This window comes from Mesoplodon bidens (genome assembly GCF_964165515.1).
Source record: "Mesoplodon bidens genome assembly, chromosome: 10".
NCBI lineage: Eukaryota > Metazoa > Chordata > Mammalia > Artiodactyla > Ziphiidae > Mesoplodon > Mesoplodon bidens.
The window spans coordinates 15,707,420-15,851,598 of NC_138172.1; the positions used below are offsets into that span (position 1 = coordinate 15,707,420).

Below are 144,179 nucleotides of genomic sequence, written 5' to 3' on the forward strand. Positions count from 1 at the left end.
TTCTTGCCTCCTTTATCAAAGATAAACCCACGCACATATTGTCACCTTATCTCTGGGCTTTCTATCCTGTTCCATTGATCTATATTTCTGTTTTTGTGCCAGTACCATACTATCTTGATTATTGAAGCTTTGTAGTATAGTCTCAAGTCAGGGAGCCTGATTCCTCCAGCTCCATTTTTCTTTCTCAAGATTGCTTTGGCTATTCGGGGTCTTTTGTGTTTCCATACAAGTTGTGAATTTTTTTGTTCTAGTTCTGTGGAAAATGCCAGTCGTAGTTTGATAGGGATTGCATTGAATCTGTAGATTGCTTTGGGTAGTAGAGTCATTTTCACAATGTTGATTCTTCTAATCCAAGAATGTAGTATATCTCTCCATCTATTTGTATCATCTTTAATTTCTTTCATCAGTGTCTTATAATTTTCTGCATACAGGTCTTTTGTCTCCTTAGGTAGGTTTATTCCTAGATATTTTATTTATTTATTTTTTTTTGTTTGTTTTTGTTTGCGATACACGGGCCTCTCACTGCTGTGGCCTCTCCCGTTGCGGAGCACAGGCTCCGGAAGCGCAGGCTCAGCGGCCATGGCTCACGGGCCCAGCCACTCCGCGGCATGTGGGATCTTCCCGGACCGGGGCACGAACCCACGTCCCCTGCATCAGCAGGCAGACTCTCAACCACTGCGCCACCAGGGAAGCCCACTCCTAGATATTTTATTCTTTTTGTTGCAATGGTAAATGGAAGTGTTTTCTTAATTTCACATTCAGATTTTTCATCGTTAGTGTATAGGAATGCAAGAGATGTCTGTGCATTAATTTTGTACCCTGCTACTTTACCAAATTCATTGATTAGCTCTAGTAGTTTTCTGCTAGCATCTTTAGGATTATCTATGTATAGTATCATGTCATCTGCAAACAGTGACAGCTTTACTTCTTCTTTTCCGATTTGGATTCCTTTTATTTCTTTTTCTTCTCTGATTGCTATGGCTAAAACTTCCAAAACTATGTTGAATACTAGTGGTGAGAGTGGGCAACCTTGTCTGGTTCCTGATCTTAGTGGAAATGGTTTCAGTTTTTCACCATTGAGGATGATGTTGGCTGTGGGTTTGTCATATATGGCCTTTATTATGTTGGGGAAAATTCCCTCTATGCCTACTTGCTGGAGGGTTTTTATCATAAATGGGTGTTGAATTTTGTCGAAAGCTTTCTCTGCATCTATTGAGATGATCATATGGTTTTTCTTCTTCAATTTGTTAACATGGTGTATCACATTGATTGATTTGCATATGTTGAAGAATCCTTGCATTCCTGGGATAAACCCCACTTGATCATGGTGTATGATCCTTTTAATGTGCTGTTGGATTCTGTTTGCTAGTATTTTGTTGAGGATTTTTGCATGTATGTGCATCAGTGATATTGGCCTGTAGTTTTCTTTCTTTGTGACATCTTTGTCTGGTTTTGGTATCAGGGTGATGGTGGCCTTGTAGAATGAGTTTGGGAGTGTTCCTCCCTCTGTTATATTTTGGAAGAGTTTGCGAAGGATAGGTGTTAGCACTTCTCTAAATGTTTGATATAATTCGCCTGTGAAGCCATCTGGTCCTGGGCTTTTGTTTGTTGGAAGATTTTTAATCACAATTTCAATTTCAGTGCCTGTGATTGGTCTGTTCATATTTTCTATTTCTTCCTGCTTCAGTCTCAGAACGTTGTGCATTTCTAAGAATTTGTCCATTTCTTCCAGGTTATCCATTTTATTGGCATATAGTTGCTTGTAGTAATCTCTCATGATCCTTTATATTCCTCCAGTGTCAGTTGTTACTTCTCCTTTTTCATTTCTACTTCGATTGATTTGAGTCTTCTCCTTTTTTCTTGATGAGTCTGGCTAATGGTTTATCAATTTTGTTTATCTTCTCAAAGAACCAGCTTTTAGTTTTATTGATCTTTGCTATCATTTGCTTCATTTCTTTTTCATTTATTTCTGATCTGATCTTTATGATTTCTTTCCTTCTGCTAAATTTGCAGGGGTTTTGTTCTTCTTTCTCTAATTGCTTTAGGTGTAAGGTTAGGTGGTTTATTTGAGATGTTTCTTGTTTCTTAAGGTAGGATTGTATTGCTATGAACTTCCCTCTTAGAACTCCTTTTGCGGCATCCTATAGGTTTTGGGTCATCGTGTTTTCATTGTCATTTGTTTCTAGGTATTTTCTGATTTCCTCTTTGATTTCTTCATGATCTCTTGGTTATTAAGTAGTGTATTGTTTAGCCTCCAATGTGTTTGTATTTTTACAGATTTTTTCCTGTAATTGATATCTAGTCTTATAGCATTGTTGTCAGAAAAGATACTTGATACGATTTCAATTTTCCTAAATTTACCAAGGCTTGATATGTGACCCAGGATATGTTCTATCCTGGAAAACGTTCCACGAGCATTTGAGAAGAATGTGTATTCTGTTGTTGTTGGATGGAATGTCCTATAAATATCAATTAAGTCCATCTTGTTTAATGTATCATTTAAAGCTTGTGTTTCCTTATTTATTTTCATTTTGGATGATCTGTCCATTGGTGAAAGTGGGTGTTAAAATCCCCTACTATGATTGTGTTACTGTTGATTAACCCTTTTATGGCTGTTAGTATTTGCCTTATGTATTGAGGTGCTCCCATGTTGGTGCATAAATATTTACAATTGTTATATCTTCTTCTTGGATTGATCCCTTGATCATTATGTAGTGTCCTTCTTTGTCTCTTGTAATAGTCTTTGGGGTTTTTTTTGTTTTTGTTTTTTGTTTTTGTGGTACACGGGCCTCTCACTGCCATGGCCTCTTCTGCTGTGGAGCACAGGCTCCGGACACGCAAGCCTAGCAGCCATGGCTCACAGAGCCAGCTGCTCCGCGGTATGTGGGATCTTCCCAGACTGGGACATGAACCCGTGTCCCCTGTATCAGCAGGTGGACTCTCAACCACTGCGCCACCAGGGAAGCCCCTAATAGTCTTTGTTTTAAAGTCTACTTTGTCTGATATGGGAATTGCTACTCCCGCTTTCTTTTGATTTCCATTTGCATGGAATATCTTTTTCCATCCCCTCACTTTCCGTCTGTAAGTGTCCCTAGGTCTGAAGTGGGTCACTTGTTGACAGCATATATACACGTCTTGTTTTTCTACGCCAGTCTACGTCTTTTGGTTGGAGCATTTAAACCATCTACATTTAAGGTAATTATCCATATGTATGTTCCTATTACCATTTTCTTAATTGTTTTGGGTTTGTTATTGTAGGTCTTTTCCTTCTCTTGTGTTTCCTGACTAGAGAAGTTCCTTCAGCATTTGTTGTAAAGCTGGTTTAGTGTTGCTGAATTCTCTTAGCTTTTGCTTGTCTGTAAAGGTTTTAATTCCTCCCTCGAATCTGAATGAGATCCTTGCTGGGTAGAGTAATCTTGGTTGTAGGTTTTTCTCCTTCATCACTTTAAATATGTCCTGCCACCTCCTTCTGCCTTGTAGAGTTTCTGCTGAAAGATCAGCTGTTAACCTTATGGGGAATCCCTTGTGTGTTATTTGTTGTTTTTCCCTTCCTGCTTTTAATACTTTATTTTTGTATTTAATATTTGATAGTTTGATTAATATGTGTCTTGGCATGTTTCTCCTTGGATTTATCCTGTATGGGACTCTCTGTGCTTCCTGGACTTGATTAACTATTTCCTTTCCCATATTAAGGAAATTTTCAACTATAATCTCTTCAAATATGTTCTCAGTCCCTTTCTTTTTCTCTTCCTCTTCTTGAACCCCTATAATTCAAATGTTGGCGTGTTTAATGTTTTCCCAGAGGTCTCTGAGACTGTCCTCAATTCTTTTCATTCTTTATTCTGGTCTGCAATAATTATTTCCACTATTTTATCTTCCAGGTCACTTACCGTTTTTCTGCCTCAGTTATTGTGCTATTGTTCCCTTCTAGAGAAGCTTTAATTTCATTTATTGTGCTGTTCATCATTGTTTGTTTGCTCTTTAGTTATTCTAGGTCCTTGTTAAATGTTTCTTGTATTTTCTCCATTCTGTTGCCAAGATTTTGGATCATCTTTACTATCATTATTTTGAATTCTTTTTCAGGTAGACTGTCTACTTCCTCTTCATTTGTTAGGTCTGGTGGGTTTTGCCTTGCTCCGTCATCTGCTGTGTGTTTCTCTGTCTTCTCATTTTGCTTAACTTACTGTGTTTGGGGTCTCCTTTTTGCAGGCTGCAGGTTCATAGTTCCCCTTGTTTTTGTTGTCTGTCCCCAGTGGCTAAGGTTGGTTCAGTGGGTTGTGTAGGCTTCCTGGTGGAGGGAACTAGTGCCTATGTTCTGGTGGATGAGGCTGGATCTTGTCTTTCTGGTGGCCAGGTCCACGTCTGGTGGTGTGTTTTGGGGTGTCTTTGGCCTTATTATGATTTTAGGCAGCCTCTCTGCTAATGGATGGAGTTGTGTTCCTGTCTTGCTAGTTGTTTGTCCGTTGGTGTCCAGCAGTGTAGCTTGCTGGTCATTGAGTGGAGCTGGGTCTTGGCGTTGAGATGGAGATCTCTGGGAGATTTTCGCCGTTTGATATTACGTGGAGCTGAGAGGTCTCTTGTGGACCAGTGTCCTGAACTTGGCTCTCCCACCTCAGAGGCACAGCCCTGACGCCTGGCTCGAGCACCAAGAGCCTGTCAACTACACAGCTTTAGAGTTGTGTTGAGTGACTGGGCACATGTAGTTCAGTTGAAGGATATTTTATCTGTGTGCTGCTGTAACCTTTAGTGGGTCCAGTCTCAGTCCTGTAGACATTTCTGAATCCCAGGGTAAAAGTCACTTGCAGTGGTCAGGTAGGGATCCATGCCATGTTGGCCAGGAAAAGGCCCTGACCTTCAACCCGGACTCCATTCAGGCTCTCCTACTCCCTTCTGGCTGCCATGCCCCGCTCCTCCTCAAACATTTTTTTTAGAGCTCAGTTTCTTCTTAAATTAAACTTGGGGGTGACTAGATCAGGAGTTTCTAAGAAAGATGAATAAACTGGGCTTCAGCAAATTCTCCAAACCCCTGTTTAAATGGAAAATTGTGCATATGAGCAGCTTTGGGAATCTGATGAAAGCTATTACAGATTTTTCCCAGGAAATAGATATGTGCAAATAGATTCCAGGCTTATATATAGGCCAGAATAGTAACTCCTGGACTATGAACTCCAAAAGTTTTCATTGTGACATTCTATCACTATAAAGTGCTATCTTCATAACAGGTTTACTTGAAAATGACCGCTCTTAAATTTTGAGTTGTATTGCTATTTTTTCCCTTACAGTTGAATATAAATTGTAGGAAATACAGTGTTCTTAATTATATTTCTAGAGTATATTTTGGGACTTCTTCTACATTTTGATACATACTGCCAAATTGCTCTTTTAAAATGTTTTACCAATTAGTGTTACCAGGAGTTATCAGCAGTTGACCATCTATCTCCCTTGCTAACCCTAAATACTATGATCATTCTTCCTCTTTACCTATCCTGTGAAGACTAATTGTGCTCTTTCTTTAAATTTTAATTTTACTGTTACATTTTTTACACCCTGTTTGCGTGTCTCAGATTTGAATTTGCCACAGCAACAGCCTTGGTTGTAAATATTTCTAACATCACGGCAAAATCTGAGAATGAAAAATGTTACCCTCTGAACAGTTATAGTTTCAGGAAGAAGTACGAACATAGATGCTTTCTCTCTGGAGTAGTGTGTTCTTGTGTAACTCTAGGAACGTTCAGTGTTGGTATAATCTGCATGTTTATTTCACCATGTACACTAGGCGTCCCCATTAACTAAAAAACTTTCTAAAGATCTGTGAAGCAGAGGCTTGGAGGATCCTGGGAAGTAGGATAATTTCGAAATGGTTTACAGTAATCTGCTGTAGGCATGCACTTCTGCAGCTGCTGGGAAGATTAAAAAAAATGGCCGAGAGAGTGGGGTAGAAACTGATTAAAGGTTTTGAAGGATTTAAGAAGTGTTGCTTATTCCAGTGCAAAGAGACTTTCTGCTCAGACTTGGAGAGAACCAAGAACTGTGAGATTGCTCTGCTGCAGAACCAGAACAGACGCCGAAGCAATTTTCCAACCATTTCATAACTTCTCAGAGTCCCTCAAGAGTAACTGTTTCATCTGCTTAATTAAAAAAATATATATATAGGGACTTCCCTGGTGGCGCAGTGGTTAAGAATGTGCATGCCAGGGCTTCCCTGGTGGCGCAGTGGTTGAGAGTCCACCTGCCGATGCAGGGGACACGGGTTCGTGCCCCGGTCTGGGAAGATCCCACATGCCGTGGAGCGGCTGGACCCGTGAGCCATGGCCGCTGAGCCTGTGCATCCAGAGCCTGTGCTCTGCAACGGGAGAGGCCACAACAGTGAGGGGCCCGCATACCACAAACAAAACAAAACAAAACAAAACAAACAAACAAATAAAAAGAATCTGCATGCCAAGGCAGGGGACATGGGTTCAAGCCCTGGTCTGGGAAGATCCCACATGCCATGGAGCAGCTAAGCTCACACGCCTAGAGCCTGTGCTCTGCAACAAGAGAAGTCACCACAATGAGAAGCCCACTCACCGCAACGATGAGTAGTCCCTGCGCTGCAACTGGAGAAAGCCTGCAGGTAGCAACAAAGATCCAACACAGCCAAAAGTAAATAAAACAAATTAATTAAGTAAAAAAAAAAATATATATATATATAAAATAGGAAGTTGTGCAATTTATCCTAGAGCAGCATTTCTTGGGGTAAAAAAATAAAACATCTGTCAGCTATCCCAAAACATTGAAGATTAATATTACTTTGTTGTGGATTTTAGTCTGTAAATCATCAAGGGGATACGCTATTACTTATCATTCTGGAAGTTAATTAACTACTTCTGTGAAAAGAATATTCAGAGAACTGACGGAATATAACTTTGTCCTTTCTAAATTTTTCTTTATTTTAATGGATTGTTTTCAAATATCGGCATTGTTGTAGGTCAGTTGTTCTCCAGGTGCCATCACCTGACCAGCAGGCGAAGCAGCAACATCTGGGAACTTTTAAACATGCAAATTCTTGGGTGCAACCCCAGATCTACAGAACCAGAAATTCGGGATGGAATCCAGCATTCTTGTGCTAACAAGCCCTTCAGGAGTTGCTGACAGTGCCAAAGTTAACTTTTATGTGAAGTGAAAGTTCAACTTGAATTTGAAGTTAATGTTTTATTTGTATTAGATGTCAACTCAGATCTCACCTCGTCACTTTTCTTAACAAAATAGTTTGCTTCAAATGGCACACTATCTTTTACTGCAGAATGATCAACATGATTATAACTACATCTTTTCAGTTAACAGTTTTTAAAAAGTGTTTCATTAATAATGGCATAATGTGTGATTAGCACTTTGCATATGGCTGAGTTATTCACATATTTGAACTCATTTTCATCTTTACAACAGGCTGATGATACATAGCTATTAATTTAGCTATGCAGATGTTCAGCAGAAAATATTGTATCCTTGTACCTATGGTATTTATAAATTACAGAAAAAAGGAAGGGGCTTCCCTGGTGGCACAGTGGCTGGGAGTCTGCTTGCCGATGCAGGGGACACGGGTTCGTGCCCCGGTCCGGGAAGATCCCACATGCCGCGGAGTGGCTGGGCCCGTGATCCATGGCCGCTGAGCCTGCGCATCCAGAGCCTGTGCTCCACAACGGGAGAGGCCACAACAGTGAGAGGCCCACGTACCGCAAAAAAAAATAATAATAATAATAATCAAAAAAAGGAAGAATTATCAATTTGCTTAGAAATAGATAATAATATAAACAAATTGGAGGTCACTTCTGTTTCTACCAGAAAGGAAAAGTTGAAAAAGAATATATATTTTTTCATGTCCTAAGTATTACAACACTATTTCATCGTATATTAAGAGTTGAAAAATCCGGATCCCTTAGAAAAGACCTGTATAATTGACAAAACTTGAATTAATGAAGTTCAATAATGACCACAACTTAAGAAGTGAAAGAGTAAGAGTAAAAATCTCTAAGTGATATATACACGATACATGCTTCAATCTTGAAAACTGCCTTCAAGGAGAAAGACACCTTGACTGTAGAATGCTTTCTACAAAGGGTATATAATATTGTGAAACACTCCCATCTGGTGGTTGACTCTTGTAATTACATTTTTATTAAAATAGCAAAATTATAAGATACTTCTACTCTTTAACTTCATCAAAGAGGCATGTGTTGGTATTTTAAAAATTAATTGTAAAACATAGTAAATTTTTATACTCTATGATGAAATATATTATCTTCGAAGTATTTGCCCTGTGAAATTATAAACATAAATTATAAATATTTAATCATCAAAATCATTCTAATATACATTGTATTACAGTTAAGTTCTTTGTATGTAACTTGCTGAAATTTACCTCCCCCCCAAAAAAATGTGTATTGAATCTCATAAGTGCTTTCACTGAGTTAATTACTGAGTTACATAGTTGTTTTACAAAACATTAAAAACAACTTCTCCTGAAAGCAGAAGAGAGGGCTTGGCATCAGCTTTGAAAAAAAATTGTTTTTCCATGATTAGGCCTGCTGTATGTAGTTTTGTATTTTTATTGAGGCACCTGTATATTCTTTTTTAAAACTGAGATATAATTGACATACGACATTATATTATTTTCACATATACAACATCTGACTTGATCTTTATATATATTTTGAAATGATCATCAAAATAAGTCTAATATAGTCTAAATATATGAATACTTATAAAATGCAAAATTCAGGTCGAGGTTTTCTTTGAAGTACAGTTTTTTTTGAAGTATACAATATTAGTTAAGTTACAGGTATACAACATAGTTATTCACAATGTTTAAAGGTTAAACACCATTTATAGTTATTATAAAACATTGGTTATATTCCCTGTGTTGTATAATATATCCTCAAAGCTTATTTATTTTGTAAATAATAGTTTGTACCTCTGAATCCCCTACTCCTATCTTGCCCCTCCTCCCTTCCCTTTCCCCAAGGTAACCACTAGTATGTTTTCTGTATCTGTGAGTCTGTTTCTTTTTTGGTATATTTACTAATTTGTTTTATTTTATAGATTCCACATATAAATAATACCATACAGGATTTGTCTTTCTCTGCCTGACTCATTTCACTTAGCATAATGCCCTCCAAGTCTGTACATGTTGCTGCAAATGGCAAAATTTTGTTCTTGATTTTTTGTGTGTGGTTTTATGGTGGTGGTTTTTTTTTTGGCTGAGTAGTATTCCATTGTATATGTATACCACATCTTCTTTAACCATTCATTTCTTGATGAACACTTAGGTTGCTTCCCTATCTTGGCAGTTGTAAATAATGCAGCTACAAACATTGTATGTATCCTTTCGATTTAGTGTTTTTGTTTTTCTCAGCTATATACCCAGGAGTGGAATTGCTGGGTCATATGGTAGTTCTACTTTTGTTTTCTTTGAGAAACCTCCGTACTGTTTTTCACAGTGGTTGCACCAATTTACATTCCCAAGAAGAGTTAGGGTTTTCTCCACATCCTCTCCAATATTTATTATTTGTGTTCTTTCTGAGGATAGCCATTCTGATAGGTTTGAGGTAGTTTAGATCTGCATCTCCCTGATGATTAGCGATGTTAAACATCTTTTCATATACCTGTTGGCCAGAGTATTTCCTCTTTGGAAAAATGTCTATTTAGTTCTTCTGCCCATTTTTTAATTGTTTTTTTTCTTTTATCTTGACTTATATGACCTGTTTATATATTTTGGATATTAACCCCTTATCAATGATATAATTAGGAAATCTTTTCTGTATTCTGTAGGTGTCTTTTCATTTTGTCAGTAGTTTCCTTTTCTGTGCAAAAGCTTTTAAGTTTAATTGGGTCCCATTTGTTTCTTTTTGCTTTTATTTCCTGTGCTTTAGGAGACCGTTCCAGAGAAAGATCGCTGAGATTTATGTTTAAGAGTGTTCTGCCTATGTTTTCCTCTAGGTGCTGTATAGTTTCCAGTCGTACTTTAGGTCTTTTAATCCATTTTGAGTTTATTTTTGTATATGGTGTGATCAAATGTTCTAGTTTAATTTTTTACATGTAGTTGTCTAGTTTTCTCAGCACTACATATTGAAGAGACTGTCTTTTCTCCATTGTATATTCTTGCCTCCTTTGTCATAGATAATTGAGCGTAAGTGCATGGGTTTAGTACTGGGCCCTCTATCCTGTTCCATTGATCTGTGTGTCTGTTTTTGTGTCAACTTTGTAGTATACTCTGAAGTCAGGGGGTGTGATTCCTCCAGCTCTGTTCTTTCCTGGTATTGTTTTCTATTCAGAGTCTTTTGTGTGTCCATACACATTTTAAAATGATTTGTTCTAACTCTGTGAAAAATGCCATTGTTATTTTGATAGGGATTGCTTTGACTCTGTAAAATGCCTTGGGTGGTATCATCCTTTTAACAGTATTAATTCTTCCAATCTATAAACATGGTATATCTTTCCATCTCTTTGTGTCATCTTCAGTTTCTTTCATCAGTGTCTTACAGTTTTTGGAGTACAGGTCTTTTGCCTACTTAGGTAGGTTTATTCCTAGGTATTTTATTCTATTGGATGTGATGTTAAATGAGATTGTTTCCTTAATTTCTCTTTCTGATATTTCATTGTTACTATATAGAAATACAACAGACTTCTTTATATTAATTTTGTATCCTGCAACTGTACCAAAATCATTTATGAACTCTAGTAGTTTTCTGGTGGTATCTTTAGGATTTTATATGTGCAGTATCATGTCACCTGCAAACAGTGACAGTTTTACTTCTTCCTTTTCACTTTGGATTCCTTTTATTTCTTTTTCCTGTCTGATTTCTGTGGCTAGAACTTCCAGTACTATGTTGAATAAAACTGGTGAGAAAGGACATCCTTGTCTTGTTCCTGATGTTAGAGGAAATGTTTTCAGCTTTTCACTGTTGAGTATGATGTTAGATGTGTTTGTCATATATGCCCTTTATTATGTTCAGATGTGTTCCCTCTATGCCCACCTTCTGGAGAGTTTTTATCATCAATGGATGGTCAATTTTATCAAAAGCTTTTCTGCATCTATTGAGATGATCATATGGTTTTTATTTTTCACTTTGTTAACATGGTGTATCTCATCACTTGATTTGTAGATATGGCAAAATCCTTGCATCCCTGGGATAAACCCCATTCGGTCATGGTGTATGATCCTTTTAATGTGTTGTTGGATTCAGTTTGCTAATATTTTGTTGAGAATTTTTGCATCTATGTTCATCATTGATATTGGCCTATAATTGTTGTGTGTTATACTTTTGTCTGGTTTTGGTATTAGGATGATGGTGGCCTCATAGAATGAATTTGTAAGTTCCTTCCTCTGCAACTTTCTGGAATAGTTTGAGGAGGATAGGTGTTAAGTCTTCTCTATGTCTTTGGTAGAATTCACCTGTGAAGCCATCTGGTCCTGGACTTTTGTTTGTTGGGAGCTTTTAAATTACTGATTTAATTTCTGTACTGGTAATTGGTCTGTTCATATTTTCCATTTCTTCCTGGTTTAGTCTTGGGAGATTGTACCTTTCTAAGAATTTGTCCATTTCTTCTAGGTCATGTATTTTATTGGCATATAGTTGTTTGTAGTAGTCTCTTATTATCTTTTGTATTTCTGTGGTGTCAGTTGTGACTTCTTTTCCATTTCTGACTTTGATTTGGGCCCTCTCTTTTTTTCTGTGTGTGATGAGTCTGGCTAAAGATTTATCAATTTTTTTTTTACAGGTTTCCTTGATTGATTGATTGATGGGCTGCATTGTGTCTTCATTGCTGCATGTGGGCTTTCTCTAGTTGTGGTGAGCGGGGGCTACTCTTCGTTGTGGTGCGCAGGCTTCTCATTGCAGTGGCTTCTCTTGTTGCGGAGCACAGGCTCTAGGCACACGGGCTTCAGTAGTTGTGGCTCATGGGCTTTAGAGAGCAGGCTCAGTAGTTGTGGCGCATGGGCTTAGTTGCTCCACAGCATGTGGGATCTTCCTGTACCAGGGCTCGAACCTGTGTCCCGTGCATTGGCAGGTGGATTCTTAACCACTGCACCACCAGAGAAGTCCCAGATTTATGAATTTCGTTTATCTTTTTAAAGAACCATCTCTTAGTTTCATTGATCTTTTCTGTCGTTGTTTTCTGTCTCTATTCCATTAATTTTGCTCTGATCTTTATGGTGTCTTCTACTAACTTTGGGTTTTGTTTGTTCCCCTTGCTCTCGTTCCTTTAGGTGTAAGGTTATGGTGTTTATTTGAAATTTTTCTTGTTTTTCTGATAAGCTTGCATTGGTATGAAGTTCCCTCTTAGAACTGCTTTTTTGTAAGATTTTGGGTTGTTGTGTTTTCATTTGTCTTCAGGCTTTTTTTAATTTCCTCTGTGATTTCTTCAGTGGTCCATTGGTTGTTTAGCCTCCATGTCTGTGTTTTTTGCAGCCTTCTTCCTTGTAGTTGATTTCTAGTCTCATAGTGTTGTGGTTGGAAAAGAGGCTTGCTATGATTTCAGTGTTTTTAAATTTATAGAGGCTTGTTTTGTGGCCTAGCATGCGATCTGTCCTTGAGAATATTCCATGTTCACTAGAAAAGAATGTGTATTCTGCTGCTTTTGGATGAAATGTCCTATATGTATCTATTAAGTCCACTTGATATAATGAGCCATTTAAGGCCAGTGTTTTCTTATTGATTTTCTGTCTGGATGATCTGGTCCATTGATATAAGTGAGATGTTAAAAATTCTCTACTATTACTGTGTTACTGGTGTTTTTCCCTTTATGCCCATTAATATTTGCCTTATGTATTTATGTGGTCCTATGTTTTTAGATGGTCCAAGATAGCTGACTGCAGAACCCCAAGGAGCCCCAAGGCTAGTGCTCGCTCACTCGTGGTGGACAGAGTCACGGTCCAGAAGACTCCGGTGCAGTTGCCAGCCCAATGGTATGTAAAGCCAGGTCCTAGGGTTAGCACTGGCCTACTAGTGGGCAGAGCTGGGTCCTGGAGTCTGGTTGCAGGGCGCAGAGGTCCCAGAGCTGATGTCTAATTGCTGGGAGGGGGGTCAGTTCCTGACACAGTTGGTATGGGGCCTGGGGTGTCTCAAAGCTTGTGCTGGCCCGCTAATAATGAGGGTCAGGGCCCAGCTGGTCCCAGGGCAGGGTCTGGCCTGCTGGTGGGCATGCTGTGCCACTTGCTGCAGGATTGTGGTTTTCTTATGTCTGCTGTCTGCCCCCTGGTGGTTGAAGCCGGTCCAGAGGCTAAAGCAGGCTTCCTGGAGGGCAGGGTGAGGGCCCAGGGGTTCTGGGGCTGGTGCTTGCCCTCTGGTGGATGGAGCTGATTCCTGGGCTCTTGGGTGTCCAGAGGCAGCTCAGTGGGTCTTAAGGCAGCCTGCCTGCTTAGGGGTGGGGCTGTGTTCCTGCCCAGTTATTTGCTTGGCCTGATGTATCCCAGCACTGGTGGCCTATAGGCTACTGGGGCAAGGTAGGGCTGGATCCTGGGGCTAAAATGCTACAGCAAGGATTCCATGATGGTGCTTGCCAACACCAGTATCCACATGGTAGAAGGAGCTCCCAAGAACGGTTCTCACAGGGTCTTTGTCGCCAGGGTGAGCCACATCTGTACCCTATCTCTCCACGAGACTCTCCAGGATCACCAGGTAGGTCTGATCCAGGCTCCTATCTATTTACTGCTTCTGCCCTGGGTTCCGGAGTACAGGAGAATTTGTGCGCACCCTTTAAGAATGAAGTCTCTATTCCCCCAGCCCTCTCGTTTTTCCAGAAGCAAGCCCCACCGGGCTTCAAAGCAAAATGCTCTGGAGGCTCTGCTTCCTGGTCCAGGACCCTTAGGCTGGGGAGCCTGATATGGGGTTCAAATGATTCACTCCTTTGGGAGAAGCTGTGCAATGTAATTATTCTCCAGTTTGTGGATTGCCCACTCAGGGATATGGGACTTGAGTATATCACCAGTCTACCCCTCCTACCTGTCTCCTTGAGGTTTGTACTTCAGTAGAAAGTCTTTTCTGGTAGTTTCCAGTCTTGCATCAAGGGAAGTTCTGCGAATATTTGTGATTTTGATGTGCCCTTGGGAGGAGGTGAGCTCAGGGTCTTACTACTCTGCCATCTTGTTTGATCTCTCCAAGGTCAGTAGGTTTTAATAAGCAGACTAATTTGTTTTTTCCCTTACTGTTATTTGTTGTTTCCCATTTGGTGCCTTAGCTCATTCATTTACCCAACAATTATCTTTTTGAGATCTATTACATGCTGGGGCTAATTCTGGGTGTCAGAGCAGGGAACAAGATAGGCAAAGTTGCTTTTCTCATGGAGCTTACATTGTAGTAGGAGCAGAGACGAAAAAAAATGACACAAGGATATAAATTAATACAGTAATGACTGCTTTGAAGAAAGAAAAGAATAAAGTAGCAGCCCGTGACTATTTTAGAGTTGATAGTCAGAAACATCTTGTGTAAAGAAGTGACCTTTAAATGGCCTATGAGCCAGTTTATATAAGATTTGGGAGAACATTTCAGACAGAAAAACAGCAATTGCAAATGTCATTAGGTAGAAATGAGTTTTCCTGGGCTCTAGAAACACAGAGAAGGTCAGAGTGGCCAAAGCATCGCTCTCTACAGAAAGAGAGTATGAGATATAGTCAGTATGGTGGGCAGGTCACTAAGATAGCTTGTATGGTCATGTGGTTAGGAATTTGGAATTTTGGCTAGGTTCACTGAGAAACCATTAATATAATCTGATTTATACTTTGTAAAGCTCCCTGGGATTGTTTATGGATTGCAGAGGAGGACAAAAATGAAACAAGAAAACCAGCCCTAGGAAAAAGATGTCTTTTGCTTGGTTTAGGATGGTAGTAAAAGTGGTGAAGAACTATGAAAGGGTTTAAAATGTATTTTGGAGGTGATGTGAAACAATGAGAGAAAGAGTGGATCCAGGAATGACTTTCAGGCTTTTGGCCTGAGTCATCCAGTGGATACTGGGGTCATTTATGAAGACAGAAAACCCGGGGAAAGAACAGTTTAGGGGTGCTAATGGAGATTCTTTCATGTTTCTGGACTCGCATTTTTCTCAAGTGCATTCATTAGTTGGGATATCTCCTTGTGATTCTCATTCTTTTGTTTATTTAACAAATATTTAACAAATGTCCATCAGATGTCCTACGCTATACTAGACAGTTGATGTTTCCAGTAAAAAAGAAGATGCAGCCCCTACCCTTATAGAACTTCTAGACTAATCAGAGAAATAGACATGGTAGTTAAATAGCCATACTATAAAAGTAAGACTGCAACAGTATTAGTGCAAAAAATGAGAGGTAAGTAATGTTGTGATACGCTAAAACAGCATGACAACCTAGTTATAGTAGTCTTGGGAGGTCTCTCTTAAGGAGTGACATTAAACTTGAAAACAGATCAGTGATCTTGTGAAGAAGAAATAAGAACTGTAAGGGGCTCATGACAGGAGGAAATTGACCAAATACTTGGAGCTGATAAAATATGAGTCTTAGCCTGAATTCCTTAACAGCAGAGCCTGCAGCAGTCAGGATATGGGCTACTAATTTATTAGGGAGTACAGTCCTCATAAATTAGTATTAGGCATTAAGGGAAAGGGAGACTGAGGCAGGGAAAATGTGAGCAACTACTAATAGAGGATGCGCTATTCCACTGGTCACTGTTAAATGCAAACAGCTGCTGTAGTCCGTGGGACCATCCTGTAAAAGGGAGCGGGGAGGGGACATGGGAAAAGAGAGGAGGTTGGAATCTATCCACCAGTTTCCCTGTCTTACTGTGTAAACCTTTTCTCCATGGGGTGTTACTTCCTCCACGAGCAGGGTTTCGTGGCATCTCATGCCATAGTAGCAAGGGAAAAAGCCTGCCGGCAGAGTTTCGTCATGAGCACCCCACCACCCCGCCCTTAATCTCCACCTGGTTTTAGTCAGCTCTAGTCTATGCAGAGCCGCTCACTCCAGCAGCAGTTGCTACAAGGCAGACAGCACCTATCCAGATACAGACAGCACAGTATCCAGAGTGGGGCATAAGAGGCATTTGATACAATCACTGTAAGGGAAGAATGGTATATGATGGGATCTGGGAGCTTAGGAGGAGTCTGACCATGCTGGATATTGAAGAACAATTAAAGATTTTTGTCCCTCTCTTAAGGGCACTGGAAAGTCATTTTGGGGGATCAGAACAGGGATGAAAGTCGTCCAGCTAACGTGTTCACAGGGCAGAGCAGTGGGCTGATACAGGAGATACACAGGCAACAATCTCAAGAGAATTTAGTGTAGGTTGAGTATGGGGGACAGGAGAAAGCTGGGTATGAAGGATGATGTCTAGGTTTGTGGCTTGAGTACTTGGATGGATGCTGTTGCTTCAAATCACTGAACTGTACAGTTGCAGGGTGGGGGGGGGGCGCAGGGGGGAGGTGGGTGGGAGCTGAACAGCTTTGGAAGGGGACAATTGGCTTTCGCTTTTGAAACACTTCTCCCCCAGTCATCAGAGAGCAGGCATCAAAACTTCAGATATAAGAATTCTGGGATAAATATACCTTGAAGTCACTGGCCTGCACGTGACAATCAAAGCCTTGGATGGATGTGACACTTCAGGGAGACAATAGAGTGGGAAACAGACTTGGAATTGAGTCAACCAAGAACTTCAGGATCCAGTAAGTTTGGATGTCATCTTTTCTTCCTGGAGAATTGCAATGTAGTAAATTTATCATTCCATTTCAATTGCTGCTTTTTAGGTTGTTCAGTGACTAGCTGTTTTCTAGATATAGTTTGGCTTGTTTTCCCCTATTATATGTTCTGACCACATTATCTTAAAACCAAGCAGTTTCTAAACACGATCAATAAGTCAGCTTTAAACTCAACCTCACCTTTCTAAAGCATTCCTAAGAGGAGTGAGGGAATAAGAAATATATACTGTATGTAAACTGCTTCGTACACAGAAAACACTTTTAAAACTCACAATTGTCCATAGATTGTCTGCTGAGCCACAGGCAGTGCCCCAATTACCCACTAGCCTTATTTGAAAGTATATCATATTGGATGTTTTCTTGCAAAGCAACACTTCTACATTGTTCTAAAAACCATCAGATGAATATACATTCATCTTAATTTTACATTATCACAGAGTTTATTGGCATATTAGTTTGTAGATGTGCATGATGTTTGATGGTCTATTTGTAAATATAGTCACTCAAATCAAAATACTTTATACCTCATTTACGCTCTACTAATTTATACTTCATTTATAGATATCCCAGGATCAGAGGCAACTGAAGTTAAGGTTGGTATGTAAATTCTGATTCTTCATATCTGGGTAGAAAAGCATACAAACGTTTTTAGAGTACATGAAGGCGAATGTTTATTCAGAAAGTTGAATTTCTTGTATACTGAAAATATTGTTTTAAACCATACATATTCATAAGTGGAATACAAACACCACCAACAATACAAACACATTTTAAGCAAGTTCTACTATGAATATTAATCTAAGCCAACAGAAAATCAGGTAAACCAGTTTCTACATACCTTTTATCTGTTCTGGTGTTGTAATCAAACAATTTAAGATATAAAGAAAGCTTTGGCTCAACCCTACTTATTTCACTATGGGCAGACTAGGATATAGACGACCACAGATTACAAACCCAATCCCTTTATAATCAATGTAAAATTGTTACAAGAATCATATCTTAATGACATGTAAACATTTTTAGGGTTTCAACTGGCAATTATGTTTTAAATGCTTAGAAAATCACACCAACATTTCTCATTTTTGTTCTCTCTTGAGCTCATCTCTTCCATGAATATAAAGTAGGAAAAATATTATTTGAGAATTCCAGCATAATTTCATTGTGCTTTTACACTTTTATAAACATGGATACATCTAAAATATCAGATGCCTTTACACCAACAGAATAAATCCCCCAAATTCACATTTTCTTATAAATACACATGCAAAATTAGTGAAAAACACTTTTGTATAGCAAAGACCCTGCTTAATTATCTTCGGATTAATAATTTTTGATGGCATGTGCAAATCATACTGCTCATTGAACAGTAGATTTATTTCCTGCAGATTTGTTTTTCTATAAAAATATATTTATGTGTTCACAGGAAAAAAGTTGAGTTGGTATGTGTGGGGTGATTTTCGACATATCATTAGGTTATAGGTTGATGAAGTTAAAAGGCATCTTAGCTTTTATCATTTTCAAATTTTTCTTCATAAAAAAGAACACCCTGTGACAGAGGGAAGGTAACTGAGATCATCATTAGCACTTTAGAGACAGTTTGAAGCAAACGGGTCAAGCAACTTGTCTACGGTTTATGTACAAAATCAGTGCTGGAACCAGGAAGAGGACTTGGATTTTCCCAACCCTTGGACAGCTCTCTAGGAACTGTTCCCCACCCACAGTGCTTGAGATTATATACAACCTATTACATTGAAATCCCATTGACAGCAGACTAGAGAAAGTTAGTCATGGACCTGTTCCTTCTGTGAAGCTTCCCGGTAGAAACCACATGCTATTGAGAAAAGGTAATAGAGAGTGATAGCACAAGGCAGTCTGAAAGCAATCTCATTTTTCAAATCCATAAGTTTTGGCCATTCAGAAAATAGGAGCAGGAACATCCTTACTACTCACACAGTTAACAGAGAACTCTACGATCTAGGAAAAGCAAACATTTCATTATTTGTGTTTCCTTCTAACTTACAGGTAATTAAATTGATAATAAATCTAATCCTAATGCACTTCTGAGATTATGTCCATCCTGCACGATTCCGTTAAAACCTTGTTTAGCTGATGACAAAGAAGAGCAAGTGGAATACTAGTGGGACTAAACTCAGAAGTCCTACCCTTGGCCTCATCGATAGCTGAGTACCCGAAATTCCTCCCAGGTAAGTCAAAACATGATGATTCTTCCTTGAGAAAAGTTGTGCCTTAAAATTAGATGGGGATAAAGCTCAAGGGGCTGGATGGGTGGGTGCGTGCACCCTCAGAGTCAGGGTGAGGCCCACAGTGCCTTCCCACTTTGGGAATTCTTACCTCAGGGGTGTGGTCAAGTCCTGAGCCCACAAAGTATTGTTTTAAGTAAGACCTTCTTTTGCTGCCCATCCCTTTTGGAGGACAGACAGGGTTTAAAACGATAATTAGGTATTCCATGGGGATTATTGCATCGACCATTATACACACTCCCTCATTTTGGTCCACAAGAAAGAGGGGGCTACATACATCAAAGTCAAGGGTTTAACAATATACACCGATGGGTACAGTTCAAAAAATAAAGTAAAATCTGTGAGTCAATTTCACTTAAACATAATTAAGAAATACACTTAAGAAGAATGTTGAGGTAAGGTTAAATTTTTTTTCCATAAAATGAGAAGCTCCACACTGAATTTTACTGACATGCATGCACCATCCTTCAGAGTATTTCTAAACCGTTTCCATGTATAATTTTAGAAGGACTAGGAGCTCACGTGCCAGGAAATAAATTCCCTGAATTTGTACTGGATTTGACAGAAGGGGAACATAGAAAACTATCCCACCCTGAAGCTGTTTAAAGTGTGACACAGGAAAAACCTATGTATAGGAATTTCTACTGTAAACAGTTTTTCTTTTGGGGGGCTGGGGTAGGAGTATACTCAACAACAAAAATTTACTTTGAAAAATATGGAATCATTCCCCTCAATATTTATATGAGGATATTTTATTTTGAGACAGTGGGAAAAGCACATAAGAACAACATCCAAATGCTTTGTACAAAGTCTTCAGTTTGGGAACCTCATGTGATTGGTTGGAGCTTTGGAATGATGAAACATGGTGTATTACTATATACTCCAGCTATACAGACATGCCTGTTAATGTTCTTTTTCTCACTCCAAAATAAAACAATCTCTATTTTAAATTGTGTAAATATTAACATAATATTTACAATGCATTCATGAAATATATGGAACATACCATTATACAAACAGAGAAAAGGTACAAGCAGTCAATTTAGAAATGGAGCTATTAAATAGATACCAGTTACTAGACCACAGCATCACGGACACCTCCTGCCTGTTCTTTCATAAGATAACCTTCTGACCACTGCTTCTTTTGCAGCTGAATTGAGTCCAAAAAAACACAAAAAACAAAGATGTTTGTAGATGTCATAAGTGATAGAAATTACAAATTCACTTTGAAACTGAAAAAGGTAGAATTCTGTTTAAGCATGGCCGTCTCTGGGCAAAGAGTTAGGAGCTCAATAAATACTAGTTGATCACTCACCTAAGACTTCTACTACTCAATTTTTAAATAATAAATTTAGACTGTATATATTCAACGAACTGTTTAAGTAAGACATTCATTCTCTTTACATTTTAAATAACCAGTTTGCTTACCATCTTTTAACCTGTCAGGAAGCGAAGTCACTAAGACAGTTCTCCGAGACGGAATACACATGTGCATACACAGAAAACCCACAAGGTAGCAACATCTCTGCAAACACAGTGAAGAGTAAAACCAGGCAAATATGGAGTTCACTGGATGGATACTTTGGATTCAGGTGAGGTGAATCTAAATTCAGGATTTGTTTTGTGTTCTGCATTTTGAGCACCTGAAAAAAAAAACACAGACGTGTAGTGGTAGGTATTTTACTTTTTCAAGGCAGTGCTATTGTTCTCAACACAGCTGCAGGAAGTTCAGATTCTGGATAAAAAGTCTTTTGCCACAATGTTTCTATTCCTATAGGAAAAGTTCTTGCTCCCTTGAAGCAGATAAATATGGAAGGTTGGTGTACACCGCTGATGTGTTTCTATGCTCTGCGTTTACGCTCGGAGTGGAAATGGTGCTGTAGAACTTCCATTGCTTTCCACCGATCCTTTCTCCTTAGATCCAGCATAGGCTCCAATAAATGACCCATCCTCACTGAATAGACCATGGTCACCTTCTCCATACTCGACTAAGCTGTCGGCACTTTCTGTGGCCTGCATATCCCTGTTAAGGGAGCGAAGGCTTCCTTTGAGAGGTTTTTCATCGCTGTCACTAGAAAATAAAAAAGAAGAATTCGACAAAATCTAATGTGAGGTATTCATGTAAAGCAAGACTCATGCACAAGTGCTAATAGGTTTTTAAATTTTCCGGATATTAGCACTGAAGACAGGACAGGTAAATCCTGAATGACCCCTTTCACAAAGAAATGTTTAAATCGTCATTACCAAATTTGTGTCGTTCTGAGTAATTGAGAAACTCACGACACTCCTGCTTCCCTTTAAAACTGAGACATGCAGATATTCAATCTGTTGATTACATAGAGAACAAATGTTATTTCCTTCACTTTCATGAACTTCTGGAAGCCTAGTCTCGAACTCACGTCTCGGTCTTCTGTCTTTCTTTACCTTTGATCCTACACGTTCCTCCAAATCCCTCCAGAAATGTCTCTCTTGTTTAGGTTAATCAATCAAATTCTGTTTCTTGTAACCAAAGAACTTTCTTTAATATAGTTTCTAAACTCAGGTTTGTTAAATGGAAAAAAAAAAAAAAGCTGGCATTTTTAGAACAGAAATACTACAAGTATCCTACATTCATTTATGCTTTGCATTCTATTCTTCAACAAAAGCAAGTCTGAGTTAGTAAAAGGTCTGTAAAATGATATAGTTTTCTTCATTTCTGGATGATGGTTTTTTTTAATATCAACTTCCATCACACTAGAAAGCTGTACACCAAATTAGAAGATTTTATAAAATTCTAAAAAAGGAAAATTTGGGAGAAAAATATAATTAGCATGCTATTAGCACTTGATAGTAGGTGGTAGTCACTGGTGCTCGTCATCAAATAGGTCCATATCTCAGCCTTCTGGAAGCGTGGCAGGATGATACTTCACTGCCCTGTGACTTGCTTTTGGCCAAAGTGAGCAGAGGTGACATGTCACTTTCCAGCCAGTGCTCCATTTGCCATGTTCCATTTCCTCTGCTGTGCTGACCCTCAGTGCTCACTCACCAGCCGGTGCTCCCAAGTGACCAAGATGGCTCGAGCCATCTGTGTTGCACACGCAACTTGAGAAAGAAAAATATATGGCGTTGTTTTCGACAGCAGCATGACCCAGACTGTCCTGACTCATATAGTAATTGGCTCCCGAACTGGGATGCTACAGTTATAAAAGCAAAGACGAAGAAAACAAAAAGACAAAATGTGGCACTACCTTAAGGACCAGGCCACAAATAGCGAAGCAACTCTTACCAGAAGCTGGAAAGATGAGAATTCACGTTATGTAACTGTCTCCTTGAATAATTTTCCGGATAAACATGTAGTTTTGGGGAAAGATGATGGAAACTGTATTAACTAACAAGATGCCAGGTGAAAGCCTGCAGGGGATGATTGTACCTGTCTTTTTACAGCATGCAGCAAAATATGAGGGAATGGGTTTTAAATAAGGCATGGCTTAGCTTTTTCCTCATAAAATCGAACTAGTAATATCTGTCTTTCAAAAGTATTTTCAACAGTTGCCATAGGCTCTCAGTGACCCCTGCCTTGTGGGATTTGAGTCACAATTTCCTAAATTTGTATAATTCCAAGTTTTCTTTTTCTCCCTTCAGCCTTTAATGCTCCTTCTCCGTGGAAACTACCTCAGATGGAAGAAAGAAAAATAAGTATAGCACAAAGTAGAGCCTAGAATGAGGCTCAGATGTACATCAGTTAATGCAGGATGGCTAATCAGAATACTCCACATCCCTGATTATAGTAATGATCCAGGGTGAGGCCAATCAGAGCCCATCAAGTCCATTATTTGATATGGATGCAGGTCTTGTGTGCCAACAGCCACATATGCCTGGAAACTGTAATAGCTCCTTTGGCTGCAGTATACAGAGGACCTGACTGAAAACAATGGCATCCTAGAAAAGAACAGGTAAGAAAAGAAGAAGTACCTACCTCATACCAGATTTCTTGCAATTTCTCCTACGTGTGACACACTTTTATACCTTCGTAAGTTTGGTCTGGTAGTTAAGAGTAACGCCATCTTTTTCATCCTTTCCTCCTTTGGAAGGACCCTTCCCACAACTCCTCTTAGGCAGAAATGGTTGCTCCCTTTTCTGCTCTCTTATTCTCTTCGATTAATTACAGTTATTTGCATTGATACTTTTTTCCCTCTGAAGGCTAGGTTCATCTTGAAGACATGCTCTGTGACTCAGTCACCTTTTAGGTACACACCATAGGTGCCCAGGATACATGTTTATGGGTGTAAACTGCATACAACCTGGGTTCACAATAGCCATGGTAAGGAGAGACTACAAGCTGTTTTAGCTACTCCAGCTATGGATATTCAGTCTAAATAACAATAGTGTCCTCTGCCTAACACCTTTCAAGAAAAGTGTCCTAGCACACACGCTACCTAGATAGCGGTTACATCCCCACCTCAGCACAGAGAAATTTGATTGGGCCACTTAAGGCCCTCTGTTTTCTTTTCTTTTTAAACAAACTATTCTTTATAGGAGTATTAAAATACACTCCTGTCATCATTAAGAAGAAACATTTTTTATATTTGTAAGCTTATAACCTGATGAATATGTGCTCTGGTACATTTTTCAATGGAACGTAATGTTTACCTGTATTCACCAAAGGTTTCGTCTTTCACTGACTGAACTTCTGGGTCTGGATGCAGATCTTCCTTCTCTTTTACTGAAAAAAAGGGGGAGGGGAGTAATACAAGTAATTTTTAAAAGACATATTTAACAGTGCTGTTGACACTGAAAGTCAGGTTGGTTGTGGTTGTACCTATCAATCACCCATCAGAGTTATCTCTGCATTCAAATAAAAAAAGAAAAAGGATTCTCTGGCTTGTCTATTTGTCATCAGAGTTACAGGCTGCTGCAGATATGCACACAAGTAATGTAGTGTTATGTGGGCAACACGTCATACTGGAAGAGTCCATAACTTGGTTATGGTCTCTTAATGAAGACCAAATTACTGTATATACGTTTTATTATCCTAAACTTTTTGAAGATGTCATTGGCTGATAGATCTATGTCATTATAAACTAAGGGGAATTAAGAAAAAGTCAATCATCTGGTGGTTCTCTCTCTTACGCCAAACTGCCTCAATAATCAGAATATTCAAGTCTATAATGACATAGAATAAATTAGATTTATTCTGCCTACTGCGCTACAGGCCAAGGAGGCTCTTGCTTCACTTTATCAGGAAAACTCAAACTAAAATCCTTCTTCATAGCACCTTTTACCACTACTTGCAAAGACCTGAGAGTTTCTCTTAGTTGTCCTAAAAATGAAATGCTGACTTGTTTTTCTTTTCTGGGCACGATTTGAAGAAGCTTCTTCAGAATTTGGAGAGTGCAACATTTCACAAATGACATTTTGTTGGGACACTTTAAAGTTTCCAGTTAATTACCTAGAGCATTCATTAGTCATTAAAAGTCTAATTCCTAACAAATTCAGTCTAAGCAAGAAAAAAACATGTATAATGGCATAAATTCTGTGTAACTTTACAATCTAATTTAGAAATTATTCTCGTTTGATTGTGCAATATACATAATGGGCTCCCCAAAATATTTGCTGGATGAATCATAAGCCAGTAAAGAATTTCACACTGATCTGAACATCAACAAACGAATAGCACTAGGATCTAAGTCTTTCCCCCTATGTAATAAAAGCATCATGAATGCTAAGCAAAAATAATAATAATAGTAACAACAAAACATGTATATCTGAAAAAGACAAAAGAAATTTGGAAATTGAATGATATTAAAGCCAGATATTAATTAACAATTAATTAATTCAAGAGGCAGTGTATCCGATATATGTCATGGTAATAAGAAATGCATTCCCAGCACTGGTTAAGTTTAACACAGTTGACTAGCAGAGCCAGTACTATTAGAATGGACTAATACAAAACATCTCTGGGTCATGAATGTGTAGAGAGGCATACTATAAATGGGTCCTTCTTTAGACATTAAAATATATGAGTGTGACTTAGTAACAGGTCTTACCAACATCTGTGATACTTTACAGATAGAAAATAGAAGCTTGGAAGTATTATATGGCTCCCTAGAGCCTATTTTATATACTAGAAACAAGAAAACAAGCACCCAACTAGAGATAATATTCTAGACCACACGCATTCCCTTTGGTTAGTTAATATAGGAATTTTTCCCCCCTCTCAGTATACTGTATACCTAATGTGCTAATACCAATTTGACTTAAGTGTATAATTAAAAAATATTAAAATGTCTCTGAAGATGGCCTCTGAGAAATTAAAGAGAATTTAATAAAATTCAAAGTCATATTAAGAAACTTTACCTGAGTACTTTCCACCTTTGTTCCTCTTCACAAAGCAAACAGTCAACAATATTAGCGTGAGAAGAGCAATCGCACACATCAATCCAATAAACCAGCCTTGCGTGGAGATGTCATCATATAAACCAGCATATTCTGTTGTACAAAGAGAAGTCACACGTTGAGCACTAGAAACGGTCTTTGCAATTATGCCCTTCTGGGAAAAATTAAACATCATTTTTAAACGCACAAAATATCATCAATTTTATTTTTTCCTTGGAGTGACCCTAGAGGGAATGTGATTTGAAGGACATTTCATTGGGAGAATACTGATAAATCATTTAATCTTTTTTTTTTTGTGTGGTACATGGTCCTCTCACTGTTGTGGCCTCTCCCGCTGCAGAGCACAGGCTCCGGACGCGCAGGCCCAGTGGCCATGGCTCACGGGCCCAGCCGCTCCGCAGCATGTGGGATCCTCCCGGACCAGGGCATGAACCCGCGTCCCCTGCATCATCAGGCGGACTCTCAACCACTGCGCCACCAGGGAAGCCCCATTTAATCATTTTTTAGAAAGGGCCCTCTCAAATTGCGTTTGATTCTGAGGATGAAAACCAAAGAGAGACAGTAGAGAGAGATGCAGTTAAATACAGCAGCAACAGCAAGCAAGCAAGCAAAAGCACAAGCTGCCTCGGTTACATGCAGATTGCTATGGAGACGCTGGGGTTTTGGCTGTGGTTTTCTTTTTGGTTTCTGTTATTAACACACGTTAATTAGCAGCAGACATTTTTAGGCAACTACTCTGGTAAAAACAATAAGGGATAACTCGGACCTTGGTGAAACATTTTTCATTTTGACAATTTTAAAATGCTATGCCAAAACAAATGGAAACTACTGTTTTTATAGCTAACATACTTCGTATTTTTATCTTTAATATAGGAAGTATGTAAAATTAAATAATCTACAGAACACAGATGTATTGTCTAAGATGGCTCCAAACAGAGTCTCATTTCTCACCTCTCCCTCTTGTCTCAATTACATCTTCAAAAATGCTATTGTTATCAACCCAATTCTTAGTCAGTAGGCGAACTATATGTTCAGCTCCCGGCTCAAATGCCTCTACTGGGTGAATCTTTTGAGTAAGATTTACTCCTTCTGATATCTTCTCGACACGTTTACCTAAGAAACGTACACAGTTAAATCATACGAATGGTCATCACTGAAAAGTAGGACATGAAAAGTAAAAAAGTATTGTTATTTGAGATGAATAAGAGAGCCCTTTGTAGCATTTCCCCCCTCAGTTTCTGAATTATCAGAAGATCAAGAAAAGCAATGTTTCAAGATTTTCTTTTTTAATATGCTGATATGGAGTAAATGAAATGAACTGAATTCATGTCCTTTTAAGATGATGCACTTACTTATTAATGAAGCGATACTATAAATCCGCCTGGTCATATGAATGGTTTAAAACCAAACACAGACTTAAAAAACTATACAATGTCATCTGTTGCAATTTGGACTTTCACAAACCTAGCAGGGACGGAATATGGCAATTTTGGCTTATAAGTGAAAGCATATGGCATTAAAATCTTAACTCTGTATTATTACTTCTTTTTGCCTTGGTTGTCTTCATAAATATTGGTGGAATAGCATCACAGTATGCTCATATATTAAATATTTGAAAATTGTAGAAACTTAAGCTACATAAAAGTGCAGGTTTACAGGTACATTTAAATGAAATGCATTGAGATTTTCAAAGTGAGAAATTTATACTTTTCAAAAGAAACATGAATATGTCAATATATTAATTATAGAATACCAGTAGCAGATAAATATATGACTCAAGTTTCATTAAAATATACATTTACTGTCTAATATTATAACAAAATACCTAAAATATTTTCCCTTTTGATCCATACTTTTGCTAAGAATAAAATAAATGTAAACCAAGGAATGTTAACAAGTTATATTGAAAATGAAATATATTTCCATGTTGAGAATATTAGGAGTTATTACACTGTTTTAAATGAGAATGTGTCACACGTTAAAATTTAGTTACAACTTTTCACCACAGAGTTAAAAACTGATTATATAGTTACTGATAACACAAGGAGCGTTAAAAAATGGCACCGTGGGAAAAATAAGACCAGTTATATTAGCTGAAGAAAGCCTTCAAGATTGAGCACCATTGAAACAAAACACAATTAATTTTGCCTTTGAAACACAGAAATTTAGTGTTACATTAAGTAGTGCAAGCTTTTGAAAAATAGAGCCGAGCAAGTGTTTTATTCAAACCAGTAATGACACAAAAACGAATATTTCTGATTAACTCCATTTTTTCCCCCAGTTAGATTATGGAATGTGAGCCACCTGAAACTCAGAGTGACAACCAGAAAATGAGAGGGAAAAAAATGCTTGTGTATCAAATCCCATTCTCTGATTTAATGCCAGATGACCTTAAAATGTGCCATCTATGCAAAGAGAAGGAAGATACACAGAAATTCATTCCAATTTGCACAGAAGTTATCGTTTTTAGAGTATTTAGTGATAGCAAGATGGATTTCCTCAGTAGAAGTATATATATATATATATATTTTTTTCTCTTTTTCTCAAAGATCATGCCAAAATTGAGTGGCAGAAGGAGATTACAGTTTCTTTCCTGTAAATATGGCAAGATAGGCCTATAGAAGAAAAATCAGTGTCAATTAGGGAAGGGGACAGTAGCTGAAAATGCAGAATCCTGAAAAAGAGCACAAACATACTAGTAAGAAACATTTTCAAATTACAACACGAGAGTGAAGAAATATGCTGTAAAACACTCAAGCACATTAGTTATATCTTTAATTTGCAGAAAAGATGTTGCATCATTTATAAAACCACATAAACAGCATTTCCTACCCTCTGAAAAGAGTTTGTCAAACATAAACACAACCAAGCCCCAATTCTCCAAATATTTCCATAGATACTAGAATGCCTAACTATTGTAAGGCAATTTTGTGAATTTTTCTTACATGCTTCAAATTGTCAGGAATGGGATTAGCATTTCTGACACATACTATGGTCTTGGTCCTAAAAAACAAAAAACAAAAAAACCCTCTCCATGCCCTAAATTCTGTTTTAGAAAATACGAAAGTTGCATATTTACATTGCCACTATTCTGACTTATTTTCTTTGTGTTGAACACTTGATACCCGTTTGAACCCTTGAGAAATAAGAACCTTTTAGTTACTAGAAAGTTTTCAATCACCATCTTTAAATCTACCTCTTAGGAGTAAGTAAATGAGTTCTTCATTTCACTTGGTGTCTAATTCATCCTTGGGAATAACTTGTGGGGTTTTGGGGAGAAACCATTTTGAATATATACATATATATTTTTTCCCCGTAAAAGGGAGTTTGGAGTATTTAGGGAGTCTGAGGAAAACAGAAGCTCTTCATTATTTAGCTACAGTAGGAACAAAATGAGAGGAAGAAACAAACTGACAATAAAGGTCACAGCATAACCATTCACACAAACCCATTGATTTTATACTGATTCGCAAACGTAAATACATTTCCATCTGTATCTTTCATAAATGATAGACAATTCAATTTTCTTCATTATTATTTTCTCTTTTTCCATAGTCTAAAAATTGGGAAAGCATCCAGAACAGCGGACATGTAGTATATGACACATAAATGACTTATCCCTTCCTACCATCTCCCATTTCCTTCTGCCTGCCTCAAATATCCCTCTAAATCTGATGGACTTGAATTCTACACAAGGCCCTCTTTTTAAACTTATTAGTGTGTATATCCATTCCTCCAATCCATTTCCCTTTCTTGTTCTACCTTCTTATTTTCTCTCCTGATGCCCTGTTGATAACATAGAAAGCTTAGTAAAAATACCGCTAAAATCATAATTGGAGAAATAATTTGGGAAGGGAAATGGCCTGAGCTGAAAAAAAAGTGCAGTTGCATTAGGAGAATTGTACAAATGAAACCAGAGATTTATGAGCCATTTTCAAGCTAGTTACTTGGCATCAGCCAGTAGAGAGTAAACTAAAATTGATATATGAATCAATGTATATATGAGTCATGACATGGAGGTGAAATGTATTAGATCAGCGTTGCAAAATGTCTACCAGTGCAAGAGGCAAATATTTTCCCGTGTGGAAACATTTCCAAAAGAAAAATATCCCTCTACTAATCTTACAAGTAACTTTTTGACCTTATATCCCCCTATTTTAATTAAGCAAAATTATAGTTCCTGACCTTATATACACTAAAGGTATAGTTTGATTACTGATGTGTAGAAGTTCATACATTGAGTCAATGTGAACTTTAGAAACAAGATAAATAAATTCTCTACGTCAGCGGAAAACAGAAGGTCAGAGAGATTGAGATCACAATCATTTCTAATTTACAGTGATGAGCATGATGCAGCCCTTTCAGAGCAGTTTAAAACATAGCATGCGTAAACCTCCTGTACTTACTCCCTTCTCCTAACGTGGAGCTTTCCTCAGTGATGGGTTTTCCACAGCCCTTTGAAGTGCAAGCCCTCAGGTAGAATTTGTACTTGGTAGTTGCATTGAGGTTTGAGAGACGCCAGCTGGGCTTTGATGGAGTTGTAATGTTGATATCATTTAGTTCTCCAATCTCATAGGTGTCATTTACTAAAGAAATAAACAGGCATATCAACGGCTCAAATTTCACAGCCTTAACCATTCAAGTTATGTTGTCTCTTATCTTTGCGTCTATGTATGCTTGTAGTCTGCAAGATATTATCTTAATTATTCAGAGCTATCAACTTACTTAATTCTCTGAGGTACATGTAACTATTATGATGTATTATACATGGGAAAATTAAGGTCTAGCAACAATAAACACCTTGCCTAGACCTAGAGCCACTAACTGGCAACCTGGGATTTGAATCCAAACTATAGCCTTTTAACTCCAGAGCCCATGTTTTTAATCACTATGCCATACTGGAAAATCACTCCAGCTTTACCACACCTATTTAAAATGATGAACTTTCCCCCATTATTATATTTTCATTGTATCCTTAAGTATTTTTTTAATCTCCTTCTGGTGTGATAATTTGGACAATAATTTACATGAGTCTTCTATATTCCTGGTTTAATATGTGGCACCAAATAAGTACTCACATATGTAGACTCAAGAAACTGATAAATTACATATTTATAAATATCTACTGTATACTAAGCACTATGTAAAGTGATATATGGAAAAAGATGATTTAGATAGTGCCTTTCAAAGAATCTGCCACAGAGCAAGATCATGATATTTGTGCAAGAGCACAAAGTACTGTAAGATTGCCATAAGAATAATCCAAGAGATGAAATGGTATTTCCAAAACTGTGCAGCCATTAGTGGTAAGAAAATGGCTAGAATAAACACTCTTGACTCTCAGTCCAAGAGACCATAAAAAAAATACATTTACTCTTTAACATAAAAATGCCTCCATTGGTCTATATAATGCAATGATATGAATGGAAATGAAAAAGAAACTAATAATCCAAACACAGGAAAGAAGAAAGTAAAATAATCACCATTTGTAGATTATTGGAGAGCATTCCTGTAAAATACCACCAATCAATTGAAAAACTACCACAATCAATGTAAGAATTCAGGAAAGTAGAGAGAGCTCTCATATACACACTCGACAACTATTTAGAATATATAAGAGCCACAAAAATATATAAGCCACCTAAAAATATTTCAATCACTTAATATTAATAGAATAAGTATATAATATCATTTATTTAAAAATCCACATATCAAGTAGTACAGTAACCACTGCAATTGTTACTATTTCAGCCTTTTCTCTATCTATTCTAAGAACTTGTTTTAAAAATAAATTTATAGGGCCTCCCTGGTGGCGCAGTGGTTGAGAGTCCGCCTGCCGATGCAGGGGATACGGGTTCGTGCCCCGGTCTGGGAGGATCCCATATGCCGCGGAGCGGCTGGGCCCGTGAGCCATGGCCTCTGGGCCTGCGCGTCCGGAGCCTGTGCTCCGCAACGGGAGAGGCCACAACAGTGAGAGGCCCGCATACCGCAAAAATAAAAAAAAATAAAAATAAAAATAAAAAAAAATAAATTTATATATTATATACAGATCATGAAGGTTGGAATTTAATGTTGAGTTTCTTCATTATGAGGATAAAGATAAGGCATATCTTTATCAAGCAAAGTGACATTTGGAAAGTCTTCAAATATTTCTTTAGTGCTTTCTACATGTTTGAAATCCAGTTCATGGAATAGTGTAGGCTTTACAGTTCAGCATCTAGAATGACTGAGCTGGGTCTGAATCCTTGTGTGACACTTATTTTACTGCACAGCTTTCTGTAAGTGAGCTCTATATGCTTCTCATCCATAAAGTAGTGATGGTACATACCTCATAGATTTCCTGTTTTAATTTTTAAAAATGCAGGGAGAATTCTTAGTACTTACTGATCCTGCTACATACCAAGCACTCAAAGACGCTAATATGCTGCCTCTATTAGGGTTATGGCTGTATCCATTTAATCATAGGTACCTAAAACAGAATAGGCCATCAGAAGCTAAAGTTGGTACCTGACCTGAATTGCTGCAAGCCTTGAACTGACTGATGGCAGTTCAGGGCTATGATCAAGTTGACTTTTGCAAGCAGTGTAGACTGGGTTTCTATAGTCCTGGTGGTTTTTTTTGTTTTTTGTTTTTTGTTTTTTTGCGGTACACGGGCCTCTCACTGTTGCGGACTCTCCCGTTGCGGAGCACAGGCTCTGGACACGCAGGCTCAGCGGCCATGGCTCACAGGCCCAGCCGCTCCGCTGCATGTGGGACCTTCCCAGACTGGGGCACGAACCCGTGTCCCCTGCATCGGCAGGCGGACTCTCAGCCACTGCACCACCAGGGAAGCCCCCTGTTGTTTTTGTTGTTTAGGAATTCATGTCTTCAAATTTGAAATTTTTTCTGAGCTCAGTCCCCTAATTTCCATTTTGAGATGATGCCTAGATTTGAAAACTATTGAAGATGGGAGGCATTATGATTAAAAATGAGCTGATTTCATCTAAACATGTTTGTTTGATTTTTTTTAACCTAACGGCACAGCAGCATAGGGGGAGAGCCTACCGTAATGGTCCAAAGACAACTCCTTGGTTCTCTCAATATTACGTGACTGTACCACTGGGCTACCAATAGAGGATTCTCAAATACAAATACATGCAGGGTTGAGATTGGAAACATGCACCAGAGACAGAACAGGCAGTGTAGTGTGGAAGTTAGTGTGCTTTGAATCTCCACTACATCATTTAGTTCTTCTTTGCATATTTCCTAATGCTTGAGGCCTCTTATATATATACATATTAAATGCATGTTTTCTGGTACCTATTAACATACTGCTTTTCTTCTAAAACAGGAATTGGCAAACGTTTCCAAAAAGGACTAGATTGTAAATATTTTAGCCTTTGTGGGCTATGCAATCTTTGTGGCAACTACTCAGCTTTGCCACTTTAGTGAGAAAGCAGCTATAGACAAATTTAAGTGAGTGGACATGGCCGTGTTGCAATAAAACGTTCTTTATACAAACAGGCAGCAGGCTGGATTTGGTCTGCCAGCCAGTTTACAAACCCCTGTGCTGTAAAGGAAGTATGCCAGCTTACAAACCATGAATTGGATTCCCAGCATGGTAAACCAAATACGCAACCAGAAAAAATGAAACATTACTAAGCAAATCCAGTTCAAATATGTACTTACTTATCTGGTACTGTAATAGATAGCCAGTTAAATTTCCATTTAATTTCTTAGGTAGTCCCCAGGATAAAGTGGCAGTGTCTTTATCAACTTTGATGACCTTGAGAAAAGTTGGCTTTTCAGGTACTGGAAAACACAAGGTCAACAACAGACACTCATAAATTGGTAAATTTCTTTTAAAAAATTACAGTTTATTAAATTGAGAAGCTAACTCATATGACGTAAGTACGGATTAACTAATAAGGGAGGAAATGTCTTGGCCATTGGGATATTTACTTTGTTATTTATTTTAAATTGTTATTTATTTAAAAATTGGATATTTACTTTATTAAATACATCGTTATTCTACATCGTTATTCTCTCACCTCCTTCTGGTGTTTGAAATATATAAGGCTCACTCTCTGGACCAGCTCCTTTGGAATTATAGGCTAAGACTGTTAAGTGAAATTCACTAAAGGCATCTAGAGAAGGAACCATTCCATAGTTTCTTTGTCCTGAAAATCTCAGAATGTTTACTTCTTTGGGATATGTTCTTCCATCCAACAGACTTTTTGTTTTCCACCAATTTACCTGCAATGAAAATAGGAACCCTTTAACATATCAGCCGACATATCAGCCGTGGTGGCACATTCTCTTTTGGCTTCTTCTGGAATCAGTTCTTATTTACAGGAAATATATTAATTCCACAGTGAGAAGAAGAAAATCTATGATAAAAACCTGATATCCTTTCAAATGTCCATGTACTCTTTCCCTTGGAATTGTTGACCAGGTAACTTTAACTAATGTGCTGTTTATCACATCCACCCCATGGATCACTGGAGCTGTATCAGGATCTGTTAAGCACATAAGAAGGATTAGCTTTCAGTAATCTCCAAGCACAATCATTAGCATCATTTCCAAAAGGTGATCTTTCATGTTTTTTAATCTGAGGAAAACACTCGTCTCAAATCAGTTGCAAATGGAACCAAGAGTTGCTCATTACAGAAGAGTTTCAGGGTCCAAATAGGTTTCTAGAGAAGAGGAGAGCCTGGACCACACTGAGAAAAGCCCCCCTTCAGATGGATAGTGTGGGCAATGTAACTGGAAACAGTGGCCAGTAAAATCTTCTGTGGGCATCTGCCTCTGGAAACATGTGAGCTAGACTAATAATATAACTAAAATTACTTGGGAGTTCGATGAATCTAATATTCATAAGAGCTGATATTAATTGAGCATATTCTGTGTGTCAGACACTGTGCTGAGGGCCTATACTGGATTGGCTTACATCTTTGTTAGAACAACCCTATAGAGTGGTATTATTATCCCCGTTCTACAGGGGAGCTAACTACAGACGAATCAACCAAACCCACTGCAGCCAAGACTAATATATTAGTTCACCGTGAGAAGTCCTGTGTAGTGAGAATTTAGGTAGCGGGTGAACTAGACCTTTTTCTATTCTTGGATCGAAATATTACTTTGGATACTGCAAGAACAATGAGAATAACTCCTACCGTGTACAGATTTGGAATGCAGTCTTTCCTTTTTCCAATAATTTGTTTGCAGCTGTTATTATGGTATAAGTATTTAATAATAAGATCATATCACCAGTACCTCAAAACTGTGTGTGTGTGCACGCGCACGTGAGATTTCATATGCAAATCTGGTGTGCACCTCATCTTCGTTAGGAAGGCTCCAGCTCTGAGGCAAGGGTGCAATAGCAGGCAGCTGTTAGGAAGTCCTTGACAAGTAAGGGCAGATGTGATTGGAAACCTTATGACAGTTATGCTGCTTAACTGTGGGCACTGCTGATTCCAAGTCTTTGATTTTCATTACAGAAATAGCTTTTTTGGGAAACTGAATAAAATTAAACCTTTCAACATCCTTCCTTACCACCCTATAATGATCAACTCTCCTGCAGTCAACCCTGGAGTAGAAACCGTGTATTATATGTCTTTTTATCTCCTACAGCTAGTACATCCACTTTGCATGCAGTAGTCACTCAAAAATATTCATCGACAGAGTGTAATATACTTGAGAGAAACTATTCTTGAAGTACTTGGGGTTTCAGGTGCGCCACTTACAGTCTTCTCCAGAATAGAGAATCACTGACTGAGGCTCAGGACCAGAGCCCAGGTGATTGATGGCTTGGACCTGGACATCATATGGAGCATAGACAGCAGACGTCATCACCCGCAGGGTGTGGTTTGTGACTGTTTCTTCCTCCCACTCCACCGGGGCTCCCTGTGGTTTCCAGGTCACTCTGTACTCCAGTCCAGGTCCATTCTGCTCCATGGGTTTCAGAGGCTAAAACAGAAGGCCACACTCACCCCGCGTGATCACAGACATGCTGAGTCAGAGACACAGAAGCCACCCTAAGTGGCCCAAGAAACGCTGCAATAAAGGTATCATTTCTTGGGAGATCTTCAATCCCCCTCTTTGGTTTAGAAATACTTGTGAAAAATGTTGTCATTCTGTAAATTTAACCTTGAAAGTTGCTCCCTTACCTCCCCAAGTAGAGACTCTCACAATTTAGATGCCTGGATCATGCCTAACAGTTCACATATGAAAGAATTTACTAAGAGATTCCACAGAGGGTTTTAGCTTTATGTTTACACTTTGTTCTGTATTCTGTTTTTTTTTTTTTTCACTCTCAGAGAAGTTGCAGAAATAAAAAGAACGTGGCCATGAACTCCATGGATATAAATGGGATTTTTTTCCATGGCTTTTCAGTCAGAACTCTTTCTACCCGACTCCATCCATCCTCCTCCATCTTCCTTCCAAGAGAAGAGAGCAAGTAAATATTTTTGGATAATAAGCATTTTTATACATTAGTACCCAGAAGATGTACTCTTCTCTACAATAAAATATTTCCCCAGCTCCTGGCCCATTCTCTTTCTATTTCTTTTGCGAGAAAGCGCTTCCCACCCTCCACTTTATTTTGCTGTATAGAAATATATAGTGGAGGAATTTCTCATATAGGAAATTGGTTATTTCCACTCCAGTTTTTAATCGAACAGTACTTTAATTCCAAAAACATCAATGTGATTTAAACCATCTGTTTAATATCATAAAAATGGGAATGTGCATTTAAGTGAATCAGTTATATAGAATACATTAAAAAATGTGATTTTAGTCACAGATTTATAAGGGTCACATATATAAATAGTAGTTTTGTCTGTATATACAAGTGATTCAATAATATCATATATAGTGTTCTTACAGAATTTACAATGCTTCTGGACTCAGTCTACTTTACGAAAATACTTGTTAGAGGGACTGGATGGAATTAAGTTGAAAGTATACACTAAATCAGCAAAATAATTTCAAGTCTATGCTTATTCCAGGGTGAATACTTAGATTAGCTAGTAGGAAAAAATATCAAAACAAACACTTTCTGAGATTTTCATAGTCGTTGTTTATGTTTTGCTTTCCAAGTTTTCTCCCAAGATATTTTCTACTCTCATATAAATATAAGTTCACTGGAGGCTTTAGCATTGCCCGGATAAATCAGGCCACAAGCTTTTAGTTCCATACTACAATCTGCAATTACAATTTCCTTCAGTCCCAACTGACAATAAATGTGTACAAATACTATTATTCAATTTACACGTTTTGCTTCAAGAAAAATAATTACATTTGATAAAGCTCTCTGGAAAAATTTAAAACTAACTGTGCCACCACCATAGGCAACACTTTTAAGAAAAATCTTACCTAAATCGCCAGCCTCCTTGGTGCCTAGGCTCCCAAAGAAACTGCAGGAATACTTTGTGTTTGGGCTTTCCAGACAGTGGACAACAAAACCTCAGCAAACTCTCAAATAGGCCCCCCACTAAAGATAACAGACCAGAGGAGCAATACGGAGCCAGGGATGTGAGTGGTGGGGAAAGACCACCAGCCTCCCCCTCTGCTCATGAAGCTGCTCGGAAGGAAGGAATCTCTATAAAAGAGGTTCTTAACTTGATGGCTAGGCATCTCTAGATGGGGTCCATGAGTGCCCTTCAAAGGATCTGAAAAGCCATGAAACTGTTAGGAAAACTTTCTATGTATAACTTTCTAGAGCAAAACTGTACTTCTATCGTATTTTCAAAGAGATCTATGAACAAAGCAAGGTTATAATGACTCATCTAGAAACTGGACAGATTTTCTGTACTGCCTAAATTCATTTTAAAGGTGGTGGATTTTCTTATTATACTTGCAGTAGAAATAATAAATCCTAGGTCCTTTAGGAGTGAAACAACTTGGCTGTGATCATATAATCAGGTAACTGAAGCAGTTCCTATTTCCCAAACAATAGTGAATTGGGTTTTTGTTTGTTTGTTTTGTTTTTGTTCCTCTGTTTTCTGGAGTCTTTGAGATTAGAAATTTGCTATTTTATAGAAGTTCAAATTTAACATAAATACATTTACACCTAAGAACAAAGGGAAAAGTCAAGCAAAACTCATCAGGGTATAATTATTTAACCAATCAGGGTGCAGTGGGCTCTTTTTCTCTGTTTTGAGGGATAGGATATTATCATTTTTTAACACTTAAAACATGTGAGTGAGTCGTGACCTACGTAATACAAGAGAAGTGAATCTTAGAAGATAATGCTAACTAAAAAGACTAGTTCTATCCATAAGTTCAAATTTAATACTTAAAAAAAAATTTTGTATCCTTAATATTTAATGTGACACATTTATAAAGATAATTCATATATAATAGAACATGAGCTAAATAAAATAAACTGAAATTCATTTTTGACTGTAATATAAGTTTCACCCATTCAGTGAGTAAATGCATATTCATTAACAAGCTACATACAAAAGTCTGTATATTATTTTCCTCCATTGAATTTTTCGAAATGGTATTGTTTTATTTCTCATGTATTTGCTTATTGTCCGTCTCTCCAACTAGATTATACATTCCAGGAGAACAAAGACTTTTTTTAATTGCCATAAATAAACCAAGGACCTCAAAATACGTTACTTTTATTCATATTTAATGCTAAAAAGAAAACATAAACAAAAATTAGGGGCAACTAGTCTGTTCCTATTTAACCCTTTTGTGAAAGATTTTTTTTTTTTAAACAAACTGCTTCTCTCTGGTCATTATCTTGTAGACAGGAATTATTCTGTGAGTCAGTCTTTGGATGGGATCTGGTAATATGTTCACAGTGTGCGCTTGTCAACTTGGGGAATTACCTGGCATTTAACTCCTTTTTACACAATAATCGATGCAAAACAGTAACTGATGAGTAAATGTACTTAAACTTCACCGGTTGTGCTTATAGTTGTTAGATCTCTGACATTTCAAAATGATATGAAACACAATGGAATATATTATGAATATAATTGTCAACATAGTTCCAAATCTCTCTGAGTACTTTCTTCCTCTGGTCAATTATTTACTAAATTACATGTCATTTACTCTTCAAAGAGAAATTGTAAACACTTTCATGGTATAATCCCATTCTTCCAAGAAGAGAGCATTAGTAATCAGTCTTATATATCTTTGAGGGGGAGAAGAGTGATTTATGAATAAGATGATCAGTAAGAAGGACTGCAGATTCCTGCCCTCTTTTCATTACTGACTCGGGGCATGGCATCTGGATAAGGTCACTAAACTGATAGTCCCAGCTTCTCTGGACAGAATGTAATGCTGATACCATGGAGCTACTGTAGCCCTCCCAGAGGAGTGGTGAGGATTAAGGAGCTGATGTTAGTGGAAAATGGTATACTTCTTTGAGGATCTGACCTGGTAATTATACACTATTACTGTCATCTAATCGATCAGTTATATCATTTCTCTTACAGAAATTTCCATGGCATTTAAAAGAAGAGATACTCTAAAAGAATAAGATACTAACATAATTTCAAATTCTTAATTAAATAATCACCAGGACAATGTGGTAGCAGCTATTTATGGCCACATATTCAAGAAAATAATGACATTCTTGAATATATTTAGTTTCTGTATATTACCTTTTTTTTCAAATTTGTAAAACTTAATTTCACTGAAATGGGAATAAAGGGTTAGTTCTGACATAAAATTATTGACTACATATTTTGCAGGTATGGGCAATGTTGTCGTATAAGACCAATATATGATGAAGAAAAAAGGAAATCAAACTTTGTACATTCTAAAATTCTTCAAAAAATCACATCTGAAATGAGGTGTGGAAATAAATTAATATATTCCAGCATACATTCAAAAATGTTTGTAAAATTCAATGAATTCAAAGTTGGAAAACTATTATTAATCAGAATCTTTGGATGGCAATCTACTTTCAAGTAAGTTAAAATACTTGTTCATCAAATGTCAAAATAATAGAGGGGAAAAACAGCTTTCCACTGTTACAGAAGAAATTTAGAAATGACATTCAAAAAAGTTAAAGTCATCTGAGCAGATATAAGATTTTATGCCAAATTCAAGGAGGAAAGTCTATTTTAGTAACTTTTAACAGAGATGTATATAAAGAGAAAATGAGTAGGGTTTGAAATCCCTACTCATGTTGAAATCCTAGCTCTGTTGATTTCTAGTTGTGTGGTGATGGGCCAGTCTATCTATCAGCCTGGACCTCAGTTTCTGTATCTAGAACACAGTATTAATGATGCTCTCTTGACAACACTATTCTCAGAATTTGAAATGAGCACGCAAAATGCCTAATAGTGCTTAGTAAGTGGTAACTATTCCTATTCATATCCTTTTGATATGAATAATGTTTATTAGCCCATGTACCAAAATTTACTGAAAGACTTTCAGTATTTGTTTGAATGGGAGAGGATTTAGAATATTGGTAATAAAAATATTAGGAATTGTAAACTTTGGGGGATGGATTATAACGAAATCAACCTGTGTAACCTTTCTTAAATTATCTACCACTGTTAAACTCTATTTCACAACATTCTAATCATGATGATCTTTAAAATATGCAAATAAAATATATTTATAAAATATACAAATCTTAGCCCTTTGTTCTTAAAATATATTATTCTATCATCATACTTAGCATGTGGACCTAAAAAAAGGAAAAACACACAAAGGTAATAAATAACACAAAAAGAATCCTCACCTCCCATTTGATAATCATTTCCTTGGGTTGAGAAGCTTGAACCCTTATGTTTTGTGGATTCTTGTCTGGAGCTGAAAAATTACAAGTATTAAAATTACTTTTTCCACTGTATGGTCCATAGATAAATCATCATATCATCCCTCCTCCCACAAAAAACAGATTTTTTAAAACTTTGATTATATTTGTTTATTTCTATCTGGCCCAGTTTGAAAAAAGATTTATGGCAGTTTTTTTTCCCCAGCTGTACTGAGATATAATTGACATATAACATTGTGTAAGTTCACTATGTTAAGGTGTACAACATGATGATTTTAGAATGTATATATATCACATATATATAACATTTATATGTGTATATTGTGAAATGATCACCACAATAATGTTAGTTAACACATCTGTCACCTCACATAAGGCAGCTTTTAAATATATATTTTACTTCAGGGAGTAAAATCTGTTCATGGAGTGATATAACTATTATTCAATGGAGAGTGGAAGGTTTTCTTTACCTGTCTTCATTTTAACCCTGCTCTTTAAATTTTAAACCTGCTTTTAAAAATCTAAACCCACTATTTAAATATACATTTTTAGTTTTAAATCTGCTTTACTTTTTCTATTAGAATTATTGTTAGAAATTTTGTTCTGAATATTTGCCTCTAAGCGAATAAAATTAAAGATCATGTTATTAATATCAACAGCCAAGTTTTAGGGGCATCAAATAGGAAACAGCAGTTAACGTGCCCACGAAATATATTCAGATGGATCCATTTTATAAAAAAGGGCTAAGTATGGAGTTTAGTGCCAAGATGAATTTATACTAAAATCACACAAGTATCTGATTCAGTTATTATCTCCCCTTGCTTTTTCTCAATCCTAAAAGGGAATTCTATCCTAGCATATTTATTTCAGCCAGAGGAAAAAAAACCAGGCTATGACCACATTGATAACCAATCCCAATTCAGTAATATAGATGTCAGCGCTGTCATTATTTTTTTGGTTTATAACATTATATAAGTTTCATTCTTACAATATTATAGTTTGAATTCTGTATACACTACTACAGCATGCTCATTCTTGATAATTTTTTTAAAAAGCATCTTGGGAATTTAGATAGGTATTAGATATTCGTTTAGCTATTGAGATACAAAAATATACTAAATGGATAAAATTAATGACATTAGATGCAATGAAAATTTAACAAGCTGCCTATAACATGTCAAATGTTTTATTTCAGGAAGTTGAAATGAGGAGAAAAATAAAGAGAGAAAGTTGACTTTCTCCCTATATACTGAACTTCAATTTAGAACTTACTTTATGGTACCTGATTTTAACACAATACTTAGCTGTCAGAAATTACTCAGAGTAATGCTTGTCCATGTACCTCCTTGTAATATCCTGCTATCTATCAAACATTTACATACGACTTTTGAGACTGATGTACTTTAAATAGTTTGCATGCTGTTAAGTTTACAGAACTATTCAAGCTCTCTACTGGGAGAAATCTAAAATCCTACACCAGGTTATCAATCCTTTTTTCCTCCCTCTATTTGTTCAAAGATGCGACAGACTAAAACTTGTTAGGAAGTTGAGGTGTGAACTTACATACCTGCTGGGGGTGTTTCATGATGGTCTGATGGCTGGCTAGGCTGGCTTCTCCCTACTTCATTCACGGCTATGACCCTGAACTGGTATCTCACATACGGAGCCAAAGATAACATGACTGTTGTTTCCTCTCCTTGGACTCTAGTCAATTCTTCCCACCTTCCAGGTTCCTCTCTGTTTCCTTCAAATTCTATAATGTACTCTGGCAGTAGGAACATAGAAAAACACATTAGAATGGATTGAGAATGTTTAAGTTATACTAAGATTTATATACAATATTAAACATTTTAAAGGATGTTCTAAGGATAATCCACCCTTGGTGGTATTAATGGCTTTAATACTAATTTTAACTCTGGAAACTACAGTTACCCCAAGTCTTCCCTACCGCTAATATTGCTGTTGTGATCATCTCCAGCCTCCCATGTCAGCCGAACACTTCTGTTCTGTCTTTCAGACAAGTGAAGGTTTTCTGGTGGATCCGGAACATCTGATTAATAATGAAAAATGACAGTGAGGAGAAGGCAGATCATTGCCTTTGTCAATCCCACTTCCTCACTCAGGCACATTGCAAGCCCCCTTCCCCTCAGGGCCCGTCTCCACTCTGAACTGCCAAATCTCACCAATCCTTCTGGTTCTATTTCAAATGGATAGGGTGGATGGGAGGGAGATGCAAGAGGGAGGAGATATGGGGATATATGTATATGTATAGCTGATTTGCTTTGTTATAAAGCAGAAACTAACACACCCTTGTAAAGCAATTATACTCCAATAAAGATGTTAAAAGAAAAAACCCAAAAAACAAATGCAGCTTCCTTCACATCTGTACATTCCTTCCCTACTGTATTACCTCACTCTTTGGTGATTCCCAGTTCTCAAGGGGCCATCTTTGACCATCGGCATCAGAATTATTTTTTAGAAGTAGTTATTAACGATGAAGATTTCTGGGCCCTATTTCTCTGGCGTACTGAAAGAGCTGGGCCCAGGAGTCTGCATTTCTAAACAAATGTCCTGGTAGATATCATGAACAATGAATTTTGAGAAACATCAACTTGATCAAGGAGACAAGCATCTTCCAGCTCATACGCTTATTTATATGCCTGGTCCATCTCCTGTATGTGACTAAATGGATCTTCCAGAGTAGGAACCATATTTTATTAATTTTTGCACCACCCACAGTGCCTTGCACATAAATGTTTTGTGACTAATTAAGTGAAAAATATATTATCACTTCAACCATGCATCTAATTATCATATTAGAGCAATAAATTTAGGCCCTATGACTACAGGAACATAAGAGAACATAAACTCAGGCTTTCTTTTCTACATGGTTTGGATTTTTATTTTAATTTGTAACAGTGAGTTATCAGTATGTTATAGCAACTTTTATATTCTGTTGGCCTGGAGTTCTAAAGAAGAATAGGAAGGGTGTTTATACTGGAAGAGGAAGATATGGCACTGAATGTTGTGACAGAGACTAGAAAATTGAGTAGGTGATGACAAATTTTAAGTGTTAAAGTACATGGAAATGTCTGGTACTTTAAAAATAAAAGGAACACTTAAAAAAAACTCTGATCCCTAATGATCCTGACTTCCAAACTTTGGTTTCAATTCTCCCATGTATTCAAGGACATTTATCTTTTCTCAGAGGAGACAATGAAAGTAATATCTAATGGGGCCTTCTTCTGGGCTCTTTCTTCTCCAAGTGGAAAGCAACATCCATTGCTCCTGCTGAGTATTTGACAATTGTTGGAAATTTATACTGACAAAAAAATGGTTTTCAATTCAGAAGAGAATGTGTTTATTTTAAAAAATGTGGTCAGTGGCTGCGTCTACACTGTAGAGCCTTAAATAAGAATTTATTTCCTCAACAGGCTTGAGGATCTCTGAGCTCGGAGAACTTAGGCTCCTCTTCAGCACTTACTAAGGCCACTCATTTCTGACATTTTCTGAACCAACCGATGCAGCCTGTTGTGTCTGACATTAAAATCTGCTCTTTCCGAGAATCACATGGAGTTACAATTGATGGGCTGCAATTCAGACCTAAACGAATGATGCTCTTAAAGGATGTTTCTGGCAAGGCTTCTGAAAGTAACTTGTTTAAAATGGGTCAAGCATATACTTTAAAACACTGTTTTCCACAAAAAAGAGTCTTTTAGAAATTATACATGGATTTGTCATTTGTTACTGTCAGTTATGGGTCTATGCTTCTTAAAATCAGAGGCTGCCCTGAAAATTAGAATGTAAATGCCAAGAAGTGGTTAAGAAAATGCAGCCTATCTCATAGATTATTTTTTATTATTTTCTTTTCATTCTGAAAACATTTGGTAATTACCTCATAAGTAAATAGTACATGTAATCCTGGCCACTATTTATTTAAAATGATCAAAATTGAACAGTTCTAGAAGATGGCAGCCTCATTACAAGACAGATGTATTAAATTTCACAAGAAAATTTAGATGGCATGTACCAAGTGGCAGGGACCCCAGTCTCCTTGCCATTGCTCAAAATACTCGGGGGCAAAGGCCATGGATCCTGACATTTACACTTAAAATTGTCGTGCCTGGGATAAACTCCAGTTTACCTTAGGCTCAACTATTTGGTCTGGAGAATTACTACTGGAATGATTACTAAGGATTGAACCTTTCTGCCCCTGAGATAGCTGAAACATATCACCTAAAGGTTTCATTCTTTTGAACCAAGTCCATACCACCTACCACCTGGGAACTACATTTTTTTTTTTTTTTGAAAACCCAACATGGTGGCCATTCACTTCGCTTGAAAGATGGTGGTCATTTATCTCACTTAAAATATAGTGGCCATTTGCTTCACTAGGACAGAACCTGCCTATTTACTCATTTTTCACCAGCCTACCTCAAAAGAGACTGAATTCTTTCCTCTCAGTCTGTACCCATGGTAGGCAACCTACCTGTGAATCCCAGCAACCAAAGCGCTAAAGATACAAATACCTGTTAATAATCAGGATTAATCTAGACATACGGTAAAGGTGTTTAGGCCAAATCAAACCTCTCCTAAGGACTATCAGCAAACTCAAGGAAAACTAAATGGTGCCCACTGAAACAGAATTATGAGAGAAAACTGTAAGAATGTCTTTGTCAGGGTCCCAGCACAGCAGAGAGCAAACAGTTCACACAAGTTAGGGTACTTCAAAGAGATTCTAATCAAGACTCTTTCAAAAGATGTGAGCGGGATATCCAGGGTGGGGGGTGAGGGGTGGGCAGGGCAGTTACTGGAATCCCATCAGAGAGAGCTGTGTGGACAAAGCCTCTGAGAGAATCAGTGACTTTGGCAGAGGGACACACACAGCCAGCCTGCAGGGAGGAATTATCCAGAAAAAACACATTATCCCCCCTACTGCCTCTGCTGCCAGGGCTCCCCGTTGGCTGAACCGAATGAAAGCTTGAGGGTAAGTGGTTTGTTGGTGTCCACACAGGTCAGGTTTCCAGATTCAGAGAGCTGGTGGATGGTGAAATCTGGAAGGGAAACTAGGAGAGCTATCCAACGGACGGTCTAAGGGTCTAAGAGCTATCGACATGGGTAACTGCAGGGGTAATTGCATTGATTACACCAGTGAGTTGTGCACATTGTTTTCTAATTAGCATTATTATTTAAACAAATCAGAGGCCTTTCTTTGCAGAAGAACCCTTGAAGTCCCTCCCTTCCCCCCTTCCTGGGACCCTGGGAGCTGAGCTTGGTCTAGGCCACTGGTTTAGGGCAGGGCCACTGTTTAATCACCACTGGGCCCCTACCCTGACCCCTCCATGCTGGCCCATCTCCATTCCTTAGCCACATTTCTCCGTGCACTAGGAAAGTGTAACTCAAGGGTCCTGGGAACTCAAGCATGCTTCAGTTTTCTTTCTGCTGAGAGCATCACCTACCTCCCACTGCTTCTGGCAACACTACCCAAGTAGAAAAAAGAAATTAAGCATCAATTAACTTCTTTAGAACCAGAAGAGGCAAAAGCACTCGAAAGTAGGGTCACTCTTTAATTGAAAAATTCAAACTAACAATAAATGTGCATGGGCTTAAATAATCATTGGTTTAATTGCCTAAGAACAGTGGAATTTAATCAGTAATGGAAAAGAAATGAACAAAGATTTCCTTATTCGTTAGTGCACTTACCAAGGACAGTAACTTGAGTCATAGCAGCAGTGCTATCTAGAGCAGTGTGAGCTGAACACGAGTATACACCTTGGTCTTCTACGGTGACATTAGATATAGTCAAATTAGCTCCATCAATAATTATCCTACCAGGAAAAAAGTGAGTCTATGATGAGGATGAAACAAACAGAAACAATAGAAATGTAATCCTTTCAAAACTAAATATTCCCCATAGAAAGCAATTTAAGGAAGAATTTAAAAAAAAAAACTTGTCCCATAACGCAAATTTTATTAGAGAATGCCATACTTGAAAACTGGAAAGTATTATTCAAGCACACACAAATGTCTACAAGCCATGAAAGGGATCAGGTTGGTTGGTTGGTTGGTTGGTTTTTAAATTACCAAATCCAACCATCTGTGATTCATGGGTCAGTGATGGAGCCATCTTGCCTGGTGTGTCTGAAGAGTGTACCATACCTCACAATGGCTAAGATAAATTTGAATAATTCTTAAGGTATGTTTAGGGAACCACCTACATAGGATCAACTTGGGTGCTTCTTACAAAGGCAGATTCCTGAATCACACCCCAGTTCTACAGAACCAGAATATGTGAGATGAAGTCTGGCAATCTCTATTTTTGACAACTTTCTCTTTTCTCCATCCTTCCACCTCCCACATAGAATGCACTTTAAGATGTGATAAAAAGTGAACTGTGACTTATCTGAACAGTAGATGGCAGACTAGTACTTCTTTCTGCAAATCATTTGGTGCTGGCTTTTTATTATTTGTTCTCTTTTTGCCAATTTGTAATTGAGTTTACTATATGAATTTTTAAAATATGAATTATACCTTTACCCTATGCCTATGTATTGTTAGCATAACTATTCAAGTATTTTTTTTAAATAAAGTTCCATTAAATCTGAGATATATTCACAGCATTGTGCTATTTAATTGAAATAAACAATGTCTTCCTTGTGGGGAGGGAGAGAAAATCTTAAATAATTTCTTAATATAAAACTCATATAGGCTGCTGAAAAGTTCGAGTTATAGAAAACCAATTAAAACTGTAGTAAAGTCAAACATGGTTCTGCCCTTTGATTACAGACAAAGTCGGCCCCTTAACCCTCTACCAATCACTGAATGATTTGCTAATCAATACTACCTGGTATTGCTAGTCAAGAATCTCACTATAATTGTAATGATAAAGCTTTGACATAGTTTCTCAGTTCATGTTAGTTATGTGTCCATTTGGTACAAATATCAGAATATTACATACACTGATAATTTTGCAAAGTTTACCTTCTTAGATGAAGAAATACAATTTAATAACCTCTTCAAGAGGGCTGTTTGTGCCCTGCACATCCATGAGGGCCCAGTGGAGCTGAAATCTAGCCTACAATCTTCTTGCCAAGATTTGTACCCTGGTGTGGGGCTGCTTCACGCCAGAAAGAAACGGCAACTTAAGGGCAACTTTTCTGTAATGCACTGTCTTTTAAAACTCACAAATGTACCTCATTTTAATCAAGGTAGAATGATACCAGGGGTAGAATGACCCCCTGGTCCTTGAAATTTGGTAGGTATGATGTACCCAGGGAGGTTATTAAAAATTTCCTTTGTTGGGCTCAGTCCAGTTTCCAAATCAGAACTTTTGGGAATAGGACAAGGGCCACTGCAGTTGAACATGATACCTAGGTAATTCTGGCTCACATCAAAATCTGACAACTATTTGTGTTAGCAAGGATACACTCTGCTGTGCTGAAGTAACAAACAGCTCCAAATTCTCAGTGCCTAAGACCACAACTCTTTATTTCTGTCTTACACTGTTTCCATCATAGATCAACTGTATTCTGCTTGAAGAAATCCTTGTTAAGCACATTATACATTTTTAAAATGGTTTCTACTCTACATAGAACCTGTTCTCTGGCTTCATCTTCATCTCTGTTCCTCTCAGTCTTTTCCCCTGTTTTACCTGCTTAACTACCTCCCTTTGCTATCATTCTACAACCTCTCACCTCCTTCATCTGAAATATCCAGATTGCTAGTCCCCGAACCATGTTAACCTCCAGTGTTTTCTTGCTCCATTCCATCTTGTAACAAATTTCGCTCCAGGCAATATTAAAAATGTTGCTTTCTTTGGAGACCTGTGTTTGAGGCTTGGTTCCACCAACTATGACTTGTATAATCTTGCACAAAACTTGGAGCCTAATTCACCTTATTTAAGAAATGGGGATAACAATATTTTCTTTCTTTTCAGGAGAAGTAAATGAGGGAAAACACATAAAGTGATTTGTGTATAGAGCCTGGCTTAGTATGTGCTCAAAGAGTGTTACTAATAATATTAATCAAATTGATTTAATTCATTGTTGGCTTGTAACTAATCACATTTCTTAATGCCCCAACTCCCATTCCTCCTGCCTTTCTGCTTGAACAAATTACCTTAGTTCCTCTTTTCTTAGGAAGAGACCCTTCTCTATCCTTATAATCTCTGCCTAATCTAATGCCTTATAACCTCTGCATCCTTATCCCCCACCCCTGAGTTCTACCCCATTCATCTGCTGCCATTTCTGAGGGGAAAAAGAAGCCCTTCCTTGATGCCAAGATAAAGCCCTCGCACTTGCGCTTTTGACACCTTTTCCCTCTCATCCTCCTATTCACGGACACATGGACACATCCCACATCCCTCTGCCATCCCTCCTCTCCTTCAGGACTGGGTCGTTCACTCTGTCTATGGTCATGAACAGTCCCCATTACATTTGTTAAGGACAGTCTAAATTTTAAAAGTGTTTTGATAGCATATCCACACTCTATTTCATTTTTCATAACAATATTGTATTGTCTAGAGCCACCTACAGGTTAGAAATCCACAGAAAATTCCTTGAGGTCATTTCAGCCTTCCTAATAGGTTTACTGTGAGGATAATAGAGGGAAAGCATGTATGGGAGGCACTAACATAGCATGAGGCACCCAGCAGGTATAATGGTCCAGGGTAGCAGTTTCCAACACTTATCATACCCCTGTACATAACAGGGGACAAAAGGGGAGAGCAGAAGGTGTTTTACTTCTCATTTTCCTCTATGTGCCTTTGGATCAGAAATTTAACCACTTTCTAGGTAAAAGCTTCTGGTTCCCAGCCTAGTGATAGGAGAAGGTGTCCCGGCAGAAGGTGAGAAATGGGAGCTTACTAATGGTTCTACAGAAATTTAGCTGATACCTGTGATCTCAACTCCCTGCTACAATTCCATGCCTGCTCCTGGCTCCAGTCAAGACCAGCCTGCAACAGTCATTCCCACCCCATCCCACCCCAAATATCACTTCTGTGTTAAGGAAAACTAGAAGAATGTCTGCATTACTTAGGTGACTCAGAGAGCCAGAGGCTCAACTGAGTGTCAGCCCCAGCATCCTGCAGAAGCTATAAAACTGAGTCACACAAAGAGGCTGGTAGGAGAGTCTGGATTCAGGGCCTAAATATGCAGGTCACATTACCAACAAGGCATGAGTCTGATTCCCTTCTTGGCTATAACCCAGAGGTTATACGGAAGACCCCAAATAACTACACAGTTGACAAAACAGAATTTGGGGGGGGATCTGAGCAGTTGACAAATCAACTCACACCTAACCAAAGGCTGAAGATCTCTGTTGCAACATGTAGCCTGTTAGGTATCAACAGTTATTCTCCTTTTGTGTCACTGACAACTGGTTGCAGTATATATGCTGCCTTTCCACAAACATAAAATACAGAGGAGGGATGAGATAGAATAAATTAAGTACCCAGGCGGAGACTAATCAATGCCTTTATATAGAAGTGGCACACATACCCACAAATACCAAAAAAGACCAAGCAGGTAAAAGAAATGAGACAAGACTACCAGAGAAATGAGGAGAATGAGTCATCACAGCTAAATTGGACTGAGTACTGAGTATATTCTAAGTGCTTGGTGTTAACTCATAATAACCCTATGATGAAGTTACCTTAAACAATTTTTTTGAACTAAACTATGTTATAGAATATACAACTAAGGCACAGAAAAGTTAGGCAGCTGGTCTAACGTCACAGACCCAATAAGTGACAAAGCTGGGATTCAATCCCAAGCCCCTGGGTTCCAGAGGCCATTCTCTTAATGATGACACTGACACCATCTCGCCTAAGGAATGCAAGTCCTGTCTAAAGATCTTCAGATTTAGTTTTTCAGAATGATGAATAACAAGACGGCGGGTGAGATCTGGAACAAGGATGGTCAAATTTTACCCCTAACTCAGCAACAATGCAAAAGGAAGGGGAATGTCCTCTGCTTCCAAAAGACAGCACACGCATTCGTTAAATATTGACTGTTTTCTCTTCCTTTGATACACTTAACAGTGTTTAAATATAGTACTAGTCAGCATCTAGTCACACTTAACTCTACATTCTCTCTTCTACACTTTTACATATTCTTTACAAAGAAGCTGGAAGGCTCAAAACTATACTTGTCAATACTTACCAATAGGAAGGATCTGAGATATGATTTAGCTTCCACCCATGAGATAAATTCCTATGAGATTGGGAGGTAGAAGAGAAATGGGCACCATCTCCTCTAGGGCCTTGTGAGCAGACAGGGACTCTGGCAGATATAAGAGCTGGCAGTGCTGGACTCACCAGGAGAACCAGTGGGGTGAGGGGGGCAGTGAAGACAGCAGCAATTTCCAGACATGTGAATTGCAGCTGCAATGCCATATCACCAAAAACCCAAAAGCTTAGTAAGCAGCACCCATAGACCTATCTCCTCCACTCTTTCTAATGGTTTTGTGAGCACCCAAGCCCATGCAATAAATATTCCTCAAATAACAGGAGCTGTTTCTGTTGCCTGCACTCACAGGATGGTACATGTTCATGAAAAATTGGTAGCAAAAATAAGGAGAGAAACGTGTGGAAGTGAAACAAGTACACTGTTTGACCTTTTAAATACTGCCTTAAAGACTGAAATGTAATAAGCAGTTTTTATATTTTAATTCAGTGTGTATACTTTTACAACTATTTTTCTTTCAAATGCAAGGTTTAATCCCAAGCAAATATTATGAGATACTATAATAGTTTACCAAAAATAGGTGTTGTATTTTGTTAAATTCTTTTTCTGCATCTATTGAGATTATCATATAGTATTTATCCTTCAATTTGTTAATATGGTGTATCACATTGATTGCTTTGTGTATATTGAAGAATCCTTGCATTCCTGGGATAAACCCCACCTGATCATGGTGTATGATCCTTTTAACGTGTTGCTGGATTCTGTTTGCTACTATTTTGTTGAGGAGTTTTGCATCTATGTTCATCAGTGATATTGGCCTGTAATTTTCTTTAAAGACATACCAATTGCCAACAAACACAAGAAAGGATGCTCAACATCACTAATCATTAGAGAAATGCAAATCAAAAACACAATGAGGTATTACCTCACATCCGTCAGAATGGCCATCATCAAAAAATCTACAAACAGGGCTTCCCTGGTGGCGCAGTGGTTGGGACTCTGCCTGCCGATGCAGGGGACACGGGTTCGTGCCCTGGTCCGGGAGGATCCCACGTGCCGTGGAGCGGCTGGGCCCGTGAGCCGAGGCCGCTGAGCCTGCACGTCCGGAGCCTGTGCTCCGCAACGGGAGGGGCCACAACAGCGAGAGGCCCTCGTACCGCAAAAAAAAAAAAAAAAAAAAATCTACAAACAATAAATGCTGGAGAGGGTGTGAAGGAAAGGGAACCCTCTTGCACGGTTGGTGGGAATATAAATGGATACAGCCACTACAGAGAACAGTATGGAGATTCCTTAAAAAACTAAAAATAGAACTACCATATGACCCAGCAATCCCACTACTGGGCATATACCCTGAGAAAACCAGAATTCAAAAAGAGTCATGTACCACAATGTTCACTGCAGCACTATATACAGTAGTCAGGACATGGAAGCAACCTACGTGTCCATCAACAGATGAATGGATAAAGAAGATGTGGCACATATATATAATGGAATATTACTCAGCCATAAAAAGAAACGAAATTGAGTTATCTGAAGTGAGGTGGATGGATCTAGAGTCTGTCATACAGAGTAAAGTAAGTCTGAAAGAGAAAAACAAATACCGTATGCTAAGGCATATATATGCAGTCTAAAAAAATGGTGTACTGATGAACTTAGTGGTAGGGCAGGAATAAAGACGCAGTCATAAAGAACAGACTTGAGGACACAGGGGGAGAAGGGGAAACTGGGATGAAGTGAGAGAGTAGCAATGACATATATATAGTACCAAATGTAAAACAGATATCTAGTGGGAAGCTGCTGCATAGCACAGGGAGATCAACTCAGTGTTTTGTAATGACCTGGAGGGGTGGGATTGGGGGGTGGGAGGTAGGCTCAAGAGGGAGGGGATTTGGGGATAAATGTATACATTTAGCTGATTCACTTTGTTGTACAGCAGAAACTAACACAACATTGTAAAGCAATTATACTCCAATAAAGATAAAAAAAAATAGTTTACCTACCTGCCATCCTCTGTGCCATTAATTTCAAAGGCTTCTCCATCTTTACTCCAGGATAATTTTAAACTGTATTTCAAATGTGAGTCACATTTGCTCTCACAATGTAATTCAAGTGTATGTGATCTGGGGACACGAGGATTCTTAGGAGAAACTCTAAGTTTTGTAGCATCTGTTTTTACAAAATAAAGATACTAGTTAGAGCTATAGAACACAGCTTACTTTGCTATCAAGTGTCTGCAATTTAATCAACCAAAATGGTCAACACTGATAGTCAAATCCTCATGCAATGTTTGTCACACTGTTATTTCCTAACATCACATATCATTACTATTTTCATTCCTTCCAAGCCAGGGCACCTGGGTAGAAGTATTATATTAATAGCAATTTCCCAAGAGTGTAAGCAAGCAAATGCCTCTGGATATTGAAAATAATATAAATTGTCCTTCTGGTGCTTCTGGACATGTGATCAAAATACCATAAAGAGGAAATCAATTAGTTTTCTATTAACTTGTTTATTATTAACTCAAATCTGAGATTAAATGGTGAAGCCAGTGCATAGATAAACTAACAACATGAAGGTGTGGAATGCGAACATAAGCACCATGAACGTGGAGGCTTTGCTTGTTTTGTTTCATTCAAGTAACTCCAGAGCCCAGAAGGGAGCCTGTGTACAGTAGGTACTCAATACGTATTTGTTGAATGAGTTACAGTGAGTCATATTTGGAAAGTAAATTAGTAATATCAACAATAATGGATAAAATACCTAGGAATAAAAATAAAATACCTAGGAATAAACATACCTAAGGAGACAAAAGACCTGTATGCAGAAAACTATAAGACACTGATGAAAGAAATTAAAGACAATACAAACAGATGGAGAGATATACCATGCTCTTGGATTGGCAGAATCAACATTGTGAAAATGACTATACTACCCAAAGCAATCTACAGATTCAATGCAATCCCTATCAAACTACCAATGACATTTTTCACAGAACTAGAACAAAACATTTTACAATTTGTATGGAAACACAAAAGACCCCGAATAGCCAAAGCAATCTTGAGAAAGAAAAATGGAGCTGGAGGAAATCAAGCTCTCCAACTTCAAACTATACTACAAAGCTACAGTAATCAAGACAATATGGTACTGGCACAAAAACAGAAATATAGATCAATGGAACAGGATAGAAAGACCAGAGATAAACCTAGGCACACAAGGTCACCTTATCTTTGACAAAGGAGGCAAGAATATACAATGGAGAAAAGACAGCCTCTTCAGTAAGTGGTGCTGGGAAAACTGGACAGCTACATGTAAAAGAATGAAACTAGAACACTTCCTAACACCGTACACAAAATAAACTCAAAATGGATTAAAGACCTAAATGTAAGACCAGACACTATGAAACTCTTAGAGGAAAACATAGGCAGAACACTCCATGACATAAATCACAGCAAAATCCATTATGACCCACCTCCGAGAGAAATGGAAATAAAACCAAAAATAAACAAATGGGACCTAATAAAATTTAAAAGCTTTTGCACAGCAAAGGAAACCATAAACAAGATGAAAAGAGAGCCCTCAGAATGGGAGAAAATATTTGCCAATGAAGCAACTGACAAAGGATTAATCTCCAAAATACACAAGCAGCTCATGCAGCTCAATATCAAAAACACAAACAACCCAATCCAAAAATGGGCAGAAGACCTAAATAGACAATTCTCCAAAGAAGATATACAGATTGTCAACAAACACACGAAAGGATGCTCAACATCACTAGTCATTAGGGAAATGCAAGTCAAAACTACAATGAGGTATCACTGCACACCACTCAGAATGGCCATCATCAAAATATCTACAAACAATAAATGCTGGAGAAGGTGTGGAGAAAAGGGAACCCTCTTGCACTGTTGGTGGGAATCTAAATTGATACAGCCACTATGGAGAACAGTATGGAGGTAACTCAAAAAGCTAAAAATAGAACTACCATACAACCCAGCAATCTCACTACTAGGCATATACGCTGAGGAAACCATAACTCAAAAAGAGTCATGTACCACAATGTTCATTGCAGCTCTATTTTCAATAGCCAAGACATGGAAGCACCCTATGTGTCCATCTACAGATGAATGGATAAAGAAGATGTGGCACATATATACAATGGAATATTACTCAGCCATAAAAAGAAACGAAATTGAGTTATTTGTAGTGAGGTGGATGGACCTAGAGACAGAGTGAAGTAAGTCAGAAAGAGAAAGACAAATACTGTTTGCTAACACATATATACGGAATTGAAAGGAAAAAAATGGATCTCATGAACATAGGGGCAGGACAGGAATAAAGACGCAGACGTAGAGAATGGACTTGAAGACATGGGGAGGGGGAAGGGTAATCTGGAACAAAGTGAGAGAGTAGCACTGACATATATACAGTAGCAAATGTAAACTAGATAGCTAGTGCGAAGCAGGTGCAAAGCACAGGGAGATCAGCTCGGTGCTTTGTGACCACCTAGAGGGGTGGGAGGGAGACGCAAGAGGGAGGGGATATGGGGATACATGTATACATATAGCTGATTCACTTTGTTATACAGCAGAAACTAACACAACATTGTAAAGCAATTATCCTCCAATAAAGATGTTAGAAAACAAAACAAAACAATATAAAGCTCAAACATTGGTACCGTGGCTGTCTTGGAAAATGTCTGTTTCTTTATAATTGTTTCAAAACATATAATCCTTACTCTTAAGGACCATATTAAAGGCAGATATACTTTACCCCAATGTGGCACTTGGTAATCCTCTCAGAAGCCAAATCTCATGAGCTGACCTCCAACTCCACAATCATGTTCTAATATTTGCTATCTATATGTTACTCAAGAAACTGATTAAAAATTGAAGTGTTAGTAAAATTGAGTTTTTGATATTCCAAGCATGAAATCTGAAGAGGTTATCAAATTGACTTAATTTCAAGTGAAGTTCTAAACATCCTACTCCTAATTCTAACTTTAAAGGAATCCATTGAATAATAATTGATACCATTTAATAAGCACTTATTTCATTTAACTAGACTCTGTGAAGAAGTTTATATTCATTGTGACATTTTACAACAATTCTATGAATATTAATATCTCTACCTCACCAAGAAGATAACTTAAGGTTAAAATGAAATTAAGTAAGGATACTAATATTTTCTAACTAGTAAGGGACTAAGCTGTGATTTGAACTCAAGACTGAAAGAGACCAAAGCTCATGCTGCATAGCCTCTTATTCAATTCCATTCTTGACATTCCTTTTCCATATGTAAAAAGTATGCCCTTAATTCTCATGGATACGATTCCTATATAACCCTTACATATAAAATGGACATTAGAGCAGACCAAAAGTTTATGAACGTGGCCTTCTCTCTGGCCACTAGCAGTTTTGAGGTCCACTTTGGGCCAAGCACTGTGTTGGGCAATAGGAATGTGAAGGTTCATTTAGATTCCAGACTTCACTCTCATTATCTTTCACCTGGCAGAGTTGCTTATCTTTCATCTAGGTTGGTTTTATAAAGTATAAAAAGAATCATCTTCATTGATGTTATAAGAGCATTTAAAAAATTGCACATACCACTTGAAAATGCAGAGAGACATCCACTATAAGTAGACATCAATGAATATTAATGTGCCTTAAAAATATAGTCCATTGGGCTGGCATGTTGGATAACTTAGGGTATAGAAAAAAATACGATGAAAGAATAAAAGAAGGAAAGAAGGGTGTGCGTGTGTGTGCAGAGAGAGAGACAAATGTTAAGGTAGCAGTGAAAACAGATGATTAAACAAATATGTACCTGTTATCTAAGCAGAGGTAGTAGCAGGCCATGAGAGTGACCTGTCACAGGAAATACAAACCCTCCCTCCATTTACTATAGAATCTTTCTATTCTTTGTGTTTCCCTGAAAAGGGTTCTCTGAGCAATTTTAAAATCAAAATATTGCTGATGCCTTCTCTGAGCAATTTTAAAATCAAAATATTGCTGATGCCTGTGGATCTGGGTTCCAGTCAGCCTGAATCTAGGTGTTGACATGCCCCTCTTTGGGACACTGACATATCTTGGCACATACTTAACTACTGGGAGCAATTACAAATGAAACAGTCTGCTTGAACAAGAGAAAAAATACAGAGCTGTTTATGACTCAAAAAGAGGACAAAAGCCTCCTCAATTTGTCATTCCAGAGTCTTTACGAAACTGATCCTTTATGAGTTTATTTGTGAAATTTTTAGTTCAAAGAGTTGAATACTGGTGACATTACACTGAGTTGGTTATTGAAATAAAATAGAGTTACAGGAATACACCAAAATAGAGGACTTTTAAATACTGTTGGTCATCCATCACCAAGAACACCTAGTTCCCTCTTACAATTGTATAAAGCCATGGACACATCATCGACATATCTGAAAATTCTTGTGAGGGTCGTTTAGATGAAACCCAATCTAGGAGTTTTGAAACAGTCTAAAGAAATTTAACAGATGCCTGAACTTAAATCATATTGTTTCACTTGGGAAAATGAAAAACTGAAGCCATGTGACAATTCATGCAAAGTAAAAACAAAATAAAATTACTTCTAATATCCAAGTTGGCTGTGACTGCTGTTTTTCCTTTAGCATTTTCTACCCAACAAGAGTAGGAACCAGCATCTTCTTCTGTGGTCTCGTTGATCTGTAATGTGCCATTCTCATGGAAATAATACCGTCTGCCTTCAAGGGGTTTTGCTTCTTCCACCTTCTGCCTATAGAAAGTATAAATCAATGTGGGTTTGATAGAATCCTATACTCTTTTGCAAACTGGCCGCTGATGTCATTCAGTGTTATCCCTTCTTCAGGAGCTTGGCAGACCTTATGAAATGTTCCATTAGAGTTCACAATTTTTCCAAAATAGGCGATAGGTATACATCTTACCTGCCCAAATAGACTGTGACTGGAGGAAATCTGTGTCTGAGCTCTATGCTTCTGCTGTATTAATAATAGCGCTCAGTACCACTTTGCGTCTGTCCTCAGAGTTTAATAAATAGTTTCTGCCTATTGATGGTGAGCGCTTTAGTTAGTCATTGCTTCAGGGTACTAAATGGGAAAGCTAGTAATTGAAAGAGATAATAAACATTCTGAACCTCCTGCTGTCCTAGAGGAACACTGGTCACTCAGAAATATTATAGGCCAGGAAGTCCTTCCTGTCCTGTGGACATGGATTACATTGACCCTCATCACCCAGAGTCATTTTCTCCTACATTCATCCATTTTCCAAGCATTTGCTGCCACAGCTTGATTCTCCCTATACATTTCACAGTAAGAGGCTACTGGAGAGAAAATATCCAAAGGACAAAGTCTGGCTGCTGTTCACACAAGATTTTACAGGACGGGCACTAGGGTAAGGCAAGTGAGGCACTTGCCTCAGAGACAAAATTTAAGGGTTGGCAAAAAAAAAATCTCAGTATAATCAAGATAAATATTTTAATGAGGTATTTCTAAAAATCAAAAATAATATAAAAGAATCCACAATGAACAAAATATCCAAATTTTAAATAAAGACAGAATCTGACCCTATACTTGGATGACCTTGCCTTGCTCTCCTCATTCTAATCTCAGCCCTGCAGAGCCCTGGGAAAATTTATTTAAGACTAGTTTAACCAAGTTTTTCTAGTGAAGGAACAAATATGGTAGATTCATACAATGATGTGTGGAGTTACTATACCAACCAATATATCGAACTTAAATTCAAAATACATGTTGACAAAGTTTTAAACATAGGCACTTGGAATGAAATGCAGACTTAACAATTATTTAGGTAATACCCAAAACAACAACAGTAATGTATGACCTTAGATATATCCGTAATGGAGACCTATAAAATTGTCTTAGCAATCACTTGCATTTTTTGCTTTCCTTTGTGAGCAAAAATGGCTCTCCATATTTCCCCATGTGAGAGAATACTACAAATCTAGTCAACAGTGCCAGGAAAGGTAGGTAAGTAAGTTTGCTACCTTGCTTCTCAGAGGCACTCGCTACATGTAATAACTTGACACAGTGCAGCCTGTCAAATGATGGATGAAGAAAGAAGACACAATCTACAACTGACATTCTCTTAAGAAAACCGTGTAACAGCTTACCAGGACACAATTGCCTCGGGTGAAGCAAAGAACTCACAATGTAAGAAAGCACTGTACCCAACCACCGTGGCATAACTTTCTTCATCTGCAGTTTGTATCAATGGACGGACATCTATTGGAAAACAATATAAATGCAGTTTTAAATGTTCATATAATACAAGCAAATTAATTTTTTTCTATATCCCAGCCATATTAATACGGGAAAACAGTTGACTATCACAGTTTGTATTCTTGAATTAGAAAGTATCCCAATGCAATACATTTTTGGAAGTATAACTTTTAGTATGAGGCCTCATGCTCAAATGTAAGGTGAAAGGTACTTTGATTTTTCCCATGTTTTATGTGCCAAGAATTCAATCTACTTTTGAGTATGACCGTGAACATTTTCCTGTAGAAAAGAGCAGACAAATAGTCTGCTCCCAGGTATGCTTACCTACAACATCGATGTTGGCATTGGCAAGGATAGTGCCATGGACATTCGAGGCTTCACACTGGTACACAGCGGTGTGATTCGGTTGCACATTGGTAAAACTGATTTCCCTGGGGGAGATGACATCACCAGAAAATGGATTTCCTACAAGACATTAAAGACTGTCAGTGTGATAAAAAATAGAACCTAAAATATTTATACACTATTCATTAAATGTGTCACACAGTATTTATATTTTAAGACCAGTTTAGGGTGAATAAGAGTTCATTGAAGCCAATTCTTTAGGATTTCTTAACATCAACCATGATTTTTTCTTTCCAGACCCTTCTGCAATTTCAATCGTCCTTCAAATGAGTATTTATTGTCAAAATATGTGTTGATCTCTAGCTGTCTGCCTCTCCATACCCACACCCACAAGTAAGATTCCACATTTTCTGTTTAGCACTCAAGTCCCACTATGAACTGAATCTCACTTACTCTTGTAATTGAAGTCCTGACACTGCCCAGCATAAACCACATGATCAACCCAGCTGGATCCCCCCAATCCACCAATATTGACTGCTATCTTCCCCCTTGACATGTTGCTCCTCTGTTTCACTTCTCTTCCCTTCTGCAATTTTCCCATCTACACCATTCATTTCCATTGCCCTGCTTTGCTATTTAACCACTTCAGATAAATAGCTCATATATTTCATTTTCCCAGGAGGACTAAACTCTTCTTGAGAGCACAGATCAGGTTTTCTACCTTTTCGGCAATAAATCTTACCCCACTGCTTATCCATGTATAATTCTGGAAATATCTTTTGGAAGTGAGAAAGTCTAATATTTATGGTACTTTATATTAAGACTTATTTATTCATTGATTTATCTTGGCTGAGTTGGGTCGTCGTTGCTGCACTTGGCCTTTCTCTACTTGTGGCGAGCAGGAGCTACTCTTCGTTGCGCTGCACAGGCTTCTCATTTTGGTGGTTTCTCCTGTTGCAGAGCACAGGCTCTAGGCACAGGGGCTTCAGTAGTTGTACCACGAGGGCTCAGTAGTTGTGGTTTGCAGACTCTAGAGCACAGGCTCAGTAGTTGTGGCGCACAGACTTAGTTGCTCCGTTGCATGTGGGATCTTCCCGGACAAGGGCTCGAACCCCTGACCCCTGCATTGGCAGGCAGATTCTTAACCACTGCACCACTAGGGAAGTCCCTATGGTGCTTTAATTAAGGGCCAGTGAACTCTTGGATACAGCACATGTGTTATCTCATTAACTCTGCTCAGAACCTGCAAGATCAGCACCAATATGGCCAGTGAGCAGGTCGGGGGGACTGTATTTCAGTCAATACCACATCCCACAGCATTTAAAAATAAATTTATTTATTTATTTATTTATTTATTTATTTATTTGTTGTGGTGTGAGGGCTTCTCAGTGTGGTGGCTTCTCTTTGTTATGGAGCATGGGATCTAGGATAACCAACAAGGACCTACTGTATAGCACAGGGAACTCTGCTCAATGTTATGTGGCAGCCTGGATGGGAGGGGAGTCTGGGGGAGAATGGATACATATATATGTATGTCTGAGTCACTTTGCTGTGCACCTGAAACTATCACAACATTGTTAATCGGTTATACTCCAATATACAATAAAAAGTTAAAAAATAAATAAAAACAAGACAGATTCACAAAAGCAAAAAAAAATAGAAAATGTGAGATACATATATATATATATATATATATCATACACACACATATGCACACAATGGAGTATTATTCAGCCATAAAAATGAGAAAATCCTGTCATTTGGAACAGCCTGGATCAACCTTGAGGGCATTATTGTAAGTGACATAAGTCAGACAGAAAAAGACAAATAATGTATGATCTCACTTATATGTGAAACATAGAAAACAAAACAAAACAAGCTCATAGATACAGAGAACAGTTAGTCGTTGCCAGAGGACGGGCCAAATGGATGAAGTGGGTAAAAAGGTATAAACTTCCAGTTATAAAACGAATGTCATGGAGATATAACGTACAGCCTGGCAGTAATAGTTATTAATGCTGTATTGCATATTTGAAAGTTGCTAAGAGAGTAGATCTTAAAAGTTCTCATCACAAGCAAAAAAATTCAGTAACTCTGTAAGGTGACAGACATTAACTACACTTACCGAGGTGATCATTTTGCAATATACACAAATGACAAACAATTATGTTGTACACCTGAATCTAATATAATGCATGTTCGTTATGTATCAATCAAAAAAAGAAAAGAAAAATTTTTTTCAGAACTGTTCATTGTTTTGCCAAAGTATCTGTATTTTAAATAAGTAGGCACATTCTTTCTTCTGAAAGCTATAACGAGACAGAACTGAAAGTGATTTTGTGTTGTTATCTGCTGAGAAAGTAGATATGGTCATACTGTTATTTGACAATTTCTAGATTAACAGTCATAAGCTTTTGTGTGAGTAAGATATTTTAAAATAACTGTCATTTTAATTTTCAATCTCATCACTGAATATGTTCAGTTAGTATCTGCTTGTCATTGACACTGTACCTACTGTCATACGAAGAAAAATAAAACAGATGTTTCTCAAAAATAACAATGAGCACTAAGGCTTCCTGAGTATTTGCTATGTGAAAACAATAGTAAACAATACTTTGGAAGTCTTGTTTGAGTGGCAGTCACTGTGCTAAACATTCTCTATGTGTGTCATTTAATCTACATAAAAATCCCCAATGGTCGGTGCTCTTTTCATCCCCATTTTACTGATGAGAAAACAGGTTTTAAGGGGGTCAGTAATACACCAAATCACACAGCTAGTAAATGGTAGAGCCTGAATGCAAACAAAGACCCTCTGGATCCAGAGTTTATAAACTTTCACAATGCTCTACAGACAAGTAATATCCTACTTGGTAGACTCCATTGGTCTCTTTCAATTACAACCAACTACCATTAGTTCCATTTTGCAGTTGAAAACTTAAGCTTCAGGAGATTCCCAGCTGTATGATCTTGAGCTGTTTAGTGAATCTCCCCAAGCTTAGGTGCACAGCCTTGTTGGGACTCCAGGTCTATATGTCACCAGGATGCCTACCCTGATACGAGTGGGTCTAGGGCAAAGGAACTAATAGAATCTACACACATATGTCTCCATATTGTAAATGCTCTAAATCAAGCTGATCAATTGACCAATAAAATCTGTTCTATTATCCTACTTTAACAAAGACATTCAAAATGACCAGGGACGGGGCTTCCCTGGTGGTCCAGTGGTTAAGACTTCGCCATCCAGTTCAGGGGATGCAGGCACACCCCTGGTTGGGAAGCTAAGATACCATATGCCTCGCGGCCGAAAAACCAAAACAGAAAACAAAAGCAACACTGGAACAAATTCAATAAAGACTTTAAAAATGGTCCACAACAAAAAAAATCTTAAAAAAAAAAAAAAGAGACCAGGGCTCTAGGTTCAAATTGAGGATTTGGGACTTCTTGGAGCTCTATGCTGGAACACAGTGGAGGGGGGAGATTAGGCATTCAGCCCTGGTCCATCCCTTCTTTTCCACGCCCAGCCCATCTGGGAAGGGCTCAGAGCTGACTGCGCAGGCGATTTTTCTGGTCTTGGGTTACTGAAGCTTGGTCGAGAACCTGCAGTGAGCCAGGTTCAGGCTTTGCATGTCACTTTGGCCCTGCGGACTTCTCAAATCATGGAGATAGGCATGCCATAGCAGGTCCTTGTAAAGAGCAGAACCCAGTGAGAAGTCCCTGTTGCCTGGATCCAAGGGAAGTCCTAAATTCCAGACTGTGCTCTCAACCACTAGGTCCCTGTACCTGTTTCTTCTCAGGCAGAGGAACCTTCCTCCTTGGATACATCCTCTATGTCATTCAGTTGTCTTATTTTTTAAACCTTATTTTTATATAATTAACGTAATAGCCCAACAAATATTATTTATGGCTTTTCCATAAATCTAAGCATAAATCAAATTGCTTTGAAAGTTGTAATTTTGGATTTCTTGGTTAGATCTGTCTTGTCAGTCCAGCCACTTACCAACTCCACTTTAGCCATAATGAGGGTGTCTAAACACTGTGGCCCAGCAAACCACTGCCTTCAGCATGGCCTCACAGTTGGGGCTTTCACTTACTCTCAATTGGGAAACCATTGACTCTCCACTTGATTGCGGGCTCAGGTTCTCCTTCAGACTCACACAACAGGATACCACTGCTCCCAGTGCTATACACGCCACTCTGAGGTTTCTTTGTCCAGCGAGGGGGCTCTGGAAATAAACTGAAGAGCTCATCAACATTTTCTCGATCACAGAAGGTCCAAAAATGTTAAGGGCTGTATTTCTAGTATGCACCAGCAGATGGCAGACACAACAAAGTGTTTCACAGTAGCTGTTTTTCATAAATGTTCTCTAAGGCAAGATGGGCATTGTTTTTGCCTGGAATAGGGTTTGTGTGTGGTTATGTGCTTTTATATGTGTGTGTGTGTGTTGCAATCTGGAATCTTAGCATGTGTAATAAAGTCAACACACTAAAAGTAGTTACCTACAGTCACTGTATTTAGCTACACAAGTATCTATCTCATTACAGAAAATGAAGGAGGGGTAAACGTGAAGTTTATTGAGTGCAAGACATCTAAAATGGCTGATATTCAAGAAATATATTTTGAAAAATTTTTAATGAAATTAAAATGTTCAGCCATTATTTTAAGTATTTCTTAATTAATGACTCTATAGCATTTATCTGTCCATATGTAATTATCTATCTTAAGAATTTGGGAGACATTACTTCCTAGAAATTTTCTTTTGCAAGGGGGTGGGAGAAGGAATCCTAAAACCAATATTTACCTTTTTGCCTTCAAAACAATGGAGGAAAAGATAGATTTAAATCATATACTTGCATCTTTCTATGCCCTAATGCTCCAATCTTAAAATTCTAAGTGGTGTGTTTCAGTATAGAAGGAGACATTCTTTAGTGCAAACATTACTGTCATGTTTTGTCACCTTAAGTATATTAATATGTCAGGAGTGAAGAAAAGATTCATATTAGAGCTTGGATGGTTTGGATAATTTGATTTCAGAGAAAACTGCACAATACCGGTAGGTAGTAATTCCCATCAAGTGTTGCTTATTTTCCCCAAGACATTTCTGGATTTCCATTTTTAGTCAGAAAGGAAAGTCTTTAAGATACATATATGTATAAAATGAAAAATGTCATTTAAACCATTTTTTAAGGAAAAGAGGGATTATGTGGGGGGGAAAAAAGTCTATAAATTCACCAGGGAAAACAAAAATATACAAATATCCCTGGCAAGTTTAAGTCCGAGCAAGAGACATGGCTTTGTAATTATTCAACAGGGTGTGGACTTGTTAAATTCCAAGTTATATATGTGTCTTCATAATCTACAATTTGTAAATATTTAGTCATTTAGTGTAAAATGCAGTAGTCCAAATTATAAACTGCACATGACCCTCCGAGGTGAAGGGCTTTAGCTTTTGTGTGTTTGTCTGCATTTTTTATGTGAGTGTTACTTTCTTTTGGTCTTTTCATACAACCACAGTGAAATTAAACATTTGAGTTGGAGAAAAAACATGAAATTTTTCTTATTCACAGTAGAAAACTAAGACTATTGCTTTCAGAACATGTAAAAATACAGGAGATCATGGGGATATAATATATAGCATGGTGACTATAACGGATAAATAATACTGTACTGTTTATTTGAAAGTTGCTAAGAGATTAGATCTTAAAAATTCTCATCACAAGAAAAAAATTATAACTATGTGGTAATGGATGAAAACGACACTTATTGTGCTGATCATTTTGCAATACACACAAATATCAAATCATTATGTTGTATACCTGAAACAAATGATGTAATATGTCAATTATATTTCAATAAAAATAATAAAGGATACCATGTAATTATGACCTTTCCCTAAATCTTTATGAATAATAAAATCAAGATTTCCATTTCTATTCTCATCGTACAAATTTCATTAATCCTTCGGTATCTGTATTTAGATCTACTACTGTTAGATCTTAGGTAAAGGGTGCTTAAATGACCTTTTTTTTTTTTTTTTTTTTTTTTGCGGTACACGGGCCTCTCACTGTTGTGGCCTCTCCCGTTGCGGAGCACAGGCTCCGGATGCGCAGGCTCAGCGGACACGGCTCACGGGCCCAGCCGCTCCGCGGCATGTGGGATCCTCCTGGACCGGGGCATGAACCCGTGTCCCCTGCATCGGCAGGCGGACTCTCAACCACTGCGTCACCAGGGAAACCCTTAAATGACCATCTTATCCAACCATTTCACCTTACACATGGAGTACTGAGCTTTGGAGAATCATCTAACTTGCCCAGGGTCACCAGGAAAAGAAGCCCCGCTTTCTGTTCTTGCCATTCCATGGTCCTGCAGACCTACTGGGTGATCAGCACCGAGACGCCGACGTAAACGTGGTGTTATTTCTAACTCATTACTATTTCACTAATTTGGATCACAGATAGGAACCAAGCCTAAATAGCTTTACCAACTTTCACTCTGTGCTTCGAAATCCACGCTTCCACAACAGCTATCAACTGACTCGAGGTTTTGCATATCCACTAGAAATCATCGTTAAACTGTACCTGAACCCCTTCTCATAAGCTTTGTTTATAAATGTTTGGAAATTTGTTTTTATGCTTCTCATCCCTGTTTCTCCTGAAGAATGAAGCTGTTCCTGAGCAAAGGTAGAATTGGCCATGCAACGTGAAAGGGACTTCAAGCCTGTCTTGTTCAGAGCAGTTTCTTCTTGGGCCTGTCATGACACTGCTCTCAATTCCAGCCCAGACTGAGAATCTCACAACTGGGATACGTAGTGAGAGCACCTAGACTAGATCACCAGATTAGTGATCTCTGAAGAGCCACGGCAGAATTGTTCTCTTTCTGATGACTCCTCTGCTTTGTATAGGGGAACAAAATCTGCCACCCCAAAATATTTCTTTGGCATGCAGATTATTTTGAGCTGAAAACAATCAAGGCCCAAAAGACTCAGGAAGAAACTCTGACCTCCCCACTAACCGCCTAAAATAGTTCAGATAGAAGGCCTGTTTCTGGAAGAGAGCTACTACAGAAATATCTGCCAAGAACATGGGCTAGTTGTGGTAGGGGAAGCTCTGCAGGGCCTAGAGATTAGAGTCCACTCTGTGTCCCACTGTCTCTGTCTGGCCCAGCAAACATCTGCGTACCAAACATTTGCTCTTCCGTCTCCAGTCTTCCTTGGAGATGCTGTCCTGTCCCCCTCTGAAGTCCCAAACATCCTTTTTTGTCTTTAGCTGAAGATGGTATTGAAGATGAGGCTTTGGCCATTTGGGTGAGTTACTCAGTTTTTCTGGCTCTCTCCCATGTATACATATTATTACACTTTTGTTTTATTTTCTCCTGTTAATCTGTCTCATGTCAATTTAATTCTTAGATGAGCCACAACAAAATAGAAGGAAAGAGGAAAATTTCTTTCTCCCCGACACTGGCACAATGAGAACAGATGCACGTGGGGTAATTTTCAGTTGAACTGAAATGACTGATCCCTAAAGACTCCAGTGAAAAAGGCATAGAGAAAAAGGAAGGGGCCCTGGACAAGAGGGAATCACTGACTGCTGGTCATTCACAATCTCATAATTTCATACCTTGACTGAACATATTTACCTCGTTGCTACTTTGTTGACAATAGGATGCATGGTGAGCCTGAGGACACTGGTACAGGACAGGAAATGTCTGGTGGCTGAAGTGAGGCTAAGGGCATGCAGGGACAGAGAACAGATTTTTCCAGAGGTTGGAACATGCAACTCTATTCCTGACAGGTAAGATCTATTTGAAAGGATGCAAAAAGGGCTCAAGAGAGAAGAATGATTAAAATGGAAAACTCTGAGAGAAAACAGCATCATTGAATCCCAGTCTTTTATCTATTATCCTAAAATCTATGGTAACTGATGAAAACAACTTACGTTGAAACTTAACTCATTTAGTCATAATTGTAAATTAAAAAATAAGATGATAAATTTCTCTCACACTGCTCAAAACTGAGATGCAGATGTCTGAACATTTAGAATGTGATAAGCAAGCTAATTAGAGATGTTTTTCACTAGACAGAAAGCAAAATAAAACAGGAAATTTGGTACCTATGAAACATACAACACAGGTTATTTTCTTATAACAGATTTCTATAAAACATCTATATCCTAACAAATCAAAAATTATTAGGTTCAGCAAACTTGAATTTCATTGCAACATTTTGGAAATAAATTTATTTGAAAATGAGCCTTTCTTAAATAGATCAGTGACTGAATTGCATTTGAGTTCATGACATCTTTTTAAAATGCAGCAAAATTATGGGTATATAATTATGTATAAATACTTTTCTATTATACTTACTAAGTTTCAAAAGCCTTACATGATAATAATGTTTGTGCTGTAAACTTTTGTACCGTGACTTTATATAATCAGTGGAAATGCAACTGTGGTCATACTTTGATTTCTGGATTTAGAAAGTTTTAGATACCATTTTAATAGATCTCTTTTCATTGAATGTGTAATATTATATTTAGACCATGGATTCCTAGAAAGGATAGATGTGCCTCATCAAGACATCCCGGCTGTTGTTGCTTATACATATCATAGGATTTGAAAGTGCGGTTTGTTTTCCTATTTAGAATGTTGTAGCCTAAATTACAGAGTTTGATTGTGTTTAGTAATAAAGAAAAAGTATCACAGATATAGAGAATACAGTAAAATACATACTTTTACTTAAGCACAATGAGTGTTTTCAGAATGGGCTAGATTTTCAAAGTTCACGGTAACACTGCTCTTTTCCTATATGGCTAATCCTTGTTATTTAATTTGAGTTTCCAAGCAAGAGACAAAGAAAGGGAACGAAGAAGGTGCAGGAAGGCAGAAGAAAATTGAATGAAAGTGAACTCAGCCGTCCATATGATTAATGAAGGATATATTTACTGCTTTCACACTTAACAGAAAAAAGACTTCTTGAGCTCAGTTTGCTTTTCACTTGCATGGGTGAAGAAAAACTCCTAAAACATACAACTGAGGGCACATTTAGTAGTTTCTCATTAAGGATAAAGGATTAAATGTTCCTCACAAAAACATTATTTACATCTCAATAGTGCTAATAGCTGTTTTATGAATAGTGAGGACAATTTGTTCGGGAAAACTATATTCCTTTGGAGTCCTATAGTCAACATTTTAAATTGTGTAATTAATTTTACATCCTTGATTTATTTTTTCCTTTTGCAACCTTTGCAGTTCTTTTGAAAGCTTCAGTCTTACAGTCAAGAAAACCATGGCCAGATTGTTAAAATATTCAGCTACCGTAGCAATGTTCCAGCCATCTGGAAGGATTTATAATAGTCAGCAATTCGGAGTATGAGCAGCTAACAATGAGACCTGTCTGGTTCCTGGGTATGTGCTGGCGGAGGCGGGGTGCTGGTCAGGGGGTTACAGAAACACACCCTTGTTGCATGGTATAGCCATATTATGTAGAGGCATCAAACGATGACTAAAATTAAGAGAAAAAAATAAATCTCAAACTCTTCCTCTCTGAATTTCTTAGTGAACAATTTAATGTCAGAGGAATATGTCACTGTTGACAAATATTGCTATTTATCCACAATACTAGGCTTTCTCCTATACAGGTTTTGCTTGTGTTGAAGGGAAACGATCTTCTCATCTTTGGTTCTTCATTCCTCCTAACTTAACCAATCACACACATTGTGAGGGAGGTCTTGGAAATACACTGCTCTTCCAAACAGCAGCATGATTACAACAGTTATCTTCACATTTACTTGTGAATATAATTTGTGTCTGAGTATTTTTTTTTCCACTAATTAAAACAGTGGGCGTTTACTTAGGCATTCCTTGTGCAAAATGAATCTTTAAGAGGTGAACTTTATTGGAATAAAAATGGAAGCCTTAGAGCACCAGTTCACTAAATGGAAACCTGAAGGAGACCATTCCTTTCAATAGTTAAGCCTACACAGCACTAAATAAGTACAAATGCAGTAATCACCCCATTAATTTGATCAATACAGTCAACCACACCATACACAGAAACCTCAATGTGATCAGAACCACAGAAAATAATCTGCTTCAATCAAATTCATAGGATGACTAGGTAACCTTTATATCTGCCCAGCAGGCAGAACCCTGCTATCTACATATTGCGGCTTACCTTCTTTTTAAATGGTGACATCATCACCTACTTATTTCTATGAGTACAACGAACAAGAGCCCAACTTCTATTGCTCAAAAGGCTTGTTTACAGAAAGATGATTTGAATATAACGTGTTTTTCTGGACCTTTTGACAGAGAAATAACATGCCATACTGTCTATGTTTCTTTCCCCGTTAGCAACATATTAAACATCATCTGAACCCAAGATATGGACCCCAAAATAAGAAAGAACTAAGACAATCATTTGTCTGACTCCCTCAATTCATTGGTGAAGAAATGGAGGTTCAGAAAGGTGAAGTAAATTGGTCAAGGACACAGGACGTTAATGACAGGACTGGGAAAGTCCAAGGTCTCTTCCAAGCCCATCATCATACTTTCTCCCATGGTAAGGCTTACTTAAGATTTCATATTATGCAGTGTCACATGTATATTAAAATAAATTTTTCTTCTCATAATATGATGATATACGAGATTAGGTTTAGTGACTATTCAAATAAATAATGGAAGTCATCTGTGTTCAGTCCCTAACCAGAGATCTTTTCTTGTCATTTGTCCCTTCTATGTGGTTTTGTGGGGTAAATGACAAACCTGATTAATTGAAGTGTAATATATTCCATTGCTCTCTCTAGAATTTAAAGTTGAAACAGCTTACCTGTTTTAACATATATGCATTAGAGGTTGACTACATATGGATTCCTTTTTTTTTTAATAGAAGAAAAATAAATCAACGTGGGAAACGTACCTTCTACTATAACATGAAAATCATGAATGGCTGATCCCAAGAAATTGTTGGCTGTGCAGCGATAGTTTCCTTTGTCCCGGTAGGAGACATTCTCTATCTTCAAAGTTTTGCCATAATTTTCTTTTGTTTCTCTTCCCTTTGGTAAATCACCTCCCATTTTGTTCCAATCAATCTGTGGAGTTGGTCTGTGAAACAATACATAAATGATAAACATTTATTTTAAGTGAAAAATAAAAAGTAAAGAAATCCACAGGACACATCCCTCACTGTGGTGCTTTTAGGTCTGCACTCAGAGTTCCACTGAAAAACATCAGGCTTCCCAGACCTGCCCACCACCATCCATGGTGAACATCAGGGTTGGATCAAGTCTCTTTCATTGTCAGCTCCTTCACTAAGTTGCTTCCTCAGAAATCCTCTATTTCCTCCACGGAGAGGGCTAACTCCATGTAAGTGCTGAATAGATATGGTTAGGTGAATGACAGATTACTGGACCTGTAGAAATATTACAAGGTATTTTTCAAGTGTGCTATCTCCCTGTGGGTGGTTTGAAAGGGCCAGAAATAACGGCCTTCTTCCCTAGAAGAGTTTGAAAAACACGATAAAGTAAGGCCCAACAGCGAGTAGCAGGAAACTGTGGTACCCCCTTTAGTCCTTATGAAGCTGACATTGGACAATAAGACTCAGATGTACGGGCCCAACATGCTGTCTGGAACAAGGAATAGCTCATTATAGGGCAAGGTGGGCTCTGCAACACAGACCTGGCCACCCAGGTAGCTTTCCACCCTGATGGGGGAATACACCAATAGAGGAATGAACCAAATCTCCCTTGCTTAGAAAGATTAGATCACCCAATCAAAACAAACAAGTGATAAAAGAACAAAACAAAAACCAAACTGATAACTTGTCACACACCAACACAGCAACATTTTTCCACCTTATTTGGGTAGAAAACAAGAAGGAGGAATCAAGCCAGCTGCATTTAAAACAGAAAAATCCCATCTCATGAAAACCAGACAATTGGGAGAAGTGGGACCCTCTAGACTTTTGGATTTAAAAATGATGTGGAAAACACTGATGCCTGATTTTAACTGATGGAGTTTTTTTTTTTTTTTTTTTTTTCTTTTCTCCTCTTCACTCGGGCTATATGACTGAGTGGAAGACACTTCTGTTGCTTTATTGATGATTTTTTTTTCCTTCCCACTATATTTCTTTTTATCATTAATACCTGAAAGTTACTGAGTATGTTCTAAATGTGATCATTATTATCATCATTTTACCAGTGAGGATTCTAAAGTTCAAGAAGTTAATTTGTTTCAAGTCACTGGGGTAATAAATGACACATTAGAACTTGAATTTGCCTGACTAAACTTGTTCTTTTGATCAATGTGTTCTATTTTATTTGTGCTTTTCCAACTCTTTTATTTTTTTCCTTTCTAACCGTGTATTCTTGGAATATAGGCTTGTAGGCAACTTAGTTACTAGTTAATAATTGAACAATTCATATTGTTTGTGTCAATTATCTTAAATTGTATTGTTAGGCGGTGGTTAAACTAATCCAGTTATTATGCAAAAAATATTAGAGGTAAAGATGAAGGTCTTTTACACACATCTAGTCTCTTCCCCTTCCCTCGAGGCTCAAGTACTTACCAGCCTTACAGATCTGGAACACTACCTTTTATTTTACCAGGCTTACAGTACATGACACACTTCTGTAGGAAACAGTAATGATGCTCAGACAGGCAGTTGTGAGAGATGTTAGCTGTTGGCTTCCTGAGCACACCACCCAACAGGATGCATAACCCACGCCTCCTAACTGCTTGCTTTGCACGCCATCTGTCAAAATGGCAATTTGCCAAATTACAGGCTGCTCTGGACCTCAGTTGCTCCAAATCAGGAGTTTTTCGTGAGTCCATGCTTTAATAGTACAAGCATCTCACTTGCTGTAAAATCTTTTTTTTTTTTTTGGTTAGGCCTTGGAAACCAGTCTGATCCTCTAATACCTATTCTTTGAAAGAACGGGATAAAATGATTATCTGTAAGTATCATATGACTATGAGACATAATTCATCTAAGGACACATCTATACCATTGCAAGAAGGTCCAGCAATATTCTTGCTAATTTTTTTCTTTCTTTTTTTAATTTAATAAGCATTTACTAACAGCACTAGAACAATAAATTTTTGAAGGAAAATATATTGCTTAATCCATTTTTATACATAAATATACACCATGTCATCATCTCAAGCTTTTGTTCAGGTCTTTGCCCAGCCAACTTTAATTCTTATACTTCCTTTGTTTGCAAAGGAATCGTACCTAGCTTAAACTCGTGAATTTACAAAACAGAGAGAAAAGAGAGAAAATTTGAGCCCAACAGTCAGCAGAGGGAATTTGCCTTTAATCCTACTGAAGCTTTCACAGGGTGTGACTTGAGTGTGCACTGGCCCATGGATATGGTCTTTCCACTGAGGGACTCACTGTCTGCACTTCTTCTGGGGAGGGAACACCTTTCTTTTCTTTTCTGAATGAAATTCACAATGTCATTTTAACTATTCTCAGTTTCCACCTTACAGAATCTGTAGAATCTGAACCCTTCAACCTTTCCCTGTGAAAGCCTTCCCATTTTACTTAATGGTATCAATATTTTCATTTTTAATAGCCATTTTCTGAAACATCTACTATAACTCACTTCTTTAGATTCAGGGGTAATGCCATCCTTTGTTCACCTGCCTTTAACTGAACAAAACAGTTCATTTGGTTGAAATATGCCAAAGAGGTTAAATTTAGAGAGAGTTTAGGGTTCTGGAGACAAATAGGATCGAATTCCAGCCTCCACTTCATACTAAGTGTAGAGAGGTGAATTCAACTCTCTGGCCTACATTTGCCTAACCTGCAAATGGGAATAACTGTCATGAGAAACAGTGAGGATAAAATGAGCTAATGTACATATGTCAATGCCTAGAGGGGTGGGATAGGGAGGGTGGGAGGCAGACGCAAGAGGGAGGGGACATTGGGATGTAAGTATACGTATAGCTGATTCACTTTGTTATACAGCAGAAACTAACACAACAATGTAAAGCAAATATACCCCAATAAAGATGTTAAAAAAAAATGAGCTACTGTATGTAAAGGGCAAAACACAGTGCCTGACACATAATAAAGAGGACAATGCCCTCGTTATAATTATATTTGTTACGGCAGTTTAAAACTTCTAAGAAGAAAATTTTTCAGGTACTCTAAAAGTTTTACGATGTATCACCTTCACCTGAAAGGCAACCGGATCAGCCAGGATTCCCACCCCAAACCCACAGTGAGTAAGAAGAAACCACTTCAGGTGAAACTCTTCTGACAAGGCATCAGGCATCCTCAAGTCCCCAAAGACAACACATATTGACGTTCACTTTCTTCTTCTATATTGCCTCATGACATTGCATTTTCCAAAAAGCACATGAGAGCTTTTCTATTATATTGAAGACAATCCATGCAGTTGCCGGGACACTCAAGAGGTAAGTTATAGCATTTGTGAGAGATAGGAAAAAAGGTTACTGACATATTCTCCCTGCCCGAAGAGTCAACCAAGAATAGTGATGAACCCTGAAAGAATTTAATTTCTACCACTATAAACCCATATGAATAAGAACAAAAGAGTAGGCAGTTACCAACATGATTCAAACTGAACCTGAATCTTTCATCTCCTCACATAATACAGAGACCAAATTCCCAAACAGAGGCCATGTCCCTGCACGTCTAATTAATTTACGATCATACACTTTGGCAATTTAAGACAGGTAAGCAACCTGAATATCTCTGCTGGATGGAAAGAGAAATTTACAAAGCTTAGGGGTTGTAAAACCATTAAAATCTGCTCCTTTTCTTCATAATCCAATTTAAAACCACCCATTCAGAATATACACTGGATTATGAATGAGAATGAATTTCAAACTCTAGTTCATGAACCAGATGCCCAGCTGTGCAAAGCCCTTAATTTACAAACTGATTATGTAAACTTGGGTGCTAGTAAGGTGGAATGCATTTTCTCATGGTATTCCCAATCACAGGGATGGGTATGTTGTGGTAAGCATAGAAGGATGATGATAGGAAACAAGTGACCTTGTATGACCAAGTATTAACTAAGATGGCCCTTGTTTACATTGACTTACGGTAGTTACTCAATAAAGTCACAATTTCAAGAGGTGACCAAGCGAAGACTCATTAGCCTTTACTTGGAAGATTTGGAAAAGTGTACTTCTTCAGTCGTGAAAAAAGTTTGGTTCATTAGTTCTGATGTGAAACTCTCTTAAATTGCATGATCTGGACCTGCTTGTGTGCAAAGGACAGGTGGGTGAAATAATAGATAAATAGGGCTCCGTGGAACCTGAAAAGACATTAACAAGCAGGGGCAGGACAAATAATACAGCAGAGAGACACAAACCTTGCACTAATAGTGATGGGCTGACTCCTATCAACCTCATGCTCTAAGGATGGCATCCCACTGCTGACTGAGCCAAGGAGAATGCTGTCACTGACACCTCCATTCACACTTTCACCAACTGACAGAGAGATCTAATTATAAATCAATCTCAGTCACAGCCTGAAATCTGTAGAGTGAAGTGCAGATTACTTTCTCCAGGGATGTAGTAACAGGATTTTTTTTTTTTAAAGAAATCATTTTTAAAGATGCATGCAGGCACACCCTTCACTGCTACCTTATTCTTTACAGAACAGAATGGAAAAAATCAGGAACGGGGTCAAGTTACTCACAGGCCTTCAGCAAAACACTCGAGCAGCAGGGTGTCCCCTTTGAGGATGGTAACCGAAGACTCACTGCCACTCTCCGGAGAAGGCAACAGTAGTCTGGGTTTCCTTTGCTTGATTGAATTCGCTACAAAGCAGAACAGAAAAGGCTCAGATTTTTTTTTTTTCAAACTAAGAAAAGTAAACTCCTTTGGCACTCAATCTTTGTTAAAAAATATTTAACCATATGGACCTATGTGTGTGTATGTATATTTACACACACATTTTAATTTATTTTCACACATTTACTTCACATGTATTTCACACATTTTAATATATTCCCATTTAAATAGATTCCACTCATACCACGAAGCATGGGTTGCCCTTCAGATGCATTAAGTAAGTGTTGCATCAAGTTTTATGAAGGTTATTATTTAACCCACATCTTCAAATTCAGAAGTTCAAACACTGTTCAAGATAATTAGTTTCTTGATGAAAGCCCTTAATTGACAGTCAATGGTTTTATATTCTACATTTTAATCATACCTATTCATGTTTGATGGCCGTGTGTATTTTTCTTGAATTTAAATGTGCCTAAATATTTGACAAGCTTCCTGGGCCCTGCACCCAGAAATTCTGATTCAGGAAGCCTGTGGTGCATACCAGGCATCTATAAATTTATCAAGCTCTTTAGGTGACTCTACTTGCAGTCTCAGGCCCTCAAAGACAAACACTGTTGTAGGAAAGATTCAGAAGCATTCTCAGTAACTGGGTAAGGAATGTTCCATTTCTTATTTTCCTAAGAATACTTTCAAATACAATGGAAAATGAGGAAACTTCCATTTTCAATGCAAACTTTGATTTCATTTCCAAGTGTTCACACAAATTATGTTTCACATCCAATATCAATGTAATTTGATGTGATATGCAAAGAGTAAACAGGTGACGTGCTGTTATCAGAGTAGAAGAATGAAAGTTACTGGCAGCTGTGTGTACCTTGCTATAGCTTCCTTCCAAGTGTTTATTTCTTGAAAAATAATTTTGCACATGTAGTATGTGCAATGATTTTTATTGAGTGCTGGAAAGATATGACAATATATGTTTGTATTATTGACCTCAAAGGAAATGATGTTGGCCATATATACCTAGTCAGTCCATTTTCAAACTGAGGCTGTACCAAGAGGAGCCCTCATCCAGCCCTGCCGATGTTACCAGTGTATTAGATATCTAAGTAAGCATGGAGGGTTCAATGCTGGTGCCCGTTTTAAAAGGAATATTTGTCGCATTCAAACAAATGATTCTTTTCTTTACAGAAAAACAGCCTACTATATAATTCAGGTTTACTCAGGCATCTTCCATAGAACACTACTGTGGTAAGTGTTCTATGGGAAATGAAAAAAAATAAAAACCTTTTCATAGAAAAATGAGTTTGGAAAATGCTGCAACCTATATTCTTTCTCAGTGAGTCACAATGGACAGTTGTATATTAAGTACTCCAAGTGGTTTTGCAAGGAAAATAACCATTTAACTTTCTTACACCCAACGCTTTCCCTATGTCTGTTACACTCAACCAGTCCTTTTTCCTTTTCTTCGTGTAACAGCTCTGAACCAAACTGCTGATCAACCATGAGAGACATTTTGGGAGACCTATACTAATTACTCCATTAAAAATGTGTTATATATGTGTATTTACTTATGTTAATTATATCATCTATAAGTATATAGGTGTATTTATATAGTTATGCATTTATAAATATCACTCCTTTTTACATATATTTAATGGGGACGGGAGAAAATAGAACCCTCTACGCTAAGGAGTTTCCTTACTAAAAGTATTAGTATTTTAATAAACTCACAAGGGTATTAAAGGAAAAATTCAAATTCTAAGATGACAATGAGCTACCGTAGGTGAAAATAAATGTCAACATTCTGCACGTCATCAACTTACCCTTGGAACCAATTTCTGTGGATGAACTCGAGTCATTAGCATGCTTTACTGAAATAAAAAAATGGAAGAAAAAAACTCACAAACATAATGGTAGATGCAGATATCAAAACAGAATGAAAAGCCATAGTTTTCTCTTAGAAAAATTACAAAATGAGATATAACCATGCTTCACTAGAAAAGCACCTTTGGGGATATAGTTGAAAATATTTATAATGAGTTTAATCTTGAACTATTACAGATGAAATCCAGGTGGAAAAGATACAAATTATAGCTCCATTAAAGAGAACTGAGGTTGCCAAAGGGATGCTATAGTGAAGCCCTGGCATAGTGAATCTACACACAATGATGAAAAAATTATGAACCAAATTAGACAATGGAATGGTCATGCCAACTTTTGACTCCACCAGAGCCAATTACTCAGTCAGTGAACTGCTGGAGATTATCTCCGCCCTTTGAATCTATGGTTCTTTCTCCCACTAATAAGGACTGTTTTTAAATGTAGGAACCCAGACTGGCATCTGCAGAATTAACTAGGAAAGAGGAGCAATTCAAGTAAGTTTGCCAATTTGGGAAGGACAAAAAAGCTTGATGCGATAAAAATTGTAATACTGCTTCTTTTTATTTTTGACTCTATTCTTTTCTCCCACATTGTCAGCCTGCCGGTTTATCCAAAATCACAGAGATCCAGAGCCTGAGACTTGCTTAGAAAACCCTGGAATTTCCTTGTGTATTTCACCCAGGGGAAATGACTAGACCTTCCAGACGTCAAGTGAAATACATTTGTACTGTGAATTGAGATTCGATTTTCTGGATGCAGGAGACAGAGCTACTGTCGATGTACAGCTGCAGATGCCTCTTTCATTGGGATGACATGTCTAGAGTTGAACTAAACACTGGTGGAAAATATCAACCCAGCTCTAACTGGCTTCAACCAGAATAAAATTATAGACACATTTGTATCCCCCATTCATGCTGGCACGATAAATTATTTGGACTTACAACTGTTAACTGTTAGTTTCATAGGCATTTTCTGCACAATAGTCCTTAATCTTGGGAATGCAGCAAAGCAACAGTAGTCATTCCGACTGTCTTTTTCTTCCACATTTGCGAAGTACAGATCTCCCTTTTGGCTCATGTATACTCTTTCATCTTGTTCGATGTGTTCTAATTCTGGAAAAGAAGTATCTTGTCATTACAAGGGGCAACTGTCCTTTATCATGTCTCATCTCCTTTTTTCATTATCCTCTCCTTTATATGAATTTTATTTTATTTTTCATGTCGGCTCTTCCTATTCCTCGCAAGTCTGGTCTTACTATAAAAGCAATTAGTGAGTAAGAAGTAAAATACAAAAAATAACAAAACCCTCGGGAGTGCACTTATCAGTCTGGGCATTCTACCTCTCCTGATAATACATGACTCTACCTGTGCTTTATGGGTCTGCAGTGGCTTATCTGAAAACTGGTCCAATTCAGATAATGGCCTTATTATTACTCTCATTTTATTAGGATCATATTTCTTCAAAACAAATTTCCACAAAAGTGTGTCTGAGATATTAATCTCTCTTCCATGGATACAGCCTGGAAAGTTCTAAGATGAATGGAATCTGGAACTTTGGCTGCAGCCAAGAGTAGCTTCTTTTGCTTTCTTTCAAATGCTGTATGATTATTATTTTTCTCTGTGGGACACAAAGGGAAAACATTTAGAGAGCCCTGCTAAGGCAAATGCCAGAAGTAGGCTTTACAAGAAGCTGGAATTCCAAATCAAAAATTGGTAAAAGTTTTTGACAAATTAAACACAAAAGTTAATACTAATTTCTATGTGCGTCACTGTATGAAGTGGGTACAACATTATTAACAGAGAAATTTAAAGCTAGCAACACAGATACAAGCCATCCTCAGTTTTGACATGGATAATATCCCAAAGGTAAGTAAGTTGTTTGGAATACAAAAAACATTTCCTTCATAGACATACTTTATCATATCAATAAAATAAATCCTCTACTCTTTCCAGATATGACAAAATCAAGAAACATATTTAGTGGTTTTCTAGTGCTTCCATGTATATTTAGAACTTAGAGAAGACAACAGATAGAAATAGTTTTTAAAATCTACTTGATTTCACATTGACAACCATATATTAATTTTTATCTTTAATTCCAGTATGTTATTTTACATGATGCATGAAATTAAAATGTGCCCTTATGCATTCAACAGAACATTACTTACCAATATTCATCCAATAAATGTGTAAAGGTGGGAGGCCTTTGGGAGGGTTGCACGGGAGGACAATTGGATCGCCCTCCTCCACTTCAAGAGGGTCAATTTTTTCTTTTGGGAATTTTGGAACATCTGGTATAAAAAATCATTTAAAGACATTATTTAAAATTTATGTTACAAGTAATGTTTTAACGTTACAAGTAATATCTTAAAGCATTCTTCTTTTTAAAAATTAGAGCATTTTTAATAAATTCAACACCCCAAATCTTGGTTCTCGTATCTCTCCTGCAGAGGAAAATACTGTTAAAAATATGTGGTGCATCCTTATACAACCTTAAAAATATTTCTGCATTCTGTAACTGTAGACAACAAATATTTTTTTTGCTCTGACATCAATAAGGCAACAGTATGCTGGTGCATATTTCTCTGTGCAGACATGTAAGCTGTGAGTGACAGGAGTTGCTCGTTTTAAGTTTTGATAGATAAGGAATCTTTTTTCTCCAAACACTGTGATTTATTTTTAGGGAGATACTTATTTTCTGTCTTTTGCTTTATTGTGAAGCCCTTGAATGTGATTGGCAAATATTCCATTCAGAGCATAATCAAACTAAATAAACAATTCAAAGCCCACCTGGGGAAAATGGTACGAATGCAATGAAAAGCCAAACATGATCACTGTATGTTGCAAAGAAAGTCATTCACATTGAAATCTCTCCCAGTAAATGAAATATTAAGTGAAATGGAATTGATGTAGGAAAGGAGAGTTTGCAGTATTTCAGCATATTGTTTCTTTCCCATGCTGGAATCAATTTCCTAAAAATCAGTGCATTGGGATTATAAGTCACAACTGGGCAGAAGTTGAAATCCGACACCAATGTTTGATATTCCTATGAAGTTATTTATAAAATAGTTTTAGGAATATTCAAAATATATTCTGCCTCAACATTATTTATACCTTTCAACTTTGTTATGGGAATTTGCATTATAGAATTACTCAGACTCTGATGGACGAGAAGGACCTTAAGAAGGTATTTATAACCTTCCTGACCTCATGGAATTTATTAGCAGGTTTTCCATCTCTGTATTTCATTCTTAAATTATGGTTCACAAAAGATTATCATTATTCTTGGGAGTCTAAAGATATACTCATTTATTGTAAAATTTCTTCTTGAGAAGCTTTGTGCAGTTCCTGTATATTTGTTCCCTTGCCCCTCACCCCCTAACCTCACTCCTTAGTGATTGAGGGAATTTGCTGACATTTCTTATCGACGCACTAGCTGGTTACAGTGAATTGCTTTTTGTCTAAATTCAAGGACCTTTCAAGGCTTAACACTGCAGGGGGCAGTGTGGTTATTACACTGCTTTTGCCAGTTCAAAAGGCAGGCATCAGTCATGTGACAGTCCTCAGTGGATTCCCTCATGGTCAACTCATTGTAACAGATTTCTCCTAGTGAGTCTGGAAATACATCTGAGATGGTAACTATTTTGGAATCATCCTTTTGCTCTAGGTAGCATGAAATTTCCAGCAAAAAATGGGAAAGAATGCTGAGTACATTCCCTACCTTTACCTTGTAGATAAAATATCATTACCACCTATTTGGTAAAGACTTAGCTTTGACTGACAAATGTTATGCAAGTCATTTTGCAGAAAGTGTACCTTATGCAAGTAAAGTAGAGTAACTTACAAAACTAGTATGTACCCTAAGCTCCAAATTCAAATCACCTTTTACCGAAACTTGCTATAACTGAAGCCCGGTGTTTGTTGGTATTGAAGTTAGCTGTGTTGCATGGCAGTTATTGAATCTGTTTATATACAGATACAAGCAGCAAAAGAGGAAGGGAAACATAGATTAGGAAATGGAAGGAGCATGTAATCCTGTTCTATAACCAGCAAACTTTACAGTGCCAAATATGAATATACAGTTTTCTGGGTGGTATCTATTGTAAAGTAGCTAATGAAGTTGCACAAAGCCCTAATTGGAGAGCCTCCTCTTCAGTAAAAATTTAATAATTCAAACAGATAGTATTGCCAGTGAAGCACTATCATCCTTGCATTAATTAAATCTACATTATAAAATTCTAATTACAAAAATGTAACTATGTTATTCAACTGGCTTCCAAGGCATCAATAATAAAAATAAAATAAAATAAAAATTAGAAGTCTACAAAACCTTTATCACATACCATAAATCTTTGGAATAGCTTTAACCAAAGACGAAATTAATACCTGGAAATAGGGAAGAATATTTATATATTTAATAATTTCAGGTCTAAGAATAAACACTGTAAAGGACATAAATTTGTCAGGTTTTCTTAAGTCTTACTCTTTGACTCTGAAACTATTTAGCGAGTCTGATGCAAAGCTAAAAAGTGAACATGTTAACATCCACAGATAAATGTGAAATTTAATTACTCCAACTTAACAGCAGGCATGAAGTTGACCTTAATTCAAATAAAGAAATGAGTCTATTTAAAAATAACTCCAACCAATGACTGTTGCTAATTGTGTTTCTCTGGTATAAACATTAGCATTGTTGAGTCTGGACAGATGCAATACTTTAAAAAATTAATTGTAAACAATTGTTTTTCTTTTGCGTGAGCCAACTACCCTGCTTTAGCTTACCAAAACATTTCAAATGAGTGCTCCATCATCACCAAAAACAAAATCATTTAATTGTGTTTCAGTAAGACTGGACTTGACCATGGAATGATCTCTTTGCAAAGGAATCAGAACCAACTTCTACATAAGCATCTACCTAAGTAGGACTTTAAAAATGTTTGGAAATCCCATAATAATCAAGTCTAGATGAAGCTATGAACATTTTGTCCCTATCAGTCTACCTGCATCAAAAAATCAAGCAAATCATAGCACTCATATCTTTACTGTTCTCCAGTAAGTTTCCACATTTACTATTCAGTGTAGCAGACAGATTTCTAGTAACAACTCCAAGGGTACAATTTCCTGAAAACCCATCTAGCATGAAAAACCTTTCCTAGAGACAAAGCAGCTGCATGCTAGTCTTCTTATTGGAGCTATCAACACATGGCAAACCTGCAAATACAAAATCTCTAGGGGCTCTACAACTTGAGGTGCTGACAATTGGTTTTGAAACTCATCATCTTAATTCTTTCAACTTAATATACTGAAAAAAATAACATCTCTGTACGTGAAATACAGAAGACTTCTGAAAAAGGTATTTTTTATCTATAGGATAGCCTACAGGATAAACTAGGCTCTAGCCCAGACACTAAAACTAACGGCTATGTAGCTTCAGACCAATATCTTTACCCTTCTGTGCCCCCTTTTACTTTTCTCTGGCATCCTAGAATCCTTTCATCTCTCTGGGGTCCTCAAAAGTCTCACTAGGTTAGAAATTTCTTAAGAGCAAGCTGTAGAGTCCCACCATTCCAACACACTTAACAGTAAAGAACTGTAATGAAATGGCATCAGAGTAATTTAATTAAATACAAATCTTTCTAACAAATCACTTCAATGAAAAGATACTGGTGACTTAACCACCATCAAGTTATGTAAACTACAGATAATCTTTCTCTGGCACCCAAAGAATAAAATCAAATCTCCCTATATTCTCTACCACTCTGTGAGTCTGATAATTACTGCCAAGGTATGTTCAACAAAGAAGTAAAATGCTTTCTGACTCATCTAGAAGATGTGTCAAAAGAATGATCAAAGCATAGGCAACACTGTGTAGCATCGCGTTATACACGTGCTCTGGAGCCAGCTGCCTAGGGCTGAATCCCGGCTTCATCACTTACTATGTGACCTGAACCTGTTACTTAATGTGGTTCAGTTTCCTCACTCATAAAATGGAAACTGTCATGACACCTAATACATTGATTAGTGTCAAAGTTTAAATAAACAATTTCATATAAATCAATTAACATAGTGCCAGGCACTTAAAAATCACTCAATATATGTTGGCTCTTATTCAGATGTTTTCACTTTGCATGGTACACCCAGCCACATTGTATGGAGATGAGATGGGCAAAGGGACAAAGGGCTTTCCTTTGCTGCTGTTTCCGATTTTTCGTGTAGCCTATATCATAAAAACTTTTGCAATTTTATGTAACTATTTGGAATTAATTTTATTAAAGAAAATAGGGAGGGGGCCAGAGGGAAGAAACACTATGTATTTCATGGAGAACCTATGATTTGTTCAATGAATTATTCTGTACAGCCCTTCCTATGCCAAAAAACTTTATCTATTTTGACTTCTCACTGTTTACAGGACTGGCCTGGGGAGCTTTTGAGTGCCTTTCATTTCCCTTGAATGTGCTCTCGGCAAATTGCTTACAGTCTGGCACCATTATCATGAATGCATGCTACTGAGCTCACATGCTGTATCACCCTTAACTCCAGTTTCTGTGTGCAAAGAGATTTAATTGATTCCCATTTCCTGTGGTGTACCCCATTAACCCACTTAGAAGTACAGAGAAATAACATTGCCTTTCAGTCTATGAACTCACACTAAGGAAGGACAACCAATTCAGCCCATTTCATTCTAGTCATTCACATACTCTGACGGATGAGAGCAAAATCCCGGGCCTTAATTAAACCTTTAAAACTCTAAGTTGCACTCTCAACTGAACAAATTGATCTTCTTTGGTTGGTTTGCATATATTAGTAGAAGAAGTTAACATATGCTACTGGACCCCTGCTTTTGCTAGCCCTCCCAAATCAGAGCAGTAAATAGCCAAGATATGTCTTAAGGAAATTGACCTGATGAATCGGAGGAAGCTGTACAAATGTAGAAACCCAGCACATTAAAAATTCAAGTTGGTTTCCACTAAAACAGTATACAGATGATTTCATCCCTAAGCCTGCCATTTCTTACATTACTTTAATAGTGTGTAGATATTGCATTATTACTTTTATTCATTCTTTTATTCTTTAGTCTATGAACTAATAAGTCAATCACTGATAATATGCATTCATGCAGCATCAAGACAATGTAGAGGAGGAAGAATAAGACAGGATGCTATCTTTCTCACTTTTAAGCATCCTGATTAATCACATGACAGTCAAAACACTCTCCCAAACAGTAAATAATGCTTTTAAAATTCCATAGAATTTACACATGGATATTCCTAACATTACTAATTATTGCTAACATTTCTTCTTGTAATAGTCAAAAGTTAGAAACAATCCAAATGGATATCAACTGGTGAATGGATAAACAAAATGTGGTATATCTGTATCATGGAATATTATTCAGCCATAAAAATGAACACACTACTGATTTATCCTACAACATGAACAAATCACAAAGAACAGGCTAAGTGGAAGAAGCTAGATGCAAAAGATCATATATTGTATGATTCCATTTACATGAAATGTTCAGAAAAAAACATTTATAGAGGCAAGAGTCAGACTGGTGATTGCCTGGGGCTGGGGGTGGGGAGAGAGAGCACCTACAAATGGACACAAGGAATCTTTTAGTGATGATGAAAATGTTCTAATACAGACTTTTAATGATAGTTATACTAAAAATTTTTATGAAAAAAAATCACTGATTGTGTACCTAAACACATAAAATTTATGATGTGTAAATAATACTTCAAAAATTATTTAAAGAATCCAAGGTAAGGAAAATTAGTATAGGCTAAGATGGACTAAGAATGCTAAGTGGAGAAGGCTGATCTGTGCCCTGAAGGATGGATAGTACTGAACAGCCAAAACAATAATGATTACATCCTTTTAACTCCACTGACGTCTGTCATAATGAAGGCAAGAAAACAGCTCACCTTCTCCCCAGACCCACTCACCACACCCACAGGATTTAGGTTTCTTGGTACAGTCTTTGTTTTGTTCACTGCTGTATCTCAAATTACTAGAAGAGTGTCTGCCACATGAAGGGAGCTTAATAAAGATCTGTTGAATAATTCACTAACTCTCCATGCCATATCTTGGAAAATCCATTTAGTTAAATGATTTTCCCCATGTTTGAAAATAGCACGTTGTGTTTGGTTGGTTGTTTTTCTTTTACTCTTTCTTTTTCCAGCAAACTCAACTGCAATTTTGTTAAAAGCAGAAAAGTAAACATTGTGTATAAAGGTCTGTTTGTAGGGAGAAATAACCAGATTTTTAGCTACTGTACTTGTGTTCAAACTTAGGTGGATCAAGCCTTTAAGGTTGGTCTAAAGAAAAGTTTAAGAAAAGAGAGATACAAACTAAAACTCAAATTACAAAGTTTAATATAAAAGAAGAATCAATTCTTTACAGCTTAAGAGAAGAATCAACTGATAAAGGTCATAGGAAGCTTTAAATGGTCTCTGATTTATAAACTCCTAAGAATTGGGGTGGCAGTCCTATTCAACATGTAAATGATTACAGAAAGCTGTTAGGTGATGAAGTAATTTCAGGAGGGGCTGGAAATGATGCATAAGAAACCTAATTTATTTTGCTCTTTTCTATAGCAGAAAAGATGGAGCAATTATCCACTACATAGCTCAGATTCATCTCTTAACTACAATACTAACAGATTCTGGCCAGAATTATCCTTACATTGTTCATGTCTTCATTTGGTCTGCTTAGATAATGAGAGAAAACACTTTTTAAAATCCTCATTGTAGAATCTTACACTAAAGTATGCCATTTCTTTCTCTGCAATACATCTAGCAACTGCCTTTTTCCTTTGTGTCTCCATAGCAACCACTAGAATTCAGGTTAGGGATCACCCTCATGCCTTGTCTTCTACAACAGATTTTTAACATCTCCCTTTCTCTCCCTCTCTCCCATCTTATTTCAGTCAACTAGATATATATTGTACAGTTACAGTTCTATGTTATAGACTATAGTATAGTTATATAATATAGACTGTAAGTATAGCTGTATAATTACAGTTATATGATTTTATGATTCTCAACCAGTTTTCTGACCCAGAATTCATGAACATTTCCTACTATCATTTCAAACCCAAACTCCAGAGGCCAATTTTCAACCCTGTATGCCACTGCTCTGTCCATTATTATTCTATAATATCACACTTAATAACCCAGGATATCTAATTAAGACAAATCAGTATGCTACATACTTATTAATTTTATATACATTAAAAGACCATTTATAAAATAAATGTAAAGAAGAAAAGAAAAGAAATACAACACTCTACCTACCACCCATCATAAGAAAAACATAAAATCACCATCATCTTTCTGTTTGGTGCAGATCCTACCCCTACCCCATTCCATCAGAGGTACCTACCATCCTAAATTTTGTTATCATCATTTTCTTGCTTTGCATTATAATTTTACCACATGAAATGGTACTCCTAAACAATATGCTATTAATTTTTACATATACTGACCTTAAATAAATAAAATCACCCTTTTTCTCTAAGATTTACTTTTACTGTTCAACATATTCTTAAGGTTCATCAATTTTCACTGCTGAGTAGAATTCTTGTATGACTATACCACAATTATTTCATTCTATCACGAATGAACTTAAGTTTTTTCCAGTATATTTTAAAAATACAAACAATGCTACCACAACTATTGCTGGTGCACGTGGGTAAGGGGCATGTGCACGTGAACAAAGAAATGGAATTTCTGGGTCATAGGTGAGAACATCTTTAATTAAGGAGGCAGTGACAAATATTCTCCACAGTCCAAGCAGTAAACTGTTCTCATCAGTGGTGGATATGTGTTTTGGTAGCTGCATATTCCCACCTAAAATTGTTACTCTCAGACTTTGTTATATTTCCCAATTTTGTGGGATCAAATGCTTTTATTATTTGAGTTACAGTAGATCTATTTCTGATTACTAATGATATTAAAAGCATTTTCATATTTTTATTGGTCATACCAGTCTGAGGTGCAAGTTCATGTCTTTTACCACTTCATTTTTTGTTTTTTTCTTAGAGGATGGTAAAATTATTTATAAATACATTAGTATTATCTTTAGTTATGTTCATTGGCCATGATTTTTTTTCTGGGTTGTGGCTTACCTTTTCCCTTTCTTCCTAGGGTCTTTTGATGAAAAGGGAATCTAAAAATCAAATGTAGTCAAATTATCCTTAATGGAGATTTAATTTGTCTTGTTTAAGAAATCTTTTTCTACCCTGATGTCATAAATATATTGTCCGAGTCACTTTCTAAGTTAAAAAAATTTTTTTCCTTGCTAAGTTAAGCCTTTAATCCACTTGGGATGTAGTTTTTTTTTTAATTACTTTTTTTTTTTTTTTTTGCGGTACGTGGGCTTCTCACTGTTGTGGCCTCTCCCGTTGCGGAGCACAGGCTCCGGACGCGCAGGCTCAGCGGCCATGGTTCACATGACCAGCCGCTCCGCGGCATGTGGGATCTTCCCGGACCGGGGCACAAACCCATGTCCCCTGCATCGGCAGGCGGACTCTCAACCACTCCGCCACCAGGGAAGCCCGGGATGTAGTTTTTATATGATGTGACCTAGGACTTGAAATAAGTGTGTCTCTATGTGGATAATCAGTTGTTCCATACCATTTAGGTGGAGGGAGGGAGGGAGGGAGGGAGGGAAGGAAGGAAGGAAGGAAGGAAAGGAGGGAGGGAGAGAGGGAAAGAAAAGAAAAAGAAAAAGAAAAGAAAGAAAGGGAAGGGGAGGGAAGGGAAGAGGAGGGAAGGGAAGGGAGGAAAGAAAAGAAGAAAGAAAGCCCATGCCAGCTCTTTCACACTACTTTCACATATATGAGGGCTGGTTTAATGGGTCCTCCATGCTGTTCCACTGGCCCATTTTTCTAACGCTGTGCAAAACCATAGGCTTCATTACTGGAGCTTTACATTGAGTCTTGTTATCTGATAAGACCAACTCCTCCTGACATTCTCCAAGTTTCTACCAAACCTTGCACCGTGTTCCTCAAATACATCTGGAAATCAAACTGGTGACGTTTCACAAACAGACAAACAAAAACCAAACTAGAGAGTTTTGACTTTGATTATTCTATACATCAAGTCATGAAGAATTAAACTTTTAGCTTTACTGAGTCTTCAGATCAGTGAAAATGGTATTTTTTTTTCCACATCTAGATCTTTTAAAAATGTTTTTCAAAAAATATGTGTACTTTTAACACCTCCTTCTTGGATTTATTTTCTGCTTCTATACTACTGTTCCCCTTCGCCCTCTTTTGAAGTTTAACCTGTTATCTAAAGATAACTTATTAGGTAACAATTTTAAGATGAAAATGACTGAGCTAAGATCATTAATTTCCATCCTTTCTTCTTTTCTAAAGTATTTTGAAGATGAAAAAATCTCTCTCCTCATAATACTTTAGCTGCCTCAAGTCTGTTTTGTTAAGCATAATTTCTACTATCATCACTTCAAAATACATTCTCTTTTCCTTTGCCATTTCTTATTTGGCCTTTGAGTTAGACATGTTTTAATTTTGAAAGATATAAGACTTTTTCTAATTTTCTTTTTAATACTGATTTTTCCATTGTATTTTGGTCATATTGACTTCAGAGCTAATATACCATCAAATATTGAAAAACATTCTGCAGTTTTAGGTATAATGTTCTATACATGTTCATTAGCTAGAGCTTGTAAATGGGTTCTTTAAATCTTCTATGGGTTTTCTAATGTTTCCTCTGCTTGAGCTACCAAATAATGAAACAGATATGTTAGCATCTCTCATTACTACGGTAGATATTTCTCTTTCCCCTTGTAGTTCCTTTTCCTGCTTCAAACATTTTCGTATTATATATGCCTAGTACATTAATCTCCAGGAAGCCTTTATAAAATAAAGTCTATTTTGACTGATATTAATATAGCCATACCTACTTTTCTTTTGAATAGTATTTACCTAGTCAAGATATTTATTCAAGATATCTATTTATGTTTTCAAAAGATGGGACATCTTTTCCATCCTTTTAGTTTCAACAATTCTATTTTCTTGTGATTTAGGTGTGTTATATGGTAAATAGCTTATAGCTTTAAAAAATTTTTGGAGCATTTAGTCTATTTACTTTCACCTTTAATTAGTGATATATTTAGATTTATTTCTATAGTATTTTTCTTTCTTTTTCTCTCCTTTCTTGCCTTATTTTTCCTCACACCACATAGTTTGATAATCATTCACATTTGTTCTGTACATTTAATGTAATTATTCTATAAATTTTAAGATGCATATTTTACTTGTCAGAGTCTAAATTTGAGCTATATTCTCTCCTCTAGAAAAATATAAAAAACTTAAAGAAATTTAAACCCAGTTCCCTGTCCCAACTTTGAGGATAATGCACACACATTTTTCATTATTTGTTTTTCCAACGTTTGTGTACATTCTGCTCCCCCAGCATTAACTGTCCATATCCTGGAAGGTCTAGGACTTTGAGTCTCTTCAGTGTCTAGAACTCTGCAAGAAGAAATTTCCAAATAGCAACTCTTGATAGTTTTATACCTAAGATTTTTTTTTGTAAACCCTTTGGTTAGAATCAAGTAGTGTTGGATACCTTAAAATCTGGGAAAATAAATGACCAAACTTGGAAGTCAGTCATCAGAGATCCCATGCTGCAGAGGCCAGATCTGATAATGAAGAAGTTGCTTATTCTTTGGGATAGTTATTGATAAATAACACTCTTAAGAGTAAAGGAGCTTGCAGTTTTCCATGATCATGATTTATGGAAAATATTACTACTATATACTGATCACTGGTTCTCCTCTCCTAGGGGGCACCCACAATATTGAACTTAAGTGGACCCATGCCATTTGCTCTGCCCCCACCTAACAAACTGTGAGTAGAAGCTGCCTGTGTAACTCCTTGTTGGAAGCAATGTTCTCTGTCCTCCACTCTTTGACCTAGATGGCACAAGTTTCACATGGTGCTGACACAGGATGATGGGTATCTCCATTAGCTTGGATCGCCCAGTGGCTGCAAGGAGAACAGCTGCCCTGAAGAGCTGCCTGACCCACAACAAACTGCATCATCAAGGAATAAACTTGTGTTAACATGAGGGCTTGGGGATTACTTGTGACTGCAGTATAATTTAGCCAAATCTAACTAATATATTTAACTTTATCCTATGAGGCAAAACAAATACTATTTTTCCCATGTTACATATATTATTACTGAAACACAGCAAAATTATGTTGCTTTCAAGGTCATCCACTTCTAAGTATCAAGATCTGGAAGACAATTTCCCTTAAAAATAAAATATAAGGCCTATATAAGTTGATTAAAGGAATAATCTGTTATTTCACTGTACCCCAGTATAACGTGTGCTAAATTCATTAAAACATTAAATGAAATCTCCACTGTAATACTTACTTGGAACTATAAATTCCATTTCTTCTGACATAGCAATTCCCAGTTTATTAGAAGCAAAGCAGCGGTATTTCCCTTGAAAGTGAGATATGTGCCCCTCATTCGGGATCCTGAATGTTCCCGAGTTGTTGGATACAATTATCCGAGGGTCAGAGAGATCAAAAGGCTTGTCATCCTTACTCCACGAAAATCTGTAAGATAAAACTAAAATTAGTAATCCTGCAAAATCATATTTCGTACTCATAAACAAATGTACAGAAATGAGGAAAGTGAGATATGTTATAGTAAAAAAAAAGCATATATTTACATATTTAATTGAATATAATAGAATACAAAAAAGGGTCTCTGAAGAATCTGAGAAATCTTACAAACTCCTATAGACTGAATGTTTATGTCCCCCTAAAATTTGTATGTTGAACCTAATTCCCATTGTAATAGTATTTGAAGATAGGGCCTTGGAGAGGTGATTAGGTCATGAGGGTGGATTCCTCACAAATGGGACTGGTGTCCTTATAAAAGAAATCCCAGAGAGGTTTCTTGCTCCCTTCCATCATGTGAGGTTACAGGGGAAAGACCGCTGTCTGTGACCAGGAAGCAGGTCATCACCACACACTATATCTGCCAGTGACTTGATCTTGGTATTCTTACCTCCAGACCTGTGAGAAATATGTTTGTTTATAGTTTAAGCCACTCAATCTGTGATATTTTTATTACAGCGGCCAGAATTGACTGAGAAACAAGCCATGAAAAAGCTGTGATAATTGACAGGAAAAAAAGGTGAAAATAGGTTTTGTTCTGTTCTTTTTAAAGTTATATTTTAAAACTTTTCCAATTAGAAAGATAATGCAGGATCTTTACTAGTATTTTAGAGGCTGCAATATTTGGAGACTAAAAAATAAATATACAATATGTCTCCGTGTGTGTGTGTGTGTGTGCACGCACGTGTGAAGAGCTCACTCAAAATTCAAAAACACACAAGTAAGTGCTATTAAATTTGGTCATATATGATCAATATTTTTGGACATAGCTGTAACATATTTGAGACCACAATGGATGTATAATTTTTCCATGTGAGTTTTTCCAATTATTACAATGTTACTAAAGACAGATCTTATTACATTATCTTCTGTCTTACAGTTACTATTTAACTTACTTAACCATTTCCATTTTTCCCTTTTATGAACAATACTGTTACAAAAAACCTACATATTTATTTTGGGGGGTACTTATCCAAATATTTCATTAGGTTAATTCCTTAAAAATGAAACTGATAAACCAATAACATAATAAATATTTTATCACTTTTGATAAACATTGCAGAATTGTATTCCAGAAAAAACATACACAATTAAATTCCTACCCCCATACGTAACAGAGTCAGCTCTATGGACAATGCTGTATAAAACCTTTTTTTAAATCTTTATCAATCCAACAGATATATAATGATTTCCCAATTAGATTTTATTTAGTATTTTATATATGAATTACCCATGCAAATTTAGATTTGCTTCAGGACAACACAGTCTTACATAATCTGATATTCTTTCAAAAAGAATAACAAAATTTCATGAGACACATATTTTTCTTTGGAGCATGCCTCTCTCCTGACAACAACCTTTACTTCTTTTCTCTCTATATGTTTTATATTTTACTGTTTTTACTTACAAAAGAACACATAGAATCTGTTCTTTAAAATTCCAATACATTGACTAGGATAACTCCACATATTCAAAATTAAGCATTTCCAATTGGTTACATGTTATATCTTTCCATTCATTCAAGTTTTCTTTTATCCTACTCTGCAATGTAGATGCTAAACAGTTCATGTTACATAGTTTTTGATATCAGTTTTGTTGATATTGCTGTTACTAACTATTGAAATTGCTGGATTTGCTCCTTTTACTATTGTGATGGGATATTTCTTTCTTTCTTGTTTTCTAATATTTTCTGTTTTGTATAGGCATTTAATTACACCTTGAAAAAGAATAATGATTGACTGCTTAATTTGTATTTGTAAAATCTTGTTTTTTGCCAGTGAATAATGACAATTTAACATGTTAATGATTCACTAATAATTTTTAAAATATCCAATTATCAGGCAATAAAAATGTTATTCACATTACAATTTTAAATAATCATGATCAGGTAAATCAATAAAGGTATGTAGGTTTGCTTCCCAGAATCATTTAGAACTTTAAAATCTTTTTTTTTAAACTTTTATTGGAGTATAGTTGCTTTACAATGTTGTATTAGTTTCTACTGTACAGCTAAGTGAATCAGCTATACATATACATATATCCCCTCTTTTTTGGATTTCCTTCTCATTTAGGTCACCATAGAGCATTGAGTAGAGTTCCCTGTGCTACACAGTAGGTTCTCATAAGTTATCTGCTTTATACATAGTATCAATAGTGTAGATATGTCAATCCCAATCTCCCAATTCATCCCACCTCCCCCACCTTGCCCCCTTGGTATCCATACGTTTGTAGAACTTTAAAATCTTGAATTCTCCCCACATCTTTTCCCTCCTCAATCTCAATACACACACATTTCTTTCTCTCCAAACTGGGAGGTACTAAAAAAAAACTTCATCAGTGATTACAATTACCTACAGTAATAATTGTTTCACTAATAATAAAATACTAGATAGTAATATCCCATGTCATTTGTATTCTGCCATCTAGGATGAGTCGACATTTCTATGACAACTTAAAATATATCAAGTAACAACCTATTCACTGAATACAATATGGTTACATTAAAAGACATGCCATAATAAATATGTATAGAATATCACTTATAAATATATTAACTTTGGCTTAATAAATGCTACCTTTCACTCATCAGAATAAAGTATCTTCTGTTTTCTAGCTATCTTGTTCACTCATAAGGTAAAGAATTGTTTAATATTTCCACAATGCCAAAGCCTATACTAAGTATTTAACGTTAAGACATTTTATGATAAAAGTAATTTTAACTGGCAAAAGAACATATGTAAAATTACCAAACTTTATTTTTATAGACATGCCTATCATTCATTTGGAAATCTTTACTTTCAATCATATGTAGATTTATAGTCCAATAAGCTTATTAGAGTAACTGATTAGAGTAAAAATTAATATAAAGGATCGTATACATTTAAACAATTATTTAATTTGAAGGAAATACTCACGTTGGTTCTGGATTTCCCTTAGCTTCACATTCAATTTGAAAATACTCATCAAAAGGAAAGGCAACTTGTACTTTTGACTGTTTTATGATTGTTGGAACCTGTTGAACTAAATATTAAAATATGTATTTAAATAACATGCTCTCCAAAAATTGGGTGAAGTTAGTTTAGCTACAACAGAAATACTTTGAAATAAACACGCTTTCTATATTGGTAAGTACAAGGATTATAAAAGAATGAAAAGTATAGAACACATCTCACTTCCTCTTTGCAAAATGTATTTAGCTGTAGGGAATATACTTCACTGCCATCAATTCATGTTGCCATATAATTTATTTAATGCCAGAATAACGTAACAGTGTAACAACTCTAAAACATCAATGTTTAAATTATTGGCATTTCATCTATGTTGATGTGTTTATACAGTTTTACTTGGTTCAGTCATTGACAATTCTGTTTTTTCTTTATAGTTTTGTAAGACATTATATTTAATTTACTACTTCTGTATGATTTCTTCCATTGATATTTGATAATTTATTTAATAATTTTATTTTTGGACATTAGATTTTTTTCATTCAATAGACAGCCTCAAGCATACGGATTTTTCCTTTATTGAATTAGTGACATGATAAATTTCCAGGCATGGACACAAATGGTAATGACTATGGATAAATGTTAATATTTCACAAGGGGCTAATTACCACAAACACAAGTACATTGGTTTCCCACATTCTTGCTGCCAACGAACAATACAGCATTTTATAAATCGACTTATTTATTTATTTTTGGCTGCGTGCGGGCTTTCTCTAGTTGCGGTGAGCGGGGGCTATTCGTTTTTGTGCGCGGGCTTCTCATTGTGGTGGCTCCTCTTGTTGCGGAGCACAGGCTCTAGGTGCGCAGGCTTCAGTAGTTGTGGCACGTGGGCTCAGCATTTGTGGCTTGTGGGCTCTAGAGCACAGGCTCAGTAGTTGTGTCTCACGGGCTTAGTTGCTCTGCGGCATGTAGGATCTCCCCAGACCAGGGCTCAAAGCTGTGTCCCCTGCATAGGCAGGCGGATCCTTAACCACTGTGCCACCAGGGAAGTCTCAAGAATAGCATTTTAAAACAATAAGAGACTTCATTAATTATTAGGGAAAAAAAACAAAAAAAAAACCCAAACCCTTCTCTTCTTTATTTTTATTTCCATTTATTGCTTTTGTTATATTTTTCCCTGAGCTTGTTTATTATTTGTAACTTCCCATTTACACACATTTTTTGATATCTTTTTCCTACTTGGAAGCTGGAGGGTACTTTTCCCCCTTATAGAATTTAACACTAATAATCATTAGGATAAAAATAATAGCTAATAAATGATGGTTTCTTTTAAAAGGATTCCACATATTCAAATATCCCCTCATTGTGATAACCATTTTTAGTGTTTGACGAGTTAAGTACCTTCCAGACAAATTTACAAAGTAGGGGGTGACTTTGTCTCTCACCAATTCAAGCAGCTGGATGGCATTGCCAAGAATTATGATTATAAAATAAATGTACTAATGCTGAAGATACAAACTTGGATTAAGTTTTAAAATAGGACACAGATCATGATATATGTTAAGATCTACTGTCACGGAACACTCAATAGTTTTCAGATTAAGACATTACAATTTTAGTACAGTTCTAACAACCTCTGTCAGGGGACAGGATTGAATTCACAAGGAAATATAAATGGTTCAGTAGCAGGAATCTGATTCTGGCAAACATACTTAGAGAAAAGCAATTTGCAGAAAGGCCCTGAGTGTGATTCACATGGGTAATATTCCACAGTGGAGTTACAAATAGGCCCTAAACCCTGTGACACTGAGCCAGGCCCTGAACCACTCTGTTTTCTCATTTGTAAAATTAGAGATTCAAGCCAGGTAAATAGATTTTTTGGTCACTGAATCCCTTTACATTCTTAAAAATTATAGGAAATCCCAAAGTACTTTTGTAAACATAGGTTATATTTAATAATATTTACCATGTTAGAAATTAAAACTGAGAAATCTTCTAAATATTTATTAATTTAATACTATCATTTGTTAAAATAAATATTTTATCAAAAATACTAAATATAATGAGAAAAGTGGCATTGTTTTACACTATTGCAAATCTTTAATACTTTAGTAGATGGCAGCTGGATTCTCATATCTACTTCTGTATTCCACATGTTGCTGTAAGTTGTTTTGTTGAAATAAATGAAGAAAATCCAACCTTATTCAGATATGTACTTCAAAAAGGGTGACATATTTTATAGTCCTTTCTGATTATTGTGCGCATTGTTTTTGGATAGTACACCAAAACTCACCAAGTGGCAGTTTCTTAAAGGTTTATTGCAATATGGAATCTGAAACCATATGGATACATTTTCATATTCTGTCATTAAAGTGTTTTATCCATGGGTGCTTTTTAATTCATGCATGATTTTGTATCATACAATATTCATCTGGAAAAAAATATTGGTTCACTGAGTTATGCAGATCTTCCAAATACTGATACACATCACTATACAATGTTAAAAATTCACATCTGTTAATATCATCACTGATCTAAGAAAAGCCTTAAATGTGGGGAAGCTGTCAATCTCACAGTGTAGGACACAAATTTTCCACAATTCTAATTTTTGTTTCAACACCCAAATTTTATCATTGACAACATATATTATCAGTTGTTTCTCTTGAAGTGACAGGCTCACTTGGTTCGTTTTGGGGAAAATATCCATCAAAGTAATCAAAGTTTGTCTGTCAGTTGTACTTTTAAGTAAAAATGGTATTTGGCTTGGCACTCAAATAATGACACAATCAAGGAACAGAGACTGTCATAGTACTTTGTTCCACAGCAGAATTATTTTATGTATATTTCCCAGTTCATCCCACAGAATATTAAGACGAATGTACTCAAGGATGAAGATTTTAAAAAATCAATAATGTTTAACTGTTTCAACAAGGACAATCTTAAGCAAAACTTTGGTTTATGTTTTGTTGTTTTAGTGTGAGTATACGGTCCTGAGGAAACCCATGAGTTTGGTGTCAATGCCTTGATGTGTGCTGGGCAACTACAGTTTTAGCACTACTGTTTTTGTGACATCAGTGCAAATGTCAACATGATGGAAAAGGAAAAATAACACTTTAGTATTATTATGAAACATTTGATTGCATGGACTGCCTGAACAAATCTCTGTGACCCTGAGGTGTCCATGAATCACATTTTGAGTACTGATGGCCAGCCTAGAATCATAACTCAACAGCCATTTCCCATTTTAAACTTCACTTTTCTTTACTTTTGCCTAATGAATCTGATACTTGCATTTTACTAGTTTAGTGACAATGCAAGTGCAGGCTTCATATTCAGAAACATTTTAATAACATGCAAAAAACATTCATATCTTCATTGACATCTACCTTGTTTCTGATTACCACTCTTTCTCAGTAGAGCAGATCTTGAACTTACTGCAAATTCACACTATTTAAATGTCATTACAGTTATAAACGGTGAGGGATGATGCACAATAGCAACAGTCCCTAAGATATCAGCTAATAACTTGTGAACAACTTGTTTATTAGAACATTATTCTTTCTTAAATTTGCTAAGGTTGTAAAGTCTCAGCCATAACTAATTATTCAGGGAGTGGAGCTAATAACCTTTGGGTGTTTATAAGAATATGTATTCTACATTATAAATCCTTTCCTCCATAATTAGGCCAATTACAGAGACACCAGACTCATTGACATTCAAATTGGATACCTGCCTTACTTGCATTTGCTAGTGGGAGCTCTAGAGTACTGAAATAAATGGGTAGTATTCAGATGTTCTGAAAACCTGTCATTAATATTTTATAACAATTGTTGTCTAACGACATTAGAGTGTGAAAATGCATAAGTAACTGAGACAACCAGAATAAAAATGTGTCTTATGTACCAATACAAAATTTCCAATCACCACTGGTGAACTAAATGAGAAAAGATGGAGGGAAAATGTACATGCTATGGTCAGTATGTATATTCAATGGTCAAGAATCTGAATCAGGAATCCCAGTGCATCTTTGGTGCTACTGGGAAGAAAATGTAAAATTATTAACCCCTTTTTCCACAAGGATTGCCAAGAACTATGCACTTAATTTGGCACTGCATACTCGAAACCCAAAGAATGTACTTAAGATGAATTATTTCAGGCTCTTGACCAGTGTTTGTACAAATAGGCCAATATATGTGGTATGTAGGCTAACAGATTTCACCTTGACTAAAGCAGAAGTTTAAATCTGTACATCTGAGAACATGTAAGTGAAATTGCTTAAAAGGGTGAATATTGACACAGAGACTTGAGGACAGTAGAGAAAAGATTCTTACCTTGGGGATGAAATACAAATGCAGGGCCACCCAAAGTGTGTCATGTGAAACTGCTACATCAAGTATTTAAGGCAGCCCTTAGAAAATGGTTTTAGAACATATTATATACTCAGAGAATTATTTCTTTTTCTGGTCACACTCAGACTGTCCAAGTACTTCTGAAGAAAAGTTTCAGTTGCGTTAGCACCTCTCTAACATTTATTCAACTTTCTGAGGTCAAGACTAGTCCTTTGAAATTTAGATGATCTGCACAGATCATTTCCAATGCTAAGGTTCTAATAAACATTCTTAGCTCTTACATTATAATTCTAATTAGGTATGGAAGAAATAGTAGGGATTAATACTTGAACTGTATGGATAAAAATACCTAAGTAATCTCTCAACGGTCTTTTTTTAAATCCTATGTGCTTATAAATAAGAGAAATTCCCCAAACCTGTACATTAAATAGTTAATACACTATTATATAAATTGTGTTTGCACGTGTACTGTTTTTTGAACTTCTAATTACTATAACTTGTTGAAACTGATTTATGATAAAGAGTTATATCCATTTTACCAATATATAAGATATATCACGACTAACATTTTGATATGAATTCACCCTATTGAATGGTCTAAATTTGCAGAGGTGGTATCATTTTACACTTTTAGTTGTGTATATGAAAACGGCTTTTGAATATTGTCCTGATTATTTTCATTCTTAAATATATAATTAAAAAAAATTTTATTGGAGTATAGTTGCTTTACAATGTTGTGTTAGTTTCTACTGTACAGCAAAGTGAATCAGCTATATGTATACAAATATCCCCTCTTTTTTGGATTTCCTTCCCATTTAGGTCACCTCAGAGCATGGAGTAGAGTTCCCTGTGCTATACAGTAGGTTCTCACTAGTTATCTATTTTATACATAGTATCAATAGTGTACCATTCTTAAATATATAATCATTTTGAAAAACAATACAAAGTTTAATCAGTTCCTTTTTTGTCCTGATTGGTTGAATGCCAGTAACTTCTGGAGTCATACTTCTCCCTAAAATAAACTAATCTGATACATAAAAGTAATAGCTGTTGCTAATATTGCAGATTATCTTATGTGGTGAAATAGCACCTGATCTATAGTTTATATTTCTTGTCATGTGCCAAGTTTGCCTAAGAGGCTAAAAGCTGCAAAATAATTAATTATAGCAAGCGGCCAAATATAAGTCTACTGAAAAATTTAAAAGGAGAACATGAATTCTGATGATAGATTGCTGTAAAATCTGTAGAAATATGGTAGAAAAATCACATCCTTAACATATAATTATTCTACTTAAAAATCAAAATGCAAATATGGACTTTTATAAGTAGGTATTGAATGTTGTCACTTTACCTGAAAGTGGTATATCAACAGCTGTTGAGAATTTTAACAAGAAGAAAATTAGAGATGTGATTAATCCTCTTCCACTTAACAGCATCCCCATTGTTCTTCAGTAAGGAAGCAACCCAGAAAGAATGAAAACCCTAATGTCTCTTCTTACTTTTGGTTGAAAGCTGAGAAGAACGTGGTTAACCTGGAAACAAACAAACAAAAGACTAACAAATTCATGTACTGTAGGGATTCTAAGTTCATGTACTGTAAAAGGTCAACATAACAGCAATTGAATACATTTTTCTGTTGGTAATAATTTCCTCCTTATGAAACTGTTCTCAAATAATTCCATACAAATCTTAGTTGTTCCTCTTTGTATTTAAAATAAAAGACAGTTGATAAATGCTATATGGTAAACCAATGAATTGTATTTTTTTGGTCAGAGGAATTTTTACTTGGAAGGTACTCTAATATACTCTAATGAATGTCAGTGGCTATGAGAATAACCTCATTTAGGTCATTTCATTCAAAAGGTGACTCTTTCAATCAATTCTTTATATCAAGCATTCAACCCCATCTAAGTCATTCATTAAGTATCACAAATTTAACTTTTAATTTTCCTGGCAAAATACCTTTTCATGTTCAAAATTATCACACTAATAGACGGTGAATAGCAATATATAGGGAAGGGATAAAGGAAAAACAAATGGATAAGAACCGGCCATGTCAACTAAAATTTACAAATCTAGGCTTTACTCAAGCAGAAGATAAGAGCATCACTTACTTTCCACTTAGGCAGAATGTTTATTCACTCCAATGTTGACATAAATAGAGTAAGGATTAAAATATCAATTTTCCCTTACTTTCTCTTATGATTTTCCTTTTCTTCTGAAACATTATGATAATAGACATCCAAACGTTGTTTATAATATATTGTTTTTTAATTGAATGAAAGATTCTTTAAACTCTAGAGTAATTTACAATTTTTAAAAGTTTCACACGGGCTTCCCTGGTGGCGCAGTGGTTGGGAGTCCGCCTGCCGATGCAGGGGACACAGGTTCGTGCCCCGGTCTGGGAAGATCCCACATGCCGCAGAGTGGCTGGGCCCGTGAGCCATGGCCGCTGAGCCTGCACGTCCGGAGCCTGTGCTCCGCAACGGGAGAGGCCACAAAAATGAGAGGCCCGCGTACCGCAAAAAAAAAAAAAAAAAAAAAAAAAAAAAAAAAGTTTCACACACATGATTTCATGTAATCCCTTAATAACCCTTTTATTCCCCTATCCCTAGATTACCCTTCCCCCAGTGATAACCATTAGTTTGTTCTCTATATCTGTGCATTTGCTTCTTTTTTGCTTTATTCACTAGTTTGTTGTATTTTTTAGATTCCACATATCAGTGATATCATACAGTATTTATCATTCTGACTTATTTCACTTAGCATAATGCCATACAAGTCCATCCATACTACTGCAAATGGCATAATGTCATTTTTTTTATGGCTGAGAAATATTCCATTGTATATACAATACCACATCTTCTTTATCCATTCATCTGTTGATGGATACTTAGGTTGCTTCCATACCCTGGCAATTGTAAATGATGCTGCAATGAAAGCTGGGGTGCATTGTGTCTTTTGGGGTTTTTTTTGGATGTATACCCAGGAGTGGAAAGCTGGGTTCTATGGTAGTTCTATTTTTAGTTTTTTGAGAAACCTTCATACTGTTTTCCACAGTGGCTGCAGCAACTTACATTCCCACTAACAGTATATGAGGGTTCCCTTTTCTCCACATCCTCTCTTATTTGTGTTCTTTTTGGTGAAAGCCGTTCTGAAAGCTATGAGGTGATATCTCATTGTGGTTTTGATTTGCATTTCCCTGATGATTAACTAGGTTGAGCATCTTTTCATGTGCCTGCTGAACATCTACAGTTCCTCTTTGGAAAAGTATCTATTCAGTTGTTCTGCTCATTTTTTAATTGGGTTGTTTGGGTTTTTTTAATGTTGAGTTGTATGAGCTGTTTATATGTGTTGGATATAAAGCTCTCCAGAAAGTGGGCATAGAGGGAACATACCTCAACATAATAAAGGTCATATATGACCATCCCACAGCTAAATTCATACTGAGTGGTAAAAAGCTGAAAGCATTTCCTCTAAGATCACGTACAAGACAAGGATATCCACTCTCACCACTTTTATTCAACATATTTTTAGAAGTTGTAGCCACAGCCATAAGAGAAAAAGAAATAAAAGAAATCCAAATTGGAAACGAAGAGGTAAAACTGCACTGTTTGCAGATGACATGATAATATACATAGGAAATCCTAAAGACACCACCAAAAACTGAGAGCTCAGCAATGAATTCAGTAGAGTTGCAGGATACAAAATTAATATAAGATATCTGTCACATTTCTATACATTAACAATGAAGTAACAAAATGAGAAATTAAGGAAACAGCCCCATTTACCATAGCATTGAAAAGAATAAAATACCTAGGAATAAACCCACCTGAGGAGGTAAAAGACCTTACTCAGAAACCTAAGACACTGATGAAAGAAATTGAAGATGATACAAGCAGATGGAAAGATATACTGTGTTCTTGAATTGGGAGAATTAATATTGTTAAAATGACCATAGTACACAAGGCAATCTACAGATTCAGTGCAATCCCTATCAAAATGCCAAGGGCATTTTTCACAGAACTAGAACAAATGATTTTAAAATTTGTATGGAAACACAAAACACCTCGAATAGCTGAAATGATCTTGAGAAAGAAGAACAGAGCTGGAGGAATCATGCTCCCTGACTTCAGAGTATACTACAAAGCCACAGTAATCAAAACAGTATGGTACTTGAACAAAAACAGATACATAGATCATTGAAATAGGAATAGAAAGCCCAGAAATAAACCCACATCCTTATGGTCAAGTAATCTACAACAAAGGAGGCAAGAATACACAATGGAGAAAAGACAGTCTCTTCAATAAGTGGTACTGGGAAAACTGGACAGCTACATGTAAAAGAATGAAATTAGAACATTCTCTAACACCATACAAAAAACCAACAAACCCTTAAAATGGATTAAAGACTTAAATGTAAGACTAGACACTATACAATTCCTACAGGAAAACATAGGTAGAACAATCTTTGACAAAAATTGTAGCAATATTCTTTTGCACCTATCTCCTTTAGCAAAGGAGATAAAAGCAAAATTAAACAAATGGGACCTAAGTAAACTTGCAAGCTTTTGCACAGCAAAGGAAACCACTGACAAAATGAAATGACAACGTACTAAATGGGAGAGGAAATTTGCAAATAATATAATGTATTCATAAAAATGAATTTGCTTCAAAATGTGATAATTAGTTTTTTCAGGTACATAAATTTTTCTATAAAAATGATTTACTTATTCACTTACAACTAGTAGAAAAATTAATTCCATACAGTCAGATAAGACATTAAATTTATATTTAACTCCAAATATTTTGAGTTTTTTATTTCACCTCAAGTTGTACCTAAAGATATTATGGATTGGAACTTTTCATATACTTATGCAAGTAGGTAAAATTTAAAATAGTAACTAAGGCTGCTGTTTAGCTGTTTTAAAATTTTGAGAGTCTGAAGAGACAACAATCTCATTTATATTTTAATTTAAGAAAAGTTACATTGAGCACTAAGGAAAATACTGTCATCCACCCCACAAAACGTTGTGAATGTTTGTTCTTAAATTAGACTAATGCCATTACTCTACTTTGTTTGACATCAATTGACCCATTTTTAAAATGGGAATTGGGAAAAAAAAAAAAAACCTACCCTTGGGCTTCCCTGGTGGCGCAGTGGTTGAGAGTCTGCCTGCCGATGCAGGGGACACGGGTTTGTGCCCCGGTCCGGGAAGATCCCACATGCCGCGGAGCAGCTGGGCCCATGAGCCATGGCCGCTGAACCTGCGCGTCCGGAGCCTGTGCTCCGCAAGGGGAGAGGCCACACCAGTGAGAGGCCCGCATACCGCAAAAAAAAAAAAAAAAACCTACGCTTGTGTGGTTCAGAATAATTCCTAAAATAACAAATAACTTACATTGGTAATTAGAAATATTTTCAAATGTGTCATTATGTTAAATGACACCCATTTTCCTGGTGAAAGAATTATTCCAGTCAACAAAAGAAAATGTGAAAAAAAAATTGCTTTCATTATAAAAAGCAGAACATTGCCTAAGGACAAAAACTCAGTTCTGAGTACTTGTATAAACTTGGGGGATACTGAACCATTTAGCTATTTCTAAGATGAAAAGTCAGAAGGAAATATTAATGCTGTGGGCTTTGAATTTTCCTTTTCCTTCTCTCTTCTGAAACACTCTGGTAATAGTAATCTAAATTCATTGTTTATAGTTATATATCACTCTTTACCTGCTATTATTTAATACTCTGTTCCCTTAATATTCAATGCTGATTTAAGGGCATTTCATGTATTTGTTTAATGAGCTGTCCTCTATCTGTAAGGAATAAGGCTTTCAAATGCTATTAGGAGACCATATGTCCAGATTAACATATCATCCTACCCAGAAATAGAGAATAAAAATACCAGACAGTCAAATATGTGACAACAGGCTTAATTTCAATTAACCTACTGATTTAGGCTAGTGAGCTCAACAGTCCCTAATCGCCATAGTAAATAGCTTATAGATATGAATTGTTCAATAGTGATGATATGACTTTTGTAATTTTAATGATTTTAACTACATGGTCTTGATGCAAGAAATTCTCTCCCATAAAAGTATGTCACATTGAAGCCTTGGCTTAAAATAAGCCTAAAAATTAAGCGCCATAACAAACACTGATGACACCATCAGTTTCCAGAATATGGATAATGGTTAGTTTGATATCTGACTTTATCTCCTGCAGGGAGTAGCTTCAATTTACCTGAGACTTATATGTTAAGAGGCTGTTACAGAAAAGTCATTGGAAGTTAAAATGTGACCCCCTACAAGCAAGACTCCATTATGTGATGATGATGACAGCCCAAAATAGCTTTCCTATTGAAAAGGAAAAGTCAGTCATAATCTCATTGTAAGAATGCATAAATGACATACTATTTAGTAACTGTTTTACAACAGTAAGATAGCAATAAAATTATGTTCTCATTTATCTTTCTTCCAAGAATATGAATTTAATGCCTCACACCAGACCTCAAGATAAAAGCCACTATTGGAACTCAGGATGGAGCTCACACTTAGACAAGAAAAAAATGTACTAAACTATTTTTGAGGCACAGTCACATAAAACTGATGTCTGAATGACATTAACTCAGATCCAAAAAAGAATCAATGCATTTTCATGAATCTGCACCAATTGGGTTACATCTTCCTACTATGCCAGCTCATCCTCAGGAAGAAGAAAATCATCCCTGACATCTCACTCAAACGGAAATAGATGTCTTCTTGTCATTAACAACTGACCCTTCCTGACTGCTTCAGCTTCTCTTCACAAGAATTAACTTTGTGACTAGAGTGACAATGATTAAGAACACATTGGTTTCGAGACAGCAGCTGAAACATGGACAGGCATGCATACCACATGAGACACTTCCAATACAACAATAAGGAAATGAAGCTCTTCGTTTCTCCAAAACAACAGCCTCTAACATACACACATCATCTACATTAGAAAGTGACCTCATAGATCCTTCTCATGTTCTTAAAATAGCTCCACTGTAGTAAATCTAGAAACAACTTACTCCCTTAAATTCATTTTCTGCTTTAAGAAATGGAAGAGAGTTGGCTTAGCCTTTTCATTCCACCTGGCCTCCATAAGTAAATGTCAAGAGACTGTGGTCTGCTGACCAGCCACAGAAGAGCGTGGTATGTAGTAAATAAGAACATGGAAAACGGAGTCAGTTTATCATGACCTCAAAGCCATTGCTCACTAATTATGTGGCCTTGGGCAGTTCACTTAACCTTTCTCATTCACCTCTATAAATGAATATGAGTTGCTGCCCTGTAAGCATACTAATGAGTGTTAAGTGAGGCAATAAATGTTTAGCATACATGATAGGAGAAAAAATGAAACTTACTACTAGTGATAGCGATGGTCACTTTGTTGTTAGTGGTAATCGGGATATAGCCTCTAGTAATAATATTCTGATTCAAAGAGTATAGATAACTTGTATGGCTTCTATTTAAGTAATAAAATTGTAATGACCAAAAAATAAAACACTTTTCACTGAAGTATTTAATGGTGAAATGATATTGATTTTAAACACTCTAAAAAAGATTTTTTTTTTGACTATGATAGATTGATAACAAAAAGTCTTCAATTCTCCTGCATCCACATGCATTGCAAGATGACTTTACAGGTACTTCCTGACTTCTTAAATCTGGCCAGACTTTGACCAATAGAGTGAGCTCTGAGCTAGGGCACTGCATGTTTTTATTCTCTCTTTTGGAACTCTGCTCAATGTAGACTGCACTAGCCGGCTGGAAGATGCACGACATCACCCATCACCCTCTGAAATCCTGGCCAACAGCCAGCCAGCCAGCAATGTAAAAGGACAGCCATCCTAGACGAACCAGCCCCAGATACATCAGTTGGACACATATGCAAGAGCCAGTCTGATCACTATCAGTCCAGACTGGCCAAGATCAGCAGAACTGCTTGACAGGTTTCAGGACACACTACCCCAAAACATGATACTTTGGCATACTGAATATTTTAAGCTGGAGGAATTTTAGGAACGGGAAGACTCTTTGACCCTCCCCTGAAGCAAATCCATAAAACCCTCATGTAAGAGTTGCTCTCCCTATACAGAGAGGAAAAGAAGCATCCTTATCTCCAAAGATGGAGAGATGCTGTCAAGAATCTAAATAAACAGAGCTTGCCAACTTTCTTGCAGTTTACTATACTTAGCTCAGACCCCTTTTGTTCTACCGTATTTCCCCATGACTTTCCGTTCTTTCCCAAACCTAGCATGAAAAAAACTCAGGTGTAACCACCTTTTCAGGTCTTCCTTCACTTCTTTATGAGGGCTCCCATATCACATAAAACTTACAGGACATAAAGTTGCATGTTTTCCGTTCATCTGTCTTTTGTTATAGAGACCCAGCCAAGAGAGTAGAAGGAAAAATATATTATTTCCTCCTCCACACACCCAAACAGACAGACTTAGAAACAATAATAAACGTTTCTTGTATGAAATCAATCTGTTTTAGCATGGTTTGCAATGCAGAAAGAGCTAACTGATATAGTGCACATAGAATAAAAAAACTGACACAATATTGCTAATTGTTGAAGCTATGCAATAGATATACATGGAAGTTCCTTACACTATTCTATTTTGGGGTATATTTTAATATTTCCATAATAGAGATATTTTTTAATGTTTATTCAGTTTGTGGAAATCAGAGATTAGCCTAAAATATTCCAACAGCAATAAGGAGATTACTTTAGGCAAAACAAAGTCATGAGAACTTCCACTGGCGTACTTCTTTGACAAAAACAAAATCATAGGCAGAAAGATTCCTTTAAGGCTACCATGCTAACCAGACCTCTTTTGTTTGAACTAGATTCAGAAGAATTTGGGTCCCTTTAACATAAGTGTATCTGTTCCACACATCTTGCACAACAAGTAAATAATGTAACACAATGTCTGTTCCTTGTTGTTTTATGGGTTTGGAATGTCACAGTCCAACAAAAGAAAATATAAGCCCAATATATAGTAATTATTTTAATCTGGGTAGCTGTTAGTATATATTTGATGTCTTTTGATATTTCTTTCATGCTTTCAGTCTTACCTCACTGATTTTGCATTGTTTCTGTTGGAGTCTGCTTTAAATTCCATTAATGAAGTATAAGAAAGGCAAAAAGGAATAAAAGAAGTGAAGATTACATTGTCACATTGGACTATTATATGCTACCTTTCTAAATCAAGGAGAAACACAAGTATGTTAAAATGAAAGGTCTCAGGCTATTGTTAATATATTCTGAGTATTAATCGTTCCCTAATAACCACTTGGTTTTTACACTTAACAGTAATGGTGTCATGTTTACTCAAAACATTTGATACTATTGTTCTCCAAGGTCCTGTTGAATTATAAACACTTTTTTTCCTTGAAGGAAATAATGTAACACAAATTCATATACTTGAATTTCAAAATAAAGACATTTGTACTTCATTTTAAAAGGAGTACAATCTGACCAGTGAGGTGAATGAATCAAAAGCAGCTTAGGAAGGCAGCTAGTTCAGGATAGTAAAATTTATCTTGGTGGTATTTTTCACATTCTTGGCATTTTCTGTCAATAATTATTCACAAACATGCTCAGGTCAAATTTCTAAAGAGAGAATATTATAAAGCAATTCCAAAGGGAAAAAAAACCTCTTATGATCACTGTTTCTAAAAGCCTCATTTCTACTGCAGTAGTTACACAAAGCAGCCGTGTCAGCGGCAGTCCACCTGCCATTTCTAAAGAAGGCATAGAAGGTAAACAGCCCCAAAAAGTGCTGTGCTGACATTCCTCTTCACTAAGACACAGCATTGAGTTGTTGTAGCCACCATGATTTCTAGAGATCAGAATTAAATTCGGCACGCTAAATCATTAAACATTTTTCTACTTGGGAAGCTTGAAACAGATCAGCAACTTTTATTATAGTCAGCAGGAAGGGATGTATTATGACACTGGCGTCCAAATTGTGGTTTTAAAAATAACTCATTGGATTTGTGTAATAGCCTGGAACAGTGCCATAACATAGAATTGTTTAAATTTTATTTTCTTTTCACACAATAAGGGCTTAAGAATCAGTGAGCTGCAACAGCAAGCGTCTTACATAAGGCTATCTGACATTTTCATGATAGGGTGGATGTCACCCTCACTTCCCTGTGACCTCAAGTGTCCCTTTATGAAACTCCTTTTTACGTGCTTGTCAAGCTATGGCAAACTATTCCCCTGATTCAAGAATTAGGTCTTATGGGGAGGAAGTCCAGCGTACTTTGGTAAGACTAAAGTGTGATCTGAATCACTCAACACCTTGAAACTGGGAAAGGATAAACACAAAGAAAATGAAAAGGCTTTTTTTCACTGACATGCTTGGCTAATACCATAAATCAATTTACAAGTGTCATAAACATGTTAATCCTAAAATAACTGCTAATGGCTTTTTGCTCTGAAAACAAAAGAAATATTGTACATTATGGCCAGATCCATTCAAATTCTGTTTCATGTCACTGAAGTGACAAGACAAAAGAATTGCTTGGAGTGGTAATTCATCCTCCCTACAGAAGATCAAAGAAATGTAGATTTTTATTATAAGCAAATTGATGTTATTGGAAAAATGTCAGCATTAATAACTATGTTGAATAAACTAATACCATTAATAATACCAATTGTTTAATTAAATAGCAAAATACTGTGCTTGAACTCTGACAGGAATATAACTGACTCTAATATTTTTTTGTTTGTTTTCCCCTTTATTTACCTACAGATCCAAAATTCTTACCAGGCAGTATTCTGAAATGATACCTAATTCAAATTCTTTCAACATGGAGAAAAACAATACCACCGTATTTCAAGGTCACTTGACTATAGGGATGGAGAAATTACGCTTCCACATGTAAGTCATTTCTCACAAAACTCATATATCAGTGATGATCACCTAGTGAATTTTTTAAAAACTGAGGAATAACACATGTACTAAAATACACAGAACTCAGGCGTACAGCTCAGTGAATTTTTACATATGTATAAATTCATGAAACCACTTCTCAAACTTTTTAAGGAGTTCTAGGGACACAAGGCATTACATTAGCTTCCTTCCTAGAGGATTCCAGATGGCCAGTTCACAAGAAAGCAAAACCAGTTTGTGTTCCTCTAGCCTACTGGATCCAAATGCGGGCGGCATCTGGATTATGTGTGTGTGCGTGGAGGGGGACAGTTTTGGTTGTCACAATGACTGGGGAGTGCTGTTAGCATTCTCTGTGCAGGAACCATGGATCGTAAATGACCTGCATTGTTCCATGAAGTCCTGCCCAATGAACAACTGCCGTAGCTGAAAAGCTCCCCCTCCACCCCAAGCTATACTCGTGTTTATTGTGCTTGGTGAAAAGAAGGTTGTGTGCTCAATAAATTAGGGATATGCTATATGTGCTATTATATGCACCTGTGAAAATTTTCAGTGCATATTAGCATATAAAGGCTGAGAACCTTATTTTGCTAAATTCAGGGTTTCACAAACTTATTTGACTATGAAAATCTGTTTGTGTATTTGTGTGTGTGTTTGTGCAATTTTCATCAAAATCCACACATGGAAGAAACTGCTTCATGAGTCATCATCAGAAATAATAACTGTTAATGATGAGATCAATAATAGCTATCAGCCTTTAAACTTTATTGAGCAGTTTTTATGTCATAATTCCTTTTACGTTTAATTCTCATATCCGCATGATGTAGATATTACAATGACAATGACATCTTATTTTATATATAAAGAAACTGAAATACAGAATGCCCAAAGTCTTACAACTAAAATGTTGAGTTGAAGTTAAAACTAGTGGATTATGTTTCTAGAACTATTATTCTTAACTATTACATCTACAGCCATTTAGAAATAATCTTCAAGATTTCAAGACATTTACTGACTATCAGAATAAAACTAGAAGAAAACACACCAAATTAAGTAAGAAATATTTGGAAAGCTACTATGGAAAGTTTGTTACTGAATAATTCCATCAGGTCTTGAATAATATCGCCTAGAAAAATTGGCTAAAATACACTAATAGAGCATTTCCTTCAGAGAAAAAATTATCTCCAACTAGACAATCTAGAACTTTATATCACTCTAAAATTATCTCAACCAAGAAGAGTCCATCACTTCTAATTTGAGTGAAAGCATTTGTGGATTATAGTCTCATCTAAAAAAAAAAAAAGAAATCACTTTTCTAAAATAAGAGAATTGAAATACATAAAAGAAAGAAATTACACAGATTTCTGAACTATAATCAAAGACCAACTCAGGATATAAGTTCATAAATTAAAGAAAGCATCCTTACAACTCCATTTCCTTTTTCTATCTCACTTCTAGCCCCACTTCACAATACCTAAAATTCCAGAACATTGCTAACAGCTTTTAACAAATAAACTATTGATATCCAGCTGTCAATTAGATCAAAGCTCAAATTTAAAATTTTATCCTCCCCTACTTTTCTCCTTTCATTAACTACTATCCCCTCTATTTATTCCCTCTTTATTTATTCCTTATATATTTCAACTTTGCTCAGTATCAATAAAGACATTTTCAAAAAGGAAATGGTCTACCCCCAGGTAAGTTAAAAACTCTTTTCCTTATCATTTAAGACCAATGACACAAACATATGTGAAAATAGGTTTCATTGAGTCTGGAAATCAATGCTAAAAACCAACCATAAGCAAGAATTTTATAATTTTTTAAAAGGATAAATTATATACATATAATATTTGATTACAACTAATTATTACATTTTTTAAAAAAAGAAAACTGATTAAAAATATTCTTAAGTTTTGGATGGTTTTAATATGTTTTTTCACTTTTCTGTATTAGTCAAATGTTTTTCATGTGCACAGTCTACTTATAAAACTAAAAAACGGTTCTCAGGTTGTTTTTGAACCTGCCTCGTGCACGGATTTGTAAGAGATTGCACATTCCTCGAGGCAGGCACCAGATGCTATCTGCCCTTATTTTGCATGTCTAAAATGTAGGAGAGGGACTCCCCAGATGGCGCAGTGGTTAAGAATCCGCCTGCCAATGTAGGGGACACAGGTTCGAGCCCTGGTCCGGGAAGATCCCACATGCCACAGAGCAACTAAGCCCATGCACCACGACTACTGAGCCTGTGCTCTAGAGCCCGCGAGCCACAAGTACTAACCCCACGTGCCACAACTACTGAAGGCTGCACACCTACAGCCTGTGCTCCGCAACAAGAGAAGCCAATGCAATGAGAAGTCCGCACACCGCAAGGAAGAATAGCCCGATTGTGGCAACTAGAGAAAGCCCGAGTGCAACAATGAAGACCCAATGCAGCCAAAAATAAAATATAAATAAATAAATAACTTCAAAAAATAAAATGTAGGAGACACTCAATAAACCTTTCTGAATAAATGAATGAATGAATTTCATACACATGTTCACAAAATATATTCTGCATAAACATGTACAATGTTGATAAAACCCTAAATACACTTTTTTCTTGTTCACCCAAAGACAACTCAGAAATAAAATTTTCTGAATGACTTATTACAGTAAATATGGATTTGTGTATGTAAAACATTGATCTAAACATTGCTAGGCTTGTTCCAATAATAACAGCTAGTAGAAATAGAACTTCCAATGAATATCAATTTTATCAGTGTCACCTTGAGGCCAACTATATTCATAGCTTTTAGTGGTTCTGACCATTGCCAACAGAAGTGAAATATTTTACTTTCTAAAATTTACTATAGAATACTTCAACATAAACTATGTTAGAGCTGCATAGATAAGATGTAATTTTAATCTATCCCATGGTGAGTTTAGATAACATTTGAAAGGTTTTAATCATAACTCTTCTCAATTTCTAATCAACTGTAGCAGAATTGGCTACTACAAGTACTTCAGCTGTCTTTGTTTTTTTAAAATATCAGATGGCTTGTTAATCACCAGGAAAGATGTTAGAAGAATGTTCTACAGTAAAACAAGTGGTGTTCAAGATACAGGTGGCCTCGCTAGAAATGTCTGTCCCGACACAAGTGCTGTTGCATAAATGGGATATAAAAATCAAGCAAGCCCTACAGCCTACAGACAATTTAACTGCACTCCAGGCTAAGGATCCTACTCATTCCTGCATGGAGAGTGTTTTCCTCACTCTCCAACTTGAAGGGTGGCTGAATCCAGCAGCTAAAACAGCAACTCAGCTGCCTCTACAGAAGCTTTCTTGCAGAGTTCTATCACAATGCCTCAAAGGTTTAATGGCCAGGACTGCACTGAGCTGAGTAGAGGGTATAAGTGAGTGTAGTGTGCATGTGTGTGAGCACACATATGTATGAGCATGTGTATTTATTTGATGGTTAATAAATATTGGGTTGGCCAAAAAGTTCATTTGGGTTTTTCTTTAACAAAATTTTTTGGCCAACCCAGTATTTATTGTCCTGGGAAACTTCAGCCTAAGACAGTCGTGCCCCATAGCACCTGATAGCCAGGTTACGAGAGAGGACAAAAACCCTCTTCTTCCTCTAAGTCCTGGAAATTACCAGTATCTAGAAAAATAACTAATGATGAAAAAAATGAATTGGATTAGGTCAAGATGCTAACATCAAGAAATTATTAATATGCTGTAAACTTTCTATATGGAGGCACTTTCAACAAAGATACTTATAAATCTGAAGAAGTTATATACCATTAACCTTAACCTTATTCTATTTCAAACACGTTAAGGAATAAATTCCAACAATTGGTACTTGAGTGTGGTCTTATTTTTCTCTAATCTTCGAAAGGCACTTAAGAATCTTATAGTGGCTGGGAGGGTCATCATTGTTAGCAACTTCTAGTGACTATTAAAGCACAGGAACAGGTCACTACTAGGTCTTTCAGGGAGGACAAGGCTGGATGATGAAGATAACAGGTCCATGATTTGGGGTATCTTGCTTCTGATTTTCTGTCTATACTATTTCACAAGCACTTGTTAATTTTTTTCATTTTTTCTGTTTTGTTCCATTTTCTGAGGCAAAAGCATCCAAGGCAATTTATTGGTTAAAAATGCTAAAGGCCATACAGTAATACTAAAACTTTCAACTTATTTTCTCTTTAAATTTGCAGCTCATAAAAATATCCCTCTTGTCAATTCAAAACTTTTAGGTGGAATATAATGAAGCAAATCAACTATGATTAATGAGATCTGGGGTATATTAAAGAAATAATATTTATGCATTATCACAGTCTACGGGTTGTCAAAATGGGATTTCTTTATTTATATTTATAAAAAGGTGTATTTTTTTGCAAATAGTCTGATAGATGTGTGAATGCCTAGTTATGCTAGAAATTTTAAGCTTATCACCAAACAAGTCCTAAAAAGCAATCCTATTCAATTCAAGTCATAAGATTCAAAGAATGATTTCTAGGTACTTAAGAGAAATTTATAAATAGGTTATAATTTCCTTTGGCTCATCATTACTCTTTTTTTTCCTTCACCCAAAAGTTAGCTATTTTATTTTATTTTTAATTTTTTTAACATCTTTATTGGAGTATAATTGCTTTCCAGTGGTGTGATAGTTTCTGCTGTATAACAAAGTGAATCAGCTATACATACACATATATCCCCATATCTCCTCCCTCTTGCATCTCCCTCCCACCCTCCCTATCCCACCCCTCTCGGTGGTCACAAAGCAATGATGGCATTAGAGCTGACAAAGTTCATTCATCATTCTTTGTACTTTTATGAGAAGAATTAATGCAGAATCCTGGGCCCATGACCTAGATCTCTAAACCCTTTATATCTTGTACTCACTTTCCATGAATAAGAAATAAGAACAAGAAAGCAATATCACCTTATATGTTGTTCTGAACTGATTACCTTGTTTTATTTGTACAGTAACCAGTTAGATACAACTTTCTGTGGTAGAGTTATACAGCTTTCTTAATATTATATTAACAATATGAAACAATCTTATACCTTTTGATTCTAACACTAATAATACTTTCAAAATTGTACTCGGTATTATCACATACCATTTTAAATTTTTTGTTGTTTACCTATTTTATAACAAAAACATAACCCTGTGAAATTCTAACAGAAAATAATATATTAATATATAATATTAAAATAACAATTACATTAATATTTAATTATAATAATTAGATGAAAAGATTACATACCTCCCTTCTCCCTCCACCCCACCCAGGCAACAATTAAGGTATGACCACTTCCAGACATTTTTCTATGAGGACATATATACTATAAGGATATAATTTATCTATTGTTATATAAATGCTATCATATATCTATGATATTCTGTTAAGTGAAAAAGGCAAGCTGTGAACAAAGAAAAACAAAAGAATGTTGGTCTACCACTCAGTTCCACGAGGGTTAAGTCATAATCCACTGTCTTTGCCCACCCACTGTGTCACCTGAAAGGAATTCAGGATGAAAAACAGGATAGGGCCCTTAGATAGTTAGATGCATCTCTCAGGAAGAATTTTAATGACCCCAGATTCTTGTATCTCCCCATAAATAGAAAGGCACTAAAATCATTAACTTGAGATATCTGTTCTTTGTGATTAGCAGTAATCATTTACCAAGATGTGTTCTTGACTGCATTTATTTCCTAGCCAAAAAAAATACATACGTACATACATATACATATGTGTGTGTATATATACACACATATATATATATATACATACGTGTGTGTGTGTGTATATATATATATCTATATATAGATATATATAGATATAGATATATATAGGGAGAGAGAGAGAGGCTTCTCTTCTACCGCTTCAGAGCAGCTTTCTCACAGCTAAGTGAGTGGCTGCCTCCCAGGCTATAGTCACCAGTAAGGTCCCTGAATAAAACTTAAATCCACAACTCTTATGTTGTGTGTCTTTCTTTAAGTCAACAAAATTATAGAGTGATATTTATAGAACTAAACAACTGCAGACCATGGGGCTCTTCCTGGGAAAGTCATTTCTTCTCATTTCAGTTTAGAAAAAGAATGACTAAAGGAAAAGCAAACATTTTAAACTTCTCCGGCTATAAATTATAATTAGGACATAGGTTGCTGCCAGTATTATGAAAGTTTTTAAGTTCATCAACATTCCCAACATTATTTCATTCATTGGATATTTCTAAGTACAAAGAACATTCTAAGTACAAAGAACATTCTCTCTACTATAGAAAATTTTCTTTAATATTACATTTTGTGACTCCAAAAACAATACTATATGCATTGTGCCAACTAAAAATTGGCACTTGCCATCTGCCTCTACAAGGATTAAATCACAAGCTTCCTTGTAACTGCTGACCTTCAACACACCCTGATCTCCACTGCAGGGTGGAGATCAGGAATGAGGCACTCGGTGCTCTGGGAAAAACTGGCAGAACAGGACTTCGGATAGTTAGATATTTTCGGTAGACGATTTTATGAGCCTAATTCTTCATCCTCTCTTATCTAAAAAAGTACTAAAATCATAAACGGCGACATCTGCTCCTCGTGACTAGCAATAACCTTCTGCAAAAATGTGTGTTTGGCTGTATGTATCCCCTCTTCACCAAAATCACGTATGCACTGACCTCCCCTCCTCTTCGAAGCAGTTTCTCAGAGGTATCTGAAATGCTGTCTCCTGGGCTATAGTCCTCATTTTGCCCCAAATAAAACTTAACTCACAACTCTTACATTGTGCATTTTTTTCAGTCAACGATTGGAATATCCTGAGTCACTCTCAGATGACAGTGACAAAGAAGGTGTCTCGTAAATGTTTTGATGAAACTTGATGTGAACTAAAAGTGACTTTTAGCCATGACAATATCTTCCTTGTTAGAGATCTTTCCCTTGAATGAGAGATCTCAAACTATCATCCTTTGCTACTAACATACCATTAGCCTTAATAAATGATACGCTAGAAGTATGCTTCTTTCATTAATGTTGTGGTTTGTCATACAACCTGAATTCAACAGATCTAAAAGAGTCAAAAAGGAAGTAACATTTATCCATGATCAGGTATAACTACCATGTAATTTATTAGAGAGTAATTGATAAAGCTGCCATCCAACCACCCGAAGAGGGACTTCTTTGTGCAAGAAGATCCCCAGGCAAGGAGGCAATTTCCATATAGTAATCACACAACAAGGGTAACTACTATATGGCAATGATGTATCTTTTTACAAGTGATTTTCACAGCATGATTTCTGCATTTTGCTCCTTACACTTTTAACTAGACAATGCTGAGTCTCTGCAAAGAGCTCGGTAATTGCAAAGGAATCCATTCTCTGAGCAACCAGAAATCACCTCCATTATGTATTGAATCATTCAACAGAGGATAACGGTGCTCAGAAGATAACTGCTGACTCTGAGAAGTCACTTTTGCTTATTTCTTGGGTTAGAGTTGCCACTAGAGGCTGGCAATCAATTCTCTGAAGCAGCAAAAAGTGTTCTTTTGCATTCTCCTTATTTTTTTTGGGGGGGGCGATGTATAGCTGGAACAATCTAGTTTCTCCAGAGATGTGTCATTTGCCATCTGAAGCACTAGGTGACACAAAAACGTGGTCTGTGGACTAAGCCGGCCATGCCTATTCGCGCATGCAGAAAAAGCCGTGGAGAAAGCTTTATGAGACTCCCCGTCTCCTAATGCAGACCCTCTGGGGAGATGATGATGTCGTTCTATTTTTGCTCTGGTTCCACAGCACTCCCTACCTGGGCTGTATTATCCAGGTAAAGAAGATGAAGGTTAACAATTGTTTAGATAGGAAAACCTTAAATGGTATCTCACTCTTAGGAAACATACAAAAGTCTTGCCTTGTTCTCTTAGGAAACTGTTGATGGAAACCGCCCGCCTTGGCCGGGCACAACGGTAACAAATTGCATGAGTTGTCTTGCAACAAGAGGTCCCAATAAGAAACAAGGTGCTGCGACCAAAAACTAACCGGGAGAGTTCAGGAGGGGCCAAAAGGAGGAGACAGGAGACAATACACCCTGCCACCTCCCAGAAACCCTCTCGCTGGAATCCGTCTTGGCTGAGAGATGCACACACCACCAAGAAGGATGCTGAGACAGAACAAATACGGGCCAAGCAAGATGACTGGCGAGAGACAACCAGGAAACTAATCCTATTACCATAAAACCTGAGACCGAGAGCCACATGACAGCGCAGTTCTCCTGGCTTCCCTTACCCTGCTGCTCTCCACCCGGGAGCCCCTTCCCAATAAAGTCTTTTGCTTTGTCAGCACGTGTGTCTCTTTGGACACTTCATTTCCGAGGGTTAGACAAGAGGCCACTCTTGCGCCCTGGAAGGGGTCCCCTTCCTGCAACAGTCCCACAAGTTCAGAATGGTCTAGATCCTGCACACATCTCTCACTGCTCTCTCTTTTGCTCCTAACTTCCTGAACACTCCCAACTATCTCTTGCCACAAGCCTCTGCCTCAGTCTGGAGCACTCTTCACTTCCATCACCTTTTTTTTTTTTTTTTTTTTTGTGGTACGCGGGCGTCTCACCGTTGTGGCTTCTCCCGTTGCGGAGCACAGGCTCCGGACGCGCAGGCCCAGCGGCCATGGCTCACGGGCCCAGCTGCTCCGCGGCACGTGGGATCCTCCCGGACCGGGGCACGAACCCGTATCCCCTGCATCGGCAGGCGGACTCTCAACCACTGCGCCACCAGGGAAGCCCCCATCACCTTTTTGCAGAGACAACTCCTTATCTTTCATTTCCCAACCCGCCTTTACTTACTTAGAAAGCCTTTCGCTATCACAGGCTTCAGTTACACTGGCGTTTTTCCCCCCTAGAAGCAAGACTTTTCCCATCAGAACATGTATACAAATTTGTAAATACACATTCACTGGCATGATATCTGATGATATTTATCTCTCACTAGACTATAAACTCATGAAAGCAAGAACCATTCAGTCCTTCTCGTTGAATGTGCTTTCCCCTTCACTCCCGCGAAGACAAGTGAACTACGTCACTGAAATCCACGTCTTCTCCCCCAGTGACTCTGCTTCAGGTCAAATTTCTGCCTGCCTATAAGCTATCTCCACCTGAAAGACCCAAACCTCAACCTTTAGATTCCTCAAACTCAGCAAATCCAGAGGTGCATTTATTTTCCTCTCATGGCAGTTTATATCTCAGCACTGTCACCCCCCTCCAAGCCTGCCATGATCAGAGCTAAAAGCTTGAGTCCCCTCAGTGTCCTAAACAAATCGTATTAGTTTTCATTTCTGCCAGTTGATCTATGGTTGCCTCTCTAGATTCTCTCTTACTACCTTATTGCTGTCCATTATGGCAGGCTTCTAACAATTTTCTCTAACTCCATGTTCTCTAAGTTTTCCACTTTTCCCCTTCAAATTCTTGACCAGTTTGTCTTTCTGAAACCCAGTAGTGATCTTGTCATTCCCCTACTGAAATCTTCTAGGTAGATGAGGTTAAACATTTTGTGTTAAAGTGGGACCAGGTGCTGCGACCCGGATGGAAGGCAAAGGGAAGTGGAGTTTTTTTTAATATCGTATTTCCAAGCAAGCTCACTATTTGTAGGTTTCTGTGTTACCATGGCTATTTGCAGAGGCACACAGATGCAAACTATAGATGGGGACTAATTGTCGTCCTGAAGCCACCCATCATTGCTGATGTAGTTTCACTGCTTCCCAGTCAGGTTAGTACCATGTGCAACCTCCAAGCCTATGGGAGTGTAACATATAAACCCATTCTCTCACCATGTGCAAACTCACTGAAAGAGAATGGGTTTTCAGCAACACAGTTCTAATTAGCTGTTGGACTAGATTGTCATTTATAAAATCAAGATACTATGTACTCCGAATCTGCTATGAGCATTCAGTGTTGCAACATTTCTACCTAATATTGTACCTGGAACATAGCAAGTTCTCAAAAATTCATATCAATATTGCAAATTTTTATTATAATTTATTCCTATCGACATTATTTATCATCTGGCCTAATCTACTTACCCACCATTTTCTCCCCTTATCACCCAAAATGGAACCAATGGTAAATATTTACAATTCCTTGGGCCCACTGCGTTCTCTTATACTTTGCCCATCTCACTCCCCTTTTCCTCCCCCCAACCCCCTGAAAGCATTTTATCTTCCCGCTTTACCCCAGCAAGTGCTGACTCATCCCTCAAGATTTAACTCGTACGTTGATTCTGCATTTCTGGAGATCAACTGTGCTGCTCTTCTAAAAGATAACCAATAAATTTTTCAAAGCACCCTTATCATAATGTGTTTTTTTTTTAACACTTCCATCACCTCACATAATCACCCATTTTTTGGGGGGTGTTAACATTTAAGATCTAGTCTCTTAACTTGCACATATATAATACAGTATTGCTAATTATAATCACCATGTTTTACATTAGATCCCCAGAGCTTATTCACCTTTTAACTGTAAGTTTGTACCCTTTGACCAGCATCTCCCCATAGCACCCACACCTCAGCCCCCTTTCTACTCTCCATTTCTGTGAGTTCAACTTCTTTAGGTTCCAAAGATAAGTGAGAATATACACAATCAAGTAAGAACAGTATTTGTCTTTGACTTACTTCACTTAGTGTAATGCTACAATGTGTTATTTATTTACCTGGCTATGTTCCCTCCAAGACTGAAAGCTCATGGGAAGCAGGAATTCTGTCTCATCTATCCTCCTATAGTGTCTGGCACATGGGAAATTATTCAATAAATGTCAGCAGAATGAGTAAACTTGAAACATGTACCAATTGCATTATCCACTAAGAACCTTACCCTTCTCACAGTATTTAACCAGGTTATAGCACTTCACCATTGCACTGTTCATACTACTTTAAAAAAATCGCTATCTGTTGAAAGACTTGTTCTGTGCCACATACCATGTTTGGGGTTTTAGATTCCTTATCTGTGATGTTAGTTTTGTGTTCCCCTCATTAGATTGTAAAAATATTTGAGAGCAGGGGCTGTTTCATTCATCTCTGTATCCACATCACTGAGGAAAAAATTTAGGAAGAATATGGTTAAACAGCAGGTCTGCCATTCAATATCTCCCTTTACCAAGAGAACACCTCTCAGAAATAAATGAGGTGACCCAGTCCAATCTCCAGCTAATGGAGATAATGACAGACTTCCTTGCAAGTAAGTTAATGGCACTGACTAGTGAGAGAGTCCTTATCTATGAAATGTTGACTGTCTAACACTGCCTATGGTAAACAACCCGGAATGTTAAGGTTAGTGGGGCATTGTCTATTGAAAAAAGCGGTGTTATTATCTGAACATAAAATGGAGATTTTTATGATCAAAATACTCCTTTGTACAAGTAATGAGAATGGCACACATCACTTAGAGACCTCCTGTGTGAAACTGGGCAGCATGCATGCTCTGAGGCAGCAAGAAAGGACGTGGGAACTTCACCGGAAGTCAAGTACTTCTCCCTCAGGTAATCACAGGCACAGGAAGCAGGAAGAAGTCCTCAACCCCCAGTGAAGTTCCCATGTTCTTTCTTGCTGCATGAGAGCATGCAAGGGGCCCAGTTTTACACAGGGCTTCACCTTACATGTACCCTTAAAATTATTAGTCAAAAGAAAGAAGTCCTGAAACATGCTACAGTGTGGATAAACCTTGAAATCGTCATGCTAATTGAAAACAGTGGAACACAAAAGGCCATATATTGTATGGTTATTGTACAATTCCACTTATATGAGATGTCCAGAATATTTATTTATTTATTTTTTTTTTAAATTTTTTTCTGTGGTATGCGGGCCTCTCACTGCTGTGGCCTCTCCCGTTGTGGAGCACAGGCTCCGGACACGCAGGCTCAGCGACCACGGCTCACGGGCCCAGCCGCTCTGCGGCATGCGGGATCTTTCCGGACCGGGGCACGAACCCGTGTCCCCTGCATCGGCAGGTGGACTCTCAACCACTGTGCCACCAGGGAGGCCCTGTCCAGAATATTTAAATCCACAGAGACAGAAAGTAGATTAATGGTTGCCAGGGGCCGGGAATGGGGAGGGGGATAGGGAGTGATGCTAACGAGTACAAAGTTTCTTTCTGTGGAGCTGAAAATGTTCTGCAATTAGTGTTGATAGTTGCACAACTCTGTAAACATATTAAAAACCACGTAATTGTACACTTCAAAGAGTAAATTGCATGGTATGTGAATTATATCTCAATAAAGCTGTTTTTTCTTTCAAGAAGTAATAAACATATACAAATGTTAAAAAAAAATTATTAGTCAAGATACATTTGGGTCAGATCCGTGATTCACGGGATTCTGTTTTTAACAATTCAACCCACTATATTATCTCAACCTCCAATAGATATTTCCTAAAAGAACACATTTTTATGCCTATTTAGCATAACGGGCGGAAATTCTGAGGGAGATCTCATCGGATATATCCAACCAACATTCATAGGCTGATATACTGTTTCTTTCTGGGACTCATAGCCACTGAAAACAGTGAAGAAGTTCAGTTGTATACCCTCCGATGGAAGTAACAAGTCCACTTAGGAGCCCATTAACATAATCACAGATGATCATCAAGTGGGCCACATTATACACGCTACCTCTGGACCTTAAAGCTATAACAGACCTACAGAGTTAGTTTGTATTTTGAAGTCTAATTCAGCTCTATAATCACTAGCCCACTGAGATGGCCGAGACAACATTTCCTGCATCGGGGTAAAGAAATCACAATATTAAAATCAGTTTGGTCTCCTGTTGTTAACCAAGGGTCTGTTTCTTCAGTCCCACAGAGATGAGGCAAGAATGGAGCTCTCTTTGAAGCTAACAAAAGCTTAAGGTCAGATCATCTCCACGGGATACAAAGCAAACCCAGGGAGAAGTAACAGCCGAATGATATTTCAAGTGTTCTATCAGAAGGAGTACTGCTATAATACACAGTATTCATGCACGACTGGATACAGTTTTGTTCTCTCTTCAGTGTCTGAAGTATTGTAGGATTTTAAAATATATGATGTTCTATCTCCCATTGATTAAAAATAGCACTACTTAAGAATTGTTATTATCACACTGGTTCATACCATATTGAAAGGCATTTTGTAAGTATGAAATCAATGTTACCCACAATCTCTGAAGTATAATGTGCCTCCTAATGATGCCAAAATGTTCTACTTGCCAAAGAAGAGCAAATGCAAGGATGATGATGAAGATACTAATAATATCACTTTAATTTTCTTACAACAAATGACACTTTTTTGATCTCTTGTCTTCCCCTGTGTCAGCCTCTGGTCCTTTTCTCTCATTATCTTTGGCTCTCGCCCTCATTTTTATCTCCCCATCCTCCAACCATGTCTCTGTTCTAGTCCTTTTGCTTGGTACCTCTCCCATCTATGCCCTCCTCACTAACTTCAGAATTCCCAGCACCTCTTTCTGTTCTTCCCCAATGCACATATTCTCCCCTCCACACTTGCTATCATTCACCCTGTCCCCCTGACTTCACTATGCACTTTAAGTGGCGTCATTATATGCGTATATATTTCAACAAACCTAAAAAAAATCATATGTACATTGCTTTAAATACTCTGCTCTGATTTAAGTCTATATTTCCCCCCTTACAGTGCTTTTGTCATGATATGATGAACAGCTATTATGTGTCTAGAATCCTACCTCTTTTTTTTTTTTAAATAACTTCTCACGCATTTTGTCCCAAGTGTGGCCTCATGGTCTAAGGTGAGGCATCCATAACCCCTGACTTCTCCAGGTCACTGTGATATATGAATGTGTGGCCCAAGTGTGAGTAATGAAAATGATACCCTGAGAATTCCCAAAGCCTCTTTTCCCCTGTGGTCATGAATTTATGAAAGCATGGATCAAAAACTGCCAGTGGCCATGGTTCTAAATTCATGGATAAGTCAATTTAAAGAAAAAGTGAAACATACACACAAATAGAAGGAGAGACAGATATGAGAGGTGAAAGCATTTGAGTCCTCGTATCAGTATCTGTAAGGCCATATCCATCCATATTTTCACACAGTTCTCTTATATGAAATAATAAATTCCATATTTGACATTAACTAATGTGAGCTCAGTTTTCATCACTTGCAATTTATCTGTAAAAATATAAAAATCTATATATTGGAGTACAGATCTGAACTCGATGATAGGCAGGTGTAGTTTTCAGTTTGGAGAAAAACCAAAATATTTATCAAGTAAGGAATTCAGTGTATAATGGGTTGCTAAAATAGAAATTTCAGCTGAGACACCAAGAGACTCAAGAAATACATTCCACAGAATATGATGGATAAATCATAGCATTCCCTAAGAAGGGTCCTAACCTCCTCACCACATCAAAGACATAAAAAGATGGTGAGTTGGATGAAAATTAGAGGAGTATTTCTTTAGAGAGACTTGTGCAGTGATTCCGACTCCCATCCTCCCCCAGGTAGGAGGCGTGTTATAGCTCCATCTTCTAAACTTGAACCAAATGAGGGAGAGTTAAGAGTTGGCAGATGATTGTACAAATCTACTTATGGTCACCACTTAAAACCTAAGCCTGGAACAATGGAACAGAGCATACCTCTTCACTAGACAAGCAGTCTGCCATTCGGTAAAGAGCAAACAGTAAAGGAAGTACAAAAGAAAAGCCACCGTCATTGCTTTGCTTCATGGGCCCTTTTCATGTGCTTAGCAAATTGCGTTTGACTTGATAATACTTCCAAATTCAACTACATTACCTAGAGGTAGAGAACTGATTTTTTTCATTCTCTTAGAATAGGGCTAACATTTTCCTTTATGTTTTTAAGGACTCTGGTAGAGATGGATGATTCAGAACAGAAAAAAGCCTTCCTTTTTAAGGGGAGCAGAATTTGCCAGGCCCAAATATGCCTCTTTGGCATATGGATCATTTTAGGCTGATTATTTTAAGAAATAGCAAACACAGCATAAGTTCTAAAAACTGAGTAGAAGTTACTCTTCTGTGAGAGATAGTTACACTATTTCCATTTATGAGGGTAATCTCACCATTTCTAAGGATGTCTCCCTCTCTGTACCAGGAAGAGAAGAATGACTGTAAAACTCTAGAAACTCCTATTCATGGAGAAAGCAATGACTTAAATGGACAAGATAAACTTACCCTTGTTCACTGTGCTTTTTCCTCATAAACTCACTTAACTGGCCTCCTCTCCTACCTCTAAATATCTTCCTTTTAACTTTGCTGAAGATGGTTTAAGGTTATTGCTTGAGCCATTTTGGAGAGTTAGTCAGTTTTCCTGAATATCTTCCATATATACAGGAGATATGCACATTATTAAACTTTTGTTTCTTTTCCCACATGTTGATTTTTCTTTTTTTTTTATTACAGGGGGGTCTCAGCCAAGAAACTAGAGGGAAAAATCGCTTTCCCCCTCACACACTTTCAAAGAACAAAACATTTGATAATTCTGCATCCATGACCCCTTTCTTCTCATGACTTAATGCTACTTTTTAATATACTTTTTGTTGTTGTTGGTATTATTTTTGTTTTAAGACTTACACATGTAAGTCCCATTCAGTGCTTTTGCCCATTAGTTAAAAGGCAAGTAATGTCTAAGCAGCTGTTCCTTTTGTGGCTCTGGGGCACTAATAACTCTTGCAATCAAACACTGTGTGCTCTTTGACTTCTTCCCTAGCTTCTTTGAAATGGTAACCATTCATGGAAGGACGGTAATTCTGTACGGACCTTTAGCTCCTTATCACTCTTATGGGCCCTCTCAAGAAATGTGAAATCCAGCTCTCTCTCTAAACCCTTGGGATCTCCAAACTGTTGGGATGTGGATTGGAAGGAAAACTGTGCTTACAAACAGAAATGACTTGGTGGAATCATATTTATGGCTATAACACCCAAAAAAGAAAGTGAAACAAACACAGGCCCAACATGGAGTCACTTATGCTAGGCCATGCTACCTAACTAGAGCTTAATACCTAATCTAACTGAAGCTCAGGCCTCCCCCAAAAATGTAGTCCTAACTGGTCAATCAAGAACTTTCTGGTTAGCATCAGTGAGGTAATCTGTCATACGACCATCTCCAACCCCCAAAGGAAGGTGACAAAATCTGCCACACAGACTGCTTCCCCTATAGGTAGGTTACCTAAGCCTGAAATCATCTTTTTCGTTTATGACTTCCTTGTCTTGCCTTTAAAAACCTTTCCCTTTCTGTAGCATGGAGCTCCTTTCTACTCACTAGATGGGATGCTGCCTGATTCATGAGTCTTTCATTAAAGCCAATTAGATCTTTAAAATTTACTCAGTTGAATTGTGAAGTTAAAAAGGAAGGAAGGAAAAAAAAATTCATCTATAAATTATCATTTTAGTAAGTAGGATTACAATAAGCAATCTAAAGTATCTTAGAACAGCATTACAGTGTCTGGCACACAGTAAGCATCCCATAAATGTCTATGAAATAAATAAAAAAGAATAAAGCAATGACAATGACTCCCTACCATTTAGACATATATTGTCATGCATTGTCACGATGAGTAGTTTGAAAGGTGAATTCTGGTCAACTTCGCTTCTAAAGGTCAAGATGTGTTCCGTCCTGCGATGTGGTGAATTGAACTTATTAACTATGTTGATTTAATTATTAGTTCCTACTTGGTATACTGTTATTAATATATTAATTTCATATTCAGAAAAAAAAATCTGCACCCTCCCCATGCTCATTGCAGCATTATTTACAATAGCCAAGATATGGAAACAACCTAAACGTCTATCAACGGATGAATGGATAAAGAAGTGTGTATATACACACAATGGAGTATTATTCGGCCACAAAAAGAATGAAATCTTGCCTCTGTGACGACATAGATGGACCTCAACAGCATAATCCTAAATAAAATAATTCAGACAGAAAAATAAATACTGTATGATCTCTCTTATATGTGGAATCTTAGACACAACAAGCTCATAGATATAGATATGGAGAATATAGAGAAATGGGTAAACTGGGTTTTCTTTTAAGTTTCAATAAATTGAAAATTTTTTTAAATAAGAATGATTTTTAAGGATTTAATGAATGGCTACCTTTCAAAATACAGTAACAATGGTGACATGAAAAAAACAAGAAAATGGAAGGGTTTCTCTTAGATGCCTAATATATCATGAAGAATATTGGTATAATTTGGTTTTGGTCATTGTTTCTAGAGTATCAGTCACAAACTATAATCCTACTTTGCTTTTCTAAGCATATATAGCTAAATAATATTACATGGGTAATGTGAGTTCTGATAATTTCTTTTTTATTATTAATTTTATTTTTTTGGCCACAACGCATGGCTTGCAGGATTTTAGTTCCCAGGCCAGGGATCAAACCCGTGCCCCCTGCACTGGAAGCACAGAGTCCACTGGACCGCCAAGGAATTCCCTCTTTTTCTACTTAAGTCAGTGGACTCAAAATTAACCTCCTTGATTCTAACATTTATTGTTAAAAAATCTTGTACAGCCTTTCCTCGTATCCATGTTACAAAGCACAATGTAACACACAAACATGAATTCAATGGTATCTTCAAGTCAGAGGGGCTGAGAATCATCATTTGGAACCTTTGACAGGAGCACAGAGGTGAAAGATGAAGAGGAATAGCCAGTATCTCAAACATTAGAACATATCCTGCCTGACCTTTGATTTCTCAACAAATATTCTATATTATTGGCTTCTGTTTATTTTACATTTTTTTCCAGGAAAATGGGGAAAGATCCAGCTAGTTTAGATATCCAATCTATTTCTTTTCCAGCTAAAAAGTTTCCATTTACATTTTCTACCTCAGCATTTCTAAATTTTAATAATGCATCAACAGTTCATTATTAAAGGGAAAATAATGTCTTAATAACTAACCTAAAGCATTATGCTGTATCTATATACTTACATCCAAACAATCAATAAACATTTATTTGGTCTTACCATAAACCCATAAGTCAGGTTGATAAAGATCATTAAAAAGCATTGGTACTTTATTTATGCAAGAATATCAATTTTCCCCCCAACAAGATTTACCTCCTGGGGTGTGGTGAATCAAACTTACTAATTATATTGGCTGTATTAATTTCTACTCTAGTGCTGTAGACAACGTTTCTAATATAAACATTTTATACTTAGAAAAGAATTATTTTACTGAATGAATGACTTAAAAAGATGACTCTATTTCCATAAGTAAAATAGCAATAAATAAGTATATGGTAGAGGCAAGCAAAACTTTGTGATTAGATATGTGCACATATCACAAATAGCCTGTCAGTGCCTAAAAGATTAGGACTCATTCAAGCAACATCTTCCCTGTTTGCAGTAACAACACAAGCTTTTACAGTCCTGACTTAAAGCATCTTTGATGAAAATGGTGCATTTGTCATTTAGATAAGTTTATAGGACTTAACATATGGAGTCAGCAGTTCTGGATTGTGAATTCATAAGAAACACCTTGATCATTTCCAGAGCTTGTACATAGCAGAAAATGCAATAAAGAGTGACACACAAATAATAGATAGTTTTAACATTTATGAAAAATGCAAGATGAATCATTGTGATCCTTTCTTTCTCCTGTTTAACACTGCTATCAAAATAAGAACGTGGATTCAAAGGTAAGTATAAATTCTGCCTCAGGAGTATTTCCAAACACGCAAAGGTTTCATAAGCTGAACTGCAAGAGAATTTCCCTGCTGTGAGGCTCTACAGGACCAGCACAGTCAGCAGGATGCTAAGAATCCTTCCGCAAACATATGTTACCTAAGCTACTGGACTGATCCAAGGCTCATTATGTTTGCTGACAATCATTTTGAAAAAGCATAGGTCTAACACTTCTAAGGCAGCCAGTCATCATTTCAAAAAAGAATCAAAAGGTGTCCTTTAAAAGTGTCTAATTTGGGGCTTCCCTGGTGGCGCAGTGGTTGAGAGTCTGCCTGCTGATGCAGAGGACACGGGTTCGTGCCCCGGTCTGGGAGGATTCCACATGCCGCGGAGCGGCTGGGCCCGTGAGCCATGGCCGCTGAGCCTGCGCGTCCGGAGCCTGTGCCCCGCAACGGGAGAGGCCACAACAGTGAGAGGCCCGCGTACCACACACACACACAAAAAAAGTGTCTAATTTGAAGAATAATGGTTAATTGAAAATATCAATACTCCAAAAAATTTCATACTTGACTGTTTAAGTAAACCAATTACTTATTTTGTAAGTTTTTTATCAGTGGCCTTAAACACTGTTATAAGAAAGCCAAGGGGATGGCCAGAGTGATTAGGCCATCTTTCCACTGCTGGAATATTTAATTCCCTCTGAGGAAGAAAAATAAAAAATAAAACCAAATTCAACATGAAGAAAATTATATAGTTTATTTATTCAACTTGTTTTGCAAGGAACCTCAATAATAAAAAGATGCAGGTAGAATATATTTATAAAAATCGTGAAGCAGAGTTAGGCTGATATGTATGATACTATTATAAATTTACATCTATGTTTTCAGAGGACAATGGATGTGAAAGTCCCTCCTCTTTATGAACTGCAAAATTAACCTTTTGTTAACCAATCGTTCCTCCTGCCCTTGCATTAAGGGAGCCACTAGTTAATTATTATATTTAAACATACATATTAAACAGGCAATCCCTATTTTATAGCAAAAATGTCCTATATTAATGTGTTAAACTGTATATCACTTATAAGTTCATCAAGATGCTAATTACCATGTTATTAAAAATCGTTACAATTGTCACCATAGCTAACATTTTTGCATGTGGTTACAGCTACACTCATCTTATTGGCATTTGCTGTTAACATCAGTTCCACAAAGTTCCTCTTACAATGAGAGAAGGGGTTCATGCAGTCCTTTAAGAATTAATTCAATGCCTGCTATGCTCCAAGAATGAGGCCAGGGGTTGGGAAGGAGAAAGGGGTGAAGACATGGCTCCTTCCTAAATTGTATTAGTTAGGGATGGCTAATTAGAATCTGCCCCTCAATTAAGCAAATAAGGAACCAAGAGATGGAAGGCAATGCTAAACCAAAGTCTTCCATGGGCTCATTAAGTGACTAAGGGGAGCTAGTTTTCTTTTTTATAACCTAAAAACATATGCAGGTGGCCCTCATTATTCGCAGATTCTATATTTGCAAATTAACCTAGCTACTAAAATTTATCTGTAGCCCCCAAATCAATACAGTACTTTTGTGGTCATTCACAAATATGTACAAAGCATCAAAAAATTTTGAGTTGCCTGATACAAGTGTTTCCAGCTGCCTTGAACAAGGAGGTGGCTCTGCCTTTTTGTTGCAGTTCTCATACTGTAAAGAAGTGTCCTTCTCATGGTCTATTTAGTTTTTCTTGTTTTTAGGCCTTTTTTCTTTTTTGGCCATACCACGCAGCTTGCTTGCAGGATCTTAGTTCCCTGACCAGGGACTGAACCTGTGCCCTTGACAGTGAAAGCACGGAGTCCTAACCACTGGACCGCCAGGGAATTCCCTCGTTTTAATGCTTTCTGTTGGTGATTTCACTATATAAAATGGCTCACTATTTAAAAGTGTGGTGCTCAAGTGCTGTCTACCGTTCCTAAGTTCAAAAAGGCTGTGACGAGTTTGCAGCAAAAACACATGTATTAGGTAAGTTTCATTCAGGAATGAGTTACAGTGCTATTGGCCCTGAGATCAATGTTAATGAATAAACAATATATATAATGAAGTGTCTTAAAACAAAAACATATATACAACAAGGTTATGTATTGATCGGTTATCGAAAATGTGATCAAAAGCTCTAAGAAACCTAACCCTGTGTTTCCCCTTAGGAACAATGGTTCAGTATTCCATCAGTATTTGTGGCAACTTTGTAGAATATAACTACCCTAAATAATGAGAATCAGCTGTAAATGTTATTGTTTTTAGTTATATTTTATAGCATCTCTCATATTTTTGAATTAGAGAATAATCTTAATCCATAATAAAGATTAAACCAAAAATCCAAGGATTAAGTAACCTATTGTCCATAATTTCCTTCACAATATTAATTGTATCAAGTTTTCATGTGTTTAAGGTAAAAAGAAATGAACTTTGCAGCAGTGAATTTTTAATCGCCAAAGTATTACATAAACATTTGTTCCACAACTCCCTTTTAAATGAAAAAACATTTTTTAAGATCATGAAATTAAAGCAAAATAAATGATGCTTATATGTATATCACATATGTAAATATATATATATATTTTTTTTTGAATTCTAGGCTTTCAGTTCACACATTTCCCCTAGATTGCACTTCAGTGTCATTTGATCTGTATTCCAATGGAAGAGATATTGATTAAAGGTATTCAGAAGAATGGAATAGGTATTCTGATAGGTATTCTAAAATGCTTCTCAGTTTCACAATAAAGCTTATCCCCAGCTCTTTTTAATAACCTGTCTTCTCCATATAAAGATGGTGTTCATGGTCCTGTTAATTTTTTTAAAACTTTAAGGTCCACCCCTGTGAACACAGCCTGACACAAAGAGAATGCAAAGATGGAACCGCCCCCGCACACACGCGCGCACGCACACACGCGCGCACACACACACACACGTCATTTGTCAGGAAAATGCTGAGAGCCTTGACCAGTAGAGGTGGGGGGTTGGCAGGGAACTGCTCACATCTCCTACATGGCCCCCTCTGGTGACAAACAGCATTTGTGAAATAGCAGCCCAGGGGTCAGGGTAAAATCTGTGGCAATGGAACTGGACCAAAAAATAGACTCAGAGGAACAGTAGATATGTAACCCTGACCTCATTAGCAGCAAACAGTAACCAACTGCTAATTACCTTATGGCTATATTGTAAACTGATAACGTGTGTATGTAAATTGTGTATGTTTGTATATAAATTGTGTATGTGTGTATGTAAATTGGGTATGCTTGGCACCTAAATTTTGTAAGAATTTAATATAATTATATTAGGGAGAGATGGTACTAGATTAACCAACACCCTCTAATGGAAAATGAAGGTTAAATCTTGAAGTAGTGATGAACTTTCTGGTGGAAAACATACTAATTGTACCAAGTATATTCACTTAGGCACATTAATTTAGCTTTGTTCTGTCCTGTATTCTGAAGAGGAGATAATTCAATCAGAATCAAAGTAAAATGAAGCTAGCTAGCTAAAGGTTACCAGTAAAATAATACGTATGTTCTTCAAGAACAAAAATAATTCTTTTAGTAGGCACATCACGATAAAAAGGATGCTGTAAGTAAATTAAACTGTTTCTTAGAAATCCAGTTAGTTCCACGTATTGAATATATAACCTCAAGGATTAATTATATCAGACCAGAGAGTGGCATTTATAACCTCTACAGAAGAAACTTTAGGATAGATTCTAAGATTACAAAGAGATGTCTCCCTCATCTTCCCCAAAGCACAGTTTTATAGCAACAAATAACTACAAAGCCACATGCCTTTAAGGTCTCAGTTCAAGTTTATACAAGAGATGGTGAGAAAACAATCCAAGATATAAGTCTACCAAGTGGCAATTATGGTTTACACGGAAAAGGAAAGATCTCCAGCATCTAATACATATTGAGTGTCTATGAGTGCCAGGCACAGAGCTAGCATCCAGGGACACAGTGAAAGACAAGACAGACTTCATCACTGACTTATTAGAATTTATATTTTAATGATTGCAAAGAGAAATACAAATGAATATAATGCTCATGGTAAGCACCATGCAAGAGACAAACTGGGTGACGTAAGTGAGAATAGGGTAGGCAAGGACATCTTAGGGGGCTTAAAGGAGGTCTCCCTTGGGATATTTATGTTGGAACCAGAATTGTGAAAATGGGGGTAATGAAATTTATGAACTACGTTCATTGTGAATTTTGTTCATATGTTGCTCATTATTATAATTATATTCAATTATGAAAGTGGGGAGGAGAAAAAAAACTGCCAGAGAGAAACATAGTGAGCAAAACTACATAAAGTTTCATCACAAGTCTGGAAACACTGCTCCCTCTCACTGCAACCATTTTTCTTTCCTACCTCAAGCACCAATGCAGAGTCACATAGGTTCATAATCAATAAAGACCACAAAACCAAGAAAAATCCCAGTTTCTGTTGGTAAGTCACTTCCAGAGGATATAAATTGCTCATAATAAAGCTATTATTTATCAAGCGTTGGCTATGTTATATGCATGCTATGTATAGTACTTCATTTAATCCTCACAAGTCAAGAAGGCAAGTGTTATAAACTCTGTTTTGCAGTTGAGTAAACTAAGATAGAGTCTAAATAATTTGTCTGCAATTACACAGCTGTGGAGGAGTCGGGTTTGTACTCTGAAGCACAGTTGGACCTGTCAGACTGTGATTTTTAACTACTATGCTAGAAAGCAAAATTAAGAATTGAAATGATTATCTTCTCTGGCTTTCTTTATTCATCCAATCATGTTCCCACTGACTGTACTGAATTTTGTACTCAATTACTTAATTTCAGTATAAAAATAGACTTTGGCTTCTCTGGCGACACAACTTTTACATGCCAGTGATACTTGTAGAGAAAAGAGTGGGAGGGACTTCAGATTTCACTGAACTGCCCGAATCAAACAGCTGTAACGATACCTTCCTCAGATAAGAACTATCTTATCTTGTAGTTTGTATTTTTGTTTTGTAGAATTCCGCATTTCATCAAGATGCCTGAATGGCAGCTTGATCCAGTTTTGACTTGATCCAGTGTCTAGGATAAAAGATGAAGATGTGATAGTGAAGTCATTATTCTAATTAATATTTCAATCATGCTTGCAAACAGGCTTTTACTTCCAATAGATAAACCAGCTTGTAAAAGGCAAGCACACCCCAAAAGATTTATCTAGGATTTCTCTTCAAACAGGAAATACAACCAGGGCTCAGACTATCTTATTGTGACTGGTCAAAGAATGACATAATAGATTCTGTGATATTTTATACTTAATTTCATTATCTACACCAATGGAATTATAAATGAACCCACATACTCATAAGTTCATAGTTTTCCATTACCACAACTATATATAATTATCTAAAATACAGCCACCTTATTCGGTTATGCCTACCTTAAAATGGGTGTTTCGGTCCAACTCGAATGTAAAGAAAAATTAGGAATGTCTGATTAATGATTTGGGGTCTAACGAAGTTAGAGAGAAAAGTCATTCTCAAGATAAACATCATTTCCCTGCTTTCTTTTAAATCTATCAGGCCAGGATTTTCTTTTAGCAATTTTCTCTGGTCACTCCCATCTCTGCAGTGATATACAATGTCAGGAAGGTAGAAATCATATTTGTCATGTTCTGTGAATAATTTCCAGCTCTCGTCACAGGATGTTTTAAAGTTTGCATATCTCACGTGTGTTTTTAATGGTCCAGTATTCACGGCATTATTATGAGAGTGAATATCTTTACATTGGGAGGACTATACACCGTCATTTAAAAATGAGCCAGACTTCAATTCATTTGGAACAGTTTCTAAAAATTTCCATACAAATATTACAGTGTTGTTCACATGTACAGGTAAGTCAGTATGCCAGCAAACAATCATCTCTTTACACTCTTAACATAAACCTTGTGTGAATAAGACATAAGTCAACATGAATGAATAATTCATTCACATCCTTGCTTTGCTGTCCTCGTACTACTCAGGTCTCACGTTAAATGTCACCTCAGATAGTCCTTCTTAGTTCACTAATCTAATGATACCCGTCATCCCCTCACAACCTCCTGCTTTATTATTAACAGAACACTTACCAGCGATAACTTTTGTTTAGGCATTTGTTCTTTTTTTTCCCCCCTGGATCTAACCAAGGCCAGTAAACAGCATAAGAACAGAGGCTTATATTTCACGAATCATCCTCACTACCTAGCAAAGTACTTGGCACATAAGAAGTATACAATAAACGCTTGTTGAATGATATGAGTGGATGAATCAATGTGTGAGAATGGAAACCTGAGAAACACGTATGGAAATACATTCATTCATCCAATAAATACCCCATCTTTAGGCATCATTTAATACTGATTTTTAAGAACTTGTATATTATGATGAAAGAAGAAAAAATGTATTTTATACCAGTGGTTCTCAACTGAGTGCAGAGGGGAAGGACATTTCACAATATCTAAAGATGTTTTTACTTATCACAGCTGGCAGGGTAATACTGGCATCTATTGGGAGGCCAGGGATGCTGATGCTAAACACCCAACATTGTGTAAGATAGCACCCTACAAAAAAGAAGTACCCAGCCCCAAATTTTAAGAATACTAATGCTTTATACTATTCTCTATCCCTCATAAGAATTTAATTAACACATATTTATTAGACAGCTATCATAAGCTAGTATCAAATTGAATTTCTGTGAAGAAAAAAAGACATGTTGTAGATGAATTACAGACAGATTGACTAATAGATAGTTGACTTGCTAGATGGAAAGATAGAGGGATATATGGCTGGATGAATGGGTACTTCATAGATAGATATATGCATATATAAACCAAACTACAGCAGTCACAACACTCCATGTTGGACTAAAATAAACCATATTAGTGATTGCTAATTGCAGGACATTTATAGTCTTGCTATCATCTTATTGTGTCTCCACAGAACTTGTTCTTTTTAACAATAAAATGTTGGACTGCATAAAAAGCTGCACATGAGTTTGGGGAGAGACTCTATGGTCATTTTGGTATTATTGCTAATGATATTTGTGAACAGGCTGGCTGTAAGTGAGAACAGATCAGCAGTTTTTAGTTAGGTGCCCCATGAAGTAAATATAATGTCTTCTTCAAATGAAAGGCATGTGTCTCTCTCCCAAAAATGAGCATCACTGTGACAAGTGAGAAATGTATTAACTATGTAGATGGAATGCTTCTGCATATGATTCGGTAGCAAAGTGGAATCTAAGCAAAGACTTTGAGCAGAGGCTTTTCAAAAACAGATGCTCCAATAGTGGGGATTATACTTAGATCACTGGATAGAAAAGAAAATTTTTATTTCCTTGGAGGTCCTACATTTTACATAGTATGGCCCATAAATTAGGTTATGAGTAGCAAAGGCAGGATTTATAAAATGATAGGGAGTAGAGGTAGCTTCCTCCAAGCCTTCCTCATTTCCACTGTAGTATGGAGGGACCCATAGTGTATCCTTTGGAAGTTCATATATTAAAACTGAAATGATACAGAGAAGATTACCATGGGCCCTTTTTAAGGATGACATGTAAATTTACAAGGTCTTCCACATTTATCAGTGGGATGACATATTCAAAGTGTTAATGATCAACCAAAAATTCTAAGTCCCTCAAGACAATTCTTCAAAATTAAGGAGAAATTAAGACATTCCCAGGTCAACAAAAACTTAATTTGATGCTACCATATCTGTCCCACAAGAAATATTAATGTGACTCCTTCAAGCTGAAATGAAAGGGCACTAGATGTTAAGTTGAATTTACAAAGGGGAGTAAAAAGCACCAGTAAAGGAAAATATATGACATTGTATATGTATTTTTTATAGCTTTTTTCCCTCCTGATTAAAAGATAATGACATGAAGCAATAATTATAAAGCTGTATTGATGAGCTTACATTGTATAAAGATGTGATTTGTATGACAATAACAGCACAAAGCAGAGAGGAGATAACAGGAATATACTGGGGCAAAGGTTCTGTATACTATTATTTAGTATTAATATGATAGATTGTTTTAGGTCAGACTAATTGTAATCCTCAGGGCAACCATTAAGAAAATAAAATTTAAAATACAGAAAAAGAAGCAACAAGGGAAGTAAAATGATACACTAGCAATTATTTAACACAAAAGAAGGTATTAAAGGAGGAGTAGAAAAACAAAATAATTGACAGAAAAGATAGCAAACTGCTAGATGTCAATTCTACTGTATCAATAATTACATTAAATGTAAATGGATTCAACACTCTAATTTGAAAGCAGAGCTTAAAGAAAATTTTCCAGCCAGATGCTGTTCAGAAGTGAAAAACTTCTGATTCAAAAATGTTTATAGGCTGAAAGTAAAAGGAAGAAAAAGTAACCGAAACAGATCTTGGGTGGCTATACTACCACTAGACAAAATAGACTTTAAGAAAAACATTGTTACTAAAGACAAACAGGGACATTGTTTATAATGCTAGTAAGTCAACCCATCAGAAGATATAACAATTATAAACTAAGTGTACCTTAAAACAGAGTCCAAATACACAAGATTAAAAATGGACAGAAATGAAAGGAGAAATAGACAATTCAACGATAATAGTTGGAAATTTCAATACTTCACTTTCAATAATGGATAAAATAACTAGGCAGAAGATCAACAAGGAAATTGAAGATCCAGAAGTTTCCATGGGCTTTTGTGGAAGGACACAGGAAGAGCTGAATAGAAAACCACAGAGACACTATACCAGGATGGAGTAAACCTGTACTAGTATGAGTTCTCCAGAGAAACAGAACCAACAGGATATGTATATATGTATATAGAATATATGTATATAGATGTAGATACAGATATACAGAGATTTATTTTGAGAAACTGGCTCACACAATAGTGGGGCTTCTTAAATCCCATTTGTGCAGAGTAAGCTAAGAGGCTGGAGACTCAGGAATTAGTTGCAGTTTGAGTCCACAGGCCGTCTGCTGGCAGACTTCCTTCTTGCCATCAGGCAAGGTCAGACTCTGTTCTATAAAAGCCTTCAACTGATTGCATGAGGCCCACCCACATCACAGAGGTCAATCTGCTTTACTTAATGTTCACCAATTTAAATGTTAATCTCATCCAAAAAAATACCTTCACAGAAACACCTAGAATAATGTGTGACCAAATATCTGGGCACTGTGGCTTAGCCAATTTGACACATAAAATTAACCATTACAGGCTCCAGTGATGAGCTGGACAGACGATATGGTTAAGACTCAGAGGGGCCTAGCACCACGTATGGCTGTTAGCACAGCTGATGTCATCTCGGGCTCTTACATTTTCTCCTGTGCTTCCACTGACCCTACCCAGGACTGTACTGGGCAGTAAATCACTTCTGTTACGAAGGGCTTCGTAGTTAATAGGTATCATTTAATAATCATTAGGACCAGATGGCCTCTATGCTCTGTTAGTCCCGTTAGTCCCCAAACAATGATGACAATTGCACTGACTATTCCACCCAGCCACAAAACTACTGATAGTTATCCATTCGTAAATCTTGACTTACGAATTCATGTCCTGTTTCCAAGCACTTATCCCTATACCCTAGGTTAACTATAAAATTATCCCAATGGCCCATCGGCAGTGTGGAATGCAGCTGCAAATGCTTCCAGATCTTTATCTGCCCAATCCCACCCTGTGAGTAAACTACCCTGCCTCACTTTTCAGTCTCATGACGCATGCTCAGTTTGGTGGGCACTTTTTGTTCCCCCTGTCCTCCAACACACCACTTAACAAAACTTGAGGTGGATAATCAAAACCAGAGGATTTCTGGGCCCTGGTAGTGCAAAAGAACCAGCAGAATCGCAATTTGGCCAGCCTCATAATTTACAACAGCCTAGGGTGCTGGTCATGACTGGGTAACTTAGACATTAAATGCTAACCGCAGGGCATGATGGTGAGAGCAAGAAAGGAATCAGAAGATAGCACGGGCCTGATCACTTGGCTATGAGCCCCTTTCTATGCACCCATGGAGTCATGTAAATTCCCAGGCTCTTTAGCAATTTCTTGGGGAGTAGAAGTCTAAAAAGGAATAACTCAAACACTGAACAATTGGTAAGGAGACTAAGTTACTCAAAACGGTTAAGGTTTTACAACCTAAACACTACTGAAATTTTGGACTAGATAATACTTTGCTTTGGAGAGATATCTTGAGCATTGTAGAATGTGTAGGAGAATCACTGACCTGTACCCATGAGAGACCAGTAGCACCCTTTCCTTTCCCGAGTTGTGACAATCAACAATCTCTCCAGACATTGTCAGATACTCCCTGAGGGGCAAAATCACTCCAGATGAGAACCACTAGGTTAGAGAATGTGATATTCTTAATTGGAAAATTCTCTAGCCAAGAGTTTTATATATTGTGTATGTGTGTATATACGTCCATATGTGTGTGCACACGTTTGTATGTGGGTGTGTATGAGTGACAGGGAGGACGGGCACTTACTATTAGTTAACTCCTAAAACCAGGGAGGAAAAAGATTGCCATCTATAACCCATGAGAGAAGAGTATGTATTAAAGTACCCATCTAACCAACACACCCAAGTTCTTGTAGTTGAACTCTTTACCCTTCACTGATCCCTCAAAGGAAAAGTCATTTAGTTGATTATAGTCGAGTGACCGTTTTCATCACCCCCAGACTCTCGCCTCTTGTGCCATTCTTGAATGCTTGCCTTTAGACAGATTCAGGTTCTCTTTCTCAGATCCTGCTCGCATGTAGTAAATATATCGGAAGGAGTTCTGAACCAGCTTTACCAGTAATGAAAATATTTCAGCATATTAATTCTTATCTAAATTATTTTGTAGGTCCTTCGGTTTGCCATTAATGATAAAATGATTTGCTACAGATTATTTTCTTATTTTAAGAAGAAAATTATTTTCTTTTTTTAAGAAGACTGAGTTTCAATTTTCTTGACAAATTTTGTTAGAAAAAGGTTTAGATACCATCCATGTCAACACAACAGCCTCTTGAAAAAACCCTGCAAAATCTCCCGTTTTGGGCTTCCCTGGTGGCGCAGTGGTTGGGAGTCCGCCTGCCGGTGCAGGGGACGCGGGTTCGTGCCCCGTCCGGGAGGATCCCACGTGCTGCGGAGCGGCTGGGCCCGTGGGCCATGGCCGCTGGGCCTGCGCGTCCGGAGCCTGTGCGCCCCAACAGGAGAGGCCGCGGCGGTGAGAAGCCCACGTACCACAAAAAAAAAAAAAAAAAAAAAAAATCTCCCGTTCTTTTAAGTACAAATTGTCATCACTGTTGCTGAAATAAAGTCTTAGTCTATCAATAACATTTTAAAATCTGTTTTAAAATTTTATCTTAATTCTGACTTAGCAAAGATATTCCATAGACCCATATAGCACCAGTAGAGACCTCTTTTTATTTATTTCTCTTTTCTTTTTGTCTAGTGGAAATGTGATTTTATCCCAACATAAGCATAGTCAGCAGTTTAGAAAAAACACTGGACAATGTGAAATAAAGGACTATATTTTTATGCAGTGGTTTCATACTCAGTAGGAAAAAAAAAAACCCTGCTTGCCAAGTAAAGGCATTAACACATTTTCAAGGAACTTCGCAAGTGCAATTTTTTCCCTTGGCTCAGCATTTCATTTTTACAGGCTCTATTAATCAAGTCTAAGCAGCCTTTAAATCCCCAATCCCTACTTCAAACGGTTTCACAACTGCTGCCCTCTTCTCCCTTTGTCTCTAGTGCTATCTTCCTCTTCCTCTATGGTTCTAACTCAGCTCTTTGCTCTACTCTTTCAATCACCCCATCTACCATCCTTTGAGAACAGCAGCCATCAATTTCCAAAACCATACAAGGACTAACATTTATACTTTAGAAGGGAATCCACTGAATAATAAAGATCATTTAAGAAATGCCAGGAAAAATGGATCACTCCAGAATTTAAAGCAACCAGTCCAGACTGGAGAGAGAAAAAAAGGAAAAAGATGACAAATTCATCTTTGTTATTTACTGTATTTGAATATTAAAACTCACAGAATCTAAGAAGTGTTTAACTTAATTGAGAAGAGACCAGCTATAGAAAATAGCTCCCCCTTAATTACAGTAAACCTTTTAAGAAGCTAAAGGTATGTAAAAAGATGTATAAGATTAAAAAAATAGTACAGTGATAAAAGGAACCAGGTATCTCCTTCATTAGGAAATTGTTAGACCAAAATTTTTTCACTATTTCACTAAAGTGGAAAGCCAAGTAAGTGGTTGGCTATTTTCTTCTCTGTCCTTATCCTTAAAAGTAACTGAAAAATTCCCAAGTACCTAAAGGCTGAACATCATTAATCTATTTTTCTCAGATACCTGTCATAATTCTGAATGTTGTTATTCTATAGGTGCATTTTATTCATGTCCCCATAAAAATACTAAGAACTGGGCATGAGAAATACAGAGAAATAAGAGCAATCCCAACTTGATTGAAACCATTTAAAAGCCAAATCCAAGCTTCCTGTTTTTTTCTTCCACAACAAGACTCAAAATAATGCCATTTCTTGCTTTGTTCCTATCCTTGATAGAGTTCAGATACTAAAACATTACTTCCTGTCTGAGATTTGCAGACTGCCATTCGTAACATCATAAAATACCACTTTTACTGAGTAACTCTGTGTGTACCTCTGCAAGGAAACGGTCTCTTCCTTAGGTCCAATATCCCAAATCTACCATTATGCTTCTTGAAGTGACAGAAAACTGCTTTCAAGTACAATTTCTACCCTGCCTTTTTAGATACTGTAAACAAAGCAGCAAATCAAAGGGGAAAGAAAACAGGTTAATTTTATGCCAATCACGAAACCTGGTGACAGGTGTTGCCATATGTTGCAACAAGATCTCTTGAGCATGGGTCATCGCTTTGAAAGCAACTAGAGAATGGCTTGCAGTACTGTGACACACAGAAAGGCCCCCTGGGATCTCATGCAAAGAGAAGGGTACGAAATTAACTCGTGGCATCATGGTATTTTCCAAACATGACAGCTCCCAGGTCAGTAGCCAGTTAAGCACAGTGGGGATTGTTGGGGTGGGGGGGGACTTTGGCATCTAGTAAACGATTTCAGTGGAGTCTCTGGTGAGCCCTAAGAAAAAACCATCCCCAGAGAGATGTCTAGAAAGGTTAAAATCATAGAAGGCAGTGGGCAAATATCAATACATTAAGTTAAGCAAAGTAACTCTGTTTTGGACAGTCTCCTAATTTTACTTTGCTTCCTGGACCAGTTTCCACAGAGAAGATGAACAAAGTATTCAGTATGATGATTTTGAAGAGCTCTTTATTTCTTCCCTGAATTAGAACAAGAGTTTCAGTCATGAGTTGAGGAAGTACTGAAGCAACCACGCTTCCTCCCAACGCACACACAAGCGTGCACACACACACACACACCTCTCTGCCACATGAAGTAAAACACAAATTCCCAAACTGGAACTTTCACAGTTGTGTTACATGCGCAAATGTAAAATCTCTAAACAGTAGCAGTAAAATCTCATTATAGAAAATAAAGATGTTAAAAGAGCAAAGCAAAACACTTGCATCGTATAATAAATGCACGTGTTGCAGGCTTACTTTACTGACTTCTGAGTTAATTCCCTTTCCTACACCATTTCCAAATGTCATGTCAAAGGTAACAGGTGGAAATGGGCAAATACAGAGTAGGAAGAATAAGCAAATTTAGCATCTAGAAATACAGCCACCTAAACCAGGTATTTATTTTCTTTGAATTCCTAGTATAAAAACAACACTTTTGCACAATTTTCATAGTACTTTTTAAGAGAAACAAATCATAAGCACAGTGATTGTAGTTTGAAATGCAAGCAATTTTTGGTCCTGAAAGCATAAAAGTTACATAGGAATATGAATGTGGTAGGGAGCGAGAAATTACATGGGATTGAATGCTATGTTCTTCTGTCAACGGACAAATTAAGTGTATTAATGTTATGTGTGTATACAAAGAGAGGCTATTAAACTCTAGTTTCACAATCTGGGCACTAGTTACTAATTCCTAGTTCTTTATTTTACTTTTTTAAATACAAACTTTCCTCAGAATTACTTTATGATCCTACTATGTGGACATGACCATTTAATTCTAGGACTGGGAATACCTTAATTATCAAATAATATCCTTCAATTTCCAAGCAGATGTTTAATACATTTTAAGACCAGTAAGCATTCAACACATATTATAAATGATTTCTTGGAATGACTATATATGTAACCAACACTATATAACACATACTATGTGCCAGGCACTATTCTAAGAACTTTATAAGTAATTCACTGAATTGTAATAAAACAAGCCTCTGAGGTACGTACTATAGTTATCTCTAACTTTCAGATGAGATAACATGGAAGCAGAAAAGATAAGCCATTTTAAACCATCTACAGCTAATATGTGGACTACTCTACAACTGAACCACAATCCAGGCTCTTAACCTCCATGTCATGATGCCATGAAAGTCCTTTCCAGATCAGGGCTCAACAACATTTCCAGTCATGAGGTTTTCCCTGGGACTTAAGTTCTTTTTGCTATTGCCATTTAAATTTCATGGACTAAGAGAATGGAGTCACTGAATTCCGTTAGTTGTAACTACACCACCAGCGTGATAAAACACCAATTTTCTTCCAAGCAGGTTAAATTCTTCTGCATCCCCAGCCCGCCATCGCCCCCACAAAGTCTCCGAAGCAAGACTCTAACACCCTTAATGTTTTAACGACTCCAGCCTTCAGAACAAGATGATTCATTCAACATATTTTATTGAGTAACTACAATGTATATACATTATATATATATTATATGCATTAAATAGAGTAGTGAATTAAACAGACATGATCTTTACCTTCACATTTTATTTTAGTGAGGAAAATTTATATTCATTGTCATGATTACTTTTATAACATAAAATTTATTTTTAAAAGAATGGTATAAGTAGGTGATTTATTTGAACTTTGAAGTCCAGTAGGTCTTCAACTTTAACTCCTCTGATTACTAGGTTTTAGAACTTGAATTACTTTCTTAACCTTTCAAATTCACAGTTTTTTCAACTATAAAAAGGGAGTAATAGTGCTTTAAAGATGAAATGAGATTAAGTATAAAATGTTTAGAAAATTGCTTGGCACATATATATATATATTCAATTAATAGTATCTTTATATCATTGCTAATAATGTTTAAATTTTACACATGCATCCTTTTATGTAAGTTTATCTTTACACAAGTGTTCTTTTCAGACTAAGAACTGTCCTTTTGAATAGTAGTAATGGCCTTTTTTCAATTTCAGGAAATAAAGATTTCTCATGATAAAACAGTAAGTTTATTTAATTCCCCATTCAACAGTCTTATGAATACATAAACAATTAGACTACTGGAAAAAAGGCAACACACCTGGTCTCTAGGTGTCCACTGTTCCCTGTCCATGACACCATGCAAACCATCTGTTGGCTCTTTCTGCAGCAAAATACTGAATATTTCACTACACTAATTGACAAAGTTGTGTCATTCTACATGGCAACTAAAACAATTCATAACATACGTTTTTTTTTTTTTTTTTTTTTTTCTTTTTCTTTTTGTGGTATGCGGGCCTCTCACTGTTGTGGCCTCTCCCGTTGCGGAGCACAGGCTCCGGACGCGCAGGCCCAGCGGCCACGGCTCACGGGCCCAGCCGCTCCGCGGCATATGGGATCCTCCCAGACCGGGGCACGAACCCGTATCCCCTGCATCGGCAGGCGGACTCTCAACCACTGCGCCACCAGGGAGGCCCCATAACATACGTTTTTTATCATAGACATGAAGCAAACCTGGACCCACTCTTGCCATCAATACGCATAAACAGAAATAACAATGTAATATTGTGGAAGTTAAAAGCACTCACAAATAACTGGAAAGCAAGTAGGATATTTGCTTCTGTTCTGCAATGACAGATTTATTTTTTCAATCGGACAATGCAAATCTGACCAATGAATAGTAAGTTTAAAAAACAAATTAGGGCTTCCCTGGTGGTGCAGTGTTTAAGAATCCGCCTGCCAATGCAGGGTACACAGGTTCAAGCCCTGGTCCGTGAAGATCCCACATGCCGCAGAGCAACTAAGCCTGTGTGCCACAACTACTGAGCCTGTGCTCTAGAGCCCGTAGGCCACAACTACTGACCCCGCGTGCCACAACTACGGAAGCCCATGTGCCTAGAGCCCATGCTCCACAAAAAGAGAAGCCACCACAATGAGAAGCCCGTGCTCTGCAGAGAAGAGTAGCCCCCACTCGCTGCAACTAGAAAAAGCCCGCACACAGCAACCAAGACCCAACGTAGCCATAAATAAATAAATAACCAAATTATTTTAAGATAGCAAAAAACATTCTTAGGATATTAGTATGATATTACATAATGAATCATGCAGTGAGCGAGAGCCTGGCCCAGCCCTAGAGCCAACAGCTAAGTAAACTTGGGCCATCACTGATCCTGCCTGCCCTCCCCCAATCTAAGGGGTAGTTTCATTATTAGCAAATGGGTAGAATGATCCCAACCAGCACCTACTGTGTGCACAGTGCCATGTTAGGCACTGAAGATACAGTGGTGAGCAAGACCAGCCTGGAGCCTGTGTTAATAGGATATACTATCTAAGTTGCTTAGTCAGAAAAGGGAGGTACTTCTTTCTCATAAAATGCTGAGGCTAAGTTATATGGTCCACTAGAAAGATACATGAAGATGCTACAAGGATCACAGCGGTTTACACAGAAAACTTAAGAAATTAAATATCAGTATTTCTTGCACATTAGCAATTGGGTAAATCCTCATATAAATGAAAGAAACACAGAAAAATTGGGCATTGACTGAAGCAAAATATACCTGTACTTCCCCAACTGGAGGAAAAATTTTTTTCAATTACAGGTGACTTAGATGCTCCTGAAAATGGCCAAAAATATTCTATTTAAAATTTGAAAACCACAGTAGGGGAATCTAAAACCAAATAATGTGCTGTTTCCAGTGAAAGGGAGCTATTGGTAGCATGTGTGTCAGCCTACCTCACACTCAGATTAAAAAAATAAATAAACCAAACAATGATTTCAACAGAAAGTTCTATTCCGGTATCTGGGTTTAGAAGCTTGTGGGTT

General features: G+C 37.0%; 1 protein-coding gene across 3 annotated transcripts; it reads right to left on the reverse strand.

The window, feature by feature from the left end:
- Window positions 1-19,736: 19,736 nt before the first annotated feature.
- Window positions 19,737-98,895, reverse strand: CHL1 (cell adhesion molecule L1 like; the record flags this gene model as incomplete). Of its 3 annotated transcripts, XM_081246887.1 has the most annotated exons (26): window positions 19,737-21,033; window positions 23,592-23,664; window positions 25,299-25,430; window positions 26,289-26,450; window positions 29,744-29,923; window positions 33,006-33,128; window positions 33,368-33,572; window positions 33,720-33,835; window positions 35,063-35,285; window positions 40,033-40,103; window positions 41,636-41,833; window positions 42,017-42,118; window positions 45,772-45,896; window positions 52,253-52,418; window positions 56,848-57,014; window positions 58,389-58,500; window positions 58,822-58,962; window positions 62,934-63,065; window positions 69,756-69,940; window positions 74,514-74,634; window positions 76,435-76,482; window positions 77,434-77,604; window positions 78,660-78,782; window positions 89,906-90,093; window positions 93,075-93,180; window positions 98,805-98,895. In XM_081246887.1, the coding sequence occupies 26 exons, from the start codon at window positions 98,893-98,895 to the stop codon at window positions 20,817-20,819; spliced, it is 3,678 nt and encodes a 1,225-aa protein (XP_081103013.1). In that variant the 3' UTR covers window positions 19,737-20,816. The 3 variants fall into 3 exon arrangements, with proteins under 3 accessions (XP_081103013.1, XP_081103014.1, XP_081103015.1); XM_081246888.1 differs by lacking the exon at window positions 76,435-76,482; XM_081246889.1 differs by lacking the exon at window positions 26,289-26,450.
- Window positions 98,896-144,179: the final 45,284 nt, after the last annotated feature.